General features: G+C 40.6%; 4 protein-coding genes across 5 annotated transcripts; 3 read left to right on the forward strand and 1 right to left on the reverse strand.

Annotated features, from left to right (window-relative positions):
* The first annotated feature begins 12868 nt into the window (after positions 1-12868).
* Positions 12869-19029, forward strand: alas1 (aminolevulinate, delta-, synthase 1). Its single transcript, XM_049582252.1, has 11 exons — positions 12869-13049; positions 14685-14923; positions 15092-15274; positions 15376-15522; positions 15799-16018; positions 16544-16728; positions 16848-17027; positions 17172-17336; positions 17920-18188; positions 18308-18470; positions 18703-19029. The coding sequence occupies exons 2-11, from the start codon at positions 14707-14709 to the stop codon at positions 18861-18863; spliced, it is 1890 nt and encodes a 629-aa protein (XP_049438209.1). The 5' UTR covers positions 12869-13049; positions 14685-14706; the 3' UTR covers positions 18864-19029.
* A 21305-nt stretch (positions 19030-40334) lies between these two features.
* Positions 40335-93687, forward strand: poc1a (POC1 centriolar protein A). Of its 2 annotated transcripts, none has more exons than XM_049582277.1 (11): positions 40335-40585; positions 45292-45376; positions 45532-45703; positions 45948-46127; positions 46370-46477; positions 48396-48511; positions 50449-50582; positions 55142-55210; positions 55444-55593; positions 75843-76097; positions 90808-93687. In XM_049582277.1, the coding sequence occupies exons 1-11, from the start codon at positions 40571-40573 to the stop codon at positions 90916-90918; spliced, it is 1395 nt and encodes a 464-aa protein (XP_049438234.1). In that variant the 5' UTR covers positions 40335-40570; the 3' UTR covers positions 90919-93687. The 2 variants fall into 2 exon arrangements, with proteins under 2 accessions (XP_049438234.1, XP_049438243.1); XM_049582286.1 differs by lacking the exon at positions 40335-40585 and adding an exon at positions 43307-43356.
* Positions 42448-43267, reverse strand: b9d2 (B9 domain containing 2). The gene has a single exon (XM_049582343.1). The coding sequence runs from the start codon at positions 43152-43154 to the stop codon at positions 42627-42629; it is 528 nt and encodes a 175-aa protein (XP_049438300.1). The 5' UTR covers positions 43155-43267; the 3' UTR covers positions 42448-42626.
* A 24137-nt stretch (positions 93688-117824) lies between the features above and the next one.
* dusp7 (dual specificity phosphatase 7) lies at positions 117825-130647 on the forward strand. Its single transcript, XM_049582299.1, has 3 exons — positions 117825-118763; positions 120888-121316; positions 125640-130647. The coding sequence occupies exons 1-3, from the start codon at positions 118355-118357 to the stop codon at positions 125954-125956; spliced, it is 1155 nt and encodes a 384-aa protein (XP_049438256.1). The 5' UTR covers positions 117825-118354; the 3' UTR covers positions 125957-130647.
* Positions 130648-130965: the final 318 nt, after the last annotated feature.

A 130965-nucleotide genomic window follows, 5' to 3' on the forward strand; every position in this document is an offset into this window, starting at 1 on the left:
TTCCGCCGCCGTCCGTAGCGCCACATTTGAATATTTTGTGTTGTTGTACTTCGGAGATGCAGCAAATCTCCTCTCGTCGAGCTCGCCAGAGTCGTGCATGCCGTCGGAGGTGCCGGGGAGCTCTGTTGCTGTTATGTCATAACGTATGTTGTTTCTAATAAACTGACGTGTTCACGTAAACAGTCCCAAGCCTATTATTAGTGACCTGTCTACTGAACTAGTCACCAGTAGGCATATTAACCCCCTTCACACACAGCTCTCTGTTGCTGGCAGATGTTTGTTGTTAAATATATTTGCAGCTATGCAGCTGCTGGCACTATATTGTGTCTGCACGTGAAGCAGCCTTACATTCACATTACTTTTATTTGTAGTGTAACATACTTGCACATTCTTACTACATTACTTAATATGTATTTGACTTTTAGTATTTATATATTTACCAGTCTATACTGCTCATACCTGGCCCATAGTGTATTCATGTTTAATCATATTCATTCATTATTTATACCACACTTACACCACTGCCTGTACTTTTACCTTCTATATTGTAGTCATAGTTGAACCCTAACATTGATTATACTATAATCACAATAAAGTTGAATGTTGTAACCGTATTCTTGCAAAACTGTATGATATGTGACAGTATATAATCAGATCATTGCAGTCCTAATATGTAGTGTCTTAGAATCTCAAATTAAATAAATCATGTGTGAAAGGAAGTGTGGGCATTGGTTGTACACGCAGCTCAGTCAGTGTGACGTGACTTCCGCTGCGCAAAGGATTGTGGGTCAGAATTAGCCTCGCGTCACCAGGCTCTTCAAGCGAAGAGCCTGGTGTCTATTCACTCTGAATTTTGTCTGGATTCTGGTTCCGGTCTAGGGAGCGGATGCGGTATTCACCAAATTCACCAAACTAAAAGTGTTCACCATAGTAAAACTTTAAAAACATGGCGCACCATTGATTTGGGGTGATGAGGGGTCTAAGAAAATCGATTAACTTAATGGCTTGAGGCTTTTCTTGTAAATTATATTCTTTAAATTAAAAGTTTCACCGCATTTTTATTAGCTTGGTGCTTTTATTTTTACGGAAAGGCACATCCATCGAATTCCGGATCCTGTCTCACTCGCCCTGGTTCCGTTTCCTTACCAAAACGGCCACTAACGGCCCCAGACTAGGTCAGAATGGCCAAAGAAGCATGATGACATGCATACTGCGAAATATGACCGGATATAGTAGAACATCCTGGTACTTTTGGCATACTACATCTGACATACTATGTATTGGGACACACTAATTCTTTTCCTGGCATACTAAATAGTATGGTAGTATGGGTATTGGAACGCAGGGCAGAAATTAATTCATCATCTTCTTCTTCTATCAATTTTTGGCGGATCGCAAACAACTTTCAGTAGGTGCATACCGCCACCTACTGTGCAAGAGTGTGCAACATCATGTCATCCAGCCTGTCTCTCAAATCCTACTCATCAGCCTAGTGTCCTTTAAGAAATTAATAAGTGCCTTCCTGGTGGTTTTAACCCCTCTCCCTCTGTTCCCAGTATCCCACTCAAATTCCACTCACGTCCTGCCTCTCTGACTTTATCCTGCAGTTATTCTCATTCGATTTCATACATGTTACAGTACAGTAGAACATGTTCAGTGTTTTCTTTTACTCCACAGTTCTCACATTTATTACTATTCCCTTTCCGCGTAACATACAGCGTGCCATTTAGTCCTGTGTGATCTAATCTGAGTCTTGTTATGACTCTTTCTTCCCTTCTGTTCCTTTCTTTATAATTCTTTATTATGATAGACTTTTGTATTTTGTGGTATCCCTATCCTTTCTGGTCTTCCTTCCACATTTTCTGCCATCTTTCCATTCCCTTCTTCTTTATCACTGCTTTCCCTTCTCCTTTTCCTAGTGGAACTGGCACTGTTATTTCCTTTCCCAGAGCTGTTTTTGCTAATTTATCAGCACACTCATTCCCTGCTATACCCACATGTGCTGGCACCCAACAGAACTGTACTTCTGTACCACCCCTGTGTATTCTGAACAAACTGTGATAAATGCCAATGAGTAAGTCTTCTCTTCCGGATGATGTTGACTGAATACTTTCCACTATGGCTATTGAATCTGAGCATACCACCACCCTATCTGGTATGACCTCTTCCACCAGCTGTAACCCAATGATGACTGCCATCATTTCTGCTGTATATACAGTGGTGGAAAAAAGTTTTCGGACACCCTTAAAATTTTACACAATCTCAAATATTATCGTGAAATATTTGTGGAAAAATCTTTTTTGTGTTTCAAAAGGTGTGGCTGCATTAGACAGATACAAACAAATGCAAATTATATTTTTTTGTTTATTGTTTACAAGAAAAACTAACAAAACTAAATTCTTGACAGTTTCAATATGTCAGTTCTCAACATTGTCGGTATCAAAGTCAACAAATAACAGAGAATGTGTTCAAAACTGAACAAAAAATAAATAAACCATCACATCATCAAATTAATATTTAGTAGTCCTGCCATTGGCACGTAGTAGAGCTCTAATCCTGGCTGGCATGTTCCCCACGAGCCTTTCACACTGTTGAGGGGTAATGTGCCATCACAGACAGTGAGATGACCAACACCAGCAGCACTCATGCATCCTCAAACCATGATACTGCCTCCACCATGCTTGACAGTAGGTACTGTACATGCTGGAGATAATGCTTTGCCTGGCCTTCTGCGTACCCTCACATTAGTAGGAGGAAGATAAAGCTGGAAACTGGACTCATCTGACCACAAAATCTTCTTCCAATTCCTGGCTGTCCAGTTCTTGTGTGCCTGGGCTAACCTCTGTCTCTCATTGATCAGGGGCTTCTTGATAGCCTTGTAGGGCCTTAAGCCATGATCTAAAAGTCGGCCACGTACAGTGCGGGTGGAACACTGGACACCAGTTTGGTTTGACCACTGCTGCTGAAGCTCCTGTGATGTTGGACACCAGTTTGGTTTGACCACTGCTGCTGAAGCTCCTGTGATGTCATTCGGCGGTTTTGCCTGCACATGCCGATCAGGATGCGATCATTTCTTGCTGAAGAAACCCTTGGACGTCCAGATCTTGGTTTGTCTTCCAAGCTGTTGGTTCGTCTGTATTTCTGCAGAGTGTATCCAACTGCTGAAGGACTGCATCTGCACTTCCTGGCTATCTGGCGGCAGCTGTACCCTTCCTGGCTGAGAATCTTTATCTTCAGACGTGTTTCCTGTGTTTGGTTCCTTGTTTTAGCCATTTTTGTGTCTGAAGAACTTTCAAATGTGCTGGCTTTATGTAGACATGAAGCTTGGCAACAAAAATTGTGTCTTTTAATAAAAAGAACGACCTTCATCACTGGTACCAAAATGACCCAATACTCAAAATTTCTTATGTATTTTTATGGAACCAATCAATTTTAAGTTTTTAATGGCTTTTTTAGGATTTATTTAGTATTTGGGCTGTGGCTGTACTAAAAGAAATTGCACTTGAAGACCTAAGAGTGATTCTTAACGCAATATTTCACAAATGCATGGGGTGTCCAAAAACTTTTTTCCACCACTGTACTGATATTCGGTGTGTCAATCTTTTGGAAATTGATATATTATACTCAGGGCTGTACACACCAATTCCCACATGTTCCTGTTGATTTTTTGACCTGTCTGTGTATATTTTCATGTAGTTGTGATAGCTATTTCTCAGGTAACAACTTGATTTGATGCCCACTTAATCCATTATCCATTCTTTTTTCTGTTCCAGAATGCTGATGTCTATATTTACTTCTGGAAAGAGCCAAGGAAGTATATTACTGTTTGAGATTGCTTTACTGAACTCCAACGTCTCCATTCCATATGCTACCAGTCTCTCTTCTCTTGACCACCCAAACCCCTGCCTCTGGAATTTAGAATATTCCCAGCAATCCTGCAGTATCAGCATAGTAAGGTTTTCCTCCCCACTCCCTTTTAGTCTTATCCAATATGCAAGTGCAAGTTTTTCTCTTCTTAACTCCAGTGGTGTCTCTCCTAACACTGCATTAGTGGGTGTTGACCTAATAGCTCCTAAACATATTCTCAGTGCTCTGTAGTCTGTTTACTTTTTGTAATGATGTCTTTGCTGCTGCTTCGTATATTATACAACCATAGTCTATTGTTGACCTTATAATTGCCCTATATATGTCAATTAATGACTGTTTATCTGCCCCCAAGTCTGGTGGTAATTTATTAATACAAGCCACAGCTTGTAGTAAGTTAATAACCTTTTTGCATTTAGTTTCCAAGTGTTCAATAGTTGAAATTAATTCTTTTTTTTGTTAGTTTAAGTAACCTACATATTTAATATTTGTATTTTACTTGACTTTATCCATTTTTGCAACTATGTACCTCTACTCCACTACATCTCAGAAACAAATATTTACTTTTTTCTACGCTTCATTATTTTTCTTGACAACTTTATCAATGATAATAATAATAATAATAATAATAATAATAAAAATTAGAAGAAGAAGAAGAAGAAGAAGAAGAATATTTTATTTTATTTTATTCATTTATTTGTTTTTGTTCATTTAAGTAACTTAGATATTTAATACTTGTTCTTTACGTGGTTTTAGCCATTTTGTGCAACTGTATACTTCTACTCCACTCGTTATTTTTTGTTGTTAGTTTAAGTAACCTACATATTTAATACTTGTATGTTACCTGAGTTTATCCAGTTTTTGGCACTACATCTCAGAGGCGAAGAAGAAGAAGAAGAAGATGAAGAAGATGAAGAAGATGAAGAAGAAGAAGAAGAATCTTAAATTTCTGTTTTTATTTAATTGTAGAGATTAAAAAAACAGTGACTGGCCAGCTCACTCAGTGTAAAAGTACATATCGGCAGGCAGTCCAAAAATGCATTCGTGGCACTCTGACTGTAGTTAAAAATCCTTTATTAATACATGGATAACCAACGTATTTCAACTAGAGAGTCTTCATCAATGTGTAAAATGCACTGGAAACAGGTGGACAAACCCACACTGACAGAAATGAAAATGACATAAATGTATACTTAAAATGATGAACACATTTATAACAAGAAAAAATGTTAAATGCCAAATAAATAAAAAGGAAACAACAGTGAAATAAAATATTGATTAATCAATTTAATATGACAAGGTGAAAATAAGATGGCAGCCACGAGCACACATGTTGCTGACTGACATCACATTTATGGAAATAGTGAGTGTAAGACATCTTAGTTTTTCACTGTCTCATGTATCCCTCTCCGTGCAGAAGTCGATCACATTTTTTTATCTGAAGTGGCTGGTGTGAGTTACATTCTCTGATATGTGTGGTTTGCAAGAGACTGCAAACCATCAATAGGCCGGATGTGCATCTGGCTTTTGTATTTGTGGTTGAGCAATTAAAAGCTTCTTCCTGAGCACATCACAAACACAGTCTGAGATTTGCTGCATCGCCTACTAATCTGACATTATGAAGGCACTTCAGAGAAGATGTGTGGGTAAATCATTGCATTGTCTTCAAGTTAGAGTAGGAAATGAGAAATCACAATCTGGGTTTGCTATGGTGGATGTGAAACCCACAATGATGCACAGATTATTATACTTTATGACTATTTGTCTGAACCCTTGGTGGCAGTGGTGGCAGAAAAACCCAGCTCCTTTTGTAAAAGTAGCAATAATGTGAAAATACAATTAAAAACCCTCTGTTCAAAATGTTACTTGAGTAAAAATAAATATCATCGGCAAATATTATCAATGTATTAAGGTGTAAACAGAATTTTAATATTGTAGCTGGTGAAGGTAAAGATATTTTCCACCATTTTATATGTAACATCATATTTGATGTTTGTATGTAAAATCTGAAAAAAGGCTATAGCTGTCAAAATGAATGTAGTGCAGTTAAAACTACAATATTTCCTTCTTAAACATGGCATAATGAAATATTAAGCAGCACAAAATTAAAATACTCAAGTAAAGCACAATTAACAAAAAACTTTAGTACAGTACAAGTACATACAATCTCACCTGGACTCCCCTTAGGGGCCAATTAAAAAACATTTATAAAAAACATAAATATAAAAGATGTGGGTAGAAACTAAATAGCAAGCAGACAAATCAGACAGAAAAATAACATAATAAACAGATGTGTCACATTGTCAGGTAAGGCCTCAGTGGCTGATGAACTCTGCTCCAAAAATAAAAATTACTTGACTTTTGCCAGCCTCAATTATAATGTATAATGTAAAAATAATATATAAATGAATATTTTTGTATTTGCAACCTCCTGAAATTCATAATTTGATAATAAATAAGATAAAATAAAATAAAATAAAATAAAAATGAAAACATTTTATTAAATTAAATTAAATCAGATTAAATCAGTTTAAATTAAATTAAATTACATTACACTAAATTAAATTAAATTAAATTAAATCATTAAGCTTACATGTTAAGGTCTCCACTATTCTTGTGTACTTAAATACATATAGGCTGTTGAATTTATCTGTATGTGGTTTACCGTTATAGACGATGTTCTGCAGTGGCATCTGTTCTCAAGCCTCGATCTTCCATTTTGAATGTCACTCATAAAAAGCTCCTTTCAGTCTGAGTCAACTGTACCCATAAAAAACACATCAAAAACAGCAGGTTCAACTTTTACCCCACAGCAACCACTGCCAGAGCCTAAAAAGACCTGTAGGGGGCAGCAAATCACCATGACTGTCTCTGCCTCTGAGGACAGAAATACATTTTATAGATGAAATTTGCACTGCACTTTCTGTTCCGTTTCTGTAATGATCTTGTTTAATGCCTTTTTTTCTCTCTAAACATCCTGCACTTTTATTTATTTCTTTTTCTCTGAAAAAGTACGTACTTATTAGAAAGTGGTCGGACCTATACAGTACAGGCCAAAAGTTTGGACACACCTTCTCATTCAATGCGTTTTCTTTATTTTCATGACTATTTACATTGTAGATTCTCACTGAAGGCATCAAAACTATGAATGAACACATGTGGAGTTATGTACTTAACAAAAAAAAAGGTGAAATAACTGAAAACATGTTTTATATTCTAGTTTCTTCAAAATAGCCACCCTTTGCTCTGATTACTGCTTTGCACACTCTTGGCATTCTCTCCATGAGCTTCAAGAGGTAGTCACCTGAAATGGTTTCCACTTCACAGGTGTGCCTTATCAGGGTTAATTAGTGGAATTTCTTGCTTTATCAATGGGGTTGGGACCATCAGTTGTGTTGTGCAGAAGTCAGGTTAATACACAGCCGACAGCCCTATTGGACAACTGTTAAAATTCATATTATGGCAAGAACCAATCAGCTAACTAAAGAAAAACGAGTGGCCATCATTACTTTAAGAAATGAAGGTCAGTCAGTCCAGAAAATTGCAAAAACTTTACATGTGTCCCCAAGTGGAGTCGCAAAAACCATCAAGCGCTACAACGAAACTGGCACACATGAGGACCGACCCAGGAAAGGAAGACCAAGAGTCACCTCTGCTTCTGAGGATAAGTTCATCCGAGTCACCAGCCTCAGAAATGGCAAGTTAACAGCAGCTCAGATCAGAGACCAGATGAATGCCACACAGAGTTCTAGCAGCAGACCCATCTCTAGAACAACTGTTAAGAGGAGACTGCGTGAATCAGGCCTTCATGGTCAAATAGCTGCTAGGAAACCACTGCTAAGGAGAGGCAACAAGCAGAAGAGATTTGTTTGGGCCAAGAAACACAAGGAATGGACATTAGACCAGTGGAAATCTGTGCTTTGGTCTGATGAGTCCAAATTTGAGATCTTTGGTTCCAACCGCCGTGTCTTTGTGAGACGCAGAAAAGGTGAACGGATGGATTCCACATGCCTGGTTCCCATTGTGAAGCATGGAGGAGGAGGTGTGATGGTGTGGGGGTGTTTTGCTAGTGACACTGTTGGGGATTTATTCAAAATTGAAGGCACACTGAACCAGCATGGCTACCACAGCATCCTGCAGCGACATGCCATCCCATCCGGTTTGCGTTTAGTTGGACGATCATTTATTTTTCAACAGGACAATGACCCCAAACACACCTCCAGGCTGTGTAAGGGCTATTTGACCAAGAAGGAGAGTGATGGAGTGCTGCGGTAGATGACCTGGCCTCCACAGTCACCGGACCTGAACCCAGTCGAGATGGTTTGGGGTGAGCTGGACCGCAGAGTGAAGGCAAAGGGGCCAACAAGTGCTAAACACCTCTGGGAACTCCTTCAAGACTGTTGGAAAACCATTTCAGGTGACTACCTCTTGAAGCTCATGGAGAGAATGCCAAGAGTGTGCAAAGCAGTAATCAGAGCAAAGGGTGGCTATTTTGAAGAAACTAGAATATAAAACATGTTTTCAGTTATTTCACCTTTTTTGTTAAGTACATAACTCCACATGTGTTCATTCATAGTTTTGATGCCTTCAGTGAGAATCTACAATGTAAATAGTCATGAAAATAAAGAAAACGCATTGAATGAGAAGGTGTGTCCAAACTTTTGGCCTGTACTGTATGTGTGGGTAATGGGGATTTGGGTTTCAGGAAGGGTTATATTATATTCTTGTACATTGTTGTATTGTCCATTACATGCGCTGTTAGGTTACAAAACCAATAAAGACAACTTTTAAAAAATGTTTAGCATGAACTTTCATGTAGCACAGGTAATAAGCCAAAAGTGTGACACTATCCATAACAGAGGCGTAAATATATTGGGGCGGCAGTAGCTCAGTCCATAGGGACTTGGGTTGGGAACCGGAGGGTCGCCTGTTCGAGTCCCCGTCCGGACCAAAATATGGAGCGTGGACCGGTGGCTGGAGAGGTGCCAGTTCACCTCCTGGGCACTGCCGAGGTGCCCTTGAGCAAGGCACTGAACCCCCCAACCGCTCAGGGCGCCTGACCAAAGGGCAGCCCCCTCACTCTGACACTCTCTACTTTGTGCATGTATAGGTCCTGTTTGTGCATGTGTGTGTCTTTCAGACCTGTGTGTAATTGACAAGCAAGAGTGAAAACATTGAATTTCTCCTCAGGGGCCTGTAGAGACAGTGGGCCCTTGCAAGTGATTCAGATTGCCACTTTGGAAATTTACCACTGTTCAAAGATAAATGATAAAAGAAAGAATATTATTAATCAAAAAACTGTGCCATTTGCTTTATATGTCCTCAGAAAGGCAAACCACTTACATCATGGTTTCCTTTTTATTTCTTTAAATAGTCAGTAGCTATCTAAAACAAAATGATATGCTTTTTTAGTATAAGCAATACAATCTGTAAATATACTGTAAAAGCTATTCAATGTCAAGTCTCTTTATGTGTCACAACAATACATGCATGATAGCATGCATTAGGGCCCATCATAATAGTGTGCACTAGGGCCCGTCATAATAGAGTACATTAGGGCCCATCATAATAGAGTGCACTAGGGCCCGTCATAATAGTGTGCACTAGGGCCCATCATAATAGTGTGCACTAGGGCCCGTCATAATAGTGTGGTCTAGGGCCCATCATAATAGAGTGCACTAGGGCCCATCATAACAGTGTGCATTAGGGCCCATCATAATAGTGTGCACTCGGGCCTGTCATAATAGTGTGCACTAGGGCCCGTCATAATAGAGTGCAGTAGGGCCCGTCATAGAGTGTGCACTAGGGCCCATCATAATAGTGTGCACTAGGGCCTGTCATAATAGTGTGCACTAGGGCCCGTCATAATAGTGTGGTCTAGGGTCCATCATAATAGTGTGCACTAGGGCCCATCATAATAGTGTGCACTCGGGCCTGTCATAATAGTGTGGTCTAGGGCCCATCATAATAGAGTGCACTAGGGCCCATCATAATAGTGTGCATTAGGGCCCATCATAATAGTGTGCACTCGGGCCTGTCATAATAGTGTGCACTAGGGCCCATCATAATAGTGTGCATTAGGGCCCATCATAATAGTGTGCACTAGGGCCTGTCATAATAGTGTGCACTAGGGCCCGTCATAGAGTGCACTAGGGCCCGCCATAGAGTGCACTAGGGCCTGTCATAATAGTGTGCACTAGGGTCCGTCATAATAGTGTGCACTAGGGCCCGTCATAATAGTGTGCACTAGGGCCTGTCATAATAGTATGCACTAGGGCCCGTCATAGAGTGCACTAGGGCCCATCATAATAGAGTGCACTAGGGCCCGTCATAATAGAGTACATTAGGGCCCGTCATAATAGAGTGCACTAGGGCCCGTCATAATAGTGTGCACTAGGGCCCATCATAATAGTGTGCACTAGGGCCCGTCATAATAGTGTGCACTAGGGCCCGTCATAATAGAGTACATTAGGGCCTGTCATAATAGTGTGCACTAGGGCCCATCATAATAGTGTGCACTAGGGCCCGTCATAATAGAGTACATTAGGGCCCATCATAATAGAGTGCACTAGGGCCCATCATAATAGTGTGCACTAGGGCCCATCATAGAGTGCACTAGGGCCCATCATAATAGTGTGCACTAGGGCCTGTCATAATAGTGTGGTCTAGGGCCCGTCATAATAGTGTGGTCTAGGGCCCGTCATAGAGTGCACTAGGGCCCATCATAATAGTGTGCATTAGGGCCCGTCATAATAGTGTGGTCTAGGGCCCGTCATAGAGTGCACTAGGGCCCGTCATAATAGTGTGGTCTAGGGCCCATCATAGAATGCACTAGGGCCCGTCATAATAGTGTGGTCTAGGGCCCGTCATAATAGAGTGCACTAGGGCCCATCATAATAGTGTGCACTCGGGCCTGTCATAATAGTGTGGTCTAGGGCCCGTCATAATAGTGCGCACTAGGGCCCATCATAATAGTGTGCACTAATTAATTTATTTGTTTATTTATCAGGGTCAATGCATATTAATGAACAGTGAACTGTAAATATGCCGGAATTAGCCAAAAGGCTAGTTTTCATCCGCAGTCCCTGGCCAGATCTGAGTTGGCAGCCTAAGTAATATAAAAGTTAGAACAAGTTTAAAACAATATCATTGCATGCAGTTTAAGCAAAAATATAGTAACACAAACATAAAAGCAGAGCAAGCCAAGACTCTACAAGTAACAATTACAAAGCAGCCTAATTCACCAGAAACAAACATAGACTGCAACAAACAACAGCAAGATAGTAACAATTACAGAGCAGCCTAATTCACAAAAAACAAACATAGACTAGGGCCTGTCATAATAGTGTGCACTAGGGCCCGTCATAAAAGTGTGCACTAGGGCCTGTCATAAAAGTGTGCACTAGGGCCCATCATAATAGAGGGCACTAGGGCCCATCATAATAGAGGGCACTAGGGCCCATCATAAGAGTGCACTAGGGCCCATAATAATAGTGTGCACTGGGGCCCATCATAACAGTGCACTAGGGCCCATAATAATAGAGTGGACTAGGGCCTGTCGTAATAGTGTGCAAAAAAAAAAATGTAGGCAATAATAATTACAACAAAACTGTATTTTTTGGATTTGATTTTTCATAAAGGTAGAAATTATTGCAGGGTTGTTGACTGGTTGGTGTACCTAATAAACTGGGTGTGTTGCTGCTAGGTGGAAACTTCACAGTGTTCCTCCACTGTTGTCCAAAATCCCACAAGCAAACACACCTACACAGATTACGTTTCTAATCAACCCAGCTTCAAAACAGTCTGTGTTGAGGTACAGGCTCAGGTGCAGTATCTCTTTTCAACACCAGAGGTCACATGTGGACAAAAAATCTTTCTGCACCGCCACATCAACCAGTCTATTGAGGAAAATTGTGAGCTCAAGTTAGAATTCATGTCATGTATGCCCATTCAAAAACATGCGACCCTGTACCAGAGTTAGACATACTACATTGGAGGAAGCAGTTTAAGGTGCCACTTTTACACATACACACACATACACACTCATTTCTCCACAGTGTCAAGTTCACTAGGGACACTCACCTCACCTCTCCCTCTCCATAGTCTCTCTGCTGGACTGATTATATACCTCGCCATATTGTTTATATATCCTATTATATATTATACTATACCAGATGACACCATTTTAAAAAAATTCAGTTCAGTTCTGTATCATAAACATGTTTTATTGTTCTGCTATACTATATATTACACTATCTGCCTACTATACTACTACACCTTATATGTCACATATCCCATACTATATTATAATGTATATAATGGTTATATATTATATTATGTTATTATGTTACTTTTGCTCTTGCACTATATTCTATGATACAATATTAATGCAAACAAAATTAAGCACTATTATTTAAACACATCATACATTAACCTGGCGTACACTGCTTACACAGACATGTTGACCTTTCTGCTATAAGTCACAGCACTGTTAATTTATCAGCACCACACTCACTCTGCCATCTCACTTATCACCTTATGCTCTTGTGTCTATTTTAATTTTAGCTTATGTACCTTTTATTAACTATGCATGTGACTTTCTATACTTATCGTATTTCTTTCTATCCTTGCACTGCTGCAACAGCCGCATTTCCCCGCTGGCGATCAATAGAGGTGTAACATAGGCTGTATTCTTATCTTATCTTTTAACATACAACTGACAGAGACATGCAGCAATGTCCTTGAGATTTCGCAGTCCTTGAAAATGGTCTGTAAAGTGGATAAACTTAGACTGATTTGTATGTTAAGTGTGTAATAATAAACGAGTGCATTTATATCTTCAAACATATATATTTAGAGAACATACCCTACTTGATGTGACACTGTTTGATCACATGCATGAGTCACAGCAGGCTGACTGACTGGAATGACCTTTGACGTAAGTAAATAATATCTCGCGAGATTTCGGCGCGGTTTCAGCCACGCTTATAACCACTTGCAAGAGCTCGTCCTTTTCGTTCGTCCTCAGTGCAGGATAACGAAGCAGTCATCTTTTTCTCGGCTTCTCCTAAAACAACGAGACATTTTACTCAGAGCGCATCATTAGACTAGCTCCACCGCCATTATCCTGTCCACAAAACGACTGTTGAACAGATTTACAACATTAAGCGTGCCATTTTTAAGAGGTGAGTTTCTTATTTCGTTGCCACTTCTGGTTGTAGCTTCTGAGCTAATGCTAGCACCTTAGCTAACGTTAAGCTCGTCCAACCGGCAAAGATCACGAGCGGTGGGCTTAGCCTCTCTTACAGTAGCTAGGGTGTATAAAAACACTTAAACCGTATTTGTGTATTTTAATATTAACCGTAGTTAACTTTGGAGACATACAAGTCGTGACTCTTGCTTTATCAATGTGTTATAACCGTGAAATGCTTTGCGTGTCAACACGGAACACCACCCGAGAGGGCTTGTATGAACGCTTGCATATGTGTCTAAAATTGTCAAGCTTGTAATATAGTAAGTCAGCTAGATGGCTGTGTCGATGCCAATGTTTTTGCCGTGCCTATGAAATTATTTGGTGCAAGTGAGGTTACTGGGATTCAAGCTACAAAAAGGTGACGGGATACAGTTTTCAGTGTAACACCATGGTACAGTACCGGGTTTGAATTATTAAAGACACAACACGTAATAAGACTGTCATTATCATCAGAACAAGTTTTTTTTTGGTGGCTTATTGACTCTTGTTTTTTATTTGTATTATTTAAGTTAAAGTATTTACATTTATCTAAACGCATATCTTCCTGGCTCATATCCCTTTTCCTCGAGCCTTAAGTTGGGAAAATGTATGGCAGTGATTACTCTGTCGAGGAATGTGTAAACCTGACTTCCACTGGGGGAAGGGTTATGACACAGGGATATACGTAAGCAATGTAATTTTCCTTTTTACGCAACGAGACTTTGTTTTTATTAACATGTTTATTATACTGTCGTGATCGGACACCTGTTGCAGTGACTCCCAAGCGGTTCATCCAGTCAGATAAACATGACTGTACACTAATAGTTTCATTTGAAAGATTAAAATGGAAAAAAATGAGCGATATTTTAGATTTCAGTGGAGGTACTTACAAAATGTTGTGTACGTAGATTACAGTGGGGTGAGAAAGCAGCCAAACTTTGAGCTTGAAGGCCCATCATTGACCTTGAAAAAAAGTAGTTATACACATTAAAAAAAAACATGAAGTCCACTTACATGACATTTCAAGGTTTCTTCTTTATAAGTGAATAAATCTAAGCAAAGAAAACAAAAAGAAAAACTTATGCTAAGAATCTCGTTTCAAAGCCTAGATTATTGTTTTATTGTTTCAAGTCTGGTTAACCATAAACCACAACTGTTTTCCTCTCTTTCCTGCACTGTATCCCTTTCAAATACTTTTGGTTGGTCTGTAACACATTAGAGTCCATGAACTCTGCACTCCAAGAATTTCAAAACCCAACACTAACATCTCTCTCTTTGCAATAAAATGACATGTATTATCTGCAGACCTTATTGTGAATTGTACTCTGAACAGCTGACTTAACCACACAGAAAGAAGAAACGATTGACTTAAATTTGTTGTTGTTGTTATTATTATTGAAATGACACCGAAACTGCTCAAATGGATTGATTGCATTTCAGGTAAACGAGGAGGAAAAAATCCTTTGTGTTTTGAGGTGTAATGGGCCTTTAAATATCCCGCACAACCGGTTTTTGCAGCAACAAAGTGCCTGAACTGTCTCTTGCACATGGTCAGTTAAGCTTCATCTGTCTCCTTTTAAACCTCTAGACAATCATCACCAGTGCTAACTATGGATGTGATCGTGCGACGCTGCCCGTTCCTGGCTCGTATGCCCCAGGCTTTCTTCCAGCAGTCCAAAAAGTCAATGGTGGTTTACGCCCAGCGGTGCCCTATCATGATGGAGCTTGCCTCTAAACCAATGGCTCCATCTATGGCAAGGGCCCTCTGCTCCTCCTCCTCCTCCTCCTCCTATGAGAGGACCGAGGACACCATGTCTGCTAGTGAAGGTAAGCGTGACACAGAGGAACTAGATGGGGTTTTTTTTTAATTGTTCTTAATGCATTAGCCACATTACATCAAGTGATATCTCCCAGTTATTGCGATGATTATTGAATATTGCTGTGTATAATATTGTTTAAAGGTTCTTAAAGTCTAAAACTTTTGTCCACCTGCAGGCCCCAAACAGGAAGAGGAGCCCAAGCTGCCTGCCTGCCACCCTGTGGTACCCTCAGGCCAGACAGCAGCCTCCAAATGCCCTTTCCTGGCTGCTGAGATGGGCCAGAAGAACAGCAGTGTGGTCCGCCAGGTCAGCATGGAGTTCCAAGAGGATGTTCAGGAAGTCCGCACTGTTCAGAAAGGTAAGAGTTGTTCTGAAAATGATTAGACTTTTCTGTTTTTGCCAGTCCATTTGCACATAATTTGATGCCATTTTCTTTTTGTCCTTCCTTAATTTTTGCAGAGGTGTCCCCTGCCCAGCTGGATAAGCCGTCCCTGGTCAGTACCATTAAGAGAAGCGGAGGAGATCAAGCTAATTTGATGAAGACCCTCCTGAAGCAGCGACCTAAAAATGTCTCCCACTTGCTGCAGGACAACCTGCCAGGCAGTTGTAAGTTACATTTGGGGTGCTCTGACAACTTATTAACATTAAAACATATTGACACAGAGCTGCCATGCTAATTTGAATGGTAGCGTTGCTAAGCTATCTTATTCCCTCCACGATGATGATCATATTAGCAACAATTTCACTCTCATATTGTAGTTCTCTCACTAACTCAGGTCTGTTTGTTTTGAGTAAGGTGAAGTGAACTTTAGGTTAGGCATTGCTTCATCCGTCTCAGCGCAAGCCACATTAAGCAAGCTCTGCCTTCCTGTTGTGTTACAGTGTCCCGCTACCAATACGACGACTTTTTTGAGAAGAAGATAGAAGAGAAGAAGAGTGACCACACGTACCGTGTGTTCAAGACTGTGAATCGTCTGGCCAACGAGTTCCCCATGGCCGACGACTTTACCGGCTCTTTAGAGGAGAAGAGGGAGGTGTCCGTTTGGTGCAGCAACGACTACCTGGGCATGAGTCGACACCCACGGGTCGTGCAGTCCATTATGTGAGTATTGGAGGAGTTTGTGTAGTGTTGGAAAAACCATGTGTGAGTCAGTCCTTATGGGTCCAGATGTGTTTACATGTAATGAGATAAATATTTTTCTTGGCTACCCACGTCTCTTGTTGACACTTCAGTGACCTCAGAGAGAGAAAAAAACTGAGACGATTTGGCACAGCATGTAATAGCTGAAACAACCTGACACCTATGGGTGATCCAGTCAATTGTTTGTGTGGGTGTAGAGTGTTAGCTGGTCACCTAAACCTCTTGGGGCCCTAGTGGGTCGGGATGTTTTTCTTCTTTTCCTTTCAGCTTGTTTGTGCTTGCCCAGCTCTCGTATCCTCTGTGCAGCAGTAACACCTTGAGGTGTCACCTAATACTAAGCAACTCTGCTGCCTAATTAGTTACATTTTTCCATTGGTTGTAGTCTTACCCCTCATTAAGTCTCCATCTGGCGTACAAGCATGTTTGCTCTGCAGTTTTCAAAAACAGACAAGATAAAACTAATTATTTGTTTGTCTCTATTTTCAGGGATACTTTACGAAAGCATGGCTCAGGGGCAGGAGGCACCAGGAACATCTCTGGGACCAGTAAATTCCACGTGGAACTGGAACAAGAGCTGGCTGACCTTCACAAGAAGGACGCAGCACTGCTCTTCACCTCCTGCTTTGTTGCCAATGACTCCACCCTCTTCACCCTCGCCAAGATGCTACCTGGTATACAATAAATCCATCGTTTATGGGTGTTTGTTGTAGTCAAACTGAATTAATATGTGATATACGTGCAGTAAATGGAAACTCTCATTCTCACTTCCTCTCTGTCTTCTCTGTTTTAGGTTGTGAGATCTACTCTGATGCGGGGAACCACGCCTCAATGATCCAGGGTATACGAAACAGTGGTGCTAAGAAATTTATATTCCGCCATAATGATGTCGCCCATCTTCGAGAGCTTCTACTGAAAGGAGACCCCACGAAACCGAAGATAGTGGCCTTTGAGACCGTCCATTCTATGGACGGTTAGTTTGGGGCGGTCCCCATTATTATTTTTTAAATTATTTACAACACTTGATCATTACACGTCGGACTAAAATAACCTGTTTTGAGCCCGTACTTTGGCAAATGTCTAAACATTTATTTTTATCCACTTTTGTGTAACACAGGTGCTGTGTGCCCGCTGGAGGAGATGTGCGATGTGGCCCACGAGTTTGGCGCCATTACCTTCGTAGATGAGGTTCATGCTGTGGGCCTGTACGGCGCAAGAGGAGGGGGCATCGGAGACAGGGATGGCATCATGCACAAGATGGATATCATCTCCGGGACACTAGGTCAGCATTATTCTCTACTAAAATGAAATACTGATGATGTTCTACAAAGCATTTTGACTGTGAAGCCAAACCAAAAAGTTCTTGAGCCATCAAACCAACCATTTAAACTTGATGTGAATGACAAGTTACGTCTATAGTTTGCCATATTTTGAAGTGATGCGTGTTAATTGATCAAAACAACTACTCTCAGCTAGTGGGAATCTGTGTTTTGCTCTTATACTCCGGATCAGGCCTCATCTGTGTCACACAATATGCCAGAGGGCTTAAAGAAGCCGGAGCTGCTCTGTTGTTGCTAGGAGACTGTGGGCTCTTGTTGTGCTCTTATTGAATTACACTCTGCGTCTGTGTGTTGCTGTCAAGCTGAGGGGACAATTATTTCTAACTGAGAGCTCTGCAGCCACTGTATTCCTGCAGCTGCCATTTCAGAATGATTGCATTTGTGAGCTGACAATAGGAGGAGTTGGCACAGACCACTGAGCATAATGTAGTGACTGTTTTTAAAGGAAACTAACTGATGTATCTGGAGCTGTAGCAGTAAACCTAGATGAAAAAATAACCACCTATGTGTCATGTCCTCTTCCAGGCAAGGCCTTTGGTTGTGTGGGTGGGTACATCGCGAGCACCGCCGCCCTGGTGGACACGGTGCGTTCATATGCTGCTGGTTTCATCTTCACCACCTCTCTGCCACCGATGCTGTTACACGGAGCCAGGACCTCAATCCAGATTCTTAAAGGGGAAGAAGGTCGTGCTCTGAGACGCAAACACCAGCGCAACGTCAAGCTGCTCAGGCAAATGCTGATGGATTCGGGCCTGCCAGTGGTGCACTGCCCCAGCCACATCATCCCAGTCCGGGTAATTTATTTTTTAATTTATCGCCTAATGACTCATTACAATTAAAAACATGCTCAGTAGTCCTCAGTCTGTCTCCCTGTAGCTCCCCTCTAATCACCATGTTTTTGTACTATTTTTAGGTATCGAATGCTGAGAAAAACACAGAGGTATGTGACCTCATGATGAGTCGCCACAACATTTATGTGCAAGCCATCAACTACCCCACTGTTGCCAGGGGAGAAGAGCTTCTGCGTATCGCCCCAACGCCTCACCACACCCCTGAGATGATGAAATACTTTGTTGGTAAGAAAATCCCGTAGTCTGTACTCAAAATATTTAAGTTAAAATGTAAATTCACACTGTTAGACATGAAACTTCCCCTCGTTTGCATCAGAGATTTGCATTTTCCCAAATGTATAATCTGTTTTTGTCAAATGGCTCTAGCTGGTTGTTAAAACAAAACATGCAGTAACTGACTGTAGCGCTCTCTCAGTGATCAAAGTTAATTTGGCTTCCGCTTTCTTTCACCCTACAGAGAGGCTGGTGCACACCTGGAAGGAGGTGGGCCTGGATCTGAAGCCCCACTCGTCAGCAGAGTGCACGTTCTGCCAGCAGCCGCTGCACTTTGAGGTGATGAGCGAGCGCGAAAAGTCTTACTTCAGTGGCCTTAGCCACCTCATCTCAGCCTGCGCATAACACTACTGCTGGCTCGTGACGGCACATACATACTTATCACCCATTCCTCTATCACTGTCATAGAATGTATTAATTATCTTTGATAAGTCCTCCTACACATGTTATTTAAAGTATTCTATGTTCAGATGTTCTATATGCTCAGAATAAAATATGAAATGGAAAGAGAGTTTGTTTGTGTTGCATTTCTTATTTGCTGACTTGATAAGAAAAGAACAGATGAAAGGAGAAAATCCACTCCACACACATTAAACCTTTGTGTGTCAGGGCGTCTGCAGCTCCTTAAAATGTCTGAAAATGTCCCTGAACTCAGTATTATAAACATTAAGGCTACAAAGATCATTACATTTGAATTTGTTAGGTCTTAATTATATATCGCAAACATTTTATCTAATTTATTTATCTTTATTTTTTAAATCTTTTTGTCAATACGAGTCAGACTTTTTTGTGTGAAGATCTGCATTCCTGATGTTACAAATCTTTAAACCTAGAATTGTGCCTAAATCCTGTCTTAATACTATATACTTGCACTTACCTGTTGGCAAAATGTAGATGAACCTAACTCACTATAATAACCATATTCCTACATAATACCTACTTCTGCACAGGACCACATATACCCAGCAATGCTTGGCTGAGAAAATAATGATTTGTCCAAAAGTCAGTCTTGAATTTGATTAAAAATTATCTTTGACAGTCTAAAGCATTTAAGTTAAGTGTCTGATACCTGTTGACATCCTCTACGAGCAACAGTTGCCTTATAGTGGTCCATATATAAAAACATTAATAAAACAAATACAAATATGTGATAAAACTGTCCTGCTGCTGGTCAAGGGTGAAGGTTTTGTTTCAAAATTGGGGGCACACATGAAAGAAAGTTTGGCAGGGTCAGATGTTGTGGATCAGAGACTTAATTTCCTGCTTTCTGGTGAATTTTTATACACCAATTTAAGCCTTTTTGTGATGTAAATGTCTTTTATTTTGTTACAATAAATGCACATGCTTGAAATCTGCACCAGTATTGCTGGTATACATTGTTCAAAATGGGCTTATGATGCTATCTGAGCAGACTGTATTCACTAAATGAACTGACATGTCCCGGTAACATTTGGTCACATGCTCCTGATGCTCAGAGGTAGAACGCTCACTGAACGCTCCCGTAAGGCTGCAAAAAACTGGGCCACAATAATTTGGCTCAGCAGATGAAAAGACTAAATCTTGGTGTTGGTAATTTTATTTTGACCCACTGGCCTACTTGTGCTTGTAACAAAAATGTAGGACACTGATTATTTTCCCACCTGGTGCTGATAAACACTTGGAACACACAATTAAGAAATACACAATAAATCCTTCACATGGTACTTGATATGCTGTTGCTGCTGCAGATGATTGTTGATGGCTATTATTTGAACAAATACATATGAAATCTGATTTTTACATGCTTTATTTTCAGAAACAGACTTTTGGAGATTAACACATTAATCCAGGACAGATGAGGGGTCGATGATTTTACAGTTACTTGAACACACAAATAACTAACTAAACTAAAAAAAAACAGATAACAGATAAAAACATATGCAAATCGGGTGAAATCTTACACTATGTGATTCTCAGGGGGACCTACTAACCTACTGTCCCTGTAAAGTCAGATGGCGATGACATAAACCTGGCTGTGAAACTCAAGGTGACCCAAATTCATGATCACAATGGTTCACAACCGCACATGCACACATCCTCCAGATCCACATAAGCCTCAGAGGCTATCATGGACGGCTCATATTCAGTGTGTTGACAGAGCTGCTGCACGTATTCAACTTTAATGTAATTTAAACCCGATGAATAAATATGAGCGTACATGGATCTAAACACAATCTTGCAAAAACATAGTTTATTCATTTCACTGTTTCCCAAGTGCAGGTGTTGTAAAAGCCGCTGTTGCTTCACAGGAGGCAGGGCTACACTGAAAATGGAAGTGAGAGACATTTATAGAGAGTTGATGTTGCCACTGCTTTGTCTAAATAAAGACACTTCCACTTTTGAGTTGATCCTCATTAAACTCTATACACAAACTCCTGATCATCACCATAGGTGTCATTTACTCCGGGGATGCTGGGACCTGTCCCATCACTTCTAAAAGCATACATTGTAAAAAATGTTAAGGTAAATAACTTGCATCAAGAAATGTCAACTAACAGAGGAGCTCACTTTGAGAATGGTTTATTTGTACAATAAGAAAACACTCATTACAACGTAAATATAGCAGAAACAAATGTGCATCGTCCAAATGTCCAGAGGTTTAAAAATTAATTCAAATGAATTAATGTGTCATTGATGTGCAGAGCTTGAACATGCACATTTAAAGACATAACTCGTCTTGACAAAGGAGGAGGGAAGAGTAAGTCATGTATACATGAGTGTTGAGTTAGCAGGAATAGTATTAAATGAGAAAGGTTGATCTACAGGTCATAGATGGATTACTGAACATGCCTGATGGGTACATACTCAGAGGCCCAAAGTGACAGAGGTCCTCGGGGCCGTCGCTTGCAAAATGTCACTCAAAATACCAGGTACTGACCAGGAGGAGACTCAAAATGCCACAAAGAGGTGCAAAGAAATAAATGCAAAAACTGGCAAAAAAAACCCAACGTCACACAATGGCTGAAAAAGACATGAAAGTATCTCAAAGAGACACGAAACTGACACAAGATGACCACAAGAAGATGCAAAACCACCAAAAAAGTCTGTCTTGCTCCTATGTAGACAAGGTGATGGGGTCTTTTGCATAACTGCACCCAGGGGTCCACTGTCTCATAATACATCCATGCTGCAGGAGAAGAAATCATTAAGGGCAACACAGAATGCATGAGACATTTACTGCTTTGTATTCTATCCTAGCATTTTTATTTTTGTAATTGCCACCTGCCATCTGAATTTTGTGTTTTCCTTCATAAATAAGCCTGAAGACATTTCAGCCATAAATTTCTGCACAGAAATTCACTCCAGAATGTTTTTCACGCTCAGAATTTCCTGGGGGAGAATCCCAAGATCCCCGCCCTAGACCCCTGGTCATCACACACACATATGTTTAAGGAGATTTTTAGCTATGCATGAGCATTAGCGCATGTTGAATGAAACATGTATTTCACTGCATATCTTTTATTTATTCTTTATTAAATCTGGAGTATAGAGAAGTTTTGAGAGGTTTTCATGAAACAGTTAGTTATAGTCAATCACTTAAAATGAAAAAGGCTTCACAGATAAAGCTGTCGAAACTAAAACAGACTACATGTTGTGTGCTGCCAAATATGGATCATGACTGTTGTTTTGAAGACTGAAATTTTATCTCTACTTTATCTGTTCGACAGAATCATAAGTGGCAGCAGGCACAGGTCATACAAGCTTTTTCTATAATCGTACCATCCACCCAAGAACATCTCAAGACACACTGTGGTTCACTATATCTAGAAGAGAGTTCATCCGTGGGTCAGGAGGAGATTCACTTTGTTTAAAATGGCCAGATCAGCTCTTTATAATACAAAACATTCCTGCAAGGTATTTTGTTTCTGTTTGAGTTTGCATTGAGAGTTTGCAGTGGAGTCAGACAGAAGAGCATGATTTTAGATTTAGAGGTATTTTTGGTACACTGTGTGGGAGTATATTATACAATTATATGATATGAACGTTTCAGAACAAAAGTATTTCTAACAACAACTTCAAATGTGGAACACTTGGCAGTGAACTGCAACACTTGGTGTCTTGGTTACATGGTAATGGTACTCAAAACTACTCCAAACTTTTCCATGACAGTGTAAGAGAGCGTCTGAACAACATGTACAATATCATTCTTATTTCTCATATTGGTAGACCTGTATTTGTCATGTTACCATGGATGAAAACAGGGCTGCAACTGACAATTATTTTATCGATTAATCTTCACCTTCATTCATTTTTCAATTAACTGATTAATCGTTTAGTCAATAAAATGTTAGAAAACTGTCCACAGTCCAAGGTGATGTTTTTAAATGTCTTGTTTTGTCCAAAACCCCCAAAGATATTCACTTTAATATGATATAATTTGCATATTTAAGAGGCTAAAAAACACCTTTTACCAACATTTTTGTGGGAAAAATGACTACAATTACCAAGTTATCAAAATAGTTGGCAATTATTTTTCCATTTGGTCAACTAATCGATTAATTAACTTATCGTTGCAGAAAAAATAAAACAGAAATGCAGGAAATGTCCATATTCGAGAGGCTGAAAATGCCATGTGCAGCCAATTTTGCAGAAAAATTACTTTGCAGTTAACCAGTTATCAAAATAGTTAGCCATTAAGCTAATGTGAAATGTGAGAGCAGCCAGGGCACTGTGTTGGCAGCTCAAAGTGACTAACAGACTCACCAAGGTTATTCATGATAGTAAAAATATAATTGATATGAAACAATTTAGATAAACCAATAGGAACCATGCAAATGTATCTTGAAGCTGCAAGCTGTGCCATTGAAACTGAACAAATCTTCCCAAGAGAAACCCAATAATGTCCTCATATAAAAAAGTGGCTTCAGTTTTTTTAATTCAAAGGTCTGCAATCAAGAGTGAATCACGCTGTCTCTTCTTAAAGCATGTCTTGACAGGGAGTGATGTCCTACCTCAAGGCCAGTCTGCAATACAATCAAAGTAAAGCCATAGCCACACAACTATACATTATCTGTTACAGAAACACAGTAATAAAAACCAAAGCAAAGCCTCTCACTACCCATGTATTGTTTGAAAAGTAAAGTAAAGTGTACTTTGTAAATTGTCAACATTATATCAGGTTCAGTCGTGTGAGTGAAGTCATTATTAGGAGTGTGTGGGACGGAGTAATGCTCATCTAACATGGTATCTTTTGACTCCCCTGCTATTTATATTCCCTCAGCTACGTGACTAACTTCATTCCCTTTACACACACACACACACACACACACACACACACAAATCTCACGTGTACAAATGGATGCATTTCATGATTCAAATGTTTTAGCTGTGCACATGCTCATACAGTCTGTGGTGATCCCAAGGTGGGGCCATGCTGGTACAATTGCTGCTCCCTGGCAAAAAAAACTCCCATTATAAGAGGCTGTGGCACGCTCACTTTTAAAATAGCACAAAAGCAGTGGTATCCTGTGAATCTGGACAACCCAAGGCATGAACCAGTGTCTTGTCAAGAAGTGAGCTAAATAAAAAAAATCCAAAGTTGGGCTAAATGTTGGGGAGGGAACAACTGGCACAGCCATTTTCAAAGGGGTCCCTTGAACTCTCACTTCAAGATATCTAAATGAAAATGGGTTCTGTGGGTACCGACAAGCCTCACCTAAATTTGAGAGGGCTTGTTCCCAATAAATGTTTTGTTTCTGACAATCCATGTACTCCTTCAAATTAAAGCTGTATATAGTATTTAGAGTAGAGGATTTAATACGTTAACATTTTTGTGATTCTGCGAGACGGTGCGTGTGAGAGAGAGAGCTGTTTGCTTCATGTGTGATCTCCCTGACCCCTGAGGGTGTGCTTCACCCTTATCCACCATTTCCATGACGACTGGTTCCTGCACGGCTGCCAAACTCGCATGGTCCGGACAATAGAGAGCAAGAAACAATGAAACCTACAGCAGGCTCACAGCTGAGGTTAGAAAGGAGTCAAATATTTCTCACAATGAATGAGTCAGTTTATCTGCTTGGTAACAACGCTGAATTGCACTTTGGACACCGCACAATAGGAAACCAGACACACGCTCACCCAAAAAGACATCCGCTATGGTTACAGGAGATATTAAAGATCTGTTACTGGGCTGAATCAATTCCGTCAGCATTTTCTGCAGAAGAAGAAGAGTTGACAGAAGTTTCAGTGACTCAGTTTAACTGTAGAGCTGATACAGTTTCAAGTAATTTATTGTCATATCTGCACAACAATTACAGAGAAGCAGTCCTTGCATCTACTCACAGACGAGGGATTCATGCTCGTGACAGTGTGAGATTTAAACATTAAAGGTGTCCTCCTTGGCTGAGCAGTAACTTTAGCTAGCTCAGTGGTGCATGCTTCCTTCTGCAAAGTGATTCATTTGGCAGGTGTTGTTTGGTAGAAATAAAATAGTTCCTCCATGAAACTGATCACAACAACGTCTGTGGATTATTTAGATACCAGCTCACCCTTTTCCCCTTTATGCATGGTAGCCTCGTGAGGTTACCTGTGACGTGTGCTTTGTTGTATGTGGTGAGGAAGAGGCTCTCTCAGAGTGTCATGGTGAAGCAAAGAGTAATGATATTCAGCAGAATTAAGTGTCTAGATAAAGCTACCTCTTTGAAGGAGTGTCTTAAACTGTTGATGGCTTGTCTTGAGTGATGACGTTTAAAGGCAGCGGGCTAATAGGTGGCTATCTTTGCTGCATGTGTTTTTCCATAGCACAGCAGGTAAAACAAGTTTACCTGTTAGAGGTGAGCTGTTTGCAGTAAGAGCCTGTTGTCTGTAGCTCTTCATCAACATCACACTGTGGCTGTTTCTGCTTTCACTTTCCTCCCTGCTGCATTATTAGACCTGCCTTTATTGAAGAAAAGCCAGTATCAAAGTTCCACTAATCCAGTAATAACACATTTCATTTCCTGTAGATTCTTCACAATAAAAGTCCACTGGTATTTTGTTCTGTAAAATCTTTTATTGTGAAGCAGCAAAACAAGGAAATGTTGACTTTTCGAGCAGCAACTTCACGCAACTTCTAATATGGTGGATAGCGAACATGAAACCGTAAAATAAAGCAGATATCTAAAGTAAAAACAGGACGCAGGACCTACTCCGGAGAAGGTCCATCTCTGGCGTGGCTTGGCGTAGCACAGCGCGTCTAAACTGACGATGGAAACACAAATCAGCGCGGCCAAGAGTGACAATGTAAAAAGGCATTTGCTATTGAGTTTTTCAAATTTGTACTTTGAGCACCACAAGTCAAGTAACATAGCTAGTTCCTCTATATTCGAGAGAAAGCAGACATCTCTACGACTGATGTCTCCAACACTCGGAAAGTCACACTAAAAACAGTCTAGACAAAGATGAAAAATATGCAATTTTGATTTTTGTAGTGAACTATTCCTTTAAGTTTAGCATATAATTTGGCCACCTAAAACTTTTTTGAGTTATTTTCGCTAGTGATGCTACGACGACCTGTTGTATTCTCGTTGTTGATTGCTTTTGACTGAGAGCAAAAAATAGATATTTCATAGCTACTGATTTACACAAAAGGTCTTTAAATTATGAGCTTTAGTTATTGACCAGTTTGACTGAAGCTAGATATACACAGACTTAACAGTGGATTTACATGATTGTCGCAGACCAACCCTGGACACTTAATAATGAGTGAATAATGAATAATTTCCTCTGTTCCTCTGTCCCTCCACTTCATATCAACTGGAGACAAAAATAAGACACTAATACAGCTGAATGATGGCTCTGTGTGCTCATACCTACGTTACAGCACAATAGAAAAAGAATTCAAGTAAGAATCCTTTCTTGCTGTGGTCATGCAAGAGACAAAAGCAGCGTTTAAAGGCAGTTACACAGTTATCCCAGTTGTTTTTTTTCTCCGGGTACCGGACGCAATCAGCCCCCTGGCTACAATCTGCCAGACAGCTCAACTGATTGGAGGCTGCTGTCTGTTACAGCATTATCTCTCTTGCAGAAAGGTCATTTCCTCATTACACTGAGAGCGCAGAGGTGTGGTGAGACAGATAACAATAGACTGGTTAAACAGCGGGAGGCTACAGTCAAACAGTCTGCAGATATGTTTTACAACATAGACATATGAAATCTCGATAGCCTTGTCGATCGTGTGTCTCTGTGGCTGCGATCATACACACACTGTGCTGTGTGACATACACACAATATGATGTTTTGTACTTGTGAAATCTCGGTAACCTTGTCATCATGTGTCTCTGTGGCTGTCTGGTATGAAGCTGATTAAAACAGCATTAGATTTCAAAGTTTTAAACATTCCGCTGTGTTTCCAGGGAGGGCCCCTTGTTGCAGCTGGGTTTTCAAAACAATACGTCCCTTATTAGGATTGCAGTGTCATCCTTCAACATTAATTTTCTTTGAAATGAGACAGGATCGTTTCATCCCTCTTGTGTTCCACTGGCTGTCAAATAATTAGGATAGATAGAGGTGTTGCTTTACTGAGGTCAGTGTCCTTTGCTCTATAAAGTTTAAATGTGAAAAAGTCAGAATGTGCATGTTCAGAGAGGCGGAAAGTACCAAAACAACATCTACACAAATGAAAAGAGATAAAGTGATGCACAAGCTGAGACTTGGTATCATTTCTGCTTTCCATGATTCAAAGAAAGGCGTACGTGACATTATCAAAATAGCTGTGACTGCTGTCTTAATGTAATACTTCCTAAAGGATGATGCAATTGATGGATTGATGCAAATAGTTATTTAAATGGGAATGTCTTTTTATCCAGTCTCGTACTTTGGTTGTTTGTGACACTGACGTCATTATCGTGCAGCTGCCATCAGGTTTCAGAAAACTGCAGGTTCTTGGTGCCTCCAGGAATGTGACAATGTGATTGTTTTATCACTTTCAGCTCCTCTTACAGGTGAAGAGCATGTGTCTGCATGTATTGCGTGCAGTCAAAGGTGCCTCAGGGATATATGCGATGTCACTGCTGCAAAGAAGAAAGCGGAATTATGTGATTGTGCAGCAGTTATTATACTGTATATTGCATTACAGTCTGTGGAGGCCCAGTCTGTCACATTTACCTACTGTACAAACTATTTATACTTCAGAATACTCAGTGCGGCACACTTGTTGATTGCACATGAGCTTATGCAGTCTATGAGTTATTATGAGTAATATAGTGCATTTAAGACTATGGAGACACATTCAATGCACTTTATAACACATCCATCCATCGATTTTCATCTGCTTATCCCAGGCTGGGTTGTGGGAGCAGCAGGCCAAGCACAGCAACTCAGGCATCCCTCTCCCCAGCAACACTTTCCAGCTCCTCCTGAGGGACCCCAAGGCGTTTCCAGGCCAGACAAGATATGTAATCCCTCCAGGGTGTTCTGGGTCTGCCCTGGGGCCTCCTACCAGTGGGACATGCCTGTAACACCTCTAATGGGAGGCGCCCAGGAGGCATCCTGATCAGATGCCCGAACCACCTCAGCTGACCCCTTTCGACGTGAAGGAGCAGCGGCTCTACACCGAGCTCCCTCTTGATGTCCAAGCTCCTTACCCTATCTCCAAGGCAGAGCCCAGACGCCCCACAGAGGAAACTCATTTCAGCCGCTTGTGTCCGTGATCTCATTCTTTCGGTTACTATTCAGAGCTCATGACCATAGGTGAGGGTTGGGAAATAGACGGACCAGTAAATCAAAATCTGCATCACTGCAGACGCCAGACCAAACTGCCGATTCATCTCACTCATGAACAAGACCCAGAGATTTGTCAACTCCTTCACTTGAGGCAGTAAATCTCTCCCTTTATAACACAGCAACTGTCTTCATTCATACTTTAAGTGTTCAGAATACTCAGTGATGCACACTGATTGAGTGTACATATACTCACTCACAGTTTATGAGTTATTGTGAGTAAAACAATGAAAGTCTACAGAGGCCCATTCGTCAACTTCATTTATAGTTCAAATAGCTCAGTACTGCACACTGATCAACTGTGAATGAGCTCATTTTGATTATCAGTACATTTACTAAATAATCAATTAAAATAATTCCAAAATAAGGAGACAGTAAACTCTGTGACTGTATCATGTTTACATTGACTCTTAAAGGTTAGACAGTTTAACAGAGGCAAGTCTGGGTGAACACTGCAACGCTCAATGACTGTGCCTGTGTACATGCATCCACACTGACCACCAAGGCCAAGCGGTTATTGCACTGGCTATTACACAACTACTTCTGTTGTGGGAAAAAGATCACAAGAGGCATGCCTGTTCTTGCACCACGGTTGCAAAAAAAAAAAAAAAAAAAAAAAAATTCCTTGGAACCACAACTAAGACTTCCTGACTCCTTTACAGTAACCAAATAGAAAAACCCCTCCAGGGTTTGGCACAAGTGCTGCATGTTGGATGCACTTCAGCGAGAATTTATTGTGGCAATCAGAATTATGATAGCTTTACAGCAGTGTGGGCAGTTTCACCTCCCAGTGACTCAGTAACCTCCAACAAGGATAAAATGTTGCACATGCAAATATTCTGTATTGTTATTGTATGGTTGTATGGTAAAGATAACAAAATATTGTTTTAAAAGTAATGAATACCCTTTTAAAGGAAATACTTCTAATTATTTGGTCTTTATCGGGTGCAACATCAACCCCACTGCTAGAAAAAACGTTCACATTGTAGGTGTCTGCACGCATACGTTACGTTTGTACATTACTTTGTAGCAGACACATTGAAACTTTATGTTTCTCATGACTGCTGCAGTGAAGACGTGGTAATGTTTGGGCACACAAACTACTTGGTTATATTTGGGAAAAGATCATGTTTTGGCTTTAAAAAAAACATGATTGGTGGCACAAACACCACTTGAAAACGCAGCAATGTGACAATAAAAATCCCCCAGGTTTGGTGTCATAAACAGCGGTGACGCACAATGACATGCCATCCAACATCCCCTCCATCTCCTGATGATGAAGTCAGGTTATATATTAGGCAATGCCACTTTAGAAATGCTGATATGATACATATTATGAAAATGTGCAAATGTATCATATTCGTGATTTGCAGAACCGTGCAATGCAAACATCTTCTGGCAACTGGGTTGTACACACTGGGAACTACATTTAAAAGCTTTGTGTATTTACTGTGGGTGTTTTTATGACTGTAGAAGTTTTCTTCATTAAATCATAAAATCAGACAGGGATGAAACTGTGGGAGCTGATAGACTGCCAAATGTTCTCCACCCTGACTGGTTCACTGGAGGAATAAGGGACAATGATCCGCCTCACACACACTCTCACTCAGTTTGCTGTGTTAAGTGATGGCTGACATTATGTTTACAGCTCAAAGGCTGGAGATAATACTGCAGTTAAAATAAGTGGGAGAGTCAACTGCAATATGAAGCAGGATAAATGAAATATTGTTGTGTTTGAGGTCATTCATTTTAAAGAGGGAGTGTCCTGCAAAGAAGTTTGAAATCCAGTACAAATTACTACTACTACTAAATTGTATAGCAATTGTAATTAAGTAACTGAAGGTGCACCAGTTGAATCCTGTTTTTCCCTTATTAGTACTAAATTCATAGTTCTTTCCTGGAGACTTCGTGGAAATAGATAAGGAATTACTCAGAAATCATGGACCCGTGAAATAAAGCACTTTGGCTGATTTAGACAGTTCCATATGACCCTTTGGATCTGAGCATTGATTGCAGCGCATGAGGAGTTTGAAGTTTTGGATCACACTGTCCTTGCTGCACACACTGGGTTTAAGCACAAGACATTCCCTCTGTCCTTGGTCTTTCATGCGCCCCTGTCCCTGGTTAGAAACATGTACAAGGTCATGTTACAGATCAGAACAAATCAATGACGAAAAGAAAGTTTGAATCCTTGTTATTGTCTTTATGGCAACAGTGTAGTATTCCTGTAAAAACCAACCGTACCCTCCATGTTTGTTCAAACATGCATTGCAACCTTCGCTCCAGTAAAGCCAGAGTCAGACTTTGCCTTTGCCCGCCTCTGAGGCCACTCCAGGAAGAAGGATGTGTAAAGGTAACATACCCTCAGTAAATGTCACTCTCCTGTCTTAGAGGTTTTTAAATCATGGAGCAGGTGACTTTACAGCATTTAGTCCTTGTTAAACTTCCCTGTTCATTTCCTTATTTTGAGGAACAAAGGAGTACAGTGAAGAGAAGTTCCAGCTCCAAAAACTATAAAAGAGGTGGGTCATTAAAGGGCAAGACAGCTCAGTCCCACAGGAAGCAGGAAGTCTCTCTGTGTTACTGTAAAGATTTATGTTTATATCCATTGCACATATGTAAAGAAGTACTGTGTTGTTTGTTCGATTGCATATTTTCTGTGAGAACGAGATAGAGAAAATGCATTTTTGTAAGTACAGTATTTGTGTACGTGCGTGATACCAAAATCTGATAAAGAGATATCATCTGAGTCTTGGAGTTCAGCAACTTCCTATCCTCCCAACCAAGCCAAACAACGCCCCATTCTTCATCTGTTTTTTTTTTTTGTTGTTGTTGTTTTTTTACAGTAAACTGTCTGGTTTCATTAAGCCAATCTGTCACGTAATACCAACATCCTAATTACCCATGACAGCATTGCATGTCTTAATTTGATTTCACCCTTTAAAACCTGCCAGGTTGCTTTTCCTAAGTCATATGCACTGTTTCAAAACCTGCGTGGTATGATAAACTGTATTCTCTGATAACATTGTGGGTGAGAAGGCAGCACAAGTTGCAGTCGCATCATGACTTTGTCCTTGTAGCTCCTGCCAACATGTTGCTATGCAGGTAAAAGGGTATCATGTATCAACATCATTGATGAGGGTCAAAGTGACATTACAGTAGTGGGATGCTTGTTTTTTGCATAATGACCCCATTTTACAGTCGTGATTTCCATTTAGAGATGGCACAGTGGTGCAGAGGTTAGCACAGGGTGGTTCTCCCCATATCAGTGTGTGGTTTTTTTTCTGGGTCATCCACAGTCCAAAGACAGGCTGTGCATGTGAATGTGAGCGTGAATGATGGTCAGACTCTGTACCCGTTTTACACAGAGATCACACATTTATGCTAATACCAAGTCCCCTTTTAATTCCTCCTTTGCATTTGCACACAGAATCAAACAACAGCGGCATCATGCTGCTTCAGTGTGTGATTTTAGACAGCATGCTGGCATCCTGGAAGCAAAGAGCATGACGTTTACCACAACAGCGTCAGCCTCTAGTGTGACAATAACGATGGCATAACATGGCAATAACAATCATTTACTATCCTGGTTCTATTGCAGATGATTTCATTCTCTGCTCTGACCTCCTTGACCTCATTGTTTTTCCAATTTGCGGATATGTTCTTCTTTGAGTTAGCCGCTAACTGCTGTTAGCTGTTTTTAAGTCTCCCACTGTGGGTTGCACACAAAGCATGTGGTCAAAATGTCACACCCTGTCCTTTTTACACAGACTCTGTTCCAGTGCTGTTACTACCTCCATTGGTGGCTTACAGGCGATACAACTCTGTCTACCCATCCTGCAATCATACCTGTTTTACAAAACTGTGAGGCGGCGTAATGGCGCGATATTCCCACCTTGTACAGATTGTGTAAGAGGGGCTTATGTGTCAGCCCTGTGATAGTGTGCCGACCAACCCATAGTGTACCCTGTCTCTCACCCAGTGTCCCTGCGACCCTGAATAGGACAAGCAGTTAAGAATAATGAATGATTTCCATTTATCAGATTGTGAATCTCTGTTTTTCTTCCATTTGTTCATGTGGTTAGAGTCATCACAAAGACTGGGATACATCCTTCCTCGCTGCAGCAGGAAAAGTGCAGTACAGCCTTTCAACTCCAAATTAACTGCCACTAGCAGCATTTCTGCCGTCAATATTCCTTCCATTGATCAGCCCCAGTTGTGGTAATAAGACACTAATGGGGCCATAACTCATATTTTACAAATGAATTAAAAAATCTTTCCAACTACACACTGAAAAAAAAGAATGTAAATTTGCTGTTAATACAGCTTTAATACAGCGACCAAAAAGTACATGTATCGTCAAAGCCCACAATTACCTCTACATTTACATGCAGTCATTTCTAATCAGTCGAAATTCGAATTTCGTTAAGGCATACTGTATACACATACAGTCCTGACTGCAATTTGAAAGTCAGATTGACAGTGAATCTCTGCGGCTTATGTGTCATAGAAAAATAAATCCTACTTAATGGATTTTGGCATAGTTTTGATATTTTTTTGAAGCACTTAAATGAAGCAAAGAATTTGTTTAGGACATGTTGAGTCAGCCTTTTCACACCTTAAGTTCTCCTGAAAGATTTCCAGTTCTTTTCAATCAACAACGTTTGATTCATTTTTTGTGTACATACGCCAGCGGGGGTTCACACAGCATTTAGTTCAGTTAGCCTTGTTGTTATTTGAGGTGTGAATTCTGACACCTACAATTTAATTTGTTTGATTGACTGATTGTGTTTTGACACACCTGTAATATCTTGTTTTGAAGTGTTTTAAACTTTGGATGTTGTCCAGTTAGACAAAACATGAACTCAATACACTTTTGATTGCTGTACTTACATTATCCAAAATCCAGCCACCTGACAGCAGAAGTCACAGCACAGAGGTGAGAACAGAAATGCACATGACAAGACAGGATGATCGTCACTGCTCTCCCTGACACTTTTGTCTGTTACTATGAAGGAACACATGAGGCTCAAATCAGTTTGTTGCCTTTAGGAATTTTCCTCAGTACAGCATATGCATAAACTGATAAATCCTTCATACACTCATACACACTCCTCACAAGAAAAGCTCTGTGTGCATTAGCATTAAAAATCCATAAAGCAACACTGTGTCACCAAACTTTGACAGTAAATTGTGTTTTGGACTCTGCAACCACAGCCAGAGAAAAGACATCCAAAGGTTATACACTGAGCAAATATTACATAATTCGCTGTGTCTGCTTTGTGTCTGGGTAAAATGTGCACATATATTGAACAAAAATTTAAACACAACATTTGTTTTTGCTCCCATTTTTCACAGGTTTAGTTTAAAGATCCAATACTTTTTTATGCACTTTCTCTCAAATTTTGGTCCCAAATTTGTTAAAATCCGTGTTAGTGAGCACTTCTCCTTCTCCGAGACATTCCATTCACCTGACAGGTGTGGCGTATCAAAATGCTGATTAAACAGTGTGATTACTACACAGGTGTGCTTTGCGCAGCTCACGATAAAAGGCCACTCTACAATGTGCAGTTTGATCTCACAACACAATGCAACAGATGTCTCAAGGTTTGAGGGAGTGTGCCATTGGCATGCTGACCGCAAGAATGTTTACTTAAGCTGTCACCTGTGAACAAAATGTTCATTACCATGAGCTGTCTCCAATGTCGTTTCCGTGAATTGGCAATACATCCAACCACACAGGCTCAGGACCTCCACATCCAGCATCTTCACCTGCAAGATCGTCTGAGACCCGCCACCCGACTGCTGATGTAACAGTTGGTCTGCACAACTGAAGAATTTCTGTCAGCCAGATAGAAACAGTCAGAAACCATCTCAGGGAAGCTCATGTGCATGTTTATCGTCCTCAACTGGGGCAACCAACACCAACCAACACATTTTCACTCTGACCTTGTCACATATTGATGTTTGGTCATGGACTTTGCATGTCCAGATACAACAATCAGAGGTACTCTGGGTGCATTGGTTGTTGACATTCTGGGACGCCTTGTAAAGTTCCGCCTGTTACATGCATTGTCTTCTTTTAAAATACACCTTTGTTTTCATAGGAAATGTACTTTTTACATACAGTCTCTTCCAAAATAAATGCCACAGCGAATTGAGGATTTTCTGCCGTCAACAACTAACACACATGGTTTGGTTTAGGTTACAAAAGCACGTGGTTAGGTTTAGGAAAAAATAACAGGGTTTGGCTTTATAGTCTTGACGTGAACACTACACTCCAGGGTGAAAGTCTGTGTTTGTTTGACTCATCCACCACCTCTCCCTGAGTGAGACCGGGTTCTTGTTGTCTACTTTATTGTCATCACCAACTTCATTGTGTTGTACTACCAAAGTCAAAGAAATGACACTGAAGACAGCTTGTGGAAGTGATATGAACATTTAGCTCACAGGCAACAGCTGTGGTGGACATTCCTGCAGTCAGCATGTCAATGACACACTCCTTCAAAGCTTGGCACATCTGTATCAGCTGATTCACAATCAACCAATAGCACAGCGACACACTTTCTCTATCAGCCTATCATCTATCTGTCATAGTTCTTTCTTGCTGCTGTCGTGTGCGCCCTCCACCTTCCCATCACCACCCAGTCATTGTGGATTCATCAGCTTCATATGCCTCAGCAGTCAGCAGCCTTATCAACCACCAGTGTCTGGATTCCATGGGGGGATTTATCCTGCTGCTGCTCAGATGTCCCTCAATCACAAAATATCTCCCTTTGGTGTCCAAGCGCCAAAGACTTCTGTTAAATCTTAGTCGGCACAAATCATCTATTAATCTGTACACTCATATTCTGTGTCAAATATTATCTTTACTTCACTCTCCTGTCTCTTCTGATTGAACTGTGTTCTGTGATCAAACTGCACATTTTAGAGTAGCCCTTCTGTGTAGTCATGATGCTGTTTAATCAGCATCTTGATATGCCACACCTGTCAGGAGGATGTATTATCTTGGAAAAAGGAGAAGTGCTCACTTACATGGATTTTAACAAATTTGGGACCAAAATTTGAAAGAGAAACGTATCTGTTGAATGCATGAAAAAGTCTTAAGTCTCTGCCTTAAATCTATGAAAAATGGCATTGCATTCAAATTTTTGTTCAGTTTTTCTTTTTCTTTTCTTTACTTCCTTCTCTTTTGTATTTGACAATCACTGGGGGAAACCATGTTGTGACACACAACAGTGCAATGATGCAGAGCTGTGTACGCAATCACAAACATTTCAGTGGCTCCACAGGTCTTCGCATTTCCTCATTCATGAGGAAAATAGCTGTTTCGGATTTGTCTTTAAAAATAAACCAACACATTGTTGTGATTGCAGTCTTGCGCGACACTCGCCCCAAAGCTGTGAAACAATGGAGAGAAATTCCCTCTTTGAGGCTCTAAATGAGTTGATGGAGCAAAAGGCGTGTCTTTAAAAGGTCAGAGGAAGACGGATGTTGTGGAATGCTTCTCTCACAAAACGAATCCGTTTTCCAAAAATCTACTTTGAGTTACATAAGACTCTTCAAACATGATGGATCTGTTGCTTTCTTCCAGTAGAAATCAAACTGCTGTATAAATTATATATTCAGGAACAGTGAAAACCAAGAAACTTGTTGTTTGTGTGACTCACATCTTGTCAGAGTGTGGCTTGTGGGACTTTGGTCACATACTTCATCACTTATATGCTGCTGTCATCAGCAGACATACACATGACACACATGGGTTCCCCCTAATTATTTTACAGTGAGGTAAGTTGTTGATGTGGTGTCATTTCCCATTCCCAGACAGAAATATTACCTCAGCCTCACTGGGATATGATAATGGCTGCCTTTTGCTTTGATGTCACCTTTAAAAAATAAATATTGTCCTCTCACCCATTGTGCCGAGTGTTGGAGATATCGGCCGTAGAGTTGTCTGCTTTCTCTGTAATATAATGGAACTAGATGGCACTCGTGAACAGTGTCATGTCAGAACAGTTTTCTTTCTCCCAAACTACACCTGCCAACCATATCAAGCATGCATCTATTGATGGCTCACCCACCAAGTTAGCTTATGTTACAACTCAAATAAGGAGGATGCTGTTAGTGATTACATCTCGCGCTGGCACAAATACAAGCTTCTCATCCTTAAGTAGATGCACACTTTCTTCTGTGTGGGGATACAGCTGGTGAGTGCAGTTTGGTAGCAAGATAACAGTTCCACAAACTGAGTGCCATTTAGTTCCATTGAATTCAAAAGAAGGGAGACATCTCTACGGCCGATATCTCCAACACCCAGCTCCTCACACCAAAACAATCTAGACTGACAAATAGCACTAGAAATAAGAGGAAAAATATGTATTTTAGATTTTTCAGTGAACTGTCCCTTTAAGGAAAGCATTTGCTTTTTACACCCAATTAATGGAAAAAAAGAAACTTAGTATTTAAGTAACTATTTAAGGTTATTATCTAAGTGATTTTAATAACATTTGGGTCACATCAAATCCAATTTATTTATATAGCACATTTAAAAACAATCACAGTTGACAAAAGTGCTACCCAAATTAAAACACTGACACAAATATATAACAATATAACATGTACACGTGTATTAAACAGAATAAAAAATATTATAAATATTAAAACCACTACGGGCAACCAAAGGCAAATGAAAACGTACGTCTTAAGATTTGTCTTCAAAGTGTCAGTGGAAGGGGAGCATTTGATTGAGAGTTGAAGCCTATTCCAAAGCTTTGGAGCAGCTGCCACAAAGGCACGATCTCCCTTACCCAGCAGCCTCGATCGTGGGACAGTTAAAAGACACTGTTCTGAAGATCTAAGAGGTCGGGAGTTAGAGTAGGAGCAGAGAAGTTCAGCAATGTACTGGGGTGCCAGCCTGTGTATGGCTTTGTCACTACAGACAAGATTAATTTATTATTTTAAAATGATAACATTACAGTATCTGTATCTGAGATCATTTTGAATCTTGGCTTCCCTTGCAGGTCAGGTAGACCCTATATGATCATCAGTACAGATTATAATTTGCTACTGTCATATAGTTATATCCCTCTTTACCCCTGCAATACACAAACTTCCATAAATGTTGAAGTATTTTTATGGACTTTGTCAAACGGATCCAATCACATCCTGGTCAAACAGTGTGACAGTGTGAGATACGATTAGAGGTTTTAGTAGCGGCCATAAATGACTCAAAGACTTCAGCAGATAAAATACATAACATCAACAACCTCTCTTACTGAAAAGGAAACTGTGTGTGTCTGTGGACCAAGCCCAGAGTTATTTTAAGTATGTCCTACTTCCCTTCAACAATAAGCACAACAACTCCAGGCACAGGTTTTAGCACAGCCAAAATGAGAAAGCTAATTGGTTGAAAGACTTGTAGCCTTGACTTAAGTGCGGCTGAAGGGTGTTGCATGCTTAGCATGGTGGAGATTCCCTGTGTGTGTGTGTGTGTGTGTGTGTGTGTGTGTGTGTGTGTGTGTGTGTGTGTGTGTGTGTGTAACACCTAGGTGTGTCAGTTAATCACATTCCTGCAGTCCCTTTACAGCTACTGAGTGTGATGCAGTAGCTGTTGTTAAAAGGATTCCAGTTCATTTGTCTTTTTCTCTTCCTCCTTCCTTCTCGTCTTGCTTATAACTTACAGGAAACAATTATCAACAAGTTTAAGGTGTGTCCGTCAAATGATCATATTCTTGACGGGTTGCATTGCATTGTCTTGCTTTACACTGCAGTGCATAGAAAGGCTGCAGTATGTAGTATTATTTTAAAGAGAATATAAACCATGGGTGTACTGTAATACAAATCAAGTTGAGGCTAGCAGAAGGGGACATTTGATTTTAATTCATGTCTGACAGAAAGGCCTTTTGATTAATAAAAACTACGCCCTGCTTTAATGTATGTCGATGAAACTTTTGACACTCCTCTTGCAGGAACAGTAATTACCACATTCAGGGTGCAACAAACAGGGAATGTTTCCCCTGATTCACACGCTATATAGTTTGCAACAGGAGTAAAAGGAAGTAAATATCCGTAGGAAGGAGAGGTTGACGCTGCAGCTCTACGATATCCTTATCTGAACTTTATGTTCAGTACTTACTGCAAATGCCTCCAGGCAAAAATCTGACTTCTTTGACTTCTTATTTTATAGATTAATGACTCTTAGGTTAGCAGGTGAATTGCAGCCTGCTTTTGGTGAATACATCCTAAAACAGAAACATGGCAATGTGTTTAATTAACATGAACACAACATAATTACAGTAAGTCATATGAGGTAAGGAAGGAAACTCATGATAGTATTTATGGTATGAATTGTTGTTGAGACAACACAAACATTCAGCTGGAAGAGTCCGCAAAGGCTTTGACTAAAGAAAGGGTTTGTGTTGACACTGAATAAGTCAGCAGCGTTATTCAGTAAAGGAATTATCCTTGAAATACCACACTTAAATACTTAAATCAGTATTTGTCTGTTTTGTTTACTCTCTCCACGTGTTTTATATTTTCATAACCCTGCGTACGTTGTGCTTATTGTATTCTGAGGTATGACATTTTTAGACTTTTCTTATTGCCAACCATATCTGACAAAACAAACAGGATTAGTCTGCAGGTAAAATGACCGGATTTCAGTGAGGATAACTGTGGTGATAAAACGCCGTACCTTTGCAGTGAGACCACAAGGTGTTACACAAACCAGAGAAAGCAGATACACGCCTCAATGCCCGAGAGCTCCAGGCTTAAGGTCCTTATTGGTTCAGCTCATACTGTGCTTTAGAGGTGATGCATATTCCTAGTTGTTTAATATACTAACACAAACCTGTTGAAACGCTTAGATGGATCCAGCTTTATCAGGCGACCTGATCTTGAAAACAGAGAACTGTTGTTACAATATAAGTGTCAAGGGCTCTCTGGCTTTCACCTGCAAAATGTCACCCAAATTAATGCATACCAACCAGAACGACACTCAAAATTGCCACAAAAAGATGCAAAGAAACTGCAAAGAGACACAAAACAACTACAGACTTGAGACTGCACTGACCTCTCCCAGTTCAGATCACTCATCCAAACTCATCTTTTCAAAATGGCTTAATGTGTTAATGATGTTGTGTGTATTGTACTGTAATCTATTTTGTCATAATTTTTAACTGATGTAAAGTGTCTTTGAGCACTATGAAAAGCGCTCTATAAATAAAATGTTTTATCATGCTATTACAGAGAGAAACAAAACAGCAAATGGATGCATATTGATACAAAAAGACATAAAACAAACACAAAAAGAGGCAAAAATGCAAAGCCTGTGTTTCTTGCTCTGATGTAGGAGAGGTGGGGCCTTTTGCATAACTGTGCTTAGGGCCTATTGTGTCATGACCCGCCCATGAAACATGTCTGATGTCAGTGTTATGCTATTATGTTATCAGATTAACATGTAAGCAGCATTTTAATGTTGTAGCTTGGCCGTGTCTGGTGGAGCCTATTATTACTGCTTTATAGGCATTAGCCTATATGTTATAACTAATGACTGAATGGCTGTCAGATCAATGGAGTGAAGTAGAAAGTTAAATATAGTAGTATACAGTATAAAGTGGAATAAAAAGGGAATACTCAAGCAAAGTTAAGTACTTCAAATGAGTCCTTATGCAAAAATGCACTTATATTGTAGCACTGGCTGATGGCAAAAGCTATCACATAATTCTTATTGCATGAAAAATGACCTCTGTTTAAATTTAAGACAATGTTTGTAGATTTTAAAGGACTTTAGTGCATCACTTTCTTATAAATCTGTCAGGTTTCCGCGCCCTTGACACAAACACGACACATCATGGCAGATTTCTAACAGCGCTACACTGCTGACACCTGGCGGTAACGGCGCGTCACTACACTTTAAAATGAGTTTTCACTCGAATATCTTAGCTGCACTAATATCATATTATTAATTTACACTTGATTGCTCGACAATGAAACGTTTTATTTCACCACACCTGTACAATATCACCTCTGTGACACTGAAGTTTTGCACCTAACGGTTATTAACGCACCAACTTTCCCTTTAAGAAACCAGAACAGACTCTCAGCGCCCAATCGCGGCGCGTAAACTGAACTTTGTTGTTGTCAGCAACTACCAGCTAATATGGTAGTAAGCTAGCGTTAGCCGACCGAGCAGCTAACACTAGACCACCGTTTGTCTTAGTCACCGTGATAAAGAAGTAGAGTTCACTTACATTTCGGTTGTAACGGTCACAACAGTCGGTCTCACCGGCTGTCCGTCTCTAATATCAGGAAACATGACTTCTTCACCGGTGAGTGAACGTTAGCTTCATGGCACTTGCCTGAGCTGAAGTTGGTTTCTTGTTTGTAGCTTTACAGTAGCTTCTTAGAAGTTAACGTTAATAGAAGAGTTAACTTGTGCGATAAGGGAACTTTCTTTTGTACATAATTTACTCTAACCCTTTTTGTAGCCAGGCTTAATCAGAAATAAGAGTAATTGTACCCCTGTGGTGTGTGTGTTTGATGGGGATTTGTAACTGATGTGTATATGGTATCTAAATAACATTAGGTCACAATGAATTATGTCACAAGTATGGCAGTGTATTTCAGATAATATGTTGTTTAGTCTGTAGGCTACAGGTCAAGTCTACCGAACAACTACACCAACTAAAACATCAGAAACAACCCACTGTGACATGACACTTTGTTGTGTGACAGTGTTAAAATGAATTACTATTGTGTTTGCAGTGCTTTCACATAAAGCTGTACTCTTATGCTTGTGTAATAAACACAGCATGTGGTCATGAAATTAGGCTGCATGTCAAACAATTTAACCTGCAGTGAACTGAAGTAATAGTTAATCATTTCATGTTTGCTGTATAGCATCTCAAAAGTAGGTTGTAGTTGTAGTTTTGGTGCATTATTTGCAACTCTAAATTAAAGTAACTGACTTTGTAAGCAGACAAACACAAATAACATGATTTAAATGTGTTAGGTAGTAGGGTAGAGTCAGATTTATAAGCACATGCGAGGTGCTGATGAGATTTTCAGTGGGAGATGTCATACCTGGAGGCAGGAATCACATATAGAGGTTTTTTTTGTTTTTTTTTTGCCATAAACAGTATCAGCAACAATGAAGCATTTTCAACTCCTGGACAGATTTCAAATAGATTGAAAAGCTCTTGAAAACTGTAAACAGTACACACCTAGTCTTTACTGATTTGACTGTTCAAGTAACTTCTGTGTAGCAGATTTTAGGTGTGAATGCAGTTCAGTGAAAGCTGCAGAAAACTGCACTTGTAAGAACCATCTAATTATGTAGTTTAAGATCGTGTTGCTGAAGTAGGTGATCTTTGTAGAGCTCGTTACCTTCAACAGCTTGAATCAGTTTATTTCCAAGTCCTGGGTGTATGAGACAAGTGAGGGGAAGTTTATTCACATAGCAGCCTGATTCATGCATGTATGGCTCATATCTTCATAGCTACCAATAATGTAATCTCTCAAGACAGATTCTGCAATTTTTTTTTTTTTTTTTTACCGATGGATTTCCAGATTGCCAACACTTATTTAAATTCATCCTGTGTTTATGTGCTGAAAATATCAATGACAAATTCACCCACATTGGGTGCCTCATAACCAAGAGGTTGGCTTATGGATGTTAGTCAAGGTATAACATATAACTGAAAATAAGTTAGCGAGTAAATCTAAGTTATAGGCAATGTAGTGTGTTGTAGGAAACATTTTCTTTTGGACTAGACAATTTGGATTTGAATCATTCAGCTTAACTCAAACGTGCAATAATAGGTTAACATGTGCAGTACTACTTTTAATGTATTTTTTTTATATATTTTTTGGATTTGGATGATTGTGTTATGTATTTATTACTGTCTGTTTTAAATTTTTTATATATATATTTCAGGCATGGCACAGCAAATTTGGTTGTACTTCTTGTGCTATTCGAAATCATTTTTAATTCCTAGCTCATAATTAACAATGAAGAAAAGTATGCTCTATAACTGAGAATGATGTGGTTACTCTCATCCATTAACTAACGCCTGCTAATCAGAATCAGGTTTATTGCCAAGTAGGTTTTCATTTACAAGGAATTAGCAATGGTGCATAAAATACAAGCCATCTGACATTAGGAGAGAGTGGTCTCATGATGACATCAACAAGAAGCCAACTTCGTTATGACCATATTTTCTTTATTTACATAGTATTCCAAATAACGTTAGTGTATAAAAACACAATAGAATTCAGAAAAAAAATGTATAAAAGTTTACTAAAAACACAGAAGACATCCCTCCACCTGCACAATATAAAAGTTTCCAAAGTCTTTTCCATTTCACCGTGTTAGCTCTCGACGCCATATTTGTCGAGGTGCCTCAGGATGATACCGAGCTCCAGCTCCACGGTCCCCATAGCTTCGGTGTGCAGTCTGTATCTGTCCGCCCCGCTGTAGATAATGTCCGTGCTGCGGAGCTGAGGACCTCCGCCGACAAACATTTGAGCCAGCTGCTCCTGCCAGGAGCCGAGCGGCCTCCAGGTCACACAGGTTATCCGGTGGTGTCCGGGGCTGGAAGGGACGTGGCAGTACCCGTAACCGTACAGCTCGCAGCGCCCAAAGGAGTCCTGGTGCCACACCTGGAGGTGAAGCTTCGGCCAGCCCTGGAGTCCCTTGGTCGTGTAGTGCAGATCAATTGGGTGACTCCAATACGCCATGTCTCCTATCTGTGGGATATCCACCTGGGTCTGACCCTCCTTCAGCCCAGTCAGGAGACGCCATGCTCCTCCCGTGTGAACTCCCCATTTGCAAAATAGGCTGTTCTGCGGGAAACCACTGGCCCCGATGATTTGGCCTATGATGTGCAGCTCTGCCATGTTAGAAAACTCCGTTTACACAAAGACATGCAGCACCGAGAGTCCTCTCTTGTCATCCCCCGAGCTTAACGGCTAGTTAACGGCTAGCTAACGGCTAGCAGTGACTCGCCCCACAGCTCTCGTCTCCTTGGTAACCCAGCCTGGTAACTTGCGGCAGTGGGAAACCCTGAGTTTGGCGTCTCAGGCAGCACTTCCTGTCATGGTGCGACCAGTTTCTGCGTGCTTCAATATGATTTAGAGACGTAAAGCCCGGCTATTGCAAGATTTGTGTACTTTGTCCCAACACAGTGTCTGACTAAAAGCTTGTTCAACTGGGGCACACTTCATGCGGTGGCATACATTTGAAAACTGTTGCCTGACAGGCAAAGCAGAGGGCATAATCAGTATAGTCTAGCAGCGTTTGACGTGTTTGCCTGTAAAATAACAAATATGGATTGGAGACAAAATAAGATATAAGGACATGTTCATTCATCATAATTAACCAGTGATGATGACTACATTCAGCCTCACCGCTGGTCTGAAAACTAGAATTGTTTTATTGGTTTGTCAGGAATTACAAGCATTGATTTAAACAGGCTTTGAAGTCTCGGAACAAGTAACACTGAGAAACAGCGCCACCCCACGGCTGCACTGCTTCCAGCTCCAGCCACTATGAAAGAAAATGCTTTTTGTGCATGCTTTGCTCTGGGTCTGTTTTTCATTGATTTACTTCAAATCTTGTGGAACATTTTCCCCAGAGGTGTGAAGGATTTTATGGTAGAGTATAAATGCCAATGGTTAAGGAATTTATATATAAGGAGTTGCTGTTATAACTTTTATTTTTGAGGAGACATTTGACTTGTAGCTACTTGTACATGACCAGTAATTCAGTTCTATTCAGTATCTCCAGCAAGTCATGGCAGTGAGCCAGCATGAACAACACCAAGACCCTGAAACTGAAGTAGCTAAATACAATGAACAAACAGTTAAACACAACACTTTTGTTTTTACACCTATTTTTCACAGTTTAAGTTAAAGATTCAAGACTTTTTTTATGCACTCTCATATTTTGGTAATTTTGTTTAAATCAGTGTTAGTGAGCACTTCTCCTTTTCCAAGATAATCCATCCTCCTGACAGGTGTGACATATCAAGATGCTGATTAAACAGCATCATGATGCCACTGGTGTGCCTTGGGATGGCCACCAAAAAAGACCACTCTAAAATGTGCGGTTTGGTCAAATACAATGCAACGGATGTCTCAAGTTTTTAGGAAGTGTTTTATCGGCATGGTAGCGGGAAGATTGTTTACCAGAGCTGTTTTCCTGAGAAATGAATCTTCATGTCACCACCATAAACTGCCTCCAGTTTTGTTTCTAAAATGGATTTTAACAAACCTGGACCAAAATTTGATAAACGTATAACTTTTAAAGTCTCAGATCTTTAACTTAAACCAGTGAAAAATGGGAGCAAAAACACGAGTTGCATTTAATTTTTTTGTTAAGTGTAAAATTCAAACATCATTGATTTTATTATCAACACCTGTGTTTTTTTATATACAGTGACTAGGAATAGGAATTGATAATATTTTAGGTGCCCTTATTGATTCTGCTTCTTGGTCTGATTCTGAACAGAGTGGATCAAAAGAGATAATATTTTTACAGTATTCGTTTTTATTATTTTTCTTAGTCAAAGAAAAAATCTGCCAAGCCGGTGGTGCTAGTGTTATTGTAACAGAATATTAACCCTCGCTAACAGACACGATGCTAAGTTGGACAGCGCGCCACATAGACTTTGTCAAAAACATAGCATTCCTGACAATTAAGCTCATATTACGTAGCAGATGAAAAGGTTTCCCCTGCTTTACATGCCTACAAGCTGAATTGAAAAGAGATTACAGTCTGCTACAAACTCTTAACTCATTGCAGAGAATGTTATCAGTTTCTAGCTACGTATGACAATTATAGGGTTGTTTGTTTATATTGCCAGGCTGCTGCCGATCATATCACACACCCACACAGTCCTGATAAAGCAGAATTTTAATTACTGCTTATTTTGTCATGACTGTTTTATGTTACTGAGTAATACTTAAAATTTGAATCAAGCTTTCACAGGCTTTAATACATGGCCGCTGCAATCTGTCTCTGTTCTCCTTATAGTCTGATCCAACTCTAGAGAGACATTTCAAGGGTCACAGGGAGACTGTGACGAGTGTGGACTTCAGCTGCAACATGAAACAGATTGGTAACTGCTACTTAATTTTACTCTTTATGTCTATTTGTGGCCAGATTATTTTCCACACCTATTTAATGTCTTATTTTATTTTCTGCATGGTATGTTTTCTGCATTTATACATAATGTGTTGAGTTCACACATACTTGTGCTCCCTCTTCTCCCAGCCACAGGCTCTATGGACTCCTGTGTGATGATCTGGAACATGAAACCTCAGATGCGAGCGTATCGTTTTGACGGACACAAAGATGCTGTCATGTCTGTTCAGTTTTCTCCCTCCGGCCACCTGGTGGCCTCGGCCTCCAGAGACAAGACTGTACGTCTTTGGGTGCCCAGCATGTGAGTTTGGAAGTGTTCCATCTTTTGCTTTGTTTCGTGTCTCACTATCACCTCTCATTATTATTGTAGTGCACTACAAAGTTGTCGCAGAGGACAATGATGCTGACTCATAAAAACAACAAAGCTAGACAGTTGTACTGAATCTCCTTTGCCAGCACAGAAGAAGGCACACATTTCTGAACACCCACTGGTTTTTGATAGTTTGTTTTAAACTTTGTCTTGGTGTTTGTGTGTCTGTTTACAGGAAGGCTGAGTCAACAGCTTTCAGGGCTCACACTGCCACCGTGCGAAGCGTTAACTTTTCTGGTGATGGACAGAGTCTGGTCACAGCCTCTAACGACAAGACTATCAAAGTGTGGACGGTCCACAGGCAAAAGTTTCTCTTCTCTCTCAACCAGCACATCAACTGGGTCCGCTGTGCCAAGTACGATGCACATACGTACATACATACATACATACATACATACATACATACATACAGTTTTCCCAGTTAGAAAATACTGGCTGCTGCTCATACTTCTGCTTATTCTATTGTTTGTTGTTGTCACATATAGATAGATTTTATACATTTCTGAATTGTTTTACAACTTAAATGAATACATGTCATCATTAAAAGTGAAGATAATGAACAGCTTTTGATCTAGAATTTTCAATACATTTTTGCAGGTTTTCTCCAGACGATCGCTTGATTGTATCGTCCAGTGATGACAAGACCATAAAGCTGTGGGACAAGAATAGCAGAGAGTGCATTCATTCTTTCTATGAACATGCTGGGTGAGCACTTGAGACCAGAAAGAAGATGCATGGAAGAATCTGGATAAGAAATGTTCTGATATGTGTGGGAGAAATAATTGCAGGAATCTACGTCTGTTTGTCAGTGTTTCTTCTGGTATGATTGTAAATATTTAGGGTTAACACATTAACATTAACACTCATGTTTCAGCAACAACAGTTGAAAAAAATGACAGGTCCCATAACCGTGTGCTCTGTCAATATCCCTGTAACCACTGAACACCTACTCATTCATTACAAACGTGTCAGCTAAAAGCCTCACATGTCGAGTGTTTTTGAACAGTGTAAAACATACAGTACAGGCCAAAAGTTTGGACACACCTTCTCATTCAATGCGTTTTCTTTATTTTCATGACTATTTACATTGTAGATTCTCACTGAAGGCATCAAAACTATGAATGAACACATGTGGAGTTATGTACTTAACAAAAAAAGGTGAAATAACTGAAAACATGTTTTATATTCTAGTTTCTTCAAAATAGCCACCCTTTGCTCTGATTACTGCTTTGCACACTCTTGGCATTCTCTCCATGAGCTTCAAGAGGTAGTCACCTGAAATGGTTTCCACTTCACAGGTGTGCCTTATCAAAAACTTTAAATGTGTCCCCAAGTGGAGTCGCAAAAACCATCAAGCGCTACAACGAAACTGGCACACATGAGGACCGACCCAGGAAAGGAAGACCAAGAGTCACCTCTGCTTCTGAGGATAAGTTCATCTGAGTCACCAGCCTCAGAAATCGCAAGTTACCAGCAGCTCAGATCAGAGACCAGATGAATGCCACACAGAGTTCTAGCAGCAGACCCATCTCTAGAACAACTGTTAAGAGAGACTGCGCGAATCAGGCCTTCATGGTCAAATAGCTGCTAGGAAACCACTGCTAAGGAGAGGCAGCAAGCAGAAGAGATTTGTTTGGGCCAAGAAACACAAGGAATGGACATTAGACCAGTGGAAATCTGTGCATTGGTCTGATGAGTCCAAATTTGAGATCTTTGGTTCCAACCGCCGTGTCTTTGTGAGACGCAGAAAAGGTGAACGGATGGATTCCACATGCCTGGTTCCCACTGTGAAGCATGGAGGAGGAGGTGTGATGGTGTGGGGGTGTTTTGCTGGTGACACTGTTGGGGATTTATTCAAAATTGAAGGCACACTGAACCAGCATGGCTACCACAGCATCCTGCAGCGACATGCCATCCCATCCGGTTTGCGTTTAGTTGGACGATCATTTATTTTTCAACAGGACAATGACCCCAAACACACCTCCAGGCTGTGTAAGGGCTATTTGACCAAGAAGGAGAGTGATGGAGTGCTGCGGCAGATGACCTGGCCTCCACAGTCACCGGACCTGAACCCAAGCGAGATGGTTTGGGGCGAGCTGGACCGCAGAGTGAAGGCAAAGGGGCCAACAAGTGCTAAACACCTCTGGGAACTCCTTCAAGACTGTTGGAAAACCATTTCAGGTGACTACCTCTTGAAGCTCATGGAGAGAATGCCAAGAGTGTGCAAAGCAGTAATCAGAGCAAAGGGTGGCTATTTGAAGAAACTAGAATATAAAACATGTTTTCAGTTATTTCACCTTTTTTTGTTAAGTACATAACTCCACATGTGTTCATTCATAGTTTTAATGCCTTCAGTGAGAATCTACAATGTAAATAGTCATGAAAATAAAGAAAACGCATTGAATGAGAAGGTGTGTCCAAACTTTTGGCCTGTACTGTACATAGGAGCAGGAAATATTCTTTAGTGGGTGTCTCCAAGTAATATTTTAGATTAAAGCTTTTTTGTTTAATTAACCTGCTGGAATAACGAATTTTAAATACTTTAAAAGCTTAAACAAATAATAATTTAACTTTTAATAATGACATGTCTTCATTTAAGTTGTCATGTTTTCTGTCTCCCAAGTTATGCAAACCATGTGGACTTCCATCCCAGTGGAACATGTATCGCTGCAGCCAGTACTGACAACACTGTCAAGGTGTGGGACATCAGATCTCATAAGATGTTACAGCACTACCAAGGTAAAGACTCAAAAACTGTATAAAGGAAGTATTTAGATTGCTTACGTCTATCTTAAGCTCACCTAGCACCACTGAGGGAGCTAGCGTTACAGCTTAGCTAGGGAGGATGCCATTAATGTTTACATCTCATGCTGTCATGAACACAAGCCTCTCTCCATGAGTAGATGCATTCTTCCTTCTGTGCTGTGATATGTTATGCACAAGTAGGAGAACTATGGTGGCCAATGTGTGAACGTGAATGACCCTATCTAGAGCCAATGTCTGGTTTGTGCGTTCTGGTCTACGGTAGAAACAACATGGCAGACTCTGTGGAATAGCACGCACTCCTTATGTAGATATAAACAGCTTATTCTAAGGTAACGAAACACAGTAATTCTTATTTTCAAGTGGTTATAAACTAATAAACATACATACTGGACCTTTAAACAACATAGGCGAGCTCTACAGACTTTTGTAGTGGACTGAATCCCTAAGGCACTTGCAAAACCACAGCCCAGTGTTTGTTTTTGGCTTATATATTTTATGGCAAACAGTCAAAGTCTTGTCATCCACTTCCACCAGACTCTGCAACACAGCTAAAGTAAAGCCTCACCTTTAAACACAGTGAAAAGTACAGCGAATTACCAAAATAACACCAAGGTAAAATTAAGCTTTAAAGCTCACGATTCAAGTGGTAATCAAGATTCCTTGCATAGTCAATAAGCCAAATGTTGATGCCTTTTGTCAGTCTGCCTCTCAGTCTGATTGTTCTAATCAGCTCTCTTAAATGGATTTGAGTTGTGAGATCTAATAATGGATAATCACATCTGTCTGAGAAGATGGGGCATGAAGATAAAAGCTTTTTCTCTCCTCTCCCTTTCATAGTGCTTCACTTTACATACTGTAGTTGATCACCAACTGTGCCAGTCAAAAGAGTGTAATTGTGGTTAAAATGTGGTGCGGTTACTGTTAGAGACAAAGGAGAATTATTGGTAATGGGTATGTTTAGTTGTCTTTGTTCTCCTAGTCATTTTACCTGCTCTTTGGTGGGTAAATCAACTGGTTTTGATTTTTATTGAGGTGTTTACATTGCTCACTATTCTTGCATAAACCTAAGCCATACCCAAATATTACATTCCCCCTGATCTCGGTATAGCTGGATACAGTTTTTCCAGCATTTTTTTGCACCTAGAGGTCTCAGCACATCTTATACATGTCACAGCACCTTGCAGCCAGCAGAGGGACCATGTTGCTTGTCGAATGACTTGCCTTCCTCTCATTTGTCTCAGTCAAGAACCCAGTCACCTCATGGTAGATTGATTTCAGGTCCAGGGAAGTTTTGATTTGCTGCTATAGGCTGCTATACTTGACGTAATAATTTGATGCTAATGTAAACCTGATGTTGAGCCATTCTCAAGTTACACAGCAACTGAGGCGTCCTGATGTACAGCAGCAGTGCACTTTAGTGGGATCCAGGCAACCACGATAGCAAGCATCTGGCCTGTTGAAGTGTCCTTGAGCAAGACACTAACTCTTAAATGCCCCTTAGGTGCTGGTGTATAAATAGAATTGTCATCTAATGTTAAATTTCAGAGAGAAAAGGTAAATTTTCCCAAGAGGCTTTAGATTTTTTAGGATTAACTTTGACAAACATTAATTATTTTGTCTATAACTCAAATGTTAGATATCTTTAAATTGTGCCACAGTCATTGTTATTGTCATCATAATAATGTTCATCAAAATCCATCAGTCAGTCATAATCATTCCAAATTATTTAACAGGCAGAAAAGGGAATTTTTAAAGCTGCAAAATACAGTACAATTACTTTATGTCTTTAATTGCACAATGATACACATTTGAATTACAATAACAAAAAGTGTGTTCTAGTCCTGTCATAATGTGTGTGTGTGTGTGTGTGTGTGTGTGTGTGTGTGTGTGTGTGTGTGTGTGTGTTTCAGTCCACAGTGGTGTGGTGAACAGCTTGTCTTTCCACCCGGCTGGTAATTTCCTCATCACTGTGTCCAGCGATTCCACAGTGAAGATACTGGACCTTGTAGAGGGCAAGCTACTGTATACACTGCATGGACACCAGGTAGACGCACGCACACATGCACGCACGCACGCACGCACGCTTATGACACATGGATACCATTTATATATCCTACAGGCCTAACTGTGCAGTTAACCCAGTCATGATCATGATAGGTCATGTCTGTAGTCTGCTGTTTCTCTGTGTGTGTGTGTGTGTGTGTGTGTGTGTGTGTGTGTGTGTGTGTGTGTGTGTGTGTGTGTGGAAGGTTTGGTGTGGACAGTTACGTGTGAGTGTGTTTGACATCTCCTTTGTGCATGTTTGATTCTGTGAAGTGTGTGAGCGTGTGTGCGTATGATGCCTTTTTTTGTACGTGGTGTATTTTAGTACTTGCCAGGCGAGCGGGCTGCCCACTCATGATGACTCATCTCAGGGTTGTTGGAAGGAAACAGAACTGTGTTTCTGCCTCCGTTTCTCTGGATCCTCTCCTCCTCTTCTTCTCTTCCTCCTCCTCTCCGTTTCCGTCCCATCCTTTTATTACGACTTTACCACTCCTCTTCGTGCGTTATCGGGATGTTTCAGCATTGCCGCCATCATTACCATCTTCTTTTTGCTCCCTGTCCTTCTCTATTAGGTCCCACCTCTCGTGCACTCACATTTTGGCTGGGTGGACCAGTAGGCCGGACGACTCGCTGACTGTATCTGTTTGTTTGAACAGCTGATGGACTGGCTTGCTGGCTAGTTGTGGAAATCGGTGGCTTGCCAGTACCACATGTGGTCCATCTGTTTATCTGTCCCTTTGTATACGTTGCCTGTCTCTCATTTCTGGCTTTTTTTGTCTGAGTCTTTTGTCGTACTTCTCTTCAGCAGCTTGCCAACATTCTTCTTTTTGTCAAGATAAAAAAGCACTTTTCCCCCCTTCTAGCTTCACACCTCCAAATTTGTCATCTCCTTCACTCTGTCTCCTTTTCTGTTGTTGTTCTTTTTGGCTCAGTGGTGACTTTGCCAATCTGTTGGTGCTGGGAGCGCTCCGGGTGTTAATTGTCTCTCCAGTCGCATAGCTTGAAAATGGGAGAGACCCCCATCTGTTCAGTGTGGGTCTGTAGGTTTATATGTGTTTATGTGTCTGCTTGTCTGTGTATGTGTGCACACCCGTGTGCATGTACTCTATATGAAAACACATGAGGGCTCTAAGGGAGTGTTTTTTCTGTTGGATCTGACAAACGTGTTGTTTATCTCACCTCAGGGGTTCCTTACCTGGCTGGGTAGAATCAGTGAAACTTAGGTTAATTTGTCTCTCTGCTCCGCTGTCTGACAACTGACTTTCACAGTGTGATCCCAAACTTTTTAATGAAGAAAGCCTTAAACTTTGTACACAAGTACACTTTAACTTTTAAAGACCCCGTGAAAGAGATGAGATGCAAGTGTTTAAATGCACTGCTAATTGAAACTGGTTGTAAGATGTAAAATAATGTCAGGCGAGATTTGATTTTAAAAGTTAGGTAGGCAAAGAAAAAAATGATACTGATAGCCTTCATGCTGTTTTATAAAAGCTGGGGTGCTCAAAGTTTTTGTGACTAAATGCCCATTCACAAAGCCAGCAAATGATTGAGGGCTGCACAGGAAAATTATACACATCTCAATTCCACATTAAATTGCTAAACTGCGTCCTCAAAAACGTCATCAGTGCTAACCAGCGTTGATGAAAGAATGCAATTCCTGTAACACCCACAAGGTGCCACTAGTTGCCATGCAGCCATTAGCTTTCTACAAGATGTCATTCCTAACCTGACAAACACTTGTTGGTGGACGCAGTTTGATTCAGTAGTCAAGTAGTGTATGAAATCTGAGCTTTTAAAATATAATAGGGCTATAGATAGGGCTTTAACTATAGACTGAACATTAGCATTTTCATATGCCCACCAACACAGACACAAAGAGTATAGAAGCAGATCAAGAGAAAGACCCGCCTCTCTTCTTTCCCTTATGAACTTGGATTGTACTCCAATCAGTTGGTAAAACTAAGCAGTGCTGATCAAATATAGACCAATATTCTGTTAATGCGTTGCTTATTTCTTCTCTAAAATGTCTTCAGAAACATATTAACCATTATTTGAGATTGTTTGTTACCAGCTGGCGGCCATATTGCTTTCTATGTCAAAACAGACAAGCTTGCATTATGCCAACCACTGGTAGTGCGTTTATTGGTCATGTGTGGTGCTGTGCATTCTGGTAGTTGGTTGTTAGTTTTTTAATCAAAGCAAATGCCACAGTCCTTTTCTTCTGTTTCCTCACTACAAGGTACCTTGTGAATTTTTTTTACCAATAGGAGTGCAATGAAGCAATGCTTTCAAGAGTGGGTCACTGTTGTGCTTGGTGCGTAGTGCATATGGATGATGTGTTACACAGTCCTGCTAAAGCTTTCATGCTGTTCTACCTATCAACATTTAGTTGTGGTAAGAAATGTAACAATGCCCCAACAAAGACGAGGCAGAGGAGGACTTCAAGCAGGCGAATGGATGTAAACAATGTGGATTTCATATTCTTTCCAAATTAGTTTTTTAATAAAGGAAATTATTTGGCATTAAGGATACACATAGTGTGTTGGGTTAGATTGTTTACAGGAAACTCCATGGGGTACCTTTAAAAAAAAAAATGCTTATGGTGTACCAAGATGGCATCTGTTCATTTCAATGAAATTTGCGTTGCTGTTGCAAGCTGACGCCCAAATATAAACACATTACTGGTGCTAGTGTGAGTTAAAGGACAAATGTAGGCCTGCAGGTTTTCTGTGACGATAGTTTTACTGTTAACATCCTAAAATCTATGAATAGATTTTATTGGTTGGAATCTTAATGCTCCTGAGTGCCATTTATGTGAGATATACTGTATGTGTTTACAGTGGTAGGAAAGTGCAGAACTTTCTCCACAGTATCAATTCTGACATGGAAACTTTTTAAATTGAACTTTTTAAATTGAAAACTGGAGACATTCACATTCAAGACATTCTTTTTAAACGCTTGTGGAAATATTATATATTATTTTAGAAACACTACAAGACCGCATCATTACAGTTTTATAGCAGCATGGACTAGACACAGTGGATCAGTCATACATAAATGTAACCCTCTTTAACGGCTCTAAATGTATATTTTAAAGAAATAACTGCGTACAAAACATAACCAGTTCAAGCATGTAATCAGCTTTGTTAGTCATAACTTTATGGAGAGCGCCGTGTGGGGCCTGTCTGCTTTCTGCAACCCCTGTTCATTTATCAGTACATAAAATGTGCCAGCGAGGTTCATTGCCCTGTCAGACTCCCTCCCTCTCTCTGTGTATGTGTGTGTGTGTGTGTGTGTGTGTGTGTGTGTGTGTGTGTATATGTGTGTGTGTGTGTGTCTGGCCATGGCAAGTGCCAGCCTGGCAGCAGGCATTAGTCAGAGCAGAGACAGAACATGCTGTCTGTCAGGCCGTCGCGTTGCCATAGTGACACTGTCTGCTTCTCTCAGGTGCTTCTGGGAAACCATTCCTCACCCAAACCAGCCTGTCTGGGTGCCAGCCGTAGGACACACAGCTCCTTTTTTTCCTCCCAGCAGCCTCCCCTTCCATTCCTCTCCCCGTCTTTTATTTCTTCTCTCCTTCATCCTCTCTTTGAACACAGTCAGAGGGCTCAGGCTGTAATCGTTGACCCCTTTCTGCATTGTTATGAAGAGAAAAAGGGAGGGGAAGAAAAGGTTTTTGAGTTTTTCAAGCTGGATTCTGTCTGCGCTCCAGGTTCATACACACACAACATGCCAAGCTGACATCTGCAGGTGATCCTTTTTGGCTCTGACCATGTGTGACCTCACCTCACCTGAGTCTCCGCTTTCTGTTATTGATTGCTCTGCCTCAGCCCCACACGCCCACTCCTTCCTCCACACACAGAAACACACACACATGCAGGAGCTGCTGTTTTTGAACATAATTCTCTTTCCTCAAAGAGACAGAGTTTCCTAATGCTATGAGCTATAGACACAAAAAACACATAGTCTCCAGCTTTCATCTCATCATTGTACATCATGTATATAACCTTTGACATGAGTGTTAATTTATGGAGTGCTTACTTCCTCCCATTTTTGACATTAACATCTATACTTTCTTTGTAGCCATATTATTTGTCAATTTGAAAATTAATTCATTCCATATTTTTTTAAAGGTAAACTTCACAGGAGTTGCTGTTTTTTGTCTGTAAAAAACATCACCAGCAAAAGCAAAAAACCAACCCCAGATTCACAGTCATTTGCTATATTTGCGTTTGTTTAGTTGCTGCGATTTTTGTAGCCTCCTCTTGGATCCGTGCTGCTGGCCTGGCACCTGGTCGCTACTCTTTTATAAAGTCTCCACCCCACCTGAGCACTATGCCCAGGAACATCCTGACTGTAGCAAACAGGAAGAAAATTAAAAAAATACAGGCAGAGGGCCTGCATGTAACACCTAGTCGTTACCACCTAACAGTAAACGTAAATATGGGTTGTAAAAAGCTGCTTGTACAGCTTACCTGTGCAGTCATTCTTTGGGGGAGGACGGTCTTCTAGTATCATCTTCATTCTTCATCTCTCTTTTTCTCTTTCCCCTCACTCCAGGGTCCAGTGACCTGCGTGGCCTTTTCCAGGACAGGAGAGTACTTTGCCTCTGGAGGTTCTGATGAACAGGTGATCCTGACCAGATATAGCCTATTGATTAGCCATATTATATGTCTTGCTCATACAACTGATAGTGATGCAGAAAGGTGTATTGACAATTTCATCAAACAACACTCAAAACAATTAATTAAGAACTTCTTAAAGAGAAAGCAAAACTTTATTTACATGGCACATTTCATTCTTTGTTTGTAGGATTGTTGGTAATTTGTATTATTTTGAAATGATTCGCTTTTATCCTACAGGTAATGGTGTGGAAGAGCAACTTTGACTGTGCTGAAGACAGTGATGGTGTCAGGCTGCAGCATAAAACTACTTCCAGCTTGCAGGCATTACCAGCCAGCTCCACAGCTCACCCCTCCTTTTACTCACATCCATCTGCACTGCGCAGCCAGGTAAGTTCAGACAGCTGGAGACAACCACATCCAACTGACAGCAAGTCTGCTTTGATGTCTCATTCAGATCCAGCTTTTTATGCAGTTACTTTTTATCCTAGACATGGACACAGCATGTACCCTTTCCTTTCCCCAACACACCTAACTCTTATTAGCACATGTTACTATGGTCTTTGGTGAATATTTGTTCCTGCACTGTTTAGATTTGATCAGGAAATCTCTGCATCATGTGTTTGCATCATGATTATTGGCAGGCTCGGCTTTGATTGTTAACCGATGTGAGTTTTGCCTGACTTCAACTTCTGTCAAGCAGCGTTGTTTAGTAGATTTTATTAAGGTTTTTTGGCATTTTCTGCTTTATTGGATACTTTGACAGTAAATATACAAGGGCTGGATCTTTATTCGAACACTGCTTTTTTTTTTTTTTTTTTTAAATTTTGTATAAATATTAATCATATAATTATCAAAATACTAAATTTGTTGGAGTGGGTATGTCGTTTCTGCCCTTCTGTTTCACAGCACTTTGTCAGGCATTGTCTTAAATTCAGAGCCTATTGTTATGAGCATTTATGCAGGTCTGTAATTAACACGTGATAAGCAAAATTGTCACAAGCTGTTGTTATGTCACAAATAATGCACTGATAGGACCTTGTTCAACCAAAGGATTACAAACATGCATAAAACAAAACAAACCATTTGGAAAGTGTTTTTTAAATTATCAATTAGTGATACAAACAACAGTGCTGTAAAATAACAGTCCTCAAAAGTTATTGAAAGAGTACCAAAAAACGGTATACTTCCTTGACAAAAAAAGATAGGGCAAAGTTGGGATATGATTTTACTGAATTATCCAACACGTCCTCATACCTAAATGACAGAATAGATAATTTGTCAATGACTCCCAAAATGACATATACGACCTGTAATAGTACCTGTATTAGACACGTTGATAACAGGGTTAGATTTAGGGCTGCTCGATTATGGAAAAAAACATAATCACGATTATTTTGGTCAAAATTAAAATCACAATTATGCAAATAATTATGCGACACACATGATGACTTAAATTGTTGACACAACGGCATGTCATTTCTGTCTCTACATGGTCGCACATTTACAATTCTCCTCTGCTCTCTGTATGGCGCACAGTGGAGTTCGGCCCCGATGCGCGTGCACACACACAGACACGTGCGCACACACATGGACCAAGCTCTCTCTCTCTCTCTCCCTCAGCCAATTTCCACATGCTGTTTTTGAAATCGTTCGCGATCACTTGCCCCTTGTATTATTCGTAGTTCGCTTACTTGACTGGCTCATGGGGTGAATATTGGAGGGGAGGGGGCGGTATTGCGCATGCGCGGCTTCCACGGAAGACAAAATAACGTCTTCAGGCGTCCATGACCAAAAATGGTTTACTCTCCATTTCATTAATTTTGAAATCGTTTGACCTCAAAATCGTAATCGCGATCGCCAGACAATTAATTGCACAGCCTTAGTTAGATTTAAGAAAAGATTGTGGTTTGTGTTAAAATAAGCATGTTTGTTTCGTGACTTAAGTTATGTACCTAAGTTAAAGTAAGCAAGCTATATCAATAAAAGTGCATTAGGTTGTGTATGCAAGTTAAAATAACTCAACACTGACTTCTGGTTACACATGGGACACAAACAGAGGTCTCATGTGTCAAAGTCCTGTATTTGTTTGACCCATCCGTCCCAACCTCTTCCCTTTTGTATGCCTCGCAACCACTAAGTCACCAAGATGCCCCATATTTCAATTGATTTTGCTCTTTGAAAATGTTTAAGGTTGATGATGTGATCATCTGGAACTTTATGATTTCAAGCCCATGGATTTCCATAACTGTTGCAACTCCAAAACCTTTTGATGCCAGAGGCTGCAATACATGTCTACCATGAAGAACAATTTTGGAGGTTATCAACAACAGAGTGATGACTTCAATATTCTTAGAGCTTTATCAGTTGTGTGGCTAAAATATGATTTTTTTCCTGAGGGCTGCTCAAGGAAAACTTTAATGAAGACTTCAAAACGATGTAAATGAGGGGTCATCTGCCAACTGGGAATAAACTATACACACAAATATACACACATATATGTCTGTGTGCGCAAGTGCTCACATTAGCACCAAAAAGACTAATTGAAACAAGCGTGCACACACATTTGCATGCATCTGTGGCAACTGGCTCAAAAATAAACCTAAAGAAACACGTGCACGTGCACAGATGCCCCTCAGTATTTCATGCTGCCTGTACGGCTGGCTTATTTCCTCCCTGCACATCCTTTGAAGTCTGCAGTGTGGCCCAAAGCTACATTCATGTCTCACATGAAGGGCAAGAACTACCTAGTTATTCCAGCATCTACACTTTGATATGCAGGATGTTTTTCCCATCTTTCTGACCACATAAAATTAATGAAATATTAATCTGTGCCCAGCTTTTGATTACATCCTCAGTGCTGAAATGAGGCACTGACAAAGTTATAGGAAAGATGTCAATGAAAATGTTATTCCCTCAAGTGCACGTTATCCTAAGTTACTCACCTGGCTCGTTATGTTTATTTTTTCTTTTCAGAGACAATCTCATTTAAGTGTCTTTTATATTAGACGTCTGTAACTTACTACATATAAATGCTACAAGTTCTAATATCATTGCAGTACACGTGACACTGCACTACCCTGATTCATACTGTTTTTATTTAATTTGACAACTAAGAGGCTTGGACAATATTATGAGTCAATAAATGCCAGAGTCAGTTATACTTAAAAAATATTCGGATGGAGGTTTTCCAGACACTAAAGCTTATTTTGTGGCAGCATCGCCTCCATTTTCTTGACAGTAATTTAATAGAGCATCAGTAGAAGTCTCTACTTGCACTGATCCTACCACACCCTCTCTGGCTGCTATGTAAATATGTCCAGGAAGAAGTACAGATTTAAGCACATAGCTGTAGCACTTCAACCTAGTATTCAGTTTTAAGTGTGGATTTACTTCAGGTACATTCAGACTGGATGCAAGGATGATTTTAGTGGTGTGATTTGAGTTAGCTGCTGTGAAAGTTCAGGCTGATGTATCATCAATAAAGACAAACAATGGGAACAGAATTTCAGTTTCTGCCCTGTTTTTGTTAAAACTGATTATTTAAGTGCTCGACTTTATTGAAGTGGCTAGTAGTAACTCTCTGTAGCTCTACGGGATGCAAATTTGCGTTTCTGAGGATAGCCAAGGCAAAGTCTTGGACTTTGGAGTAACCAATTTTCTTTCTGCTTTAGGGGAAAAACTGGCTTGTTTTTGTTTCTTAATCCAGTCACATTCGTTTTGGGTCACTAAACCCAGGATGCAGCAATGGTGGTCTCACAAAATAGTGTCTGGGTGGACTTGTTTTGTTGGAACATTTGCACATGGGGAAGTGAGCATCATCTCAGTGTGCAAAAGATAGTGTGATTAAACTTTTACTGGTAAAAGAAAGGCAAACATAATTTAATAATCAGTGCCCTGGAGGTGAAGCCTGACTGTACTTAAGCTCTGGAGGAGCTCACTGGACTCGTTAAAAAGCCAGACGGTTTGCTGACTGTATGTGGCTCCATAAGAACATTATTATGCTGATATCACAGAAGCTTGTGTGAAGTGGAACGGATCAGCACATTGGTGAAGTCAGTGTCACTGGCGCTGTCACAGGTTGTTTTATTCGTTGTAGATCTTAACAATAATTCTCTGAAAGAACAAAGCAGGTGTGCCTTTTGGACAGTCCAAATCTTTGTCAAAACAGGCCATTGTCAGTGCGCACGTTGTTGGCCCGGAGGTTGTCGTTATTTCCTGTGGTGAAGGGACTATGGAAACAGTCACATACAGACAGTGGAGGGAAGGGAGAATTCTGGGCCCAATTGAAGGCTTATAGCCACAGTCTACATTTGGTGACTCAGACTAGCACATTTTCATTACCACTCAATAATACTTTTATGCCCATGTCCATATGGCAATACTGAATCTTTGCAGTTCACTGGTTTTTCAAGTTATTGTTTCTAAAAACAGCAAATCAACACATTAGACAAACTGAAAACAGAAAATTCTTTCACGTGTGTTTCATGTGTGTGTTTGCAATAAAAGTTAAATGACATAAAGATGACAGACAAGATCAGACCAAAAGATTTATGATTAGAAACAAACAGAAAGTGAGAGAGTAGTGCAGCTATTAGTGATGTTTAAACACCCAAAGACCTTGTCAGATGTCACACACATGCACACACACACATTGACACACAAAGGGGACAAGGTGTCACCGGCTGGCGGGGGAGCCTCATGGAATGGTTTGGATTTCAACCCCTTTGACTGCTACAGTGTTACTTACATCAACAAGGGCACAGCCAAGGTCCTGTCTCTTCCTCACACACACACACACACACACTCGCCTTTGCTTTCTCTTATTGATCACTCTGCTGGAAGTTAAAATCCACTCACAGTGACGCTGCCTTGTCTTTACACTTTACTGGAAATCCAGAATAGCATAAGACTCATAATTAATAATGTATGTAACAGATGAAAAAAACAGATGCGGTGTGATACAAAACCAGCACAAGTAAGGTTGTCAAAAGTATAAGTAAGTACTTCTCTGATACTGAGTGTATATGTGTAGATTTCTATTTTGTATTTTTTGTTCTGTGTTGTCTGTCTGTAACTTATGTTGCTGCCTGTCATGGCCAGGACACTCTTGACAAAGAGATGTTAAACCTCAAAAGGTTTTTTCCTGGTTAAATAAAGGTTAAATAAAACAGCAAACACATGGACAGTTTTAGTTTTGTCATTGAAACTTCAAAATTCTGATGTCTGGTGGTTCTTTGGCCTTCTTAGGCCCAGTATTTGCAAGCAAGTGTTTAAGCACCATATGCAAAGGCTGTTATTTCTAACATCTCCTTCACACTGACTTGAGCAGTTTAAGTGCTTTTAATGTCCTTTAAACACCTCTTTTCTTTATCCATGCACCCTTAGGGGCTCTTTTTCCTCTCCTCTGTCTGACTGTGCCTTTCTTTCTCGCTGCTGTGATACAGGATTGTAAATTGATTTTAATAGCTCCTCCACTCAACAGCCGTTATTACAGACGTGCCTCAAAGGGTGATTAGAAAATGGGCAGTTGGACCATGGGGGGAGAGATGATTAGGGAAATGCATGAAGTGTATTCTCCTTTTCTGAGAACTACTGTTCTTGTAAAAACCCCACTGAAACCTTTTTTTTTTTTTTGGAAAATATGTTGTTTGAAATTCAGCTGTCAAAAAGCTTCACTTTTACTTTGGCTGAGAAACAAGGTGCAAAATGGTTCAGCTGTTGAGTCTATTTGAGAAGACACATTTTTGGCATTTCATAATCATGATAGATGTTTCAAAAATTGCGATTACAATAGTTACATGATGGTATAACTTGTGCCTGTAATTACAGTGATGCTATAGGTTTTTTGACAGTGCATAAATGCATGTAGAACGTCTCGTGGCTGAATAGACTCTAAACACAGAACCATGAATGTATGATCAGAAAAAAATCGATGCAAACCCCGTGCATGACTGAAGTGATTCATCACGTGTCTGCAAAGGCAACAAGTGTGTGTGGTTGTAATGATGAGGTTGGCTACAGAGAACAGAGACATGTAGGTAGAGTTTGACCTTTTGATTTTTTTTGGCTTTTGTTGACTGCTGCATGTTAAACATGTTACTAATGTTGCTGTTACAACAGAGGCTTCTTGTGCAGTGACAGGTATCATATCCACAGGGATCACTGAGCTTTAATTGAAACATAAGTCATAAAAAATTTAAATGGTTGATACAATAATAACAGGCTGCTTTGGCATTTGACTTCACACACTGGTTAACTTCTGCTAATACCTTATAAATATTTTGAATGCTGCATATTTACAGTTAGAGTGTGCGCACACAAATGCACATTAACCTCATTAACCTGAGTCAGTTGCTGGCAGTAATATTTCTTTTATCCTCTTTTACGAGTTGTCAGATGCCAGTTAAAGTAATAGTAGTAGCTGCACCTGGAAGTGCGAGCTTCCTAGATTTTCCTTTTCATGTATTATTTATCCATTCATAATTTATTATTAATACAGGCCCCTTTCATCTCTCATAAACTGCCGCAAGTCTCAGACACGTGTTGCCTGAGAGGAAGCAGAGAGGAGAAAAATGTCACCAGCTCGCCTAAATGTGCTCGTTTCCTTTTCTCTTGGAAAGAGTACTCCAAGGCTTAAAAAGTTTTAAAGGAGAGAATGAAACACAGATAGGCTCTCTAATTAGGGCTGAATGATTAATCGAATTCAAATCGACATCACGATGTAATAGGATACAATTTGTAAATTGCAAAAGCTGCGATAAAACACAGGAATCACCTGACACAGTGAAGCTTTCCAAGCTCGCATGCAGCTCTACACTCCATGTAACATTCTGTAAATGAGAGTAAATAAAGATAACAACTTGTTCTCGTGTTTGTAGGACAGTTGAATGGCTTAAAAAACGGACTACCATTGTGTCAAGTAGGCAGACTACCACCCACTAATGCTGACTTGTTTAGACATTTGGCAGAGCAGTCAGGTGTTGAGATTTGTTCATTTTAGTGTGTGTGATTTTTGTTACTGTAACTTAATAAGATTCATACTGACAAACTGATAAAGAGAGGCACAGAAATCTAGATGTTATCAGCCTGTTTATGCTCACACAATCTTTAGAAATTGGTGGTTGTACATCCAAAACCCCATATACCATGGAAATACACTGTATAAAACAATAGTTCAACAGCACCACTTTCTACACTGTCCAAAATGACCATACAGGTGAATCATACATTTCTAAAACTAACAAAAACAACAATATATCATTGATAAAGTTATGATTTATTGCAAGATTGTTGTATTAGACAGAATTAGTTTTAGCTAGGTGTACCTACTGTGATACATCGGTAACTGAGTATGTCTTTTACCTTCAGATATATTTATCCATTTGTCCAGTGTAGCATTTAACAGCTTAACAGTGCGATTATAGGTGCGTTTACACCAAAAATTTAACAAAAATGTAGTGATAAAAGGTAAATTTGACTAAGTGCAATGGAAACATACTCAGTGAATAAATGATGATGTACAGTCATGACGTGCTGTCACTGCATCGGCCACTGTAAGCTCTTTTCATTGTCTCTGGATGACTTTTAACATTTATAGTATTCACATGGTGCTGTTTCCGGCACTCTTCAAAAACACATAGCTGTAATATTCGTTGTTCAAGACTCTCTGTTTTCATTGTCCAGTGTGCTCTCTGTTATTCTACATCCACTGTTTTCCTTCGTTTCAGGTTCGACTGGTGCTCCTTAAATTATGTCATTGTTGTGCTCTATTCTTCTGCAGTGGTGTTATGGCACCTGACATGAGAATTAGAGCCACTTGCTACTTCTGAATCAACTCCCTCTAGCCTCAAGTGATCATTTAAAGAACTGCAGTTTTTGGCACTTCCGCACTAGAGGTTGTTTCGATATGTGGTACTAATGTGCTCATAAAACAGTCAGTGTTTTATCATTAACATTACATGTATTATTTTTTCCAGCCAGCACAGTGGTAGATACCCATTAAGATGATAATATTAATAGACAGCCACAGGTCTTTTTCAGAGATAATTGTGGGCTGAGGCTTGTGGCACAGAGTCTGGTCTGGAAAGCGGGCAGAACGACAGCCCTCTAGTCTGGATTTAAATCATCTAATGTGACCTAGGTGTTAAAACCATCCCTCCTTGCTACGCTGAACATCCAGCGAAACACACAACCGCCTTTTGCTATGATTCATTTCACCAGGGAAGAAACTGACTAATGAGACAGTAATGCTGTATTTATTCATACAGACGCAAAGGCCACCCATGGCTGCTGCCCTCTCAGAATAAAATCCACAGGGATTTCATAAGTGGCTAATTTGATATGCTGATCCTTTAATGTACTTGGATGCGAAGCTCCATGATAATTTGCCAGTGATGGGTGCTCTGCCAGGAACATGTAGGCCTATTTGTTAAACACAATAAGCCAGCTTTAAAATGAGGTCTCTCCACCTAAACATTGAGCACGCGTGCGGTTCAGTCAGGCTGTCTCCGTGCTTGACACAGCTGAGCAAATCTTTATGTGCGGCTCTTTCGGCGTGTGAGAATAGATGTATCGGTGTGTGTGTGTGTGTGTGTGTGTGTGTGTGTGTGCGTGTGCGTGATTGAGTGAGTGCCAACCATTGCTGACAGGCAGATCAGCTCTCTCTGATCACATCCGCCTTAATCCCTCCATCCATCCCCTCCTCAACCCCCCCTCCCCCCTTCCTGTCTCTAGCTTCACATCTGGGTCTTTCTCCCGCTCACGTGTGCAGACAGACGAGCTGCACACTCACAGCAGGCTTCCCTTCACAGCTCAACACACACACACATCACTGCACCGCTCGACTCAGCTTTAGGATGTGAATCGGAGAGTGGGGAGGGTGTTCTGAGACTGCAGTAGCTGTATGAACTTCTGTCTCTTTCACCATCATTTATCTGTGCTATAGCAGACCAAACTTTACCAGCACTCTCGCCAATTAAAAACTCGACAAGCAGTGAAACAATCCACGAGGATATATTTAAGACCTCAGAGCAGTGTACTGAAGACTGCAGTTTCTGATACAGTTTGTGGTTGCGTGTGTTCATCTTTAAGGTGCTGCTATGGAAAGGCAGGTGGTATTGTTCTGACAGCGGGAGTTGAATGCGTTTGACAGCAGGGGACAGAGGGAAAGGCAGGGGTGTGTGACAAGAGAGTGCTGAAAACAAGATAGCAATGGAGTTAAAGAGAGCCTAATGGTCTAGTGGAGCGAGAAAACATCAGCGAGAGGGAGAGGGGAAGGTAGAAAGTGGGAAAACAGGGCGAGCACGTGAGTGAGCCACACAACATAAGCACACCAGAGACAAAAAATAAAGAGGGTCGAGATGGTCGAGAAGAGTGGCAATAATGACAGTGTGAGAGCCATTATCAGAAACCTGTTAATCATTAAAGACACAGAGAGAGTGAGAGAGTAAAAGAGATGGGGATCAGGAGAGATATGGAAAAAGCGGGCAGAGAAAAGAGTAGTGGGGAGAGAAAAGGGGTTATATAAAAAACAGTGGGGGGAAGCAGTCAGAGAGAAATGGAAAATGAGAGTGAGAAGTTGACTAAGTAGCACTGATAAAGGGGTTTAGTGAGAAACGCCCTCCCGTGTCGATTCTGTAAGCTATAGCCAAGGCCAGAAGCATAAGTCAGAGCTGAGTCACGTCACAGGCTTCATTCATCAAAAAGCATCACTAGCAGTTTGTCATGAAATGTTTGCTCCACTGTAATTAACTGAGATGTCAACAGATTGTGAAAAGATTTATCTACATCTTATGGCTGTATTGTGACACACACCCACACTCCAGCCTTACCTTTTCAATCAAAGAGAGAGATATTGTTTATTGTATATTTTAATTAGCCTCAGAAGATGGATTGTCTTTGCTTGCAGCAGAATGTTTCAGTCTGTGGAGGTTTTTTTTCACACTGTACAATAATGCACTGCCGACTTTGGCTTCCTCTACAAGATCTGTAATGGCCAGCTGTGCTCGCAGTAATGTAAAGGAAAGGGTGGGCTTGGATGATTGGTATGATTTAGAAGTAAAACACAGACATTATCCTTAAACAGTCAATTTAAGCTCTTAGACATGTTAAAGAGGGACAGCTGGTATGTACACACATTGTACTCCAGGGTCCATATTGCTGTTACTTATGGCATTTGTCTTCCCTCTGTAGATAAGTGGGTGCAACATTACATTAAAATGTCTCCAGTGGAGTTTAATAGGGCTGCCCCCTTCACATCAGTGGTTTGAATCATCAGTGGAGAAGCCCCCTGAGTCGACTTGCATTTTTTAGTTGAGTCACTGCACTTTTTTTAGACAAATTTTAATGCATCAGCCTGAAGTGCAGAGTCCGATTCGGGTACTGGAGAGGAGAACATACAGCTGAACAACTGAAGAAAATATTTACTTGAGATTTTCCTGGCTGATACTGCAGTCGGGATTTAGATTGCAGTATTTTCTATATATGAAACTACAGGCCTGTGTTTGCGGTCAGCTTAGAGTTTGTTTACACCTGATAATAATAGGGGTGTAACGGTTCACAAAATTCATGGTTCGGTTGGATACGACACAGTGGTGTCATGGTTCGGTACGTTTTCGGTACAGCAAAAAAGTAGAAATGCCAGGGGAAATTCTGTGATTTAAAAAAAAAAAAACCAAACGTTTATTTTATGTAATTTTAATTTAGTTATTTATTAGAACTAACATCATAAAGTATATGGCAGCACGGTGGTGCAGTGGCCTCACGGCAAGAGGATTCCTGGTTTGAATCCTGGGCTGGGGAAGCCCCTCTGAGTTGCATGTCCGTCCCCCCCGCCCCCCCCGTGTCAGCGTGGGTTTTCTCTGTAGTACTCCAGCTTCCTCCCACAGTCCAAAGACATGCAGGTTAATTGGTGACTCTAAATTGTCTATAGGTGTGAATGTGAGTGTGAATGGTTGTCTGTTTCTATGTGTCAGTCCTGTGACAGTCTGGTGACCTGTCCAGGGTGTGCCCTGCCTCTCGCCCAACGTCAGCTGGGATAGGCTCAAGCCATTGAATTGACTACTCAGCAACATTCAAAAGTTGCATCTAATAGATCTAATTATGTCAGCTGCATAGTTTGCCAGTTATGGCAGTAGTGACAAACTGGTAGTAAATCACCTCTGACAGTGTTTTGACATCAAATTCACAACCTTAATGCTGCTGTTGACAGCTCTGTACTGTCGCTGCTTGAGCCAACATTGACTGACAGGACCGACTACGCCACCCCTCTGAATCCTGAAGGTCCTAGTTCAAAGCTGTTAAGATGATAACCTTAAAGTGATATTGCTGTGTGACTACAAGTTTACGAATTGTTTCTGAAAACTCTGTTCACCAGCCGTTTAGACTTATGATACAGACACATGAGTGCATTATTATTATAGGCCTTTTTCATAACAGACATTTGGACCTTTCATAGTGGAAAAAGCACAGGTGTTACTAATAACATTAATGGTGACTGTGTTTCATTGAGGTGTCCCTGTAAGCCGTGACAGTGTGACAGTCGGCCAGTGTATACAATACCATGACCCTGAAACTGAATCAGCTAAATAGAATCCAGCCATCATTCATTTTATTATTTACACCTGTTTTCCTGCTGTGACATGTTAAAATGTCGTCTAAGAAAACGGAGCAATAGCCAAGAGCTGTTTGTGGTTTTCTGTTGACACTTAATTAGTATTAATTAGCTGCAGCTGAATAAGTATGCCAGCTACAGTTGTCACTATAGCCAATGAAATCAACCACTGCCAGTTTAAACCTCCACTTGCTACAGCTTAATGGAGCTTAATACGACATTCAGAGCATATCTATGATACAGCGTTTGAGCCAGAATTGTCTGCACACGGCTCTCAACAGTGCTAACATTGCTAAGAGTGCTAGCAATGGCAACAGTGCTGACAGCGGTAACAGCGTTAATGTGGGGTAGAACTGGAGGGACTGCTGTATGATCATGGTGCAGAGCGATGACGATTAGCTAGTCAGTGCACGTGTGGAACAAAGAAGCTCGGATTACAACACACACAAAGGTAACATGCCTTCATTATCTGCTCAGAGCATCATTACTCCACTACATCTCTACGTAGCAAATAGTGGTTTACTGCTCTGTTAATTCTCTGAATGCTGTATAGAAGTTATGATCAAAAGCAGCGCTCTTTGAAATTGCAGTATCTGCATTGAACCATTCAGCATTTGGGAGAGCATTTTTACAAATAAAACTTTGGGGTTTGCATTTTGTTCTAATGTTGAAAGAAGTCCTATAAAAGTGTTGGAGATTGTCAGTTAACACTACTCACAATAGACCTGTGTAATGGCAGACATTTTAGACTTTCAAAACACAGGTGTAACTAATAACATTAATCATGGCTCTGTTAGATGTGCCAGTGTGTATAATACCAGAGCTCTGGCACTGGTGCAAGGTCATGAAATGTAGCCATCATTAATGTTATTGGTTACACCTGTGTCTGACATGGTGCGTATTGAGTAAACGGCATGACTCGTGCTCTTTCTCAACTGGAAACTCTTACAGTTACTGTCGCAGTCATCGCTGTTATTCACACATAAAACCCAGCTGAATGCAACAAGTTGTAAAGGGTCGGATATGCACCGGCGTCCCTGGAGCGGAAAGAGGATCAAATGGATTCAGGGTCATTTGGCAGATGCTTTCTGTTAGGAGAGGTTATACTTGAATCTGTAACTATCAGAACATCACCTTGCTGCGCCTGCTGTGAGAGTTTATAGATTTTTCAAGTTTTGGTGAAGATCAGCTAAAATGTCTTCATGGTATCAGGTGTCTTTAAGTTATATTTGTATTTTTTGTTTATGTATTAATCTGTTTACAGCCATCCTCTGTTGATATGGCCATTTTACCTGCATATCACTCTGTTAAGACGGAAATTGATTGAGAAACCAGCTGTAAAGAAATTTTACACCTCTTCATATGAATGTTTCACTTGTTCTGTTCTCAAAAAAATTCAGGTGCTCTGTGTATAAATGTGTGTGGGTGCATGGATGTGGAGTGATGAACGGTTTTGTTGCAGCTCGCAGGGTGTATTGATGCCTCGCTGTGTCAGACTAAGAGTTTAATTTGGGCCTCAGGAAATTTTCCACTGTTGGTTTTTCCACTCCAGGTGATTCATTAGGAGGGTGGTTACTGTGTGTGCTGTGTTTGCGTGTGCACGCGTGTGTACACTTTTGCGTATCAGGGTTTTCCCTGGCTCCACGTAAAGCTACAGCGGTACAGGACGTGTCGAGTTTGTAGAGGAATATATTGTTTTAGCATCAACACCGCTATGTACACATCACGTAGCAAAGGATGGTATGTAATAAGGTAAAGTCAGGGTACACTGTGTAAACTGTTCTAGTGCTTTACCTCAAATGACAGCTAGAAAAGTTTACTTTTTCATGACTAACCTGAAAGACAAACACTTCACTCACAATAGTGTAATTTGGTCTGATTTTTCAACGTCAAACATGCAGTGAAAAAACTTGCTAACAAGTGGTGTGAAATTTTAAATGCAAGGAAAAATGCCACATTTATTTTTACCAGTATTTGATAATATTTCGGTTTAAATATTTTTATGTTCAAAACCCTGTATGTGTGTGACAACAAGTGCATATTTGTACGCGTGTATGCCTATGTCCATTTTTGCCTCTGCTTTTCTGTATCAGCATGTGTGTTTATCTGGGGACCAGCGCTCGGTGTGTGTTTAAGCAGCTGTTTTAATACAAAGCTATAAGTCGTACTCTCAACAAGAGTTAATCCAGTCTTGGTGGAGCTTGTAGGCTCAGCAGAACCGCTCCATTGTCTCCTCTCTCTTTCTCTCTCCCCCTGTTGTTGTGCAGCCTCCAACAGAAGATCAGAGCAGGGAATCAGACTGGTAGCAGTATATAATAAAGCACCATAGCAAGAGACAAAATTAGGAAATCTACTGATACTGTTTTTCATTTATTCATCAGGTTCACAGGTGATGATGATCATGTAGTTCACACTTGAATATAAATTATCAGTAGTACTGTGCGATAATTAAACATCTTCATTTAGCATTTTGAACGTTTCCTGGTGACAGAGTGGTCGAAGGCTAATAATACATATGTACATGTAACTGCACTGTCCCTGATTCTCTGTCAACTCTTCCTCCTCAGCTTTACATGAATGTGTCCTGCATAGCAGTTGTCACTACACCAGTGACTTAACTTGTCTGCTCCATAAAAGTGTTTTCAAGTTGTCCTTCCGCCTCTCCCATTCTCCTGAACACGATATCCCAGTAAAGCCGTAAGAGAATTGCCTCAAATTTGGCAAAAACCTCCACGTGCTCTGGAATGACCTGATTAGAATTTGGTGGTCAAAGGTCACTGTGACTTCACAAAATATGTTTTGGGTCATCACTCAAGTATTCACAGGTTAATGTCTCACACAGCGTCACACAGATGTCTAATAGGATAAAAGATGAAGTGATGACATTTGATATCCAAAAAGTTAAGGTCAACTTCACTGCAACATCATAATGTTTTCTGATCATGACTCAACGCAATACGTCAGGAACAGAGGGGGAGACATTTGGTCAGAGACTGAATTGGTGACACTAATTTTGGTTCTCCACCTTGAAACTGTGCTGATTGTATAGATCTGTGCTGCTGGCTTAAAGATTAATGTGAAGCATCATTTTTTTTAGAATTTGTAGCTTCTTTACAGCAACGTCTGCATTGAAGCATTATACTGCCATTGCTACAACTTTGTGTCCATCACCAGCTCACTGGTTTTGCTGGTACTGAGCTTCAGATTTAAGTTGCATCATGTAATGAAGCTCTCTATCAGTCCTCTGTGCTCCTCTACATAAATAGTCTCTAATAGTCTCTACACTTAATATCTTTTATTAGATTCCCTTAAAGCCTTCTACATATACAGTACAGGCCAAAAGTTTGGACACACCTTCTCATTCAATGCGTTTTCTTTATTTTCATGACTATTTACATTGTAGATTCTCACTGAAGGCATCAAAACTATGAATGAACACATGTGGAGTTATGTACTTAACAAAAAAAGGTGAAATAACTGAAAACATGTTTTATATTCTAGTTTCTTCAAAATAGCCACCCTTTGCTCTGATTACTGCTTTGCACACTCTTGGCATTCTCTCCATGAGCTTCAAGAGGTAGTCACCTGAAATGGTTTCCACTTCACAGGTGTGCCTTATCAAAAACTTTAAATGTGTCCCCAAGTGGAGTCGCAAAAACCATCAAGCGCTACAACGAAACTGGCACACATGAGGACCGACCCAGGAAAGGAAGACCAAGAGTCACCTCTGCTTCTGAGGATAAGTTCATCCGAGTCACCAGCCTCAGAAATGGCAAGTTAACAGCAGCTCAGATCAGAGACCAGATGAATGCCACACAGAGTTCTAGCAGCAGACCCATCTCTAGAACAACTGTTAAGAGGAGACTGCGCGAATCAGGCCTTCATGGTCAAATAGCTGCTAGGAAAGCACTGCTAAGGAGAGGCAACAAGCAGAAGAGATTTGTTTGGGCCAAGAAACACAAGGAATGGACATTAGACCAGTGGAAATCTGTGCTTTGGTCTGATGAGTCCAAATTTGAGATCTTTGGTTCCAACCGCCGTGTCTTTGTGAGACACAGAAAAGGTGAACAGGATGGATTCCACATGCCTGGTTCCCACTGTGAAGCATGGAGGAGGAGGTGTGATGGTGTGGGGGTGTTTTGCTGGTGACACTGTTGGGGATTTATTCAAAATTGAAGGCACACTGAACCAGCATGGCTACCACAGCATCCTGCAGCGACACGCCATCCCATCCGGTTTGTGTTTAGTTGGACGATCATTTATTTTTCAACAGGACAATGACCCCAAACACACCTCCAGGCTGTGTAAGGGCTATTTGACCAAGAAGGAGAGTGATGGAGTGCTGCGGCAGATGACCTGGCCTCCACAGTCACCGGACCTGAACCCAATCGAGATGGTTTGGGGTGAGCTGGACCGCAGAGTGAAGGCAAAGGGGCCAACAAGTGCTAAACACCTCTGGGAACTCCTTCAAGACTGTTGGAAAACCATTTCAGGTGACTACCTCTTGAAGCTCATGGAGAGAATGCCAAGAGTGTGCAAAGCAGTAATCAGAGCAAAGGGTGGCTATTTTGAAGAAACTAGAATATAAAACATGTTTTCAGTTATTTCACCTTTTTCTGTTAAGTACATAACTCCACATGTGTTCATTCATAGTTTTGATGCCTTCAGTGAGAATCTACAATGTAAATAGTCATGAAAATAAAGAAAACGCATTGAATGAGAAGGTGTGTCCAAACTTTTGGCCTGTACTGTATATTATATGAGTCTAGAGAGACATGGATGTAAACTGCAACTTGACATGTCTCTCTAAACTGCAACTTGACATGTCTCTCTAGACTCATATGAGTCTAGAGAGACATGGATGTAAACTGCAACTTGACTAGTTGAGTTAGGTATTTGGTTGTATGAGCATAATTTACTTATTTAACATCCAAGTCATTATATGGGAGCATATGACCTGAACATCTATGAAGTTCCTACCTGAGGTTATTACAGTGCGCAGTGACAGTGAAGGTATATTCACTGACCTACTGCTGTAATTCATGGTGTCCACTTGTTGAATAGTCTGAATAGTTTTTGTTATAGATGACTTTGTTCACCTAATTCAAGCAAATATTAAAGCGAAAGAAGGGGCAGGAAAGTTAATCCAGTCATTTAAGGACAAACAGTATCTACATCACTGCACAAACACACGTGCACACTCTCATGGGTACATTTAGATTTTTTAGCAAAACACTGAGTGATTGGGCAACTTCTTTTCTCTGTATCAGCTTCTTTTCTCTGTATCAGAAGTAACCTGTCTGCTCCTCAGTCTAGGCATGCACCATGTAATATATTGAAATCACACTGAGTACTGAATCAACTGCAAGTTGGTGGCAAAGTGCTGAAGGGCATTGAGTTCCTCTTCTGACATTTTCCTTCTCAGCAGTTGCAATTGATTGTTTCCGTGTGATCTCATTTTCACATCTAACACTTTCGTGCAGAGCGATCTTTCCTACAACCAACCCTTTGTTTCATTCTTTGTGTAATATCTAATGGCTTTGTATCATTTGTTAATCATGTTGATACAGTTTCAGTCAAGGAGTGTCACATTTTGTGAAATTTCTTTCAGCGTTGATTGTTTTATTTAGACAGAACCAGCACAGGAACACATTTAACAAGTCACATCAAGGACCACCTCATAGCTCGTCATACATGACTGTAGGGAATCGCTGCCCATTGTATAGTGACAGTATGTAGTACCGCTGTCTGTGGTGAATGTGTAGAGCCAGGTGACAGCTGACAACTCTGCTCATCTGGCTTCATTTAGGAAGAGCACAGTTTGACACAGAGGTCTCGAACATGCTTAACTGAGTGTGAATAGATTTCCTGTTGCGTGGTGATGAGTAAAACAGTTGTTGTCTCCCTCACTGAGATGCAGATGAGATGTTGTCGTCTTGGAACAGATGTACACTCACACACATGTACACACACATTGTTCTTCACAACCAGACAGAGGTCTGCCGTGACAGACAGAAATATGGAGACACCTATAGATGTGTGCACACAGTTTTTAGTCACATAGACATAGTTATGGAGAGATGTGGTCACTGACCTCCATGTGTTTATGTCTCATTGAATTAATCACAGAGCAGACAGACTTACTGGCAATTTCAGTGTGTGTGTGTGTGTGTGTGTGTGTGTGAGTGAGAAAGAGAGAGTCAACAGTTTCCCTCTTTTGACTCAGTAGCTCATCTGAAGTCTATGTAAAAGGCTCCGTCATGGAAACAAAATCCATTTAAACAAGGTGTTGATTGTTTTCCAATGTCGGGGTGCGTTTAAGTTCTTCCTGTGTTGTTACACTCTGTGAGAAAATAAAAGAGAAGTTAATTCGCACTTTATTATGAGTTTTTTTGAACTGTTGTTTTCGTCATTAGTACTTTCCTGCAGAATGTAAATATTATATATCAAAAAAGCAGGGTTGTTTTTTTTTTTTTTTTTTTGGAACAAGGTTGATTTTTCAGAGCTTTTAAACTACGAATAAAAGCATCAACCAGTCACACTGTATGAAACAGGCCTCACTTCACAATGCCATGGCTATGGCGAACCTGGTGCAAGTGTTGCAAATTTGTTGTGCTGCTGTTATGGCTTTGGTGCAGCTAAATATGTCTCATTTTGGGTCATTTATTTGTCACACCTCCAGTGTGTAAAGAGTGCTGAAAGTCAATTAATCAATAAGTTGACAGAAAAATGAATTGAAAAAGAAATAAAATCTCCAAATAATTTCATCAATGTGTTTTCATGTTTAATTTTATAGAACATTTTACGATCTTTATTTATTGTTGTTTTGATTTTTATGTTTAATTGATTGTCATACTTTTTAAAACTGACTTATTTTGTTACCAGAACAAAGTTGCACATTTCACTGGATGCATCAAACTGAAAGATTGTGATAGATTCATCCCTGAGCATACTGTATATGCTCAGTCAAGTCAGTTTTATTATACAGTTCAATATTACAAATCGCACATTTTCCTCAAAGGCCTTTACAATTCGCACATGACATCCTTTACCCTCTAGACACTTTGGTTCAGGTAAGGAAAACAGAATAGCGCACTCAGCGTTTTTGTCCACTCATGTGGAAATTTGTCTTCAGCTTCACAGACAAACCTACACTTAAAAACTTCACAGACAAAACTTCCTCTGCCATGGGTTAGAACACATGAGATAAAAACAATAAATAAGTAATAAGTGGGTCAAATGGTTGGGATGAAAGAGCTAAAATATTAACAGTTACTACATGTCTTAAATAGACATAATGAAAAACAGCAGCAGGCAGTAATATCTAATGAAATCCATTTGTTTAATAAGAAGAGAGAGGATGAAGTTTTTTTAGTTGCTGTGAATTCCCTTCATTGCTTCCTGTTTACAGTGAAACAGAAAAACTTCAACATGAAAAGAAAGTAAGAGCAACAGAAGTGTGCACAGAATAGATCAAAATTACCATATGGAAATCCGGATGACAAAATTATAGCTAGACATACTTTATGTAAGATGTTATTAAACAGAAAGAGATTTGCACACAGTATATACAGTAACACGGAGCATGAGTTGGTGGTAAGTGCATTTTTAGTCCGATAAACATTTGAGTCACAAATGTTTGTGGTATCGACACTCAGCCCATAAAAAATATTCTGACAGAGATCTGAGCAAAATATGTTGCTCATACAAGAGAGTACTGCGAGTAGGAAGTGTGGATCTACTGCTAATGTTACAGCTCAACCGAGTAGGACGCCATTAATGTTTACATCACGTACTGTCACGAGCACAAGCCTCTTGTCCATGAGTAGATGCACAAGTACCTCTACACAGTGATTCGGCTGGTAGGTGTAGTTCGCTAGAAATAGAATAGTTCCTACATGAAACTGCTCACAATAAGGTCTGGGGATTATCTTGAGTAACCAGGTCATGATTTCAGGCAAGAGACATTACTGTTGAGTTTTTCAAATGTATGAGTTGAGTGGCATCTAGTTCCATTATATTGGAGAGAAGGCAGACATTAGCCCTTATTAGATAGGAGTTGTGCAAATTTGCAGGAAAGCCCAATCAGTCTTCATTCAGCATTGGCAGTATAAAAACAAAATCGGGGAGTGCAGCAAATTGCTGCCTGCCTACTTTTGTTTATACAGAATGCACCTTTTTTGGGGCAATGGGGGGCGTGAGCAAGTAACAAAACATGTAGCTCAGCGTGTGACGTAAACGGTGACGTGGAGGGAAGCTACGGCTGGTCAGTCCTTAGGCGATTCTCTCATTAGTCGGCCCGTTCCTCACCATTCCTGTCATTATGGCCTCTTTGTTTGCGAGGACAAGGAGGGTGTGCAATTCCTTGTCTCCTCAGTTGTTCACCTTTACAGTGTTTGTCAGGTTTGTGTTTCCCTCTTGCTACTAGCTGCTCGCTAATTCCTGCTATCAGCTGTTGCCTGTTTATCCACCGCCAGTGGGTCGCACGTGCGGCATCATCAACACAAGTCATCAACAGCCCCTCCCGTTGCAGAAGGCCGCCTCGGGCTGTTTGAACTAAAAGGGTTCTGCCAATATGTCTGCCCTACAAGGCGGAAAATTGGGCACGTCAGATAAACTCGCCAATCCGGCTCTGTATGTCTAAACGTTCGCAGCTTGCCGTCAAAACAGCCCAACATATGCGGAAAATCTGGCAGTGTAAAAGGTGGTATCTCCACGGGCGATATCTCCAACACTCTTCAACTCACACCGAAACAATCTAGATTAATAAATAGCTCTACAGGTAAGGGAGGAAATGTGGGGTGCACTGTCCCTTTAAGAGAGTTGTGGTTGAGGATTTAAACAAATTACAGCCTGTTTCATTATTTCAACCATTAACTTTTTTCATGGTAGGCTCAAGGAGCACGAAACAGATGGTGTAGCGCACATTTCAGTGTCTCTGCACAATACAGTATGTAATGTAAAGCACATCAAAGACCATCAGAGCTTGTAACAACTCGTCACCCTTCTTCCTCTCTGATTTTAGGCGTCTGAACCATCAGATCAGTTCAATGGACAGGACTCCCACACACAGAGTGGCAGCCACAGCAGAGCGACTCATTCCCAAACCAACAGACACCTCAGCACGAGCACCGCCTCCACCCACCAAACACAAACCCAGGGTTTATCGCAGCATTCGCCCCACGTTCAAGCACAGTCCCAGGCCTCAGATGGAGGGGTCCCCCCTGGTCTCGCCAACACCCTGGAACACATCATAGGTCAGCTGGATATTCTCACTCAGGTAAGCAGAAGATGTGCTAATCTCTCATGACAAACTGCATGAGTTGTGCTTTGGCTGTGCCACCTACTCACTCTCTTTTCAACCTGAGGGGCAGAGATGGTTTCAGCAACACAGACACAAATACATATGCATATGTAAAAAAAAGAGGGGAAAAAAAACTCTCCTGTTCTGTCTGGCTCTGCGTAAGACTGGCACATTGGCTCTACACAGGTGTGTGTTTAAATCCTCACACATAGTTACGTTTCAGTATTTCATTGGCAACCATCATCTACAGCAGATAGAAGACACTGATCGTGTCCACAGCAAGTTACCTGGGACAAAAGACACATCACTGTCAGGTTTTAGAAATGTAATTGACCCTTTCACCTCTTGCAAATCTCTGCACTTATAATATGCATGAACTGACCCTCTAACATGCATACATACACTTTAAAAACAGCAACAATTTGAGGTACAGGCAGCACCATGCCCGTTCTCCTTATTTCCCTTTTTCTTTTTGTCACTAATATCGTATATTGCACTCAAGTGTTCACATGAGTTTTTCTCTATAAAGTTTTTTTTTAATTATTATAATTATATGAGATAATGTACGTGTGGTTTTTATCTTGTGTGTCTCGCTCTGTGTTGTTTCATTGCCACTGCGGCAGAACCAGCTGCCCCTCGGGGACAAATTAAGGTCTTGAATCTGAATACACACCAGAGTGGCAGATAAGCGGTTACTGTAACACTAGATTGCACTGAGACAGACATTTGCACATTTATTCCTTCATTCATTACTTGGGACAAGTAGAAGAGACTGTAATGAGGCCCATAGGTTGCTTTGGTTATTGCCAATCATTACTGTAATGATTATCATTGCACAATCATTTTTCTCTGCATCCAGCCTGTACAAGTATGACATATTCGTGCCATGATCTTTGCAGAGATATTTGAGTTAAAGGGACAGTTCACCACAAAATCAAAACACATATTTTTCCTTTTACCTATATTGGAATTTATTAATGTAGATTAATTCTGTGTGAGTTGCTGAGTGTGGGGGATATCATCTGTAGAGATGTCTGCCTTCTCTCTGATATAATGTAACTAGAAGGCACTGAGCTTGTGGTGCTCACAGCGCCAAAAATACATTTGAGAAACTCACCAACAATGTCTCTTTCCAGAAATCATGACCTGGTTACTCAAGATAATCCACAGACCTTGTTGTGAGCAGTTTCATGTAGGAACTATTTTCTTTCTACTGAACTACACCCACCAACCCTATCACCATGCAGAAGTAATTGTGCGTCCACTGCTAGTTCACCAAACACCACTGAGTAAGCTAACGTTACAGCTGAGTCGAGGAGAACTCCATTAATGTTTTTACATCTTGCACTGGCAAGAGCTTCTCTTCCATGAGTAGGTGCACACTTCTTTCTTCGTGGTGATACGCTTGGCAGGTGTAGTTTGGTAGAAAGAAAATAGTTCCTATGAAACTGCTCACAGCAAGGTCTGTGGATTATCTTGAGTAAGCAGGTCATGATTTCTAGAAAGAGACATTGCTGTTGAGTTTTTTAAATGCATTTTTGGGGGGCTTTGAGCACCACAAGCTGAGTGCCACCTAGTTCTGTTATATTGAAGAGAAGGCAGACATCTTTGCGGCCGATATTTCCAACACTTGGCAACTCACACCAAAACAATCTAGACTGATAAATAGCACCACAGGAACGAGAAAAAATATGTTTTTGATTTAACTGTCCCTGTCTGTACCAGTTAACTTGGTGAAATCCTAAATGTACACAGTGAGGACAGAAAACTGTTTTGGAAAGCCAAACCACACCAGAGCCTGCAGGACTAAAAATAGATGCTTGAACAAAAAACAGAAAAGAACAGCAAGCACTTAATCCGAAGGTCTGCTTCTTATCATTTTATGTCTATTTTTATGTTGTTTGCGTTTGTTTAGCTTCACAGATGTGATCAGTGAGGCTCTGTGAGGTTGCTGTAAACCTGAGGGAAACTGGAGTTACAACTTACTGCTTTGAGTATGAAATATGAAATGGATTGACTGCACTTGTTGAATCTTCAACTTGTATAAATCAGTACTGTAAACATTAAGTGCACTGGGCATCAATACATCTTTTTGTTGCCCTTGATATTTTTATTCAACTGACCCAATGTCCTGGCAAAGCCTGAGGCTGTTTTTCCTTTCACGGCCGGAATACATGGGACATGGATGCAGTGTGTCCGTTATAACAAAGTGAAGCTGCTACACTGACCATAGAAACCGCACTGTTCAGCATTATTTTTACATGTCTGTTCAATTATTTTTCCTCTACTCGTAGCTCCATGGCCCTTCAGCAGGTAGAAACTACATAGAACTGTGTAAAACTGACTGTCTTTTTTAACAGTGACAAAAATGAATACCTCATTATAACAGGAAATGTGAAGCAGCAGAATAACCTTGTGTGTGTTTTTACATTTCACAGTAAAATAACTCAGTCAATGTAATGCATCCTGCAGTTAAAACTCTAGACTTGATCAATTCACTCCCAGTTAATATAGCCTATGCTTCCAAACTCTGCATAACCAGCTGCGTTATCGCTTATTAAACCTCAACACACACAGTAAAGCTGGCAGCAACCACATACCGCAAAGACAGAGCCTGTGTAGCAGGTATAAAAGCTCTGCCTATGTGACGCGTTGTGTCCGTGCCCCATGTATTTCAGCTGTCAGTGATATTGTAAAAGAACACTCTCTGCAGATGATTAGAAGCCATAATTCCTGTGGATTGTAAAACGTGCAGCTGTGGATGTCAGATACTGAAAAGAATCCCCCATTAGTTTAAAAGGCAGTGCATTCCTCATATAATCAAATTAAACTTTTATTTCTTTTGGTGATCCTAATGCATCTGCTGGCTGGGGAAGTGTTTGATTAAAATCATTAATTTACATGATTTAACATTAGTCTGTAATTGCTGCACATTTTCTCCTCGGTATTTAGTTTGGACTTGTTGAAAGGATCACCACATGAGTGATGTTGCACCAAAAACAGACTTCTAATCTCAAGGCAACATTTAAGACCCATTTCTTTTATTGAATACCGCCAACTCTGCTATTGATTTGAGGATGTGTGCATTTTATGCTGATAAAATGTATTTGATCTCATAAACATAAGACAAAGTGGGCCGTTTCTCCCTTTAAAATTTACAAGCTCACGTTATAAATATAACTGTTTTCTCCTCGTAAGCAACAATACCTCTGGATAATGGTTCGCGTGCTACAGTGAAGGATTTGGGCATAAGTGCATCTATAAAAGCAGAAAGAGAGAGTTTTTTGCCTCCTTATAGCAAAGAGTATATTCACAGAAACAGCTGAATGAAGGAAATGTTTGAGTAAGGTGAGGAGGAGACGTGGAAGAGGAGGAACAGGAAGAGAGATGGGAGTTGAATGAGGAGTAGAGAGAGCACAGGGAGGCTTGGTGTGTGTGCGCGTGCGTGTGTGTGTGCAGGGTTTTAGCTGCAGGTTGTGAATGTGCCCTGAGGGAAAATGCATCATTCATATATGAGCGCTGGCAGCACTCTGCCTCTCACTGATAGTAAGTGTAAATGCTTAATGGCAGAAACACTTCTTCTTCGTGTGTGTTTCTGGCTTTTCTTGTCTTCTTTCTTTCTTGCTCCTTTTTCTTTCAAGCTGCAGTCCAGCATGTGGGAGCATTTAATATTGGCCCAGTGCACCCAGGCAGCTAGCTCACCCCTCCCGGCGGGGGGGGGGGTTGCCAACCTCTTCCTTTCAAGCCCGCTGTACCCCACCTCTGATACCAGATGGACTGTGTCTGGTTTTATCCTTCTGCTCTTTTCTGGATTCAATCTTCTTGTTTAGATTAGGACAATAGACTGAGGTGACTGGTAGGAAATCATGTACAGTGTTTTTTTTTTTTAAATATTGTATATAAATGCAAATTTCTGACCACCTCTCTGACCATATTAGGCTGTTAATGAAAAACTGTGCCCTTGTGGCTTTGCAGTGACTTCCAGTAGTGTCAATCCAGTGCAGGACGTTGTCATTATTCTTTATATGGCTTTTAACTTGGGTTTTATATGCTTTTTTTACTGAGCTGTTGCACCAAAGAGAGAAAAACTAATAAAACTAAGAAGACATATAAAAAAGGAAGAAAAATAAAATAAAAGAATCTAAGAAAAATTTAAAGGTGCCATGTGGAGACCTCTTGTTCTCTAGTAGCGCTATGGAGCTGTTTTTTGTTTGTTTGTTTGTTTGTTTGTTTGTTTTAATCAGTGATGCCTTTTTCCAAACTATCATTATAATATTGACCTTTAAAATCCACTATCACTCGACCTCGAGTGTACACTGTGTGTGAACGTAATTCACAGTCCTGCCAGTGGCTTCACACCAATCCACTGATGAACATGTGGCGATAATGTGCCAAGAAAAGCAGCAATACTCCAACAAAGGCAAAGAAGACTGCAAGCTACTTAAAATGGATTCAAACAATGCCAGTTTCTAAATATTTAAAAATTGTCTTTGCAAAATAGACCTCCAGGATATACACAGCGAGTTGTGGTAAGTAACATCAAATATAAATGTAGTATTTTTTGTTTAGAAGAAAACTCTACAGGGCACCTTTAATTTTCCTACCAAGGTGTTGACTGGAATGTGAAACTGAGGAATCTCAGATTGACAAGAGAATCCACACAGTGAATTATACATGTGAACCTGCATAGAAGCTTGCATAAAATTTGATATAAATGGAGCAAACAGCACAGCTGGTACAAGCTTCAACTCGCTTTTCCACCCATACAGATGTTAGCACTGACAGATCAGTGATATGCACATCACCCGCTGTTTTATACACAGTTTGTTGATGAGAGTTTTAAAAGTGGTTTCTACAGAACATGGTGTATTTTACGCAACCTCTAGTTACATGTGATCAGCATTATGTTGTAAAAACAGCATGCAACTACTCATTCAGACCACTGGAACTTCAAGTAATTATGAAATGTATGAAATGCAACAAGCAGGAAACAGGTTTGTGAAGCACAGAAATTGCTCCACTCAAACTAAAAATCAGTTTTAAGAGTTTTTTCATTGCTGGAAAGGTGGTGCTTTTACATAAAACTGTGCTTTTTATGCAGCAGAAAGACACAGATGCTTTTGAAACTGGTGTTATATGACTAGAGAAAAAGGGCTCAGGCATTTGCTTTTGCTCAAGTGGTAGAAAACTTACAATTACCAGAATGCACTGTGCTGCGTCAGCCCAACAAACGCTTGGATGTTCTGACACCAAATACAATATGGTGGCCGTTAAGTTAAAGCTAAACAGTGGGAGGTGGGGGCTCTGTCTCTTGCATACATATGAAAATGCAGAAGCACAAGGAGCCAGCAAAGATCCAGACTCCACAACATTTCATCCACACAGCCTGCCCACTAGAGCCCTGTACAGGACTGTTTTCCTAATCCTGCTCCTGTCTGCTTCCGCTGGGTATCTGACCATTACCACCTGCTCTCGGGCGTGTTATCTTTTTCCACCCACTACCTCAGGGTGCGTGTCAGCTCCCGCCCGTGACTGCAGATATTCTGATTAAACATGTCTGCACACGAGACTGATTATCAATAGATTGAGTCTTCTCTCTTCCCACAGAGAAACATGGTATTTACTGTGGTACTGAAAAGATATACATACCTGTCGGTGATAGGTAGCCAAATTACGTTCTGGTGCATGATTACATTCGTATTAACAGTTATTCTGGTGTCTCTGAAATTCAGATTTGTTCTTATTTGTAATATTCCAGAGAAATTCCTCAAAACGTCTGACTTTTCCTGCTTTTATCTTCTTTTCCACTTCACTTGTTGACGTCTCCACCTTCATCTCATTCTCTGGGACCCGCACGTTTTGGTTTTTTCGACAGATAGAATCACTCGTTGCCATGAGATCTGTGTTGGGTCTTGCAGGACCTGCGAGATCCCGATCCGAATGCAGTTCTTTACGACCCACATTGCTATGATACACAGCTGGGTGAAAATCGGCAAAGTATCCCTTTAATATACTGTAGATTAAAATGTTTGACAGTGTGCTTCATTTAGTTTGCAAAGCACAGTGTAATCCATGAGGCTGTCAGTTCCCTAAAATACGGACTATGCCAACAAGTCATGTCATATGCAGCCCATTTACAAAGCCCAACAAGGTGTGAGTAGAAATAAATAAGCCAACACTCTTGTTCTAATTTCTGTTCAACTTTGGCTAACATGGAGATTTAAACCACTGCCCCTCATCCTCTGGAGATCAGGCTGACAAAGCGACACTTATTTCTGCACGATATTCCTGCTCCTTTTTAAGTCTTTTCCTCTGCATTATTTTTCACTATTACAGCTCTTTGTAACTCTAATAGTCGAGCAGACTGAGAGAGAAGATGATGAATTATTCAACATTAGACTGAAGCTTCCAAAGCCACAGTTTGCTGTGTTAGCTGCTTTTTACTTGTCTGCCCCCCATTCTCAACCCCCCCATACCCCTTTCTTTTCTCTCTCCCTCTGTTTGATAATTCATCACTCTTACATGTCCCCTCACACTAAGCCTGCAGTATTCACACTTAGCCCTTCTTTCACACTCTCCCTCTTCATTATGAAGAATCTTGAATGAAGAATTGCGCGTACGCTCTCTCTCTCTCAATTTCGTTTAGCAATTCGAGTGCATGGCGCCCTCTCTTCCTCAATAGACCATTAGACAGTAGGTGAGAAAATCGCAAGGGGAATAAAACTGAAACAGAAAGTCTTTTACAAACATTTGTTGCTGTAAAACAACATGTTTTGTGCTCTGTAATTCCCCCAAAACTACCAGAGTATCCAGCTACAATTCAGCTTTTGTCTGCCTAATGTATGTGTGCGTCAGAGTAGATTTAAGTAGAAGTGGACCACTACACTGAATTCAGATTCCTGTTAAAGCAGCTACAAGTGAAGCAGCAAGGAACATTAGCGGAAAGTGAAAGAAACAAGTTCCTGTTACTCAGAAAAGATTGAAATAGTTTGAAAATGTACATCACAGACTTTTAGGAACCACTAAACCGCTTGTTAAGCAAACACTGTTTGAAGTATTGCAAAGCTTTCACCACAGTTTTTGATATTCTGAGGAATTGAAAGCAGGTGCTAATTTGTGTGTTTATAATTGTGCTCTGGGGGAGTGAAACACTGCAATAAAATTGCACCCAGGACAGTTAATTTACTTTCACTCTGAGCTGTAAAGACAGACGGGAATAAAGAATGTATTCCTAAGATAAGTCACCATAATTCTGAGAAATATGGTGACTAAAAATTCCAAAGGGGCGCCTTCATCATACATACTGTCTACTCATCATTATAACATCTGATAGTCTCTTATCAGTAGAGGGAAACGCTTTTTGTCTGTCCTTATATGTAACAATACAAACATGTCAGTATGACTAAACTACAGAGTAACTACTGAAAAAGTTTTAATAAATTACAACCAGTCAGACTCACGTCCACCTACTACAGCACATTGCGCTGAGGCAGATTCAGACACTAACTGTCTTATGTCAGCCTCATGTAAAGTGGCACGATGTTGAGAAAAAAGCTTTGCTCAAAACTGCAACTTTTGTCTCAGAATTTTTGCCATTTTGTCTTATAAAGCAGTGGTTCCCAACTGGTGGGTCGTGGGTCCATTCTGAATGGACCACAAGTGACTTGCACACATGTCAAGTTTCTAAAAAACACACTTCATTTTGATGTGCGGTGAATTTCCAGCACAGAGCTTTTATTTTAAAGTGGCGTTTCCTGTTGTCGGGTGAGTGACTAATGGACACCTACTTGACAGAGACAGCAAACTAGCTCGACGACAGGGCCAAACCCAAGTACGATGCTGAATGTATCACACTGTGTGGACCTCGAACTAATGACTAAGGAGAAATCTGGACCCCCTGGCTGGACCAGTTGGGAACCACTGTTTTAAAACATATAAAATCCTACATCCAATCCTTACATTTGTTGTAAGAATGTTTTTTGACTTTTATCAATGATGGAGCTGTACCTGAGTGATAAAGAACATGAGAAAAGGTCTGCACACTGTAGCTCCCTTAAGTGCAATTTATCGGCACATCCAGAAGTTACGTTTCAAGATGAATGCTCTTCTTCAGACTTAATGACTGGATGTTTGAAGAAGAGCATTCAGCTCAAAATGTCTCAATTGATTACACGTAAGGGAGCTATTGCTGTATTTTTTTGTCCAGCACCTGCCTTGAACTGTTTTCGGATGTGCGGGACTACCATGTTTTTCATGCCGTACCTGAGTGACCGATCTTCTAGGGTGTCATCTTAGCAGCATATAAAACATAAGCAGCTCCTTATAAAATATTAAACATGAAATTGAAGTTCTAAACAATAAAAACAAAAACAAAAATTCATTGTTTTATTATTTTTTTTAAATATTAAAACTAACAATTTAAGCCTTTGTCTTTTGTACAAAGTAGGAATTATGATCAGGCTGAAATGGGCTCATGAAGAAATTTTGTAATAGGGCTTGAATACATTAATCATGTTCGTAAAGCCTGTGTGTTTTCCATTACAGAGTCGGGTCTCATATCCGGGGCTATAAATGTAATCGGCAATCGGCACAGTGATTTCTCATGTCTTGTGTCATGTCATGTCTCGTTTGGATCAGTTGCTGCGGGGATAACGTCAGCATGAAGCATTTGTGTTGCTCCTTGTCTTCATCTAGTAGCACCGATGGACACACTGGGGTGAAGCTGGCGTAGATGTGTTGACATGTTTGAAGTGTTCCCTATGATGTAACCCTCTGTCGTGTAGCAGATGCTGCACACCATTGTTTTTTAGCCACCACTCCTTCACCATCTTCCTCATAATTCAAAGCAAAACCAAAGTGGCTCCAAACAACGGAACTGTAGGTTATCTGAGAATCTTCTGTTTCTGGTCTGGTAATGACCATCTTGCAACAAGCTAGCTTAGCGTAGCATGCCTGTTATGTCATGTGGGCTGTCGTGTTAAGAACATTAAACTGAACACAATTTAAGCTGTACATTTTATTGTCCAAATGTAATGGGATACCTCAATGTATCGTTCAGTTTGCAACATATACTGAACCAAAAGCCTTGTATCGAATGGTTCAGTACAAATCTGTGTATTGTTACACCCCTAGTTATTATGAAATTGATTGTTAAAAGTAAACAATTCTTTACATTTTAACAACACTGTGGTTAACTTGTGATTATTTTTGCACAAAAAAAACCAACTCTTGGTTATGGTTAGGAAAACACTGAAATATCTGCTTTTGGTGGCAATGTCTCACTTGTTGTTTGTTGGTCTTGAGCAGTAGTCTGCCTCCCAATGACAAAGCCAGCTTTTATACTAAGTCACTTAAAAACGTTAATATGATACATATGAAATGTACAAATGTAACGTATTTGTGGTTTGCCACAAACTTTTCCTTCTGGCGACTGGACTACATTTTTAAAAGAGGGTTATTATAAATTTTTTAAAAAAAAAAAAAAAAAAAAAAAAACTCAACCTGCACGTTCTTATTTGGGCTTAATGCTGTCACAGCATGCTAACAGGCTACGGTTAGCATACTGACACTATAGACTGATGCTTGTAACTTATTACTGTTTGACTTTCTATTGGCTTTCTGCCAGTACAGTGTATCTGAAACTGGGTTATGGATGCAAACACCTCCGCAGCGTGTGCTCTCCACACCTTCAGTTTCTTGATGTTGGTTCACTGAGTTATTCACACCACCTGTCTATCAGTTTGTGTGTGTGTGTGTGTGTGTGTGTGTGTGTGTGTGTGTGTGTGTGTGTGTGTGTGTGTGTGTGTGTGTGTGTGTGTGTGTGTGTGTGTGTGTTTGTTTTTTAATTAGTTTTTCACCAATTGTACAATGATTACTCTTCCTTTTTATTCCTATAACTCACTTCAGTAGCGGCTTGTTTTATTAACTCACATCACTTAGCTACATTTATAGAAAAGAACTGACTCTGCCACCTTTCACCAGCACCATTACTATTGTAATGTGGGTCATACCAAAGCTATGAGACTTTGTAACAGAGGCCAGTAATGCTCAGGGCGATGGAGAGTATAATGTGTTCTGGAGAGAAAAGAAAAACAGCTCGCTCTATTTTTAGGAGCATAAAGATTTGGTTTCTACTCCAGATGAAAACTATATGCCCGTATAATGTTGCCGCTGCCTGGGGACACGTGCAAAGTCACAAACACACACACACATACACACATACACACATACACACCAATAGCTGGCTGGGCTGAGGATAGCCATATCAGGTTGGTAAGATAAACAGGGTGGTATTGATCTAGAAAATGGAGACAGGCGGAGAGAGAGGCAGAGAAAGAGGAAATACAAGCCCTTTCTCTCCCATGATGCATGAAATAGCAGGAGATGTTATCTAGTTTGATGACCCAAAAGAAGACACCACTCGCCCACACATTGTTAAACTCATTGGTGTGTGCTGAGTATGAGATTATCTAAGGGGTTTAACTAACTTTGTTGATTAGTGCACATTTGCTTGTTCATGTCATGTCTGGTTGTGTGTGTGCGCGCGTTTGTTTGTGTGGCACTGTGAGGTCAACGCAGGACCTCGATAGTCAATTACCAAATGCAGCTGGATCGCTGGAACATGCTGCACATGGTGTCTTGGGTTTTAAAATTACTACGTTTACATGTGCACTAACAATCGAGGCGAATATTGAGATGAAAATAGAAGTTTTTCAGTGTTTAAATGGTTTGTGGTAAACCAGAACATCCAGGTTCTGTTACAGAAATAAGAAATCTCACTCAAAATCATGTTGACATTTCTAATAGCGTGAATAACTAAAAATACAGGCTTGGAAGGGAGCCTGACTCAACAGTATGTTGTGTGGCTCGCTTCATATGCAAGGATAGTAGTGTTTTGAAAAATGAGCCACTATTGAGTCAGTATTTTGGTATTTTAGCAGCCTTTAACAAATACCATTTCCGATAAGTCCTAGACCTTTGCAGGTCAAAGGTGCAATGCGTAATACCTGGCTACGTGTTCCAAAGAAATGGGGGGGCAGCATTTCATGGATCTACTGCCGAGTCATCAGTTAAATAAAAACAAAGCCAATGACTAACAGCAGGGCAAGAATACACAAAATTCGACTTAACTGCTCAAACTCTAAGCCAATCAAAATAACACTCCTATCTTATAATCTTCATGTATGGCGTCAGCCTTTAGTTGCCTTTCTCATTTCACACAAGACCATAGCAGCAAGAAAACAAACACATTAAAACCATTTGGAATGTTTTTCACTATGATTTGTGTTGTCATTAGCTGCACTAAAGATACATTATGCTAAGCCAATGTCAAATGTTACTTACCAGACTAGAACAAACTTGAGTTCAGTGTCCAACCGCCGATATTTCCTCGCCAAGAGCTCTCTCCATTGATGAAAACCACACCAATGCTTCCCCTTGTTTTTCTACTTTTTAAGATATATCACTTATTTTCTTTGCTACTGTACATTGTGTTTGCTGTGTCACTAAATGTGGGCTCTAGCTCAACTTCTTCGTCCTCTCATGATGGAATGAGGGTAGACTGAATGCTGCAGTGACCTCTCAAGGTGCAAGTGATATTACAAGACAGGAAAGGCCGAGGCTAGCTGCCTAGCATGCTCATTTCAGTAGATATCTCGGACACATACATAGACATTTTTGACATTAGTTTAGACTGTTTTTTCTTCACATTCTGTTAATAGTGTAAGTTAAAAAGTTCCTTTATTTTAACGTAGAATTCTGGCATATTGCGCACATTGTACCTTTAATCGTCACCGCTTGCCAAAGAAGTGAGTTGCATCTACTGCTAGCTCACACTAGCTAATGTTACACCTCAGCCAAGGAGCACACCATTAATGTTTATATCTCGCACTGTCACAAGCACGAGTCTCTCTTCCTTGAGTAACTCCACTCCTCCTTCTGCGCAGGGATACAGTTGGTGGATGTACTTCGGTAGAGAGAAAATAGTTCCTGCATGAAACAGCTCACAACAAGGTCTGTGGATTATCTTGTGTAACGGGGTCAGGATTTCTGAAAAGACACAGTGCTGCTGACTTTTTCCAAATGTTTTTTATTATTGTTTTCAATTTACTCTTTTTTTTTTTTTTTTTTTTTTTTTTTTGCGCTCTGAGCCCCTCAAGCTGAGTGCCGTCTAGTTCCATTATATTTGAGAGAGGGCATCTCTATGGGCGTCTCTATCTCTAACACCCGAACACCTGATAACTCACACCAAAACAATCTAGATTGATAAATAGCACTACAGTCCCTTTAGGAGATTATGCAGGATAAGTTTGATTTGTGGAGGGAGAACAATACCAGTGAAACAATCAACTAATCAAGTAGATTTTTAAAATTCAATGACAGTTTTCCAGCTAAGAAGTTCTTAAATCAACATTGCAAGAATTGCCATGCTTGTATGAAGCGACCATTCTTCCATTCCTGGAACAGAAATAATATAGGAGATGAGGAGTAATTGTTCCGTCAGCATCCTTTTATTTACACCCTGCGGTTGAGGTGTGTATCATGTAACACTTTTAATGGATTAACCCAGCGTCAGGTTGTTTCTCAATGCCGTGATTCATACCGACCACCTCTGAGGTAAACTGAACTGGTCTGTATTTTCATGTCTGTCTCTCTATCCAATGTCTCTCACACAGCTGGTTATATTTTCATAAATGACTCATCTCTGAGCTGCTTTCTAGCAATTTCAAAATTACACTCGCTGGCACAGGGAGGGACGTAAAATTACAGGTCGAGACATGTTGACATATCTTTCACTCGCTGGCCCAAATCTAGAGAGCCTTGTCTGTGGAAAGGGGAGACATGTTTACCATACAATTGTTCCTGCCTTGAACCAAATTTTTGTTGCCAAGCACTACTGTCTAAAACTGCTTACAAGCCGGGATTGTGTTTGTCACCAGGCAACATTAGCTCAGTAAACAATTATGTCAGAGATGCAGAGGGAACTGTTGCCACTGTGGTGTTTTCAGAAGAAGATCCATTCAGATCGTCATGTTTTTTTTTTTTTATACTGCTTTGCTCCTTTTTATCATATTTTCCTCCTGCAGATTTCTTTGGTTCAGATTTGCAGATTTATTTATTGGTTAGTTTACCTTTTTTAAAAAAGAGCAAAAAGCCGAAGAAGTATCAATGAACACTTCAGACTCGTGTTCTTTTGTGTTCTGTTGGCTACATATTAATAATTGCTTCTCTGTGTAGCACCTTTCACACACAGAGGACTTTTAAAGTGCTTTGCATTATGTAAGGAAAATTATAAAAACAAAGTAGAATACAACGAAATAACAGAAGTGATGTAAACAGAGATACTGACAGATAATAGACTAATACAGGAGGAAATAAAAGTGCTGTAGAGGGCACAGAATAATAGGTTTGTAAATTTAGATCTAAAAGTGTGTTTGTTATGCAACATTTACATCTTGGTTGTGTAAGATATACAGTAATTCACACATTATTGTTTCCTCAGTTTGTCTTCGGTTTATCTAAACAAAATATCCGTCAACAGAAGGAGTAGTTTTATGTTAAGATAAACCTACAAAGCCTACAGTTTGTGATCTATTGTGCTCATTTTCAGGTTCATATTTGTATTTAAGATTTCTACTAGAACATGTTTATCTGGATTAATGTTTAAAAACACTTTATTTTCCTCATACTGTGACACTCATACTCCTACAGTCTGCTCTGGTCAGTGTTTGCGAGTTGTTTGTATCTTGGCGTCTCTGCACGTCATTGCAGACGGAGAATGACTGTAATGAAGAACAGTGGCACTTTCTACCATAAAAATGACCAATAAAAGCTTCTAAACACAACTTGACATGTTCCAGTAGTATAATATGATCAGAAATCAAAGGAACATTAACATCAGCAACGAAGATTACGTGTATCCCTGACGTCAAAATGTAGCTACATTCAGCAGCTTAGTTAACTAACTGGAAGCCTGTATAAACATTTAAGTACTGTAGCACTGGGCTCAGTTCTCCTGGTTCATGTTAGAGCTCATCTAGAACTTGTCCGGACATGAATCCCCTAATTCTTTCTATTTGTTTGAGATGACAAAAGGCTGATTAAATTATTTCCTTAATGTGGCTCCAGAAGTTTAGATACAATAAACGATAAGACAAGTCAGCTCTGACCCCAGCACTCGGTTCATTCAGATGGTGAAACTACACCTGGAGACTCCTCTGATAAACATGCTCAGATGACACAAATGCACAACAAATACTGTCACTGTCGCAGATGCTGAGAGGAAAAGTATGTCCTACTGTGATCTCACTACCCACACATGCCTGTCCTGTTTCGGATAGCGACCTTCTTGTATTCTCTGTGTGCGTAAGTGTGTTTATGCAACTGTGTGAGAGGGAGAACAAGAGAGAGTGCGTGCCAGACACAGAAACTCTGGTGTTTTCGGCTCAGGCAGCAGATCTCCCTACGATAATCAGCTGGATTGTCTTGCACGCACAACATCTGTCTCAAACACACAGAGAACTGCCTCACACACACGGCCTCACACACACGGCCATTATATAGTCATTACTGTCAGGCTGATGCTGTACAGCCCTCTCTAACATGCTCTTTCTCTCTTATCCATCTCCTTCCTTCCCCCCTTTTCTTTCGTTGTCTTGTCCCTCGCCTCTTGTTCCTCTCCATCCAGACGGTTTCGATCTTGGAGCAGCGGCTGACACTGACAGAGGACAAGCTCAAGGAGTGTTTGGAGAACCAGATGGAGATCGGTCTGCAACTCCAGAGACGAGAGGAGGCCTAAAGATGGCGGCACCAGAGAGAGGTTGAGGTGTGGTGTGAGGGGAAACTGGGTCACGCAAACACCATTAACAGAAACACGTATGCAGTACTCTGTCGTTGTTGTTAGATCACACTTAAAATGTGCGATCTAGCAAACAGTCCCGGACCGATTTTTCCTGACTGGACTTAAAATGCACAGCGAGCCTCGCTGCTGATGTTCTGTGTCTAGTTATTTTACAAAGAGATATCTGAAGTGAAGGAGTTGAATATTAGAGAAGTTGTTCTTCTACAAGAGTGCTGAGAGAGCAGTCCCTTTTCTGCTGACGAAGGACCTGCTGCTAGCAGTCACTGTGTGTGTGTGTGTGTGTGTGTGTGTGTGCGCGCGCACGATGGGTTGCCTCTACAAAAGTTTAGACACATGCAAGAGACTTTTGCACTTGACTTTACGATACTCATGGGCAATTTTAAAAGTCTTTATTCGTGTACGTGCAGGCTCACGCGGACATGTTGGTATACACAACCAACATGTCTATGAGGCACACTCATTGTTGTAAACCCTAGTCATACAGCACTAGTATTACCAGGGGACCTCGTGTGATTCAGAAATGACCCATGCACGTCTGTAGCCCTTTTTACACGGACATCCCACCATAGGGCTGCAACAACGTCCCTGCATCACGCTGGCTTTGGTTTTTAGTACAGAATCAAACAATGGCAGCATCGTGCCGCTCCAGTGTGTGATTTTCGAAAGCATGCCAGCGTTCCGGAAGCAAAAGAGCCGTGACAGGCATGATGTAAAACACAACAGCGTCGGCCTCTAGCATGACTTACAGCACATGCGTAGGGCGGTGTTTTCTGAACAATAACAGTGGCATAACATGGCAACAACAATCATTTACTGTCCCTGTAATAAGGTGGCTTATGTTGTCTTCTGCTCAGAGAGTAAGAAGCTCATGGACCTCATTGTCCCTCCAATTTGCGAATATTTTCAGCTGCTGTTCCTCTTTGAGTTAGCTTCTAACTGCTGCTAACTGCTGTTTAAATCTCCCGGCGGTGGGTTGCACTCACAACATGTTGTCAAAACATCACACCTGTCCTGTCCATGGTCCCATCCAGGGGGCTCTACCTTTTACAGACCCCAAATCGGCGTTGTTACCACCTCTGCTGCCGGCTTAAAGGCAAGATAACTCTGTCCCCTTATCCGCGATCGTGTCTTTTATACAGAACTGCAAGGCGGAATAATGACACGACATTCCCACCTTGAACAAGCAGCACAAAAGGGGCTTGTATTTCATTCAGTGTATTTGCACAGAATAAACAAAGTCTTTTATTTTTTTTATTTGAATTCACTGACATTAGCCTGTGGATATGATGCACACAGTCATTTGTGACTCCATTTAACACAACACAGAAACACTACATAGCACCACTAGTGGAGATATATATTGTGTTTACCTCCTTTTTTTAAGCAAACAACTGATTCTGCCACCACATCATCCATCTCATCATCTTTTCAGCTTTTGCTTTCCTGAATGATGTGAGCATGCTCTTTCTGTAAAACTCTCTCCATGCTATGTACTGAGAGTGGAACATATTATGGACATTGCAGATTTGCGCGGGATTAAGATCACAGACGTCCATCGCAATTATTACAAATTACAAGAGGTCCCAAGGTAATATTAATATTAGTCCTGTGTGTAGAGGGCTTAAGTTGCACTCAGGCCTGTGCAGGCATTAAATCATTTTCAAATTGCAAAAAGAGACTCATTGTCAAAGTCAATAAAATAGGAGCCTGAATTTGACCTAATTCACTAAATGTGCTGTCCTCCATTCATCTACCATCATTAGTAGAAGCAGTGATTTAAATCGACAAACCGAATCATTAATCCAAAGCCAACATGGTGCCTTTATTGTGTCCAGACTGGTAAGCTTGTTTTGGTTTTTGTTTTTAAGAATAAGTCTGGTGATGTTTTATATCTTTCCTGTTGTTGACAAATCTGTAAAAAGACCAAAAACCAAAAATGAATTTATTCTCATATCAATACAAGCACAATACAGTTTTTTGTTTGGTGACGTAGACCTCCACTGTTCTCACACATCACTGAGCCACACAGTTGCTTTTGATGAATTAAATTTGTTTTAGTCAATCCCAAATACACTGTTTTCCTGCTGTAAATATTGGGGACATCACTCACCACAATAAATACTTTCTTTGTCAGTGTCATGATAAAAATGTTGCGTTTCCACTATCAGTTCCAGGATGTACCACAGCAACGCTTGGCCTAATGTTACCTTACTTAAATTTTATTTCAATGAGTACTGGTGTGCAATTTAAGCTCTGTGTCTGAGCTGAGGTATTGAAGTCTGTATCAGGAGAGAGGTTGACTTGGTGCATCCTTAGTAAATACTGACTAGTGCAGCAAATAGGTGTTAATCCAGGCCTGAAAATCCACTCAGGAAATTCTTCTTTTTCAGTAATGTTTGTTTTTAGAGATTGAGCCTGGGAATGAATGGGCCTACAGCTGAGAGCAACACACAGGTTAGGAAAGCCAGGATGTTCTGAGAGATGAACTAACATGTTGGTAGATTTGGTTTTCTTTATAGATTGTTTACAATTAAACAAAATGTAAAATAACAGCAGTTTTATACTTTACGTTAAACTGATGGTGCTTTTTGGACTTTGTGCTCTGAAAGTGCAGAACAACTGATTGGAACTACTGCAGTTTAAAGACAAGTGTCTTGTTCCGTCCTTTTATATCCTGTGTCTTAAATTTTTATACACTGAAAGTAACTGACTGTGTACCTTCTTAATAAATGTTTTTAACTCTTATCTCCGACTTGAAACTAGCTCTGTTTGTGGAACAACTGAAAGAGTTTGTTTTCATAATTGTTGCCAAGTCGATGATGTCACCGGGTTACTCTTTAAGAGACTGTTTCCTGCTCGGATTGGTCCACAGAGCCCAAGCAGTTACCTAAGTAGTCACGACTGTTCTGTCTTTATTGTCCTCAGCAGGGATGTTAAGATCATGAGCTGTGAGCTGTGTCATCCGCCGCTCATTTTCAACCCTTTCTTTGCCAGATTTGGAGTGACGATTTATTACAAAAACATGGAGGTGGCGGCTAAATACGCCTGCCCTGCTTGTGTCCAAAATCCTTATGTTTCACTCCCCCGAGTAATTTATGTAACCTGACCACTGATGCTGGATCAGTACTTTTATTTTTAGAAGCTTCAATGAAAATGAGCCTGAGGCCACGCTTAGACGCCCGCTGTGCGTTCTGGAGGAACAGATTCATCTGAGCCATAAAAGACCTATTCATTCATTCGACTTTTTTATTTAACAAACCGGTAATATGTTTACATACTAATGTAATGAATCATACTGAGTCCTATTGTGGAGGTCTCAGAGAACAGTTTGGCGTCATTAAAATATTAATGACTGTTTCTTTAAGACCCGGCTCAGGCTCTGCACTGATGGAAAAAGAAGAAAAACAAAACCGGAATTCTGGAGCTGTGCTGCCGGGCCCACTCTCTTCCTTCCTGTCTGGGGCCCGAGGACACACATACACACACACACACACACACACACACACACCACACACCACACACAGACACACACACTCATGCCAGAGAAAACGGTTCCCTTTACTATGGGCCTCAACCAGACGGCCTGCCAGGAGCTCTAGTGGAGGATAGGAGGGGCTGAAAGAGTGGGTTCAATAACTGCGAGTCTTGACTCTGTGTGTGTGTGTGTGTGTGTGTGTGTGTGTGTGTGTGTGTTCCTTTGTGGGGACCAAGGTTAGTTTTAAACCTAGGGAGTGAGGACATTTCTGCAAAATGAGGACATTTTGGCCGGTCCTCCCTTTAAAGCGAAACATTCAAAGGTTTTTTTGAGCATTGAGATTTGTTTTAATGCTGTGTTGCAGCACAGCAACAGGCTACAAGTCATTTCCAGTGGAAGCCAGTGACATGAAGCAACAAACTGAGGACCAAAACTTGTCACTGCGTATCAAAGGGAAGCACTACAAATCAATGTTGAGCTGACCTTAACTATTTTCAGCGCTCCAATGAAGCATTAACCAATGACATGTTTTGGTTTCTAGCTGTGGTATAGTGGTACGTAGCTATGTGAGCTGAAGCCATACTAGCTTTCTCTGTATTGCCCTGTACACAGGGATGCTATAGAGCAGTGAAATGTAATGTTAAAATGGTGCTCAGTCTTAAAATTAATTCATACATCGACATGCGCAACCGGTCAAAAATATTCTTGGTGATTAACTGTTAATTGGTTTAACCGTTGACATTCCTAGACTAATACAAACTTTAGATGACATTTAGTCAAGGTGCTCTGTTAGTAGCAGACGCATAAAACCCCAGGGTGACGTAACTGCGTCAACGACCACTTGAGCAACATATCAACGACAACTCGGCAGGCCATGCTGTTGCTTTGTCACTTGTAGTGGGAACACAAGATAAAGGTTAAAGTTACATCTGGTGTGGGTTTGAGCTAAAAACACTGAACAAATCCTAAAACATTTATTAGTCAACAGAAAATGAATTCATATCATTGTGAATTGAATATCTTTGAGGTTTGGACTTTTGTTCAGACAGAACTAGACATCACATTGGACTCAATCAAGGAAATAATCAGAATGAAAATAATTTTAAGTTGCAGTCCCAGGTCAGTTTAGGAGTGAGGCCCCTGTGCAGCATGTTGGCATCTGATAAACCCTCAAACTAATGGATGTGTCACTCAAACTGGACTTTCCTGGATCATATTTCATGTCTCACTGGTACCTGAAGCAACACCCCACCCCCACCAAAGCCACCACTTACAGTTAGAGTTAGGGATTTAGTTGTGATGGTTCAGGTCAGGGCTGTAGGGAAAGCTTTATGTCAAAGAGAGTCCTCACAAAGATAGTTGTACAAATGTGTGTGTGTGTGTGTGTGTGTGTGTGTGTGTGTGTGTGTGTGTGTGTGCGCGCGCATGAAAAAAGAAGGGAAAAGAAGTTGGAGAGCAAGCCTCTGTAATATGTAGCCCATGTGTGGCCCGCAAGTGTGTGTGTGTGTGTGTGTGTGTGTGTGTGTGAGAGTGGGAGGGAGTGGGTTGGTGATCCTATGAGGAGAACATCTGGATATGTTTTTCCTGGTGCGCTGTGGTCGCTGCCACTGCTGCCTGAGTGTGTGTCAGTGTGTGTGTTAGTGTTTTACTAGTTCAGTGTGTCAGGTTTTTGTTCTCTCCTGCTCCTCTTGGCTTTTTGTGTTCTCAAACATTGTGTCATATTCCAACTTTATGAGATTTATGGGGTGGAGATGTTACCCCTAAGCCCTCACGGTCAGACTGTTGCTGTGCCCTGTTGCAGCAGGTGGAGGCTGAGCTGCCATACATAGTTTCTCTGTGGCTGCAGGGTGAAGAAACAGCCGGATTTCCTAAAACGTCTATTGCCAGTGCGTATTCTTAGAACTGCAGGTTGTAGTAGTTTGTGAAATAACCTGTCTTTGGTGATCATGACCGAAACAGGACACTGAAATTACACAGAACAGTTTTGAGGAACCACGTTTTTTTTTTTTTTTTTTTTTAAAACCTACAATAACTCTGCATGTTGCTTAAGATATACAAGAGTTTCCAATGAGTCACAGCCGAGCAGGTGCACTATAAGTTTTTACAAGCCCAAAGTGATGTTCATAAATACAGAGAGAGCCATATGCATGGGTTGACTAAATAATGTGGACACCCAAGAGCTACAAAAGTGGTTCACATTACTCTGAATGTCCAATAAGTCCTCCAACCCGTATGACCACATAGGTGTTTGGTTTTACCCTCTAATACAACCCACAGGAGCATTTTCTGAATTAGCTTTCCTACCAGTGGCAGTAGATCAACACGTCTTCATACCTCAATAACAGAGGTCATTTGCCAGTGACTCCCAAAATAACATGTATAATCGTCAATCGTTGCAATTTTAAACACGTGTTCACTGTTGTCAAATGGTTTAGGAAAAGATCAGTTTGGGTTAACATGAGTATTTTTCTTATGTAAATTAAGTTATGTACATAACTTAAAGTACATTACATATGTATCTTAAGTTAAGCACTTCACCTAAGTTTAGTCGCACACGTGACTAAGAATAACTCAACGTTGACATTTAGTATGCATTTCACTGTCCTCTGACAGCTTCTCTTTGTTTTTAATGTCAACCTAGGTTTTACCAGACCTTTGGGAACAGCTGACCTAATAGGTAGAAAACAGTAGCTAAAGTTAGCTAGTAACGTTAGCCTGACAGTGGTGCATCGATGTACAGAGTTGAAATATGAAAGACAGTTACTCCCGAGCACATTTACCCACCTGCCCAAAATCAGGACAGACCCATCCGCACACAAAATAGTCATCATCCTCTAGACTCCTGTACACTTTTATCGGCTCGCCATGTAATTAGTAATGTTAGGAGGTGTTAAGGAAGGGGTAATTTGTAATAACAGTGGTGTCCACACCAGGGAAGTTGTCACTTGGCTTTGTTTTGTCTGGATCACATCCAACAGGAGTCGCATTCCTCTATATCCAGTTCACGCAGTATATGGATTTATCACCTCCTGATGCAGTTTGGTTAGGTTTTGGAAAAGATCACTGTTTGGGTTGACATAAGTTTGTTTCTTAAATAACATAAGTTAAATTACGTTACATATATAACTTAAAGGGCCAGTGTGTAATATTTGGCATGGTTTATTGTCAATCTGAATCTGAATCTGAATATTCTACCCATTATATGTTTATACAAGTGTATAATGGCTATAAAATAAAATTCATTTGTTTTTTGTTGCCTTATAATTATGCTTTTATATATATATATATATAGCAAGGGCCTTGCTTTAGAGAGGTCGCCATCTTGCGCTTCCATGTATGTACGGCAGACCGAGCGGACAATCCAGCCAGCCAGAGAACGCGTTTCGCATGTATAAATAAACTAACGAAGACAGCGGGAAGAAGGAGGAGGAAACAGCAGAGAGTGTTAGTAGTTCGTTGATAGCGAGTAATGAAAAGTTTTTTTAGTTAGAAAGTTTGCGAATGGACCGCACTTACCACACAACAGGAGAGAATGTACCCGAACCGTCATCAGTGAGGAAAAGATGACACAACTTCACTCCTTGTGATGCACTCTCTGCGGCGCTTTTCCTCCTGATGATATATCTCCCCAAGGATGGTAGCAGTAGCACCGAATCCCATTCTGTACATTCAGCCTCTCTTCTCGCCCGCTCAGCATCAAATACATGGAGTTCCTCATCTGTTTGCTCCGGCTCAAACAGGTATGGCTCTGGGTCTGTGTCCGCTACAAGAAACTCTTCAAAATCACGTTCAAAGTCGTCCATTGCAGCTGCTATAGTCCGGAGATATTGCTAGGCTAAATAAACAGCTGAGCACTGTTTACAGGCTACGCTGTCAGTCAGTGTGCGGGCTGGAGATTGGCGGAGCAGAGAGGGGAGGGGGTCCCCACTCGGTATGGTAAACGAGTATGTGTGAATGCAGTGTGTCTGTTACGCTAGAAGAGTCAGAGTTTGGGACGGAGTCTTTTACGCCCTGGAGTGTTACCGGAGTTTTTGGAGCTCTCAAATAAACTGGCCTTTTTCCCGAACGCTTCTCTGGTCTCCTGCTCGTGAGGGATTCATTACAATATCGTAGCATGGCTTAGATTTCTAAATAAACATTCACCTCGTCGCTAGATAGACCTACTCCTGAAAAACTCGTGTGCAAGGCTTTTTGTTCCTACGAGGCCACCGTCATTTACCTGACGGGAGGGGTGAGCGAGTGAGCCCTGCAATCTAGAATTTGACCACTGATGTCACTGTTTTCAACCCATTTTACACACTGGCCCTTTAAGGTAAGCACGTTACCTAAGTTCAGTTGCACACATGACTTAAAATAACTCAACGTTGATATATGGTTTGATACAGGACAGGAACAGCGATCTGCGGGGTCAAAGTCCCGGGTTTGTTTGACCCATCCACCCTGACCTCCTCTGTACACAGTCATTTTTGCTCTTTATACCACTTCACCTGACCTCACCCTTTGCTCCCATCATAGTTATTACAGCCATTAGAAGTTGATGGCTAACAATAAATGTAAATATGGGTTGTAAAACGCTCTGTGTACAAACAGCATACTGGGTTGTTTTTTTGGGGAAGAACAGTCTCGGATGTAAGGTTGTCGGCTATAAAGAAATCTGGCGGTAAGTGAGTTTTCAAAGCAGTATGAGCTAACAAATAAAACCTCAAAGATGCCACGTGTCCAAACAGCAGGTGCATTTTTAGGAAAAAAAAAACCCATTTTTTTTTAACATGTTAAGGGAGTTGTGTAAATCAAACCATGACAACATTCAGTATGTAGATGACAAATACTGGTAATCTGCATGCTAACTAATTATGGCTCACATTTGAGGCCGTGTTTGTAACAATACTCAAAGTATAGTTTTACTGAGTCTATTTACTGGGGTTTTAAATTGTGGGAAAGGGATGCCTAGCTTTAAATAAAGACCACACCCACTAACATCATTAACATAACTGTAAGTGTTAAAGAGCAGAAGTGCCGTTTCACTCACCAAATACAGTGTATTTAATCAGTGGCTATTGTTCAGACTGGTGTTTAATTTGCTCTGTATTTCATTGTGGTGACTTACTAAATTAAAACAAGTGTAGATGGACCTCTCAGCCGCAACAGTGTATGCACAGGTGTGGAAAGTTTTTACAGAAGTTTTGTCACAGAACCGTTCAAAAGAGGGGAAACTTGTTAGAGCCTCAGTCGCTGCATGTCTTCTATGACCACTGCTGGATTTGGCAAAACTTCCCAGTGCCTCATTTCCTGCTTCACCCCTCCTCCCCCTCTTTGTCCCCCCTTTCTCTCCCCTCATCGCCTCCCACTCCTTCCCCCTCAGAGACTGAGCCGTGCTTGTCGGCAGCGGCTGAGGTTTGGCGCTCTGCTCCTCCAACCCACGCCTCAGCTTCTGCTCCAAAACTATCTTTTCCATTCCATCCCAATGGGAGTGAATGGACGGAGGGAGTGAGCTTTAATTTTTTTTTTCCTCTGTTGTAAAACGATACAACAACAAAAAGGTTTTATAATCTTATTGACAAACTTGCCTGTTATGGCAATCTGAAAAAGGAGCTGCAGTTCTTCTAAAATCAATTTCTGCTGCCCGCTTATCATCAGTCTATATCTGGATTCATCTCAGCGGACCAAAAAACTTTATTTTTAGCTGCTGCTCAGCAAAGATTTTCTTTCTATACACATCTATAATTTATATTTGCTTGTACAATAGTCCTTACAGTAGAACATGAACCCACAGCGTCTGCAGTGTTAACCTCAATGTCAGCTCTGAATCACACATGACCTGTGGTGCCGCTGCTCAGGTAACACAAATAAAACCAGCTCACACACGCTTCAAGGTGTGTAAATGTGTGCTGAGTGTAAAATTGATGACTTACTTTACAACGAACCAACCCATAAAACAAATCTGCTGATAACTTGGAGAACACCCCTCCTCTCAAAGCCTTGCCTCGCCTTAAAATCACCTGCCTCTAAAGGTCAACTGCTCATACACACACTCACACACATACACACACCATGAAAGGAAGCCTTTCAACAAATGCTTTTGTCTTTTTAGTGTCCGAAAAGGGGTAAAAATGCCATCATGACTGCTCTGAGAACAAGGTAGAGTCCAACTTTGAGTCCCAAACCAAAAGATAATTTTTATGTTAACAACAATGACATAAAGCACAGGAAAACAGCAATTTCTTGTACTTGAGAAACTGGAACAAGCAAAATTTATCTTGACCAATAGCATCTTTGCAAATGACGTCATACATCAGTGCACTCTCCAGATGAAGGACAATCAGCTGGAGGCAAGGACTACCAACACCGCACAAGTGTCTGTCATTTGCGCTGTTTATGGCTGTTCCAATTGATCAAATTTTGAAAAAACAAAGGCTAATATGTTCTGAAAACATTAGGACTGAAAGGGGAGAAGTAAAAAAACAAACAAAAAAAACTCACTGAGAAACAGTGGCAGATTTGGATCAAAAATCTCTATCTTCAGTTTAGAAGAGGATGTAACTTGAACAGTTTCCTCTAGTTTGTTTTGCTTACGTTAGTTAATGCCCTAAAAAGTTAGCGTTACAGAGAAATCCAATATTCCTCTTAATACCTCTCCCGTGTCTGATTAGGTGGACATGATAACCCTTAAAGGATAACTTAGGTATTTTTCAACTTGGGTCCTATTTTCCCCATGTGTACAGTATCTCACATAAGTGAGTACACCCCTCCCATTTTTGCAAATATTTCATTATATCTTGTCATGGGACAACACTATAGAAATGACACTTTGATATAACTTAAAGTAGTCAGTGTACAGCTTGTATAGTAGTATAGATTTACCTTCCTCTGAAAATTACTCAAAACACAGCCATCAACATCTAAACAGCTGGCAACATAAGTGAGTACACCCCACAGTGAACATGTCCAAACCGTGCCTAAAGTGTCAATATTTTGGGTGCCAACCATTATTATCTAGCACTGCCATAACCCTTTTGGGCATGGAATTCACCAGAGCTCACAGGTTGCTTCAGGAATCCTCTCCCACTCCTCCATGATGACATCATGGAGCAGATGGATGTGAAGACACCTTGCGCTACCCCACCTTCAGCTTGAGGATGGCCCACAGGTGCACAGGTGAGTTTAGGGCTGGATACATACTTGGCCAGTCCATCACCTTCACCTTCAGCTTCCTCAGCAAGGCAGTTGTCATCTTCTAGGTGTGTTTTGGGGCATTATCATGTTGGAAAACTTGATAATGAAAACCTGCAGCCCAGTTTCTGAAGGGGGGGCAATCATGCTCTACTTGGAATTCATGTTTCCCTAAATGAGCCGAGCTCCCCAGAGCCGGCAGCACTCATGCAGCCCCAAACCATGATGCTGCCACCACTATACTTGACTGTAGGCATGGGACAGTTGTCTTGGTGCTCTTCACCAAGGTGCCACACATGCAATTGAAACGTTTAGTATACTATTTACAGAGATAGCACTGGCGATCTGAACTGGTCAGTGGCAAAAAAAAGCACTTTTAATGCACAAACTTATACGGGATGCATTTGCCCCCGTTACTGTTTTAGCTTGTTTCACGGCTCCAGGCTGCATCCGGCTCCCTCAATACTGAACCAATTTTAGAACGAGTTGTACCTATGAATCATACACACACATACACATGGGGAAATAGGGCCCAGGTTGAAAAATACTCAAGTTATCCTTTAATACACATAACGTTATTCATCCCTACAACAGTAAATACTTTTTCTCTAACCTCTATCTAGTCCTTGCGTCGTATTGCATTTAACCATAGTGGCCTTCATTTTTGTTCATGGGCTCCTCCTGTCCTTAATCTGAATTCTGTGTGTTATAATAGTCACATGGTTGCAAAACCTATTGATTATCTAAGTTGTTGACAATTAATTTTCTCTAAGTTTCTTGACTATTTGTTTCAGCACTGAACTAGATCATGAAAACTGATGTAAACATGAACTTAATTTTAACCTGAGTTGCTGCTTCTACAGAGTTGAAATGTCCATACAGCACAGTCATTACTTTACCTTATCATTTTAGCATTAACCTAGAACATAAAAATGAGAAACATTAATGACTTAATGGCTTTCGTTAAGTGTCTTTCGGTTATTCAGGTCACTTTCGGTGCAGAGAGATCACTACTCTGGAGCTCTCTGTCATAACAACTTGGCATGAGTCAACGTTCCATAAGTGTGTCATGGCAGGTCACATCTAGTAAGGGTTCACATGATGTCAAATGATCTTCTGACAGTGTCATGAATCATTTACTTGACCTCAAGTAAAGTGGTAGCATTTTTACAGCTTTAAAAACTACAGTGCAGTACCACATGATTAAATATATGATTAATTAATTATGGAAAATCATAGCATCTACCTGTAAGGGTCAACCAAGTTTCAAAATCTGGGTCGAGGGCACCCACTCATCTCCAACCCCTCTCAATGCATTTATACATTCACTAAGAGACGCTGTCAAACAATAAAGGGGTCAAGACACTTGGATCTTTCTCACGTTAACTGAAGGTTTTCATACCTTTCATATGTTTCAGGCAAATTGCTGTTTAGATGTCGCACTCTTTTCAGACCTCTCCCACTTTAACAATTCCTCATAGTCATTCAGCTGCTTCTTCATAGAGATTAAAGCCAGCTTCACTGTTTTGTGTCAGCTTTCAACATCCAGCATTCACACCACATTTCTTGACAAAGTGCCTTCTCAAGTTATTGATTGTATTGAATTAAACACTTCTGTCAACTAACCTGCCACAGCATATGAATCAAAGTACCCACTCACAACCACTTTTTAAGGTTATTACTTTGTCCGGTGTTATAAGATGGTCCAATTACAGTATAACTGTGAGAACAACAAACGCAATAAAACCTAATTACATGCAGAACACGTGGCAATGTAATAGCTGTTTATTATGATAGTAGATTAAATATGTTTGGGGTGTTGGATTGACAAAACAAGCAATTTTCAGACGTAACCTTGGAGTCTAGGAAATTCCGATTTTTGCCCTTCTTACAACACTTTATTGACCAAACAGTTTAAAATCAGGAAAATAATCAGCAGATTAAGTGACAATAATTGATGTGATGTTATTTAAACTAAAAACACTCAATCACATCAGTCAAAAATATGTGTAAAATTTAATTCAGGTTCAGGTTACTTTCCACCGCACTCTGTATATAAGCTTTTGTGACCGTGAAGTAAAACTTGTTTCACAATGTCTGCCACTGTGTACTGTAGCTGTATTATCATGGACAGTATGCCAACTTACATTCAAACTGATTTTTTACATCCACATATGGCAGTTACATACCTTAATTTTAAGCATTCAGATTTTTCATTGTGTTAATGTAACAGTAGTAGTTATGAGGTCACCTCTACATGCCTTAAAACTGTTGAATTAATGTGTTGATGTGCTGGTCTGTACCAAGCTGAAACACAGAAAAGGAAAGTGAAACTCTTCATGAGACAGAACAGATTGTTAGAGTGTCATTTGGGCACCTTCCACCATCTGTCTTCATGTCCCTACCTCTCAGCTGTCATAGTAATATAATGGGGTGAGGCTGAAGGTGTGTGTGTGTGTGTGTGTGTGTGTGTTAGAGAAGAGAGGTGAGGACTGAGTTAACACACGATGACTCACCTCGGTGCTTTTACAATCTTGCCTACGTAGGTACAGTGTGTTTGCTCTGCACCTTGATTAGATACACTAGGCAGGGTGAAGATTACAGATGGTTTAAAAAAAGATTTAAATGTTCAAATAAAAAAGAGTCAGACAGAATTAATGTTGCTTTTGTTGTGTTGGTTCAGTGATTTATTAAATACTCAAACTGGGAACAAAACCAGTCAAATGTGTTTTCTGGATCTGGTCCAGACTTGGAGAGCAGCAGAGTGATTTTGAGGACAGGTTGGGTGACTCAGTTTTAGGATGGATTTCCACTGTTAACTCTTTAACAGACGGTGTGTCTGTTTATTCCACTTGGATGGATAAACTTTTCATTTTTCTTTAGCCAGACTGACGTGTTGCTTGAATCTAAGATGTTCTGATCCAAACTCTGTCCTCTAACATTTATGTGACAATCTTATCTCTTAAAAATTGTGTTCATATACAACCAACTTAGATTCGCAAAAACCTCCCGAGGTAACTCAAAGCACTTGGTTAAAGTTAGGGAAATAATTAAATAGTCAAATATTGAAAAACATCAACCGTGAGTTTGGACCTTTTTACACCTGAAAGTCTGAACCAAGGTTCAAATCTTTGTTTTATTGTATACATTTGATCTGGTTAGTTTTTGGTTTCACATTGCTATTACGTGAGCACACTAAAAATTATATTACATATGACAAATGTATGCCCTGTCCTGTCGTCCTACACGGGCAGCACCTTGCTATACTTGACACTGATTGGTTTTTTAGATGGGCTCTCGCATCGTCTTGTATCCACCTCTTTCTCGTCTTTGTGAGTTTTTCCAACTGACTTTATAAAGTTGTTTCCTCTTCTCCCCCTGTACTACTGCAGCTCATTTTGTGATGTTGCATTGTTCGTGGACAAACTGAAACCTACGCTGTACAAATGCTACCAGCTGACAACTTGCTGCTAATTTCTCACCTGCTTTGATCACAGCCACCATCACTCTCTGGCGCTAAACCACACCTGTACTTTTGATTTGGATCAAACTGAAACATCCAAGTCTGGACCAAACAAAGTCGCTGTTAAAGGACCCTTAAAACACAAGTGAAGAGTCTACAAACGTCATGTTTTTATGAGAAACAAATAGGACAGAAGTGCTAATTCCATGATGTTCATTTGTGAAGATTATTTTGCTGAACAAAACGTCAAAGTATCATAAACGTTTGTTTGCCGCAGAGCTTATTTTCTGTAATAATCCAAAATCCAATCGAAAAATTGGAGGCTTTTTGGCGAGGAAACCAGTACGATGCTAACTTCCACATCTGCCTACAGAAAAAGGTCATCCATGGGGTACTTTATAATATCCTGACCTCACCTGCATGCTGTGTCCAAGAACATCCCAACATAGGTGGAGTGTCTGCAGATAAATACACCACCACACACTTCAAGTGGGTCATAAGTAATGATTGAAAGGGATTACTTCTGTATGAGTCCTGCATAGATTAGCTTTCATCAAATTCTTTAATAAAACAAAAACACACAAGACAAAACACCTGGTTTCCGTTGTCTAAGTCCTGGACTTCATCGGTCCAACCGCCCTGACCTGCTCCATATGACTTCTGTGGAGGTGAAACTCCTCAGTATGCTTTATCTGTATGAAAGTGCCTTCCCACACATATTTTTGACATTGGAATTTGAAGATTCATTGCATCTTCTCAGATATTTTGACTTAAGATGAGGTTGTATGAACTAGTCGTTTTATGTATACTAAGACCTTAAGGTTGTCACAACACTGCCGGTGAATGTAATCCAGGCAGCAGTCACATTTCCTTCAGCCAATTAGTACTTTATATTTAAATGTACAGTCTGTTTAAGGATCAAAGAATGGCAGTAAAGGATGGCGTACAAAATATGCACAATCATTAATGTTTTATTTAGTTGTTTCCTCTCATGATCACTGTGACTGAGGCGATTTATTTGTATGAAGTTGTATTGAGTTGTATAAACTGATTTCTCAGCCAGCTCCTCTTTAAACCAATTCTCCCTCAAGATTTTTGTCCCCAGCTCACTCTCTCACCATCTCTGTAGTTTGGTCTTTAATAATGAATTCAGCTGAGAGACTTTGCACGTGTTCACCGCTCTCCAGCAGACATACACACACCATACAGAATATATACTTAAATGCACACACAGCCACACTTCAACTATCTCTTGGATTCCTGAAAAATTCATAGCAGTCAGTGCTCACACACTTCCACATCAGCGTTAACACTGGCCTCCTTTTTACTTCTGTGAACACTGAGCGCTCCACCAGTTAACCCCACAATCTCAGCTCAGATGTTTGAAGCAGCTACATGTGAGAAAGTGTTCTGGTATTTTATTACACTTGTCCAAGGTGAAGCACCTCTGTCAGGGGCAGGTAGCTCCATGTTTTATGTGCTTTGTTAAATTTCCTCACACAAGCCTTCCCCTCGATAAAAAGCCTTATTTTGTGCATCATGTTAATTGTATATTCCAGTCATGCGTCCTGCCCCTTTTAACATTTCAAATGGTGTGGTCTGCAGTGTTGTTTTCATTATAAATTAATGTTGATTTTTTTTTTTTTTTTTTTTTTGTTCATGAATTGTCAGAAAAGTTGTTGTCAGATTTCTCCATTTGCCTAACAGTCTAAAACTCAAAGATATTTAACATACAGTAATGTAAAATGGTGACGAATCCTGCAGCTGAAAGAGACTCTGACAATAAACAAATTAAAACGCTTGTCAGTCTTTGCGGAGCGTTTTAGAGGTGGGCAGAAAATGTTGCTAATAGTTTAACCTTCTACCAACCGTAGCTAAAGGCTCACAACTGCTGCTCCGAGCTCACTTTCATGTAGCTAACATTAGCTAAAGCCTTGACTTGTAGTGTGTCCTCCACCTCACTCCCCGCCACCACAGACCACCTCTTTGGGAGTACAGCATGCAGCAGTTCCAGAGGCTGACCCTCAGTCTGCAGCAGCAGCAGCAGCAACATGAATCCAGCCAACACAAACACCAGCTCCCGGGGACCAGACAGCCCCAACTCCCCACCAGATTAGCAAACTTTCTGTTGCTGCCGTTACACAGGTTAGACCTGGTGCTGTTGCTGGCCACCAGTCCACTGTGACATGCTGGCCAAATTCATACCACTACAGCCGCCATTCCCCGGGCCACTACCTCCTCCTGGGAAAACAGTTGACATCGGCGGGGAGTGAGGCTGATGGACCACGGGGAGCTAGCTAGTTCATTTTTGGCTTATTTGTGTTCAGATAAGCAGAAAGAATGAGAGTGGGGTAAGGAGGGGCGGACAGAATGCGCTGCAAACAGCTCAAAAATGAAATAAGGTTAAATAAAGAAATGTATGGGGAAACACTGGATGACTGTATGAAGCACGTCCATATGCCCATGGCCGTATGGTGGGAGGAGCTTAGGTCAGAGAGGGAGCTGCAGGAGGAGGGTGTATTTGCAAATTTGCAAGAAGAAATTATTTTATCCCCACTCAAGTTAGCAGAGCACGAAACCAGAAGTCAGTTGCCCAGCCAGCGGAAGTTGGCTACTTGGTCGTACCTGGCAGTTGTTAAATCTCTAGTGTGCCTGCTCTTTGGGCCCGATAACGCAGAGGCTGCGCTGATCATCCAGGGTAATTTCATATCGCTGCAAAAGAGCTTTTTTTTTTTTGCTTAATGCGCCATAAAGCAACTTTCATAGGAATGGAGGGGGCCCTGCAGCCAGTGCTTTTTTGGTTTGTCTTTTGTAGAGCACTATGGTAAGTTTTTGTTTTTAAGTTCCACTGTATACAGGCCCTCAAGATAATTATTGCTGGAAATGCACCTAACCCACAATTACTGGAGAATAATACCTGAATAATAATAATAATGGTAATGAAATAAAAACTTAAGTATATGACATTTCTTTCTTACAAAGAGCTTCACATGGAGTAAGACCATATTGAAAATGTGAGGAGCAGAGGAACATTGTTGTACTATATAATCTAATGTAATCCAATCAGTGAACTATACTGCAATGCCTTACAGTAGCCTGGTTTTAAAAAAGTATGTCTGCTGAGCTTGTAATTTTCTGACCAAAGTTGAATGACCACCTTGAAAATGTATAACCTAATCAGTCACTATTCAGTCACTATATGAAAACCTAAGCATTTCACCAGTAAGCCTTAAAGACACCAATCTCTGTCCCTGCATTTGTGATTAATGAATAGATACAAATCACAGAGCAGCTGAACTGAGACGGACAAAATGCCTTGATACATTTTCCAGGCCTGTTTTTTATGTGTTGGCGACCTGTGTGTTTGGGGGCAAAGGAAACAGCAGAGGAAATGCCAGCGTTAGTGTGGGAGAGGGGTGGCCACCTCACTCCATCACTGAGGTGAGTGGGTTTAAACCACAGTCTGCCTTAAAGAGACCTCAGACAAAAACATGCAACAGCGCAGAGTGCCAAGTTGGTATTTCCCTAGATTTCTCTATGAAGAACTGTGATGTATACGCATGTTAGGATAACGATACCAGACAGACGTTTAATTCATAACATGGTTTTTATCAGAATTTGAGCTACGAAAGTCTTAATGAACAGGAACAGTTGAGTCTTTTAAACATGAAGTTTAAATCTCTGCGGAAGCTTGAATCAAGAACATTTTCATCTTTAAAAAAAAAAAAAGGATTTGGAGCCGTTCCACTGACAATGAATGGGAGACTTTTTCTGAATACTGGATACGACCCAGGGTGATTTTCCAGGGATACGGGCAGATTTTCTGGTTCAGAAATGATCAATTTAAAGCTGTTCATGGGTAAGGAGACCCAGACGGGGCCACAGAGATCAGATTAATCTCCCATTCACTGGCGGAAGTATGCTTTTTTTCCCCTATAGATGTTCACCGAAATGTTTCCCTTTTTTTTAAAACATAAACTGTATGGCACTGCACTTTTATGCATACTTCTAGTGGGAGTGTCTACGCTTAAAACCTTCTGAGGATGCTTTTGGAGCTGACTTGTAAATGGATGGTAAATGGACTTGCACTTGTATAGCGCCTTTCTAGTTCTCTGACCTTAAAGTGCTTTTACACTACATGTCACATTCAACCATTCACACACACATTCATACACTGGTGGCCCATACAAGATGCCACCTGCTACTCAGTTAAACATTTACACGCATTCACACACTGATGGCTCCATCAAGCAATTTGGCACTCAGTATCTCAACCAAGGATACTTTGACTTGTGTACTGGAGAAGCAAGGAATCAAACCACCAATCAACGGATCAGTAGGTGACCCACTCTGTCAACCAAGGGCGATGGCGGAGATTTTGAGCAAGATTCAAAACTGTTATAAATTTCATTCTATGCTATTATGTCACAGTTTTGAAGAAACCTCCTAGATTTTGAATATGTGGTCAATTTATGAGATAAATAAAACAGACGGTAAATATATTGTACTAATGTACTAATTAGGCTAGTAATTAGGAATGGTTTCAGACACAGCCCAAGTTAGCCTACCTTGCAAACATCCGCACTGATTCTGACAAGGGATGTAAAGATACATTGATCTGAATCGATGCATTGATTCAGTGATCCAATATTATTGATGCAAAGTAAAAACATCTATACATATTGTCATCTTTAAGATATGCCTTTATTTTAAAAATTCGGATAGAACGTCTATGTCACCTTACCATCCAAGCACATCTCCTTCCTAAACATTTAAACAGTGCTAACAGCTTGGCACCAGGCAGATAATGGTCAGTAGCCAAGAAGAAGACAATCAGGATATTTACTGAAGAAAGTCCAGTTGTGGTTTGTGTACGTCGAAGCTCACAGCAAAGAGTAGTCTTGTCCCATCAATGCTCTGTTTGTCAATCCATAATTGGAATCACATCATGCAGTAATATAGGGAGTGCTCAACTCACAGATGCAATTAACAGTAAATTACCAGAACCAACATTGTCGGTTGGTACCAAAATCCCCACCCACTGGGGAACACTAATGTAGGGGGCGCTATCACAGCAGAAAAATAAATATTACCTAAACTTCTTTTTGATAATTTCAGTTTTGACCAAATAAATCAACGTATCCTCACATGTCACTTCGTAGATCTTAGAATTAGTGCCTTTACTGGTTATGTAGGTTTAGGAAAAGAATCGTGGTTGGGCGCCATCACAATATGTTAAGTATGTAACGTGATGACTCGACATTGCGTACGTTACTTAAAATAACTCAACATTAACTTGTACTTTCTCACGGTACATGAACCCAGGTTCTTCTGGGTCAAAGTCCTGTGTTTGTTTGACCCGTCCAACACCCTGACCTTTCTCCCTACGTGGACTTTGTTGCTTTTTATACTTTCTTACCCGACTCCCTCCTTCACTCCCGTCATATGATGGAGGACAGCCTGCAGGAACTGCGGCAGACTTTGAAGCCAACTTGACAAAGTAGCCAAACCATGTAACTATAACTTCCAGGTCTGTCATGTGATCCCATTGAGCCCAAAAGGATTTTTCCCTGTATACACACACTGGGAAAGACACATCATCAGTGGATACATTTTTTGAACGCAAAATGACACGTTCCACTACTTGACTTTAATCCACTCAGTCTGATAACATTTAGAAAGTCCAGAAGAGCTGTATGATTAAATAATTTTTATCCCTATTCACATTAGTGGAATGCTAAACCGGAAGTCAGCTGCTCGGCAAGTGAGGGTCTAGTGCACTTGCTCTATGGGCCCAGTGATGCAGAAGATGCGGGTGATTTTACACCTGAGAACTTTTTTGGCTTTATGCACTACTGAGCAACTTTTATGAGAAAGAACATGGCCCTGCTTTCACACTGCAGTCAGTCTCTTTATACATTCATGCCTGCAGTGCAGAGGACACTTGATCACAGCCTCCTGGCTCGCATTATATTGGTTATATACAGATTATAATACAATACTTTTTGTAGGTGTAAGTGCGAACAGTGAATGAGAACAGCAGAATAACTACACAAGTCAAAACACTGAGGTGATACGTACTGATTTCTTTGTGAAAATTTAAATGACAGTGCAGATTTAAGGAGTGAGATATGTACATTCAGTATATTTAATTGTGTATTTGTTTTTCCGGATGGATTTGTCACATTAGGTGCTGTTAAGCAGGATGTAGCGTGGTACATCCACCTCTTCCTGAGGAACAAAAACTGCTCCTCATCTGTTTTGTTTCTGTCTAAATCCCAGCTAAGACAACACTTCCCCTCCCAAAGACATCTTCACATAATAAGATTTATCTTTGTCCTTGTTTTTCAGGTTCTGCATGGATTTGTGTAATATTTTTGGTATGTGGCTTTTCATTCAGAGAAACAACACTTCATACAGGCGGGGGAGCTCGGTTCCAGTTCTGGATTTATAAATGGGACTAAGGGACTGTGTGCTCATCTCAACACCATGCTTCAAAAAATTACATTACCATTCTGGAGTATAGATTGGCTCCTCCATCTGGCAGCAGGAGTTTTTCCATTAGTGAAGGATGACTCTCTGTGTCAACAGCGAATAGATTCATATTGCATATATTGCTTTTCCAGTTTGAGTAGGTTATACTGTACGGACGGTTCTTCATATTCCATTTCAATATGAGAACAATGAAGCTGATTAAAACCTTCAGGAGTAGTGATGAATGAAGGAGGGCAGTTTCTTAAAAACTTGACTGTTGACACAGATGAGGTATTGTGAAACAGGAAATGTGTGTGCAGACACTCTGAAAGCTTCTGTACTTTCCAAAATGGTAGATTAAAGGCTGCTGATGCATGTATGAGCATGTAGAGTACAATGGTTTGTAAAGCTGCTGATGAGTTCATGTCTTGAGTTGCTCAGACAGCGATGAATGCATCATCTTAACATAAGCATATTTGTCTTCTTTATGAAGAAATGCAAGTGAAAGGCACTCAAAACTTATGTTCTAGCGTCTGTTTTCAATCAGCTTCTTACTATGAGCATGTGGCTCAACATCAACACAAAATGTTTTGTAAAAAAAAAAATATGTTGCATACTTCTCTTTTGAGTACCACTCTGGATTTTGCAGCATTTAAAATGAACATTTGACAACAGGTGGTAGGTTGTTTGCCTATGTTGACCAAGTCCTCGGGAACAGCACCAAGCTTTGAAGCCAATTTGACATAGTGGTCAACAGTGGAATTACAACTTCTGGGTCCATCACAGGATGCTGTGGGGCCCCAAAAGACCTTTTTGAGGTAGCTCAACTTACCAGTAGGAACACTTCACTGGCCCTTGTTTAAATCATTATTTCCTAAAAGTTGTAAAATGTACTAATGCTGCATTCACATGGAATCTAGCAGATGGCAAACCGGATATCATTTCAGTTGACAAGAGCAGGACTGCCATGTGCATTTTCACCTCTCTGGGCTCTGGGAAAGTTTTGAAAATTTAAAATCTTATGGATTGAAAATTTAGAAAGAGCAATAAATGACCTTGTTTGCAGTGTCCTGTCAACTGTTGAAAAGACTGGTCTGGTGTGGGGATGCTTTCTGTGCTTGAGGGGATTTTGTTGTTTGTGTAGTGCTACGGTTGACCACAGGGCCAAACTGGCAGCAATGCTGAGTAACGACAACATCCAGCTCTCTAAGTACATCCATATCAAAATTCTATAACGTGAGTGGGGGAGCCCTGCTGTGCGGAGTTTGCATGTTCTCCCTGTGTCAGAGTGGGTTTTCTCTGGGTACTCCGGCTTCCTCCCACAGTCCAAAGACATGCAGGTTAATTGGTGACTCTAAATCAGTCGTAGGTGTGAGTGTGAATGGTTGTCTGTCTCTTTGTGTCAGCCCTGTGATGGTCTGGTGACCTGCAGGGTGTTATCCACCTGTTGCCCAATGTCATAGGCTCCAGCCCCCCCAGTGACCACCAACAGGATAAGCGGTGACAGAACATGAATGAATGACTAAAATGACCGAGCTAACATAAGAGCACGATCACACATAAGCAAATGCAGGCGAGTGACCATCAGTTGTCGATACAATATTCGTACTGTATATAAACAATGCCTGATGTCACAGACACAGAGAGCTAGCTTGCCAATAATTATGTCAATATATCATATTATTGGAACATTTTATATTTTCTAACATTACATGTCTTTCTCTTAATTCACCGTGGCCAGGCAGCATCTCTCATGTAGGGCAGTTTGTATTTTTCATGGCCAATGTCAGACAATATCAGCTGGTTAAACACGGCAACACTCAGTGTCTCCTCCACACATACTTCTTTGCCATTGGTTGAGGCTGTGTCATCGCCAGTCAGAGCTCACCGAAGTTGAACTCCCCCTGATGCGAATATGCAGATTTACTTTGCCAACAGTAGCAAGTGTTTTATTCACTCCTTTGTTCGCACTGAATAGAAGTTGACAGGAGGCGAACGTTCACCACTGTTAATTTCACTCATGTGTGACGTTAACTATATGCCGCTTATAAAAAGCAAACTTATGTCAAACTCATTTTTCAGAATAAGTATTTCACATCTCCCTCTTTGTCCTAGCTTCACAATCTCCCTCTTCTATTAAAGATTTATTTATGTATAGTATTCATTCATCACACAATCTGATAAACCCCAAATGTATATTTTACAGTACTGACACAAACTGCCACCAAGATGCTCTTATCACACAGCAACAACTTATCATCTTGTCGTCTACTAAATTCTTCAAACAAACTCTGTAGATCTTCATCATCAAGTTTCAATCCTCAGTCATGAAAGTTAAAAATAAGTGCTGATAGTTTTGTTTACTACTGGAGAGCGGTTTGTACACAAACACACACAGAGTGACTACACATCTCTAAGAGAGCCTGTTGTTGTCCATGAAGGGAGTGGAAACACAAGAGCTCTAAAGTTTGTGTGTGTGTGTGTGTGTGTGTCTGTTTGTGTACTTGTGTGTGTGTATGCATGTATGTCTGTGTTTTGTTAGTGTGTGTGTGTGTGAGTGTGTGTATAAGTCACAGGGGGGGATAAAGAGCCATTGTCTGCAGCTGGTGCATCCCCCACTCCTCCTCTCTGCAGCTGTGAGGAAATCAAACGCTCCTCTTTTCCCCCTCTCTGCCTCTGTCACAACCTGCTGATGCCTTATTAGGTCATTCATGGTGAAACATAGTGATGATGACCCAGTGCAGCAGGTACACCGGCACCACTGAGCTGTTACAAAATGTAAAAGTACATAACTATAACATCTTCACGTCACCCAGCATTAATAGTAATAATAAACTTTATTTAAAGAGCAACTTTTAAAACAGTTAAAAGGTGCTTTACCCAAGAACATCCAGATTAAAAGAGTTCAGCTCTGAAATTAAACAGAAATACAGAGAAACAGAGAGAAAAAGAATAAAAGTGTGAGGAAAAAACATTTCCTGTCTGTATGTTGCAAGTTTTAACAGAAAAGACATAACAGTCCTGCCCTTTCTCTACTCGACTCATTTTCAAACTGCAATTTTGACACTCGGTTAGTGCTGTCGAGTTAATGGCCAAAGGCCAATTTTCAGTCAGGAATGTGTCCAGTAAATTGATTGGTGAGCGAATGTGTGGAGGTGTGAATGAATTATGGATGTGTGAACATAGTGAGTGATAGAGTAAAGGTGGTGCGGAGTTCATTGGAAAATGAACCAGAGTCACTTCTTGTGCAGAGGGCTCATAATTCTGAAGTACACCTCTGTCCTCAGGTAATTCATTAAAAACCAGCGCATTGATAATAATAAATTAACAGGATGGTGTGAACCTACTTGTAGAGAAAGTGTAGATGACTTCTCATGAACAAGTTATTAATATATGAATTGTCTGCCAACACAGGAAAGAAGGAACAATGTTTTTCGGCCTGTGATCTCATCTTGTGAGGAGCAAAAATAAATCTGTGAGGATACATTTGTGAGCCGTATAGATTGTAGTGTTATCATGGTGTGAATTATGAAGAAACACATTTTCTTGTAGCTTATGAAACATAAATTATCACCTTCATACAAGTACAAACATGATTCACTTCAGTGAATCCATATAGCAGCCTGATCTTGTGATTTAGGCTTTTTACCTGCAGTGAAAAGTAATAAATAAATAAAATAAGTGCATGTTGCAAAGGCTTCGCTAATAATTTCATTGAACCAATGCTTTCAAACGGCTCAAGAGCATTAAAGAGAAATTATTTTAGTGAGGTTTTTCTTATAGAAAATGTTGGAGTGCTGTCCCTATTAAATCATCAGTACAAAAGATTAGCAAATCAGAAAATATCTGGTTCTTTAATAAAAAAGTCGAAGGTACAAGTCTTAATACTTAAAAACTTTGGGTTCAAGGTATTTTTCCTCTTACCTGTAGTGCTATTTATCACTCTAGACTGTTTTGGTGTGAGTTGCAGAATGTTGGAGATATCGACTGTAGAGATGTCTGCCTTCTCTCCAATATAACAGAACTAGATGGCACTCAGCTTAGGTTGCTCAAAGCACCAAAAACACATTTTAAAAAAAACTCATCAGCAATGTCTCTTTCCAGAGATCATGATCCGGTTGCTCAAGATAATCCACAGACTTTGTTGTGAGCACTGTGAGAACTATTTTCTTTCTACAGAACTACATCCACTGACTGTATCTCAGTGCAGAGGGAAGAGTGCATCTACTCATGGACGAGAGGCTCATGCTTGTGACACAGTGTTGCTAGATGTAAGATTCACATCATATTTGGACAATAATGTTACCCTCTTTACCACCTATGATTAGTTAAGCCAAAAAGTGCTGTAATGAACAATAATCTGATGATTTTGTGGCACTTACAATTACTAATTTGTTTCAGTCTGCACTGTTTCATTTTAATTCATTTTCCTACATGATCAGTAAGAACAGTAAAATATTGGTCCTACCTCTGTGTTTACACATCTGTTCTCACGTGACCTCTTTCCAGCCAATCATGGCTAGGCTATGATGAACATGACTTTTGAGCACAGCTGTCCTTCCGTAACTTGAACAACTTTTCCGTAACTTTTTCACTTAGAGATGCTGTGTTCAAGTAGAGTTGTTATGAATGCACCAATTAGCTTAGCTCATGGCCTTAACTGTTTTCATGCAGAATATGAACAGGTCTACAGTCGTGCTGTCTTGTAATTTAATTTTGTAGGAGAGGGTATTACAAAAACTGATGGACTTATGGACTCATGAAAAAAATATGAGTTAATTGTGTCAAAAAGTTGTTAATACATAAAATGTATTGTAAAATTAGACATTTACGCCTATTTGTTCTCATGGTTATGACTCACAGATGATAATCGGCGCAGCATGTCAACATCAATGGCATCTTCCGCGGCTGAGCTGTAATGTTTGCTAGCTTAGGTGAGCTAGCACGAGCCTGTCATCTATGAGTATGAATGAATGAATTGTGTATTTTCTTGACTTGCCGTTTCAACTTGGCCCACCCCTTATGGGATTATTTAGACACATTTAAAGAAAAACATTATTCTAGTGCCATCACGCTGACACAAAACAATAAGTAACAGATAAAAGTTAACAATCCAACACAAAACACTGGCATAACAAAATTAATACCTAGTATAAATGGAAAGTAAACAAATTAAACAGATAAGTGTTCAGAGTTAGGAGTGTAGGAGGACAAATGGGAGAGATGACAAGCGACAAAGAAGGAAAGAAAGAAAGAAAGAAAGAAAGAAATAGAGTAGATGCACTCTTCCTTCTGTGCATTGATATGGTTGGTGGGTGTAGTTTGGTAGAAAGAAAATAGTTCTTACATGAAACTGCTCACAACAAGGTCTGTGGATTATCTTGACTGACCAGGTCATGATTTCTGGAAAGAGACATTGCTGCTGAGTTTTTCAAATGTAATTTTTTGGCGCTGTAAGCACCGCAAGCTGAGTGCCATCTAGTTCCATTCTATTCCAGAGAAGGCAGACATCTCTACGGCCAATATCGCCAACACTTGCCACCTCACACCAAAACAATCTAAACTGATAATAGACTGTAAAAATAATTGACATAGCTACTGTGACATCACCCATTGGTCTTTGGACTCTCGTTTTGAAGCCTCAAGTTCAGCATTTTGGCACTCGCCATCTTGTTTTGCTTTTTTTGGAGCCAGAAGTCACTATAGTTGAGTGAGAGAGACAGCGCAGACACTTTGTCACTCAAAGTGGCCCACCCTTAATTATGAGTAACTCAAAGCCAGAAAAAAAAATGTATATAGGTGAGTTAAATGCGACAAATCTCTACAGCCAATATCTCCAACACTCTGCAACTCACACCAAAACAATCTAGACTGATAAATAGCACTACAGGTAAGAGGAAAATATGTATTATGGGTTTTAGGGTGAGCTGTCCTTTTAAACATGATATTAGGTAATTATTGAATTACTGATCGGAAACAATCTCACCACAAGGTCACTTCATTAATAGTAAAAGTATTGCAACTTTTATTAATGTAAAGGAAAGTGAAAGGGGATCAAGAAAGAAATGAAAACAACATTTATTAATTGAATTTTACTGTCATTTGCAGATGTGTCATTCAAAGTTAGAGCACGTTGTAGCCTATAGACTATCAATGAATGGATATGAATGTGGTGAAAACAGTGTGAGCTGGTGTGAATCTGTAGCAGCTCTGCGCCTTTAAATCTCTCCGCTCCTCCCTCCTCTCAATGACAAGCCCGCAGAGCCTCTTTAACGCATCCAGTGGATATGACAAACCAGAGGCGCTCCACGGGCCAGCATGTCAAATAATAACAATAATCATGGGCTTTAGCGACAGCAGCTCGTCCCAACCTCACACCCTCACACACTAACGAGGCACCTCGGGGCCGTTTGCGGGTCTGCGGACGCCTCAAAGTTGGAGCGCGCTCGGCCAAATGGACGTCGATGGACTGGAATGAAAGCTCCACTTCTGTCGGACTGAAGGAAGGAGGGAGAGAAACCTCTGCATGTTCAAGTTTCCTGCTCCAACCAGAGGGGCATCGGTGCGTGCGTGTTGGATGTGTGTGTGGAAGTGTGTGTTGGGTGCGTGTGTGTGTGTGTGCGCGCCTGCAGGACCAGCAGCAGGAGCAGCGGCGGCGGCGGCGGCGGTGGTGGCGGCGGCCGCGGGGAAGGGAAGTTTAGCGCCGTGATTTGTCTTCTTCTTTGCCTCTGTTCTGTCGTGTTGCTTTTAATGTCACAGCAGGGGACAGGCGGATTATTAACGTTTCCCTGATGAAAATTAATCATCTGTGGAGAGGCTCTGTGATCGTGACTATGATGATGATGTCGAGTAAGAGCGTGGAGTGGCTGCAGGAGGAGCTGGAGTCCGGGGCCAGCTCTCTGCTGCTGCTGGACTGCAGACCCCATGAGCTGTACGAGTCCTCGCACATCGAGTCGGCCATCAACCTGGCCATCCCGGGCCTCATGCTCCGGAGGCTGAAGAAGGGCAACCTCCCCATCCGCTCCATCATCCCCAACAACGAGGATAAGGAGAAATTTGTCAAGCGCTGCAAGACGGACGTGGTGGTGCTGTACGACGAGGCGACCTCGGAGCGGCAGGAGTCCGGGCTGGGGAGCTCCGTGCTGGGGCTGCTCCTGCAGAAACTGCGGGACGACGGGTGCAAAGCTTTCTACCTGGAGGGTGAGATCAGCTGTGTTGTAATTCATAAAAAAGAAATCACACTGACGGAAATAAACGGTTTAATTTCCCTCTGATGTAATTAACTCAGATTGCCCCAATTACAGCAGGGCTGCTCTGAAGCACCAAACATTAAACTATTAACTCTAAAACAAAATAAATCTTATGATCTATATGTCCAGGGGTAATTTAATTAACATATAGGCCTACATGTGTCCATGTTTTGTGCTTTTTTGGCTCTGTGGCACATCTGAAACAAAAACACTTGCGATTTCTGCGCTTTTACAACATATTATTTGGGGAAAACACCTTTCATGGTTGACAAGCCACTCTTATTATTATGAAATCTATAAATATTAATAAAGGGGTGTTTAAGTGTCGCATTGTGGCGATGCTTCAAGTAAATTCAGCTGTTTATCATCCATATAAACTTTGTCTCTTGCTTATTATTGATGAATTATAATAAGGCAGCGACTGCTTTGTTTATTCACATCACAGTAACTATAATAGATAGGCTTCAATTTATAAACACACAAGCTGCACTCACTGTGAAGCCATAATGAACTTAGGTTGAGCACTTATTCCCGAGAGAAACACATAAACAATATTAATATTTCATTCTCATCAGGACAGAAGCTTTTAAATTCTAGTCTAAACAAAAGAGGAGTTTAATGGTGTCTTGATATAAAGAGCTGGGTCAAATATGTTTTCAATTAAATGCTGCAAAAATGGCCCCGCCATGTTGTGTTCCTTCAGGAAAAGACTGGCTCTTTTTTTCATGAATGAACAGGGAAACCAGGAGACGACGACGCACTGTGATTAATCCTCCTGCTTTAAAATACAAGCACAGGATGGTCAGTGACGGGTGCAAAATGTGGTCGCGTTAGAAGATGTGCATGTATTTTAGATTTCTTGATCATGAACGAAATGTTTCGCTGGAGTCACAGGCTCGAGCTGCCATTCACAAAAAGTCCACTGAGCTGAGTAGTGAGTGTAGCAGCAGCAGCAGCAGCAGCAGCAGCAGAGCTGACAGTCCTGCTCTGCTGCTCATTCTCCCCAGGGCTCAGCTTTTCTCAATGGAGTACATCTGTCCGGCCAGTTTGCTTAGTCACAATGACGTAAATATCATGTTTTCTGTCATATTAACATGTGAAGCAGTGGAGCATTAAAAAAATAGTATGACTGCATGAGCTGCATTTTAATACAAAATCATTTTTGTTGTTTTTTTTATTCACCTATAAACCCAAATCACGAGAGAAATTGTACATTATTTACAATGTATTAATGTTTATGTGAGTTAATTATGAAGTTATGTAAAGCATTTTAGACTAAACTACACTACACTCCTACCTGGCTACTGTATGGCTTGCAATTAATATCGATTATAGTGGTAAAATATGTTTTAATTGATTTATCTATTGATAAAAATGCTTATTATTTATCACATTTTTTCTTTTAACAGTCAATTTTTTATTTAGCTATTTTTTTCATTGTTTCTTTCTAATTAAATGTTAATTTCTTGTCCTTTAGTTTCATGATCCACCTCCTGTTTCATACAGACTTGATATACAGCTGCCATTTTGTAGATAGTGTATTACACAATCTTGTGGTCATGCACAGGCGAGGGCGTAGGTTTCACTTTGACACTGGGGGGGGACTCATACTGTATAAAACAGGGGGTTTGGGGTCCTCTGCCAGAAACATTTGAGGGTCAAACACTTAATTTCCAGTTCCAGTAAATTTTCTGCACACACATCTAAATATTGAGGAGGACGTGTCCACTGTGTTCCTCATGAAATCTACGCCTATGGGTACACGCACATTTTTTTATACTACCCAGTAAAGTCGTATAGTTGCTGTGAAACTGCGCCTACTTAGGGTGACAAAAATTTTGGGTACATCGGTACAATGGACAACCAAGAAAGACTGGCAGAGGAGATACCCGCACACCAATACAACTGGGCTGGACAGCCACAAAAAAGGATCACAGGCTGAGATCAATGCAAAACAATGTCAATTTATTTAGAATATCTGTGCACAAAAAGTGCTCACATATACCACCTAGTAAAATGATTTTCTGGCCTTTTCCTGACATTGACCTTTTCTGGTCTTTTCCTCGTCCTCCAGGGGGCTTCAACAAGTTCCAGTCGGAGTACCCCGAGCACTGCGAGACCAATCTGGACTGCTCCTGTCCCAGCAGCTCCCCACCAGCCTCTGTCCTCGGCCTTGGAGGACTCCGCATCAGCTCCGACTGCTCGGACGGGGAATCTGACCGTGAGCCGGGCAGCGCCACAGAGTCGGAGGGCAGCCCGCTCCCCAACAACCAGCCAGCGTTTCCCGTCCAGATCCTGCCGTACCTTTACCTGGGCTGTGCCAAAGACTCCACCAACCTGGATGTGCTCAGCAAGTACAACATCAAGTACATCCTCAACGTGACGCCCAACCTGCCCAACATGTTCGAACACGAAGGCGACTTCAAGTACAAACAGATCCCCATCTCTGATCACTGGAGCCAGAACCTCTCTCAGTTTTTCCCCGAGGCCATTTCATTCATTGGTGAGTAAAGGTGGAGAGAGCTCAGCTCATGTCTCTGTGTGTGTTATGTTACAAGTTGATCATCATGCTAAATTCTGGCAGAACAGTGCTAAATATGCCGAATATTCTGCTCTTCTGTGGCACTTTATGGAGCTCAGTTCATGTTCTCAGCCAGAGTCTGACAGCAGGCCAAACTGTAGCGCAGTAAGCATGATTTATATGGCTTAAAATGTGGGGGGCACAAACAGGATTTTAAAAAGAGGGGGTCAGGTCCCCATACTCGCCATCCCCAGTGGAAATTACACCTCACATCCAGGGTTACATCTTCAAATTGCTTGATTTGTCCGACGAACAGTCCAACACCCAAGCTACCACACGACAAAAGCTAGAACCATCAATTATCTGGTGTTTTTGCTTGACAAATTATCAAATGATCATCAAAAGAATTGGGGATTACTTTTCTGGTCCAACAACTAATTGATTAATTAAATAATAAAAGCCAAAAATGGTGAGAAATGCTCTTTACTATCTTCCAAAAGCCAAGCTGACTTCTCCAAATTGCTTGTTTTGTTCAATCAAAAGTCCAAAATCCAAAAATATTCAATTTACCGTCACATCACCAAGCAACGCAGCAAATATTCACATTTGAGAAATTGAAATTAGTGAAATTATCGCTAAAAAAGGTTTCCATCTGTTCAGCTCACATCAGTCATCTTTATTGCAGCAAAGTGTACCAAATGGACTGAAAAAGCAATCAATTTTAATATTCTAGTAGGCTAGCAAAAGGTTAATTTGAATTAGCAACACTAATAATTTATACAATAGAAACTGATACTCAGCATAACGATAAAATATTGCCTCACAAAATATCGCGATACGATGTTGTATTGATTTTTTTCCCTCATCCTATTCACTTCGCTTCAGTTTTGTTATGTGAAGCATATCCTACATTATTATCTCTACCTACTTTTTTCCTAGATTATAACCGTATATTATGATTTAGAAGTCTTTTTCTGCCATATAATAGGTTTTTTGGAGCTGCATTTCGACCATCAGCTGCCTATGTTTTACTATTCCTGATTAAATATGAATTCAGTATCACAGACTATAAGGCAAAGTTTTTAATAAAACATGAAAATAGATTCTTTGAGAATGGGGTCATACTGAAGCCACAAGAATTCTAAGCCCCCATTTTCAGTATTTCCCGTCATTCCCATCATTCTCTCTGACTTAATTCCCAGAGAATGCGTAAATTCCCTCTGATGAGTCAACAAGACCAAGAGTCTTTGTGTTCGTCCAAGACTGTCCAGAAGCCCCCTGACATTTTTCTTTCTTTTTTAAGACTAATGTCTCCGTTTAGGTGGGAGGAAGTGTGACATATGCCAGAGCCAGAGGTCGTGGCAGATTTGGGTCATGCAGATGTTAAATGTTGCTGTCTGGCTGGCTGTAATGTGCAGGGATTACATCAGTCCTTTTTAGTAACAGCAGGGTAATTATGGGTGAAGGAGAGAGAAGCTTGGGCTGTAAAGGAGACCCAGATGTGACCTTACAATGTTCTGTTGTAAACTGCGGATTCCTGAAATATCTGGAATCATTGTGTGTGAACGTGTGAAGACGGAGGAATTTGATGTTCTTATGCATTTTAACAGGCTGATAAACGGACAGTTCTCGAACAATGCTGCACAATCTGAGGATCAGTTCAGAGCAGATTAACCGCCGGTTACGTATTTGACTTCTGAGCCTCGTATAGTCGTGGAAAGTGAGCACACATCACATATAAATTTAATTTGGCATCCGCTTGGCAGCCTGAGCTCGTGAGCCAACTGACCCCAATCCTACAACAAGAGATGCAGGCGGAGAGAGTGAGGAAAGGCAGAGAGAGAGAGATAAAGGAGAGGATGAAAGAGAGAGTGAGGAGGAAGAAAGGAAAGAAGCACTTAACTCTCTCGCTCTGATGGCCTGTAGTGATGCAAGTGCAAGAGCTCGAAACTGATAGAAGGTGGATGGATGTAGCCTGTTAATAATGCAAGATGTTTTGTTCTTAATTCAGGTTTTTCTGCAGATCGAGAGCTAGAAAGCACAATGAAACGTGGCTTTCTCGCTGTCATTGAGAAAGGTCATTCTGGATTGAAAAACATAATATTATGACATGTTTAAAAAGAAAAATCTAATTGTCAGTTCTCGTTTTAAAGCACCTAAAAGCTTGTTGTCTTTTTTTTTCATGCCTAAATAAGCAACAAACCAGTTTTAAAGTTAGAAATTAAAGAACATTTTGGGATTATTTGTTAGCTTTCACACTCAAATACCCTCAAATCTGATCAAAGAGTGTTCTGGCGTCATGTGTTTTTTCCAACTTAGCACTGCCAATTTTAAACCAGGAAGAAGAGCACAGAGGAAAAAAAATGCATTAATATGTTGTGTGAAACCAAAACTGTCCCAATGTTGGCAGAAAATTGCGAGTTCATGTAGGAGTTGCTCGTAGTAACAAGCTTATTTAGAAAAGGGAAAAGTTTTCAGAGCCTTTAAACAGAATTTCGACTGTTTTTTAAGTGACTCACGTTGATAATCTGTAAATATTGTTCATTGTTTATTACGATCTATTTTCGTTGTTACCTTAGCAACAACTGCTCTTCCTGGAGTCCATATTGAAAGATTACAGTATGATTAATGCTTACACTGTTTAGTGTGAATAAATCAGCTGCAGTATCACCATTAGTATGAATACGTCTCATTTCATTTCAATCAGTTCAATTCATAAGCACGTCCACACAGCAGATAAACAAAATAGAAAATAATACTTATTCTGCTTGTTTATATTGTGAGCTTCTTAAAAAAAACATAACCTCTTTAGTTAGGCTGTTCTGAATACCAGGTTTTGGGTTTGGAAACTTTGTTTAGAAATACTTGTGATTAATTGAAGCTCTGGGGGACATTTTGCAGTTACGTTAGCAAAACTAGCTAGAAAAAACAAATACTTTGCGAGACAGCTGAGCTGCTTTTACCAAGCTAGTTGTAGTTTTGGGATATGACAGTTTCTTTTGGCGTATCTGATACTCTACTTTTTGGGGGTCATATTTAAATTCAGAAACTTTTCCATACACTTGACTTTTTCAGCATCTTGCTAGCGTAACTGTGAGCCTGTCATGGGCGGTCAAATTGTCATAGTCTCAGCACTAGGCCTGTCACTGAGTAAAAATGGTCTTGTCTGAGAATACCTAATAATTACTGTTGCAGCATGTGAATTTCGTTGGATTACCATTTCTGTTTGGGATTTTTGGGGAAATGGTAGAGGAAAACAGAACATTCAAATACTGATTTGGACATTGATTACCATGGCAACAAGCAAAACTTCAAAGCATTTGGGTCAGTTCTACTCCTAAATTGTTTAATTGAACCTTTTTGTCTAGGTTCTTGAAATTTTAAGGGAGATGTATATAACTATTGTATTATGATGTAGGTTTCAACATATTGTGCAAATTAACTAGAAACGATTGGTTAAAGTTAAAGACTTGTCCTTCTGCCTTATCGAGGATGTTTACATTCACAAAATTGTCTAGCTTTTGCCCTTGTTCCGAAAAAATCCCCCAATATGTCTACTAAGCTATTTACATGGCAAATGAAAATGAATATTCCATTGATATTCTTGTTTATCTGCAGTCCTGCCTATTGTCATTAACATGTCCTAACATGTCGTTTATCGCATGATCAAAATATGGAAAAGTGGAATGGCTGGAGCTGCTTGTGCCGTTATGCTTCATTGCATCAAAATGTTTCGACCGTGAAAACGCAGCCTCACCCACACCTTCTTGAAAAGGTCGTTGTTGCGAATTTGGGCATGTCCAAAAATCTGTTGATATCCAAGTCTTTCATAATGTTTAAAAGTAGGCATGTTTCTCCTTCTAATCAGAAATGTGGGCTTTTCTTTTGGGCATGCATGTCTACCCCACAGCCTTGCACACTGTTGGCTAGTTGGTTTGTGTACAATGTATCCATGACGTATCCATGACAACAGGCAAGAGGCCATATATCACAAACTGTGTTTAAAACCCCAATTTAGATTAAAAAATGCTAAATTCGAAAAAAGGCCTAATTCAGAATATCTGAACAGAATATATAACTAAGAGAATATATAATATATCAATCAATCAATCAAATATAACAGTGTAATACTAAATGTGCATGTAAATGTAGTCTTCGATAATTTGAAGGCTAATGTGTATGACTGAAACACATTTTATCAGTGATCTAATCCTCTCATGCTTTCCTCTTCTCATCTTTCCCCCTCCTCTCTTCTTCACTTCACTCATCTTTTTTTCCTCCTCCGTCCCTCCCTCTCCTCCGCAGACGAGGCACGCTCAAAAAAGTGCGGCATCCTTGTGCACTGTCTGGCCGGGATCAGCCGCTCTGTGACCGTCACAGTGGCCTACCTAATGCAGAAGCTCAACCTGTCGCTGAACGACGCCTACGACTTTGTCAAGCGGAAAAAGTCAAACATTTCTCCAAACTTCAACTTCATGGGCCAGCTCCTGGACTTTGAGCGGACGCTGGGCCTCAACAGCCCCTGCGACAACCACTCGACCTCCCCGACGCACGACCAGCTCTTCTTCACCACCCCGACCAATCACAATGTGTTTCAACTGGACACACTGGAGTCCACATGAAAGTCAGACAGGGGACTGTCCCTTTTTTGGGGGGTTAAAGGTGGTGTTGTTACCATGGTAACAAACGGCTGCAGTGGAGGGAAGCAGCCAGTTTTAATGAATGTTTTAGCCTCCTGAGGCTCGTTGTCTGAGAGCCTGGCCACGGAGCAGCGTCTGAGGGGCAGGGGAGGTCACAGATGCCACGTTAAAAAGGGGACGGGGTGTTTTTTTAACCCAGAGGGGGAACTGACAGATAATGTTTACGACCGCGTCCTCCTCGGGAGTTGATTGAAATGGAGGGCGGAAGAGCCCCGATCAACTTGTCTTGTGCAACGAAGAACCGAGGGGACTTAACTGACTGAGAAACTGAGCGAAGGACGCAGCAGGACAGATAGCTTCATACAAAGATAGGAAAAATCTACAGTGCTCAATTTATGAGACAACAACATCCTCTCTGTCTTTCTGTCTCGGCCCTCGAGCCGAGCTGACTGGTGCCAAGTGGAGAATCTGGGATTTACTTGTAGGAAATCTCGCTCTACTGAATGTAGAGTTTTACAAACCAAGGAATTAACACACACATGCGCACACACATGAAAACAAAGTATGTATGTTTGTACTGTATGTACTGTATGTATGTTAACGTACATAGCAGAAAATGTATGGGCAGTCCTTAACAAATTCAGTATGTCTATATGCATTTTTGTATATTTTTGTGTACATTTACGCACAAATCTATACCTTATATAAATATATACGCATAGAAATCTTATCTATCCAATCCAACAATGGCTTAAGAGATTGTAAAACTAAAGAAGGGGAATGGGTGTGGTGACGCCAACAAAGAGGAACGTTGTTGTGATAGTTGTCTTTTTTTTTAAGTTTCGTTTTCCTTTTAGGTTTGTAATGACCTAATGCAGTTTGCACAGTGGTGTAGCCATTGACTTGTTGGCACTTGGAGCCGGTGCTGGAAGCAGGCAGATAAAGAGACATTCAGAGAAGAGGAGCAGAGAGGAGAGGCCAGTCCCAGGCTGCGACGAGTCCCGACAGCTGCACAGTGGAGTGGGGAGGGAGCAGGAACGGCCCCCCGATCAGAGGACGAGGTTCAGGGGTTAGAGGGTTGGGTTAGGGGTTAAGACGAGCATCGTGGTAGGACGTGGGCATGGGGGTTGGGTACGGGTGAAGCCACTACAGTGGAGTTGACATTTGGCCAACTGTTTTCAAGTTCCCAGTTCCTACTTCCTTCCCCGTATGACTGTTCATCCAGTTGCCTTACAAGAAGTACCAGTTGTTTCCACCAGCTGTTTTGATTAGTTGTTTCATTTCAGTTAGAAACTAAACTACTGAACTTCCTCCATTATTTCATCACAGCATATTGTCTGACCAGTATGCTGTGCCAAACTGGTTCCTCACAGCTCTGACTTTTGTACTTTGAGGCTTGAATGAGAGATTGTTTGAGGATGCTAAGGCAACATTTCTGAGCAACTTTTTTGGGCAGCTTATCTTAGCAACCTTGGGCAAGGAGGTGACTCAACACTCTTGTATTACCTTACTTCTTTTTGCCTAAGAGGAAGTTGTTCAATTCGTTGTCCTATCTTAGGTCCCTTTTAGGATCCAGGTACAAATTTGCCAAAAAATGGACTCTTAGTCAAGGGACTGTGATTATATCCCGGTCTTGGTGTTGGAGTTATGAAGTGGTGGACTTGGGACTGGCCTCAGCTACAGACTGCACTTAGCTACTTCAATAGCTTCACGTCCCTTCTGCATTGGAGAAAACAGGAGGAAGGTCTTTCTGCAGAGGGATCACCCATTTCGTCAAAGAAAAGTTTGAGTTGATTCACCCTTAAGCCTTGGGTCTATGAAAGATATATTAAACACAAATTGATATAAATATATATATTATAGAGCTAATAGTAAACAAATCTATATTATTTTGTATACCTGAGCATGCTGTGGTACTGTATGCTCTCTAACAGTAGACGTAACCACGGGTTGGATGTTGCTTTACAAGGTGGGATGACGAACGATGAGGACCGTTTTTTTAACTGCTGTTGCTGCTGGACACAGCGGTACACAGCGTGTGGTTAAGGAGATTTCTGAGATCCTGTCCACATCAGAAGCACCTTAACAAGAGAGAATCCAAAAATGTGTGCAGATTTTCTGCTGCTGCAGGAGTCGTCCATTTAATGTGGGTCTCCTGGTATGAGCGGAGCAAAGCTGCAGCACTTAGAATTATAGTCATGTCTGTAGGTACACTGGGCGTCATGCAAGAACATTTCCGTACCCTTACTCTAGATCTCTTTTACTAAGTGTTTGTAACTGCACAAACATGTTGTAAATAACTCTTTAACCAGATTACTGCCCCCTCGATCTTGGAACCCATCAGCTATCAGTCTTCTTGGGCGAATATTCCAGGGGTTCCAGTGTAGCCAGCAGGTATCTGGGCCAAGACTCCCTCTTCTTGTTTACAGTCCAATTAGCATTCTCAAAACTCAACAGCTATCGGTCTGATGACGATTTATCAACAATCATCATCAGACCGAAAGCTACTGGGTCTAAAAAAGCGAATAAAAAGCAAAATTGTCATCAGACGATAGCCGATGGATTCCAAAATTGCATTTCGGCCAATGCATTCCACCTCTTTTGCTCTACACACGGGCTGTTTACCAGCATGCAACCAAAGCCCTCTCAAACATGACTTTTCAGTACAACTTAGTCTATGAACGGAAACCGGAATGCTTCCAATACCAAAATCTTGTCCCTTTGCTAACACATTCTGCATTTAGAGGCACACATGTGCACATTGATGAGTTGTGATTGGTAGCATAACCATTGCTATATAAGGCTACCTGTTCTGGTCTATTTGTGGGCAGGTTTCATTCCTAAAAATGTAAAAAAGCTGAAGGAATCAGCAGACATACCATTTTACAGTGGCAGAATAAGAAAAAAAGAAAAGGAAAATAGGCTATTACTACAGCAGTGTGCGATGTCAACACAGAGCTGTACCATGACCGAAATAAGCAGGAATGGTTTGATATAAAATCAGATGCTTAAAAACATCTTGACAACAGACTCACACCTACGTTTAGTTTTGATAGTAATGTTTTGACCAACTACATATCCTTTGGCCTAGTCTGAGGAAAACCTGTACGTGGTTAAAATGTTGCTATTAAAACTAAAAAGAGAAAGTGACAAGATCTCTTAAATCACTCGCACGGGAACGATTTTGTTCCTATGAGTGTTTCTTGCATGAGGCCCATTGTTCATAGCAAACTACAGAGGTTTACTTGCAGAGCGGTGATGTGGACGGGGTTCAAACAGAAACACAGGACTGGGTTTCAGAGGGGACAGCAGTTGAATCTGAACAGGGTTGGTTTTAGCTGGCCTTATATAATCTTTCTAACTTGTTTCTAATGCTGACTGTTCAATACTTTGTATCTCACTTTAGAAAAACATTGTGTAAAAAGGAAAAAAAATGAACCTTTTGTTTATCTGTTATTTGAATCAGAACATGGTAATAATAGACAGCGAGCTGTCTTTTTACCGTTAACGGGTCACACAAGGTCCTCTTTGTTACTCTGCAATATATCAAAACACCTTTTTTGCAGTATTTTGTAGATCCAAGACCTCAAAAATTTTTAAAATCTATCTTCTTTTGTACTCTATCTATTCTATTATAATTATACAAGATTCAGCTCGATATGGCTTGTGGACTGAAGTAACATTTCACCTGGGGTGTCCAAAATGTTGGGCCGAAATGCCCATTACCAACCTGAAAGAGGCCCTCACAAACACAAAAACACACACACACACACACACACACTGCTTCACACAGCCAGAGCTGCTGTGGTTCAGCATGCCAGTTATGTTTCACAATAGAGGATTACACCACCCGGCTTAGATAATTACAAGGTCTTTTTCCGTCTTGTTTTGATATAATGTGCTCTATGCTATTCCTGTGGCCTTTCAATATGAATATATATCTAAGTATATATATGTTATGAATTTATATGCAAAAGTTCCTCTCCTATTATAGCATCAGAGATGAAAATAATACTACCATGCTTGAATGGCCTTCCCTCGTCTGTAGTCATATCCCACTTACAATAAGAAAAACGACTTGATCACTTGCACCCTAGGATTGAAATATATTTCAGTACGGAGCTTTTCTATTTAAAAAGAATATGGTTGATTTCAAGCTGCTTTCTTGTGTTTTTTTTGTGTCTTTGTAACAATGAAAGAGAAATCAAGTCTTTTTCTCTGTTTGTAAATTTGCCAGATCACGGGAACGGCTGTTTCTGTGTCCTTAAACTTGTAGCTACATCTCGGTAAGAATGTGCTCGGGAGGGAAAGTCGCGAGTGAACGAGGGCAGAGAGGTGGCGGCGCTAAAATACAAAGTGAAAGAAAAAGTGAATGATTTTAAAAATGTTACCTCAGTGAGGAATTTTTCAGGGATTTTTTTGACAATGCATCTTGCATCGTGTTACAGCTTCAAACACACGTTGAATAGCTGTTTTGTATTGTGCTGTAAACAGTTTTTAAAAAAAGATGCAATCTGTCTGTGTATAAAAACAAGGGGGCATGTTAACCGGGGCAGTTTCACCTTTCTGTCTACTGAAGGAAATACGATTGACCCTATGTATTGTACAGTATATGGAAACAACACAAGACATGTTTATACCGCAAATAAATATTGAAATATTTTTTTCTTTAACATGTGTTTCAGTTATATTTCTTACCACAACATTACAAAAAATATCTCTTTAAGTAGTAATCACAATGAATGCAGAGGAATTTATCATACTGATCCACACACTGACAGCTTACATGGTACAGTATTTGTTGGATTTTTCTTTGGATTGATCGACTGATTGAACAGGTTGTATCATAAGACAATGGTTTCCAGTCCAGAGGTCAGGAAAAGCAGAAAACGTGTCTGCTACACAAAATTATGTGTACTCTTTAATATAAGGTCGTTTTAAATGTTTGTTTTCAGTATTATAAACATACTAACTTCTCCTATGAAGACATT

Source organism: Epinephelus fuscoguttatus, linkage group LG1 (assembly GCF_011397635.1).
Source record: "Epinephelus fuscoguttatus linkage group LG1, E.fuscoguttatus.final_Chr_v1".
NCBI lineage: Eukaryota > Metazoa > Chordata > Actinopteri > Perciformes > Serranidae > Epinephelus > Epinephelus fuscoguttatus.

Coding starts and splice junctions, on each gene's coding strand:
- alas1 (XM_049582252.1), top strand. CDS start 14,707: ATGGATGTGATCGTGCGACGCTGCCCGTTCCTGGCTCGTATGCCCCAG. Junction 15,523..15,798: donor GGACAACCTGCCAGGCAGTT/GTAAGTTACATT, acceptor GTTGTGTTACAG/TGTCCCGCTACCAATACGAC. Junction 16,019..16,543: donor CGGGTCGTGCAGTCCATTAT/GTGAGTATTGGA, acceptor CTCTATTTTCAG/GGATACTTTACGAAAGCATG.
- dusp7 (XM_049582299.1), top strand. CDS start 118,355: ATGAAAATTAATCATCTGTGGAGAGGCTCTGTGATCGTGACTATGATG. Junction 118,764..120,887: donor CAAAGCTTTCTACCTGGAGG/GTGAGATCAGCT, acceptor CTCGTCCTCCAG/GGGGCTTCAACAAGTTCCAG. Junction 121,317..125,639: donor CGAGGCCATTTCATTCATTG/GTGAGTAAAGGT, acceptor TCTCCTCCGCAG/ACGAGGCACGCTCAAAAAAG.
- poc1a (XM_049582277.1), top strand. Junction 50,583..55,141: donor ATACACTGCATGGACACCAG/GTAGACGCACGC, acceptor CCCTCACTCCAG/GGTCCAGTGACCTGCGTGGC. Junction 55,211..55,443: donor CTGGAGGTTCTGATGAACAG/GTGATCCTGACC, acceptor TTTATCCTACAG/GTAATGGTGTGGAAGAGCAA.
- b9d2 (XM_049582343.1), bottom strand. CDS start 43,154: ATGGCAGAGCTGCACATCATAGGCCAAATCATCGGGGCCAGTGGTTTC.